A 144,179-nucleotide genomic window follows, 5' to 3' on the forward strand; every position below is an offset into this window, starting at 1 on the left:
TGGGGATGCCTGGAATAGGATAACAGAGACACACCCCATTCATTATTCTTTGTTTTTCTTTTGTAACCAGTCTCAATCGTTGATTCAAATTTTCAATTTCTTTCTCAAGACCAAAACAAAATACTTATTGAGACTGTGAAATTGAAAAAACAGAAAAGATGAAATGGTCTGGCAATTTCCTCCACCAAAAAAAGAGGAAACCTATTTAGTCTCCATCTCAGTCCACTAGGGGAGTGTGTATTAATCAATAAATAATCATGTGTGCAAAATGAATTACATGTGACTTCCCCATCCAATCAGCATCACCCATCCCTCAGGGAGGGTTCTGATGACCCAGATGATTTGCCTTACCTATAGGATTAATTCATGCACAATTCCAAGAAGCTTGGCCATGAGGAAGGGGGTCCCATGTCAGTGTGTGAAGGGAAAAGCAAGGGGGTCTTCGTAGAGTTCCTTGTGGAATGGTGTTATGATAAAAATGTGCTAATTTGTATTTAGTAAGCCTCAGGTTTCCATAACTCATGTACGTCCACTCTCATGAACCTACTTTTATGTGGAAGTCTAGCCACAAGGTCACTTCCTGGTGGAAAATTCTCCATTAGTTCATCTTTAATAGTAGCCAGATGGGTGTGAATCATTCCTGTTTTGTCTTGCAGTGCTACATACTGCTGGGCAGAGTAAAATAATGAGCATGAAAAATTATTCACCTTCGTGAGCAAGTAAGGATTCCTGTTCAGGTGCCATATATTCACTTTCAGCCACATGCCAGGGACACATATGATCTTGTGCAAGGTTGTTGAGAATAAGCATCGCCCCCACCCCCGGCAATAAAGATGACTTGCTTTTAAAAAAAAGAGAGAATAAGCATCACCTTGCATTTCAAAAAACCTGGTCAAGCAATCATCACAGCAGCAAGGCTCACTTTCCAGAATCCAGATTTAACCCTCTCCACCGGAGAGATCCATTCCTCACCCACACCTCAATTGCTGCGCACTTTCTGGAGCTGTTCAAGCCCAGAGGTGCTGAACTGCAAATAAGGCTTCTAATTCTTCAGAATCAAAGGCTGCCTCAGTAATGACAAAGCAAACACAGGGTAATTTTAGTGGCTGCCAGTCTTGTTAGATGATTTTATACATCACTTGAAGCCCCTGAATTAGTCTGTTTAGAATGACATGGCACCTTGTGATTAGATAGTAAATTTACTGTTTGAATAGGATGAGCGTCAGGAGGGTAAAAGAAAAAAGAAAAAGAGGAAAGAGGCCAACAGCCGAGTTCCAATTTCCAATATAGTCTGGCACGCTCCATTGCTCCTGCACATCTCTGAAGCAAAGCACTATAGTTAAGCTTTTGCCTGGTACGAAGGGCTAAAATTCACAAGAAGAATTGGAAGCGAATTATCACCAGAGGCCCAACTATTCACATTATTTTCAGCTTTGTCCCTTGATGACAAAATATGCTTTTGGTACTTCCTGATAATGGAAGGAAAGGCAGAAATAGAGAAATAATTATTCCTACCTCCTAACTGTAAAAATATTTACATTTCTAAGAATGTGTGGCTTTTTAAACAATGTGAATTTTTCAATTTATGTGTTACATTGTTAGTTTTATCCTGCAGTATGCTTAATGTTTATCCCCACACATTGGGGATAAGTCAGGGGTGATGGGAATTGTAGTCCAAAACATCTGGATGGCCGAAGTTTGGGGGTGCCTGATAGAAGAAGAAGAAGAAGAAGAAGAAGAAGAAGAAGAAGAAGAGTTTGGATTTGATATCCCGCTTTATCACTACCCGAAGGAGTCTCAAAGCGGCTAAAAACTCCTTTCCCCTCCTCCCCCACAACAGACACCCTGTGAGGTGGGTGGGGCTGAGAGACTTCAAAGAAGTGTGACTAGCCCAAGGTCACCCAGCAGCTGCATGTGGAGGAGCAGAGACGCGAACCCGGCTTCCCAAATTACGAGTCTACCGCTCTTAACCACTACACCACACCACCCCAATTCAAGTCCAACATTCTTGTCACTGTGCTACTCTGGCTCTTTAATACTTAGGGCCAGATTCAACCAGCTGGTGCCTTAGCAGAACCCAGTGCAAGGACTCCCATTAATACAACAGGGCTTCCCCTCTGGAAGGGAAAGCACTTGGGTAGGTTTGAGGGGTTATTTGATAGATTATTCGGGGTGCATGAGGAGAGGGGAGTGTGGACTTTTCATTTCAATGGGACAAGATGGAATGGGAAAGCAGAATCTTGATTGGAAAGTTGCTTTTATTTTATATTTTACATAACATATATATTTTTAAGCTGTCAGCATTAGGGGGGTGTAAGAAAGTGGTAGAAGCCAAAGAGAAGGGTTTGTGTTATTTTAATATTATTCTATGCTACTTTGCAAAATAAGCATCAAGGCAGCTTATGCAATAAAAGAATAAAACAAATTTCATAACAGAAAACATTAGCAACTCTAAAAGAAATAAAAATAAAAGAGCAGATTAAAAGCTAGCAGCAATGAGTTTTAACATTTAAAAAGCTGTCACTGAATAAATAGTAATGTAGGTGTCAGGTGAGAATTTCATAAGCAGGTACCACCACAGAGATGAGCCTGTTCCCCTTATTCACCAGCCATGTTACCACCCACCCTGTTCAACAGAGATGTAGTTGGGTTTTATTTTCAACCTCTGTCTCCTGTGTTCCTCACAGTCAACCCTTCAACAAGCAATGATGCACCTTTCTCCAAAGCATTGCAAAGAATATGGCCTTGCATCTCTGCCCCAGCAAGAGCTCCGCTCTCATTTAGTCTACTGACTTCCATTTTCTTGCCTTGTTTCCCTTTTGATTACCCAGCCCTCTCATGCTAAAAACATCCATCTCCCTCTCATCCCTCTGGCCTAAAATAAATCCCTGCACTGGTTTCCTGACAGCTTCTGGATCCAAGAACAACAGAAATCACCAACGAGGGCCTCTAGATGTTGTTGGACTATGACTCCCATCATTCCTGCCCATAGACCAATGCTGGCGGGGGCTCATGGGAGTTTGTAATACAACAGCTGGGAGGCACCATGATGGCAATCCCTGTGGTACAGTGTTTCCTAAACATGGGTATCCTGCTGTTTTATGGACTACAACTCCCATCATCCCTAGCTAGCAGGACCAGTTGCCAGGGATGATGGGAACTGTAGTTCAAAAACAGCCAGAGACCCAAGTTTGAGAAACGCTACTATAGTACAAGCTCCTTGTCCATGCATTCAAAGTCTTCCTTACCCTTGTCCTTCATCTCCCCACTCTTATTCTCAATCCACCCCTGCCTCTGACCTTCACTCCTTGAACTCTACCACCACCGGCTGCTAAAAGGTCTCCTGCTTCTTCAAAAGACTCTGTTATTTCTCCCTGCTACCATCCCACCCTTCAAAATGATGGGCGTTTTACTAGTAAATGTAAAAACACCACCCATTGGGGTGTGCCCCCCCCCCCCAACACACACACATATTTTTGTAGATATTTTTATTCTGTGTTATTTTTGACTATTGGAAATAGCAGTAAGCCCCGGCTACCCTTTGTCTGCCACAAAGGAGCTCAGTCTCGGAGAATTCATTGCCCTGCTATTCCTGCTACACGAAGCTGCCAGGCTGGCCCATTGCTTTGTAGTTCTTGACCTAGGTTCTGCATTGAGCTGGGCATTTTTACAACCTGAGCCTTCAGTGAAGCTCATGAGCGGGGTAGCCTCTCTTCAGTAGCCCAGTCATAAATGAGTCAGAAGCAGAGAACTGGGGAGGGGGCATTCATTTATGTCTTCATTGGTGGTGACAGTGGGGCTTCCAGAGGTCCCACAATGCCTGACAACATCAAATGTACATATTTGCTAGCTGTTCAGAAGTACTGCTTTGCCTCTATGCACAGTTTGTCTTCTTTGTGTGATCTCAGCCAATAAGGGAACACGTTGCGAACAAAGCCCTCTCTCTGAATAAGAGGGGATAAGAGGGAACATAGTCATCTATTGCTGAAACAACCTGGCTGAAGTGCCTGTATTTCTGCAGTGGTTACAAGGAGTATCAGCCTTGTTTTATTTGGCAGCGAGCAGATGTATTTCCTTCCCTCCCACCATGAACAATTTTGCACACTGTTCCACACTCCCTTCCAGAAGGAAGTCGCAAAACAGATCACCTTTTCAGGGGTCATGCTAGCAAAGTTGAACCCCTACACATCTAGATTGGCACTCTTTGGTTTCCAGAAGCCTTGTGTTGCTGTAGAAATAGCTCAAGGGAGCTGACTCTTAAAAGAAAATCAAAAGCACATTTGCTTCATCTTTCTCCTTTGCATGAGCATTTTTTTTCCAAAAAAAAGAAAACAGACAAGAAAACTATCATGGGGGCTACACAAGCACTGCCACAAACCTTGCTTGTTCTATTAAGGTGCCACGAAAATATCAAAGGGACAGCTTTGAAGTCATGGCATCTGTGGAGCCCTGGCCACGTTATCTCGCCTGCTCTGTTACTAGGGACTTATGAAGCTCCTAGACAAGGTAGGAGAAACCTGGAGCCCTTTGGATGTGATGGGACTCCAACTTGCATCAGCCCCAGCTAGTATGCCCAGTGGCCTGGGATAATGGGAGTTTAATAATAATAATAATAATAATAATAATAATAATAATAATAATAATAATAATTTATTATTTATACCCCGCCCATCTGGCTGGGTTTCCCCAGCCACTCTGGGTGGCTTCCAACAGAAAAATGAAATAAAATAATCTATTAAACATTAAAAGCCTCCCTAAACAGGGCTGCCTTCAGATGTCTTCTAAAAATCTGGTAGCTGTTTTTATTTTTGACATCTGATGGGAGGGCGTTCCACAGGGCGGGCGCCACTACCGAGAAGGCCCTCTGCCTGGTTCCCTGCAACTTGGCTTCTTGCAAGGAGGGAACCGCCAGAAGGCCCTCGGCACTGGACCTCAGTGTCCGGGCAGAATCATGGGGGTGGAGACACACCTTCAGGTATACTGGACCGAGGCCATTTAGGGCTTTAAAGGTCAGCACCAACACTTTGAACTGTGCACGGAAATGTACTGGGAGCCAATATAGATCTATCATGTTATGTGGTCTCGGCGGCCGCTCCCAGTCACCAGTCTAGATGCCGCATTCTGGATTAGTTGTAGTTTCCGGGTCACCTTCAAAGGTAGCCCCACATAGAGCGCATTGCAGTAGTCCAAGCGGGAGATAACTAGTCCAGCAGTGTCTGTAAAGCCACAGATTCTGCACCCTTGTCCTAGACAAACCAGGCCCACTCATTAAATAGAGTGCAATTTTCCTGAGAAATCCTTCCCTGGCTTAGAATGGAAACCCAACTCTAAACATGTGCAAAGAGCTCTGGAAGATGTTTTCTTGGGTACCTAAGTTTTTAAATAGGGATATCGGGCATCCTGGAAGTGTGCATGTTCCTGGAAACCTTGCATCCAGGACACTGTTATGAGCATGCTCAGCAGTATTCCATACACACAGAATCTTCGGATGTTTGGTTTCCATGGTGTCTCAGATTCTTACCAGTACTCAGATGTCCTGGAAAACTACATGATCTGGGATCTCCAGCACCTAGCATCCTGCCATTTCATTTAAGCAGGTACCAAAGAGAAAGAGAAGCCTCACATGGAGGCCTCCTGGTTGCCTTCACTGCTAGGTATGTTTTGGGTGAAGGTGGCACTGTGAGGACAGAGGATCAATGGGGTTGAGAGACACATAAAGGACTGTCAGTGTTTTAAGATCATGTAAAATGACATTTGCCTGGCACCTGCTTTATATAATATAGGCTGGTGGTTAAAAAAACTATTTTATTTTCTTGGGTTTTAATCAACACATTGTGGATGGTTTTTTGAACTGCTTTGGAGCTGCTATCACTATACTATGTATTGCTTTGTGTTGTATTCATCCTTTGCTTTATTGAATGTGTACGTAGATATTTTACTGCATTTTAAATTAAGAATGAAAACAAAAGAGACACACAAAAAGGTCCCATCATGCTACCAATAATTTTGTTGAGAATGCAATAGAGTTTCTGGATTTTGGAAATGTGCTCAGGAAGGAAACCAGAAATATTTTTTCTGGAAGTAAAAAAAAAAAAAACTTGCCTTGCTAAACAATCCCTATACTTGTTTGCTTGGATAACTGTCCCATTAAGCTCAATGAGGTTTGCTGCCTAGTAAGTGCACTCCAGATCAGAGCCTTAAACACCCTTCACACATTAGTCACATGAGAGGAAGACCCCATGATGAAGGGGAAACAGAGCCACATCACTTCCACTTGAATCATACAGCGTCCCTGGCCCTGCCTCCAATGTCCATATATTGTGAATGTCTGCCGGAGTGAAGATTACACTAGAGGGCCCCACCTCATGTGGAAAGCCTATGAGCAGGGGTCCCCAGACTTACCCGCCTTCGGGCCGGTGCCCGCCGCACTGATCGCACGGAGGGCGGGGGAGTGTGCGCGCAGTGCACATGCGCACACCCATTTACTGGTGCGGTGGTGCGCTTCCAGGATGGAAAAATCGCCGAAAATTGTTTGTGTGCATGCGTATGGGCCTCCCCCGACCCGGAAGTGCACCTCCCCCGACCCGGAAGTGCACCGGAAATGACCTCTTCTGGGTCGGGAGAGGCCCATACGCATGCGCAGAAACGATTTTCGGCGATTTTTTTGAGATCTGGAAGCGCATCGCCGCACAGCGCGCTGCAAGAGCGGGCGGCAGCAGAGGGCGGCAGGGGTAGTCGCGGGCCGGATTGGGAGGCCAATTGGGCCGCATCCGGCCCCCGGGCCGTAGTCTGGGGACCCCTGCCTATGAGCATAGGCTTCACCACTGTTCAATGTGTGTCCTTGGAGGTGTGGCCAAAGGAGCAGCATGGTTGCATGCCCTTGGAGGCAGCCCAGATGCCCAATAATCACTTAATGCCGCTGTGAGGGACAGAGGATATCGCGAAGTCCCTCCCCTCCTGAGTTCAAGCCCATCCCCGAGCACAGGGGAAAGCAGAGAGAGTTCCGATTCCAGTGGGGAAGCAGGAAGTCGTGTCCGAGGCTCAGGCAAGGTAGCGGAGCCAGGGTCCCAGGGGGGACAGGAAGGGGCAAATAAGGGGGGAGACCCATCCCCCCAACTCCGGAATTACGCAGAAAGAGGAGAGGAAAGAGGATGGGTCTACCAAAGCTTTTGTGTTGGAGAAAGACGCGCCAAAAGCCATTCGAAGGTTCTGAACCCGACTGAACACATCGCTCCGTGTAAATAGCAATGACTTCAGCACTGTAAATACGCAGCACCAATAAAAGAATAAAATGCAGAGCTGGGTAGAGTCGTTACTCTGAAGTAGTCCGCTCCGGCCACTGTGACAGCAACCTCCGAATCTTTTTGGGGCTACTTTGGAGTTGCCGGGATGAGTGTTTCAGAGGCGGAGAAATGGCGGCAGATCGCGGAGAAAGCCCAACAGGACCTGCAGCAACTGGCGCTGCAGGCACAGGGGGAATTAAAGGCAGCTAAAGAAGAAACCGAGAAGGTCAAGGAGGACCGGCTACAACTTGCGGAACAGGTGAGAGCGCTTCAGGACAAAGAGCTGCAATTAAGGGCGGTGGCGGTAGAGCTCCAAAACAAGCTGGACGCCGAGAAAAACAAGGCGGGAGGGGCCCCCCAACTCCAAGTGCTGCCAGGAAGGAGAGCGGGGACCCTAGTAAGTAAGTTCAATGGAGACCCGAGGGAATATCATGGCTTTGAGACTGAGATAGTGTATGCTCTTGAGCTGCACCATGATGAATTCCCGGATGATGAGCACAGGGTAGCGTTTATTGTGGAACACCTTACAGGGGCAGCCAGGGAGTGGCTAAGACCGTTAATAGCGACAAAAAATCATTGCATGAAGAATGTCAAACTATTTCTAGAGGCTTTGAAAACTATGTATGCATCTGATAGTCATATGGACCAGACCAAAGAGGAACTGCATAATTTGAGGCAAAGAACAATGACAGTTCGCGAATATTGGGCGAGATTCACCATGCTAGTGCACAGACTGGGGTGGGAACTGCACTCGCCTCCGATGGAAGTGGCGTTCTACCTAGGGTTGAATGAGGAGGTGAAAGATGAGCTCTCAAGAGGTCCAAAGCCCAGTAATATGGATCAGCTGAGCAAAGCAGCTCTAGCAGTGGGGGTGAGACAGGAATCCCGGTGGAACGACAAGCAAGCAACGCGCGCAAAGCGGGCTTGGTTCCCACGGTCGCAGGAGAAGCCACTCCCCCAACAGCCACCTCACGCCATGCCAGGGGCTGGCCAAGACCAGGAACCCATGCAAATTGATAGCGCGCGCGGGGGGGCTTTTCAAACCCCAGCAGCGACAAGACGCAAGGAGGGAAGGGGCGGGAATTGCTTTCTCTGCAACTCCCCCCAGCATCGCATCAGAGACTGCCCACATCGCAGAGAATGGCAAGGAAAGGCGGGAACGGTTGTGCCCTCCCCCACTGACGCAGCACCACAGCAGGGAAACGGGAAAGCCTGGTTGCAGGAGACAAGGGGCAGCAGCCAGGCACAGTCAGCAGACAACAGCCCCAGCCCGCCCACCCGCACAGCGAGGAGCAGAGCCAGCCCACCCCTCCCAGAGCAGGAGTGGTTCTAGAAGTCACGCTAACGCTCCCAAATGGCTATCCCCTGACGGTCCTCGCCTTAATTGACAGTGGTGCCTCAGCCAACTTCTTCTCGAGAAACTTTGCAGAAGAGCACCAGATCCAGCTTCTGCAGCTGGATTTTCCCCTGCACATAGCCACCATTGACGGCAGGGAGTTGCTGGGAGGGGCCATCACTCATCAACCCCCCCCCATGAGAATGACGGTGGGAAGGCACTCAGAGACACTGGCTTTCAACGTCACAACCATCTCAGACCCCCCCATCGTTTTGGGCATGAGCTGGCTGGCGCGCCACGACCCCTCCATAAGTTGGCACCAGAGATGCATCACGTTTGGGTCGGACTTTTGTCTGGAACATTGCATGCAGCACCAACCAGGGGAGGGACCTCCAATAGCCACGGTGGCCACTATGCATGTCAAAGGGGGTGAGGCGATACCCAAGCCGTACTGGGACCTGCAGGAGGTCTTCAGCGAAGCGGAGTCCGACCACCTACCCCCACACAGGTCTTTCGACTGCCAGATCAACCTGGTGCCAGGGGCAACGATACCCCCAGCCAAGCTGTACGCCATGTCAGATCAGGAACTGGAGGTTTTGCGTGCGTTCATAGACAAGAACCTCAAACGGGGGTTCATCAGAGAAAGCAAGGCAGCAGGGGGCAGCCCGGTCTTCTGGGTGGACAAGAAAGACACGCAACAGCGCCGTCTTGTGGTGGATTTCAGACGGCTCAATTCAGTGACAGAGCCAGTGGCTTTCCCCATGCCCAGAGTGGACGATCTCCTGACAGCGGCACGCAGGGGCAAGATTTTCACCAAGCTAGACCTGAGGGGGGCGTACAACTTGATCAGGATCTGGGAAGGCGATGAGTGGAAAACCACGATGTTCACGCCTCTGGGCTCTTTTGAATATCTGGTGATGCCCTTCGGGTTGCAAGGGGGCTCAGCATGCTTCCAGGCCTTCATGCACCACGTCCTGGGGTCCCTTCTCTTCAAGAACTGCTTGGTCTTCCTGGATGACATCCTTATCTATTCCGATGACCCAGTGCAACATGTGAAGGATGTCAGGGAGGTGTTGCAGCGCCTGAAGGAGAACCACCTGTATGTGAAGCTGGAGAAGTGCAAGTTTCACACCAGGGAAGTGGACTTCCTGGGCTACAAACTGTCAGACAAGGGGCTGGCGATGGACAAGGACAAGGTGCAGGCCATCCTGGACTGGCACAGCCCCAGGACGCGCAAAGATGCCCAACGCCTCCTAGGCTTCGCCAACTTCTACAGGAAATTCATCAAGAACTTCTCGCGGGTTACGGCTCCCATCACGGACTGCCTGAGAGGCAAGCAGAAGTTCAGGTGGACACCAGAGGCACAAGCAGCGTTCGAAAGCCTCAAGAGGGTGTTCGCGTCCGACCAGAACCTGTTCCACGTGGTGCAGGATGCGCCCCTACGCGTGGAGACAGACGCTTCAGACCGGGCGTTGGGAGCGATCCTGTTGCAACTGGACGCCAACAGAGAGTGGAGACCTTGTGCCTTCTTCTCCAGGAAGCTGACACAGCCTGAACGCAACTACACGGTGTTTGATAGGGAACTTCTTGCGATCCACGCTGCTTTCCAGCATTGGCGACACTTCCTGGTGGGCGCCAAGCACCCCATCCAGGTGTGCACAGACCACAAGAACCTGGAGTTCTGGAGAACGGCCAGGGTGCTCAACCAGCGACAGATACGGTGGGCAGAGTTCTTCTCGAACTTCAACTTCTCCATCCACTACATCCCGGGGGAGCAGAATGTCAGGGCGGATGCCCTCTCCCGCAAACCAGAGTACATGGAGCAGGAGTTGCCACCAGCGCCCAGGCACATTTCCCCCCCATCAGCATGGTCCTGCGGAGCAGCAGTGGTGAGCGAGGCAGAACTCTCAGCACTGACGGCAGCTGATGAGTTTGCCACCCGCATCTTCAGAGAACTGAGAGGGGGGAGGGAGCAGGCAAAAGACTTTGCAGAACGCAGGGGGCTGCTTTTCTACAAGGGTGCACTGTACCTGCCCACCACCCAGCTTAGACGTGCGGTCCTCAAGCAGATGCACGACAACCCAACGGCGGGTCATTTTGGGAGGGACAAAACCGCTCACCTAGTCATGAGACACTTCTGGTGGCCAGGGGTGCGGGAAGATGTTAGAGACTATGTACGGGGCTGTGACACCTGCCAGCGGGCAAAGGTAGTCAGAGCAGCGCCAGCAGGATTGCTGGAGCCCTTAGCCACGCCACACAGGCCGTGGGAAGTGGTGTCCATGGACTTCATCACAGACCTGCCTGCGTCCAGGGGCAAGACAGCAGTGTTGGTGGTGGTGGACCTTATGTCCAAAATGTGCCACTTTATACCGTGTGCCAGAGCGGTATCTGCAGAAGAGACAGCCAAACTGTTTGTTGACCACGTATTCAGACTGCATGGCTTACCTTTAAGGGTTATTTCGGATCGTGGCCGCCAATTTGTTTCCAGATTCTGGAGGCGGCTCATGAACCTCCTGCAGGTGGAGGTCAGCTTATCGACGGCTAGACACCCGCAGACCAACGGACAGGCGGAGAGGGTCAACGCCATTCTGCAGCAGTACCTGAGATGCTACGTCAGCCAGAGACAAACAGACTGGGTGGATCGCCTGCCACTGGCGGAATTTGCCTACAATAATGCAGTGCACGTCTCCCTTTAAGGCCAACTACGGGCGCGACCTCAGATCTTTCCCGGAAAGGGAGGGGGAGGAGGAGGAGGAGGGCCCATTGGCAGAGGATTGGGCGGAGGAACTGGAGACGGTGCACCAGCAGCTCAGAGAACACTTGGAGAGGGCCAAGGAGGCGTACAAGAAGGGGGCAGATCGCCACAGGCGACAAGGGGAGGTCATCAGGGTGGGGGACAAGGTCTGGTTGTCCTCGGAGGGCCTGCCCACCAGAGGCAGGTGCAAAAAACTGGAGCCCAGACGGCTGGGCCCCTTCACGGTCACGCAACAGGTCAACCCGGTAGCCTTCAGATTGGCACTACCAGAGGACATGAGGGTGCATCCAGTGTTTCATAGATCGCTGCTGTCGCCGTACAGGGAAAGTAGCAGGCTCCGAGACAGCGAACAAACCCCCGAGGGAGGGGGGGAGAGGGAAGGCAGGGAGCAACTCAATGAGGCCACGGCCATCCTTGATTCACGGAGAGGGGTGGGGGGCCTGGAGTACCTCATGGCATGGGAGGATGCTCCACCGTCACAGAATGAATGGGTCCCAGCCACTCAGATACAGGAGGAATTCTTGGTGGAAGAATTTCACGCCCTCTTTCCCCACAGACCCAAGCCCTGGCACATGGAAAGGGAGGGGGAGGGGAGGGGGAAGGAGTACGGGAGAGCAGTTCACCATGGAGATGGGAAGCGGAGTTTGAGGAACCAGAGGAAGAAGTATGGGCGTCGCCGAGATCCACTCAGTCAGAGGAAGAAGCTGACTGGCAGCACATTTTTACCCCCACCAGCTCTGACGCCACGGACTTTTTGGGATTCCAGTCCTCCCAGGCGGAAGGGGGGGGCGAGAAGGACTGGGGGGAGGTGTTCACACCAACGGGCTCGGAAAGTACTGAGTTCTTAGGCTTCCAGTCGTCACCGACACAGGGGGGAGACCTGGGGAGGGGAGAAGGGGAGCTTGGGAGGGGGGTGGATGTGAGGGACAGAGGATATCGCGAAGTCCCTCCCCTCCTGAGTTCAAGCCCATCCCCGAGCACAGGGGAAAGCAGAGAGAGTTCCGAAGCAGGAAGTCGTGTCCGAGGCTCAGGCAAGGTAGCGGAGCCAGGGTCCCAGGGGGGACAGGAAGGGGCAAATAAGGGGGGGAGACCCATCCCCCCAACTCCGGAATTACGCAGAAAGAGGAGAGGAAAGAGGATGGGTCTACCAAAGCTTTTGTGTTGGAGAAAGACGCGCCAAAAGCCATTCGGAGGTTCTGAACCCGACTGAACACATCGCTCCGTGTAAATAGCAATGACTTCAGCACTGTAAATACGCAGCACCAATAAAAGAATAAAATGCAGAGCTGGGTAGAGTCGTTACTCTGAAGTAGTCCGCTCCGGCCACTGTGACAGCCGCCTTTGCGTATTTAACATTTAAATAGAGGTTTAGCTGAGCCCAATTCCAAATCAAGCTGAGACTTTGGCCTTCTGTGCCCATTTCAGCTGCAGCCTGATAGTGAAGAGTAAGTGACAACATAGTCCGGGCGACTTCTTTTCTTTCTTTGCGCAAACTGGTTTGCTTAGCTGTGGCAGAGGCTTAATGTGTGCAAAATGCCTGGAAGACACAGGCTGTGATTGTCACAGCCATCTTTGGAAATCTCATCTTGCAAGGATCACATCCCTGCTAAGTGCATGATTATTTTTCACCCGCTCGAGAAATCAAGAAATGCTTTAGGCAAAATGACCTTTCATGGGAAACAGAGCTTGCTGGTGTGTATGTGTAGACAGAGAGGTAAAAGCATAGCTATGGATATTTCCACCTATGTGGTTTTCACAGTGCAGTGATCAAAACGATTGTTGCAGTTTGTATAAGCATCATTATCTGCAGCTGGCTTAATGGCTCCATCATCATGCTCCCCTTTCACAAGCACAGACTCTTCTCGCCTAAGAGCTAACACAAATGAGTGGAAGACCCGTGGATTGTATTTGTTGCTGGGCTGGGCTATTTCTTATACTCAGACCATATTAGCATGGAGGAGAAAAACTAGACAAATACCTTTTCCTCTCAAAGGGAAAAACAGAGATACCTGTCAATTGACTTTTCCATAAGTAAGATGCTCCCTCCGTACCCTAAACTAAGAAGGAAATGCGTCTCAGGCTACAATCCTATGCATTTGACTCAAAGTAGTATACCATGACAATCAGCGTTATTGTTCTTTATTCGGAAGCACACATCAATCCTTTGGGAGATCAAGCATTACTGGGAAGCATGATCCTGATGGTGTACATCAGGTGTGTATGGGGTGTTAGGGGAGAGGTGGTACCTCTGATGGGGGACATGTACTCCTTCTGAGGAAGTTTGTCCACCTTTGGTCTCTACCCTGCATTTAGCTCTCACCTGTGGCTTCCAGAACCTGTCAGCGTGCAACAGCGGCCACAGTCCAGGAATGGCTTTGACTGTCTGGCTAAACCAGGTGAGGGTAGCCAATGGTCTCCAATCCTTGGTGAGTCAGGGACTTCCCCTGCATGTGAAGACAGGCTCTGATGGATTGAGTGGATGAGGCCAATAGTGGGTCCAATGGTCAAGAAGGCAGTTTCTGCACATGATACAGAGGGTAGTGGGAGGCAGATGGGGTTTGTCAACCTGGGAAGGTAGCCCACCTTGGAGAAGGAATACTCTGCTCCTAAACCTCTGCTGTCTTGTGGGATATCTTCTGGAGAAGAAAATGCTAAGGAGTAAACCCTACACAAATCTGGAGTTGAGTGCCTAAGACAGTTGGATGATGCCTTGTACACCCTCTTTCCAGCAACTCCTGTGGCCAAGCTGGTGCTATACTACACAAGCGAGATTGAGAACAGGGTCTTGTCATCTAGGCAGCCCAGGACCTCTATAAACACTGCATGGGCTTGTGCCCCAGGGAGGTCATTTCAGTGCTGCAAACACAGCAGTTTTGACTTCACTCCCAGGGTTGCACTCCATTGTTTCTCAAGACAGATGAATGGCTGCAACAACAACAACAACAACAACAACAACATCCAACCACCACCACTGGTTATTTACAACATCTCTGTACCTAGCAGTAAGAATGCTCAGTGCTTCTTCTGACTATCTGTAGGGACACCTGGTGGGTGAGGACAGCAAGACAGTATAGTCCAAGTTCTGCAGCTCATCCTCAAAAGCAGAGGGCTAGCCCAATGCCCATGTGGCATGATTAGCTCTCTCCTTTCGATGGATAGAAGGGAATATATCCCCACTAGAAGAGAAACATCTGTGACAGCAGAGATAGATTGCTGACCAGGAAAGGAAACCAAGCAGGGAGATTTGCCTCCAACCTGTCAGCTCCCTTCTGCTGGATCTCATGCCCAGCAGATCTCCTTACCCAAAAGACATGGGGGAGCCCCAGCACCTAGGACAGGGAAGCAACTGTAGGGCAAGGCTGTTCTGGAGGGAGAGTAGAAACCATGTACTAACTTTTTCATGATAAAAGTTACCTGCACCCATTTTTTCTAAGTCAACATAATTTACTGCGCCTCTATGCCATAGCCCCTTCCTCGCTCCTAAAGGAAAAAGGAAGGGAGCTGATCTAGGCATGTATTACACACACCTCTGTATGTTGTAACAGGACATTACATCATAAGATCTGAAAAGAAGCAGATGGAGCTGCCATCATTTTACATAATCTGATCATCGAGATATATTGTTTTTTTTCTATTTCTTCCTCTCTCTTTCACACACAGACAATGGTGAGGCAGACCACTTTTGCGGGAACAAGATAATGCCACTATCGTGTAGGAGATTCTCCGGAACATGGAGTACCCAAGGGGGCAGGAGATAACAGAGTCATCCAGTGTAACTCTGCAGGTGCTATTTTGTGAGGAGCATAGATTTTTAATCTCACAGAACATATTTGTTGTCCCACAGATACCTTCTGCACAATTCATCTTGGTCTCTGAGGTTTGCTATCGGTTTGTGCCTCACCATCAATGGAATCCTGTTGCTTAATCAGATGGGAGCCTTGCTCTACCATCATCTGATGTTAAGATTTCTGGAGGTGTGTACTCTTCCCATTTATTCATATTAACTACCCATTTCGCATACATGGCAAGAAGGGTAATCTCTCCACTTTCTATCTATTACCACAGAAATCCTCTAGTGTTGCATGAAGTGAAGAGATGACTGCCTTTTGGAACACTTGCTTTCTACCTAGGGGATACTGATTATGTTTCTAGAGCTGACTGAAGATGCTTTTCAACAGCACTTGATGGTTAGATGTTTATTTACAAAGCAAGCCAACTCTGGCCAGGGAGTTGTGGGTGGAAGCTGCCATAAGAAGCTGTCAGTTGACTCGTCCATCTAGGCTAGTGTCTCTGCACTAACCGGCAGCAACTCAGACAGGGTCTCTCCCAGCCATACTAGAGAAGCTGGAGATTGAACCTGGAAAATTCTGCATGCAAAATAGATGCTCAACCACTGAGTTTCTACCCTACAACCAGGCTACCCCTACTACATTCACATAGCCCCTCAGCATCACCCCACAATTTAATGGTGGTTTTTTTTCTCTTGACTTGTTCAGTATGGTGGTTTTTTTTTCTCTTGACTTGTTCTGTAGCAGTATGAGGCTCACAATGGACGCAAGCACTTTCCCTATCAAGCATTCAGTACCTTGGACAGCTCCAGTGAAACTCCCTGATAAGTTACCTCTGCAAGGAACTAGAGTCAGTGGAAGCCTTACGCTGATCAAACCTGGACTGTGGTAGAGTCTGTCTCCTTTTCAAAGCTTAGCAACCCCACATAACTTGATGGGCACTATTACTATGTCATACAGTTCATAAGTCTGTTTACATCAGTAGCTAATACCAATCCTGCAGAATTTCAGTTGCCATAAGCCACATTTGCACCACACATATAAAGCTCTCATCAGAGGTAGATTTAGGGGGAGCACAACTGGTTCAGTCACACTGGGTGCAGAGAATTGGGGGCACCACAACTGTGATGCAAAAGCAAAAGCCGGGGGGGGGGAGAGAGAGACTAAATGTTGGTGTCGCACAGGCTGCTGCTGAAATTTGAGACCCCAAGGTCTGCCACTGCTCTCATGTACAACTTTAACAGTCACGGCTTCCCTAATAAAATAAAAAATCCTGGGAATTGTAGTTTGTGGGTTTTTTAAAAAAAACAGAATATTTTAATTGAACAAAATAAAAGAGAAAATGAATAAATAAAATTTAAAAACCCTGTAGTTTGTTGAGTGCTGAGTGTTGGAAGGAGACCCCTGTGCCCCTAGCACTGAGCTACAGTTTCCAGAGTGGTTTAATACCAGTCCCATTTCATGGGGAACTCTGCAAGGTGCATATGTGGTCCTAGAGTCCCACAAAGAAAGAAGCAAATGGAAATTCAAGCATTCTGATAATCCTTTGTTGGATATTCTTGACCCACCCCTGAACTACAATTCCCAGAGTTCACTGGGGGGAGAGAATGATTATTAAACCAGTTTTTATGCACATAAAGTCCCAGAATTTCAGTGGACCCGCCCAAACACATCTATGAACCCCAAGCTCAAAATCCATACCTGCTTTGGGAATCAGAAAGAAGTGTTGGGGTGAGGGCTTGTTTTTGATAGTAAAGGGAACATTGCACATACTGCAGCCGAGTACAAAAACGTTGATCTCTATTTTTAAAAATGTTAATCATGGAAAATCCAGGCATAATTCATGTTTGTAAAAGGAGGGGGCAAAACCCAAGAGCTAATGAGAAGCAAATTGGCCAGGGCACGTTTAGCAGTGGCAATCCCTTTTAATGTTCCAGCTGCCATCCTTTCTTACAGTCTTGCAGCTGTATCAAATAATGACCTGCAATTTGTAATATGGGTGTTTATTATTATTTCTTTCTTTCTATGTTTCCCCCCCCCTTAAATTAATAAGGTATCTCTTGTAATAAAACTGGTCTGCTGGGAAGGTTAGCTCAATTGCACCACCCACTGGGACAAAAGCACATAGCGATATAAACCTTGATGCAATCAGGAAGACGTTCATTCTGTGCAGAAAGTCTCTCTTTGCACTGCCTATGCTGTTTGCTGCTGTCGTTCCTCTCTCCTTATCCCCACTTTGCATAAAATACACCGCACAAAGGAAAATGTCTCAAGCCACCAGCATCTGTATTATTCTATAGCTGCAAAAGGCAGGTTAAGACACAGCGTGAAAGGCTGCCTCGTGGATGTATTTGGATTGAGGAATGAAAAAGGAGAGCAGTTCTGCTTTTATGGGTGTATACCCTCCCCCCCTTTTTCCCTCACATTACAATGAAGGGCTTAAGTGATCTAACTGCAGATCATTTATTCATTTATTGGCGAGAAGGCTTCCCTTTCTGGCTTCTGTCATCTCCGATTAGTAAACACCAACGGCTCCAGGAATATGTTGTCTGTTCCATCACCGCAACCCACAGAATCGAGCCATTTGAGAGACAGAGCGAGTGAGCTGTAGCATGGAGGGAGAGGAGGAGAGGAAGGGAAGCAGACACGGAAGTTCACCCTGTCAAATTTGGAAAATTGAAAGAACCACAAAGCATGCCTAATGAAAAAATCCTGCTCACTCTACACAGGTGGGGTGATTTCATGTCAAAAGAGCTTGCCTCTCCCAATACGTCTTGCTTCCAGACCATCTTAAAACCAGTATATGTAGCATGCATCTGTAATATTACCCCCCCCAAAAAAAAACCCCAATGAAAGGCAAGATTTTGAGGTCACAAAGCAGGGAAGAGAAGTGAGATTTGAAATTAAATCCTACAGTAAGGGGAATGGTTAAAGGGCTCCTTTTTATCATACATGTGTTGCTCTCTGGGTTAGGGATAGGGGATTCAGTTTGCATTTAAATGCAAATTGATCAAATATGTGGACCCAAATGCAGCTGCCCTTCAAAATTCATGCTTCTCCGCATTTGGCAATACAGCTCTCCTGCGAAGTAACGTGTACAAAATGTGTTATACAGGCAACTCCCCCTTTTCCATGGAGGTTGTGTCAAAGCATGCATCGGCCAAGTGTGCAAAAGCCCATCCTTCCCCATTTCTCCCTCTTCCAGGTCCAAAAGGAGCCACACATTGGGAGTTGTATGTCAATCGGACACACCTAAAATGGTTGCCACTTGTATTGCGTGACCAGGCGCGACAGTCCCAACCCCCAGGGAACATGGGGAAGGAAATAACATGAGTCAGCAGTGTGGTGCAGCAGCTAAAAAAGCCAATGCAATTCTGGGCTGCATCAATAGGAGTATAGCATCTAGATCAAGGGAAGTAATAGTACCACTGTATCCTGCTCTGGTCAGACCTCACCTGGAGTACTGTGTCCAGTTCTGGGCACCACAGTTCAAGGAGGATACAGACAAGCTGGAACGTGTCCAGAAGAGGGCAACGAAAATGGTCAAAGGCCTGGAAACGATGCCTTATGAGGAACGGCTTAGGGAGCTGGGTATGTTTAGCCTGGAGAAGAGAAGGTTAAGGGGTGATATGATAGCCATGTTCAAATACATGAAAGGATGTCATATGGAGGAGGGAGAAAGATTGTTTTCCGCTGCTCCAGAGAAGCGGACACGGCGCAATGGATTCAAACTTCAAGATAGAAGATTCCACCTAAACATTAGGAAGAACTTCCTGACAGTAAGAGCTGTTCGGCAGTGGAATTTGCTACCAAGGAGTGTGGTGGAGTCTCCTTCTTTGGAGGTCTTTAAACAGAGGCTTGACAGGCATATGTCAAGAATGCTTTGATGGTGTTTCCTGCTTGGCAGGGGGTTGGACTGGATGGCCCTTGTGGTCTCTTCCAACTCTATGATTCTATGATTCTATGATTCTATAAAGACTCTGACAACGTTATGGAATTAAAATTAGGCCACAACTTTATTAAACTTCTGAATGTTGGAAGACATTGGGTTTGGCCTTGGGCATGTATCCCTCTCAGCCCCCCAGCCAGGGGGAACTGGGGCTCATCAGGGTAAATGGGATATGGGGGTGCTCTGCGAGACGTAAGTGTAGGCAGGCAGCCCAGCCCATATCCTCGCACGCATGGTAGTTCACTGACGACCTTTCAGTGTATGGCCAGTGACACCCATTTATGTAACCCCTTTAAGAGGGGACCCTGGAATCGCTGCCACAGGGGAGTGAGTCACTACTTCACACACACCCCATTATAGGGAAGAAAAAGACTAAAGGATTCCACTCAAGGCCATAACCGCCAAAGTCGTGATGAATTGCTACAGGGAAGACAAAACCTGCCAGTGCAGGAAAAATTCTTCCCGGTCCTTCAACAGCAACCAGTCAAAGACCATAGCAGCGCCCGCTAAACAGGAAGAAGAAGTTAACCTGTAAACAAGAAACATTAACAAAGGGAGGGTAGGGAGGGTGAATCTCCAGAGCTGTCCGCCTGGCTAATACCGGCTCCTCCCCCACTTCCCAGGAAACAAAACCATTGAATAATACACTGAGAAGCAGGCCAGCCCCCTTCTACTAGCAAGTTCCCTGGGAACTGTAGCACTGCACGCAATCCCACAAAAGGCACCCACAATATAGTGTGAGTGCTCATTAGGATAGAATGCAGATATTCATGAAAATGACAAACATGCATTGTTCTGGGGAAAATGTTTTGCAAAAAAATTGTATATTCAGTAAATTGCATACAAAAATCTGTGCATTAGCAGAAACTTGCACTAAAATGTTGACAAATTTTCATAACTTTTTTGGGGGGGGGAGAAATGTGGAGAAATGTTCTTTAGGGTGGAAAAATGAGAACCGAAATTGATCAATTTAACCCATCCCTTATCTCAGATACATCACAATAGAAGCCCACTCATCTTCTCAAGAGCTGCATGCACAAGCACCAGCTAATTTTTATATATCTTTTGCTTGGGAGGGACCATAGGAAGCATTGGCTCTTCCTCTCTGAGCTTTGAGAGGAAGGCCCAATGTTGGATGTTGCATCTCGGCCACTGCAATAAATATCTGTGGCCCCTGCCCTGCTAAAGTCAGAGCTCTGATGTCAGTAAAGCAGAAAAGGGGACATGCTTGGGGCTGGCTAGGGGAAAGTATTGGATCATAAACTAGGGCCCAAACTTTGCCAGTTTGAGCTGGCATAGTTTATTTCCTTCCCATTGAGAACAATGGGAATGCACACACACACACACACACACACACACACACACACACACACAGTGGTGCCTCGACCTACGAATTTAATCTGTTCCAAAGGCACCTTTGTAGGTTGAAAAATTCGTAAGTCGAAAAGCGCCATTGGAAACACGATTTCCCATAGGAATGCATTGGAAACGGAAAAATTTGTAAGTTGAAGCAACCCTATCTAAAAATTCGTAAGTCGAAAAAACCCTATCTAAACCTGCCGGGGTTTCCATTCGGATGTCAAAAAATCATAAGCGTGCGGCCATTTGCCCCATTCGTAAGTCGAAAAATTCGGTTGTGGAGTCATTCGTAAGTCGAGGTACCACCAGGGCCGGCTCTAGGGGTAGGCTGGGTGGCGCAGGGTGCCAGGGCACCGGGCTGGCAGAGGGGAGCCGCACAACCACCCACCAGCCATGGCAAGAAGCGGGGCGGGGCAGGGGCGCCGGAGTGATCTCCGCACCATGGCGCCCGGGCGCCCGACATGCTTAAGACGGCCCTGGGTACCACTGTATATAGAATATAGAAATAGAGAATGGGACACACAAGTGCTCCTGTGCTGCTACTTCTGTGAAAGCCTGGCAGAGCGTTGGATGAGGTGGCTCAATGGCTTTGCTTCCCACCACCATGCCCTTTAGGATTGCATCTATACTCACTTTTCCAATAAGGAAAGACAGGTTACAGTACAGGAGGGGAGCATAACACTGACCAGGCGAACATCCATAATCAACAGGTCAACATCCCACCTACAGTGATACAATGAAGCTTCCTTTCAAATCTGGTTCTAAATAATAGTGAGAGTTTTCCAAAATAACTTCTTTTCTAGCACCTCCCCCTTTTGGGGGTGAGCAGCGTGGATCCTAAATAGGGCTGCTCAGTCGTGGATACCAAGGCCCATCTTTCAAGAGAATGAATTACTTAGGATAAGCACCAAATCAACACAACCATCAATCCTGATCTCAATTCAAAAAAAAATGGTGATTAGAGAAGCCATGCTTGGTGGCAGATTTCATGTGCCCTCCTCAATCCCATGTTGAAGCTAATCTGTAATTAACAGAATCTACGGAAGGTATGAAATGAATACAGTTAGGCCCAGGCACAATCCTCACCCTGCTGTAAGCCAGCAAAATCACCAGTGTATGTCATGAGATGCAAGCCTCTGAAAAGGTCTGTATTTATTTTTTAATTATTTAGTGTTTGATTGTGTCTTCCCCATCAATCTCATGAGCCCTGCAGAACAGGGGAGTGTGGCAAAAATGGTATACCTGCTGCTTGGAAGTTCAGACTCCCTGCCAGAACAGGGGAACGATGTTTTTAGCAACGCCGAGAGAGTCACACGGAATTCATAGAATCTGAATAGCCTGCACATTGGGTGCTGGTTTGTCCAGCCAGCTAGCAGTGAAATGTTATGCATGCCAACTCAGAAGTAAACCCATTGTCTCTGATGGGTAAGTGTGTGCAGGTTTGCAACCTAAATGATCTGAGGGTAAGGGAAAGCCAGAAACAGGACATAACAGACCATCGATGCCTACAAGCAACCACAGACTGGTGTGCAAATTAATGACAAATCTCAGATGATTGCTGCTGTCCCAGTTTATACATTGGATGCATTCTTATGGGTTTGAATATAATCCCTCCCTGATTCCCTGGGGAGTGTGGGGAGCAGGGAACTAGAGTAATCTCTAAGGAGAAGGATGCTCTTTCTTCAATTAATACAGCAAGCCATTTCTACAGAACTTTGGCAAACTCCTGCCGTGCTGTTGCTCTGATCATAAACACTGAGTGACCTAATGGGGACAGGAAGTATCAGGAAATGCTGTGCAAGTCACAGATTTCAGGAGCTTATGCTGATCTCCTGGATTCTAGTATCTGGGGGGGGGGGACATTGCAGCAAAGTATTTCTCTTTCTTTTTCGAGTGGTTCAGAACACTTTCAAATGAGCCAAAGAGCATTCCTCCCTGATCTGATCATATCCTGCCCCTCACACCCCACTTTTCTCCCACCCAAATAAACAATCCATAGTATTAAATAAAAAATTTTTTTTTAAAAAAAAAAGGTTGCTAATCTTCCGGCAGCAGAAACACTGAAATACCAATGGAATTGCAAAAGCGATTCTTTCTGTACAAATCCCAACTTGAGCGATTATTAAATTCTGCTTACCTATCATTCCTCCTTTAGCTTCAAGGGGAAAACATTATGTTTTTAAAATTCTTGGCCTGAAATCTGTTGTGTGGCATTATGGATGCTGAAGCTTACATGTTCAGCATTCTAAGTAGGAAGACAAGTCACTCATAAGCTAGTGTTAAAAACAGAAGTTGCTAGTCTTTCCTTCCCCCTCCTGTTTTGTGCAACACTTTTATCCCAAAATACACTACAGTGCCTCTGTTCTTTCGAGAGAGAGAAAGTCAATATCCATAGGGTCCTGCTTTAAACACTGCACGTTTAGGCTGTTCACGCACATTGTCTCTTTCGTGTTCCAAGTGGTGTGTTGTAGTGCTGGTGGTCCTTCAGGTGGAGTTAAACTACGACTGTCCATTGGTCATGATGGCTGGAGCTGACGAGAGTTGGAATCCAACAACATCCGGAGGACACAACTCCTGCTTTAACATTCAGAGATCATTTCTAGCTGCCATAGAAAATTTGTGGCAGTGCCAGTGTTCTTCTGGGCCACCTTGCCTAGAATGTTTTGCTCTGAGGTAAGACCCTCTCATAACATCGTTATCAGGGGAGGCAAAACTCTTTAAAAGTAAGCAGGAGCAGCAATGGGGTGGTGGCAGGATCATGTATTGCACTCATTCTGCTCTTTTCAGTGCTGGCCCTCCCAGAGAAAGCCCACCTTCCTGACATCAAATAACCATTTTCTTTTCCCCAGGCCTTTCAAACCTGACCTGTTTTCAGCCTTGTCTTCTCCATGTGTTTTCAAGCTGCACTATTTTTTATTGCTACCTTTTATTTTATTGCTAATCATTCTTAATTTGCCTCATTATGGTGTTATAAGCTGCCCAGGTAACTTTTTCCCCCGTTATACGACAGGAGTAAATAAATAGAGGGAAATCCCTAAACAAAATCCACCTTTTCTATGAAAAGTCTGATTTAACATTTAGTCCTCAACCCCATGGTGCAACCCTCTGCATGTTTAAGGGACCCCTGACCGTTAGGTCCAGTCGTGACTGACTCTGGGGTTGCATGCTCATCTCACATTATTGGCCGAGTGAGCCGGCATACAGCTTCCAGGTCATGTGGCCAGCATGACAAAGCCGCTTCTGGAGAACCAGAGCAGCAGACGGAAACGCCATTTACCTTCCCGCTGTAGCGGTACCTATTTATCTACTTGCACTTGACGTGCTTTCGAACTGCTAGGTTGCCAGGAGCTGGGACCAAGCAACTGGAGCTCACCCCGTCGCGGGGATTCAAACCGCCGGACTTCTGATCAGCAAGCCCTAGGCTCTGTGGTTTAACCCACAGTGCCACCCAAGTCCCTCCTCTGCATGTTTACTCATAAGTAAATCCAAGTGACTTCAGTTGGCTTGCTCCCAAGCATTGTGCAACTGCATTCATTTGTATTCCTCCCCCTTTGTCCTCCCTTTTCACGAAAACTCCTCAGGGCAGAGACTTCTAATACTAATATATTTCAATGTAAAGTCCAAATACCCATTGCTCCATGGTTCAACAATTGTAAGGTCTATACTAGTCATTTGCAAACTGTCTAGCTTCAGGAAATCCTTTCTATCTCCACTTATCTGCTGTGGAATACTTGCCAGGAACACTCTGCTTGCTGCAGAGGACTCTGGGGAACGTTCTAGTAGCATGGTTCACACAGCGAGCATTGGCCAAACCCATGCTACAGTGAACAACAGCAATTGCATTGCAAGGGAAGATTGACAGCGGTGGTCCACCTATCCTTGCCTACCATTCTGATCTTCCCATTGAGGAAGCCTATGGAACACAGATTGAAAGCCGCTCCTCTGTGATATTACATGCTTTGATTCCAAGGTTTAACCAGCAACCAAGTCTGGGATAATTTACTGCTTAGCAATGTTTTCCTGGTGTACCTCCACAATTTCCCAACTCACTAACCACAAAATTAACCAGAGGTCTGCTGAGCATTATTAGTCTATAGGTATCATTCTGAATGATTACTCATATTGAATGGGTGCTTAGCCAGGTGTAAGAAACAAAATCCAAGGGGCTGCAGCATGCTAAAGCAGAGAACTGCCACTTTTTATATTAATTCAACACCAGGGATTTTTATACACACACCATTTCCCATCTGTATTAAACACTAACATTATCCGCTAGGTTGTACATTTCTAACCGCTCCCCCCCCCTGTTAATTTTAAGAATATGAGATACCATTTTCAGCTCAGTTCTCTGGGAATACATTTTCCTGTTCACTACAGGAAAACAATTAATGAGATTCAATGAATTTATCTGTGCACTCACAGAGAAGCCAAATTAACTGTATCTCTAATAATTCATTCTGCTTTTTTTAATTGACTGAAGCTGTATCAACAGACTAGACCACTTTTTTGCCAATACTTATATAAGCAGCACTAAAGCAGAGAATTATATCTGATTTACAGCCTCATGCTAGGCATGTATCCAAAGTGGCAAGGTCTGGAGCAATTCACCACTGGTAAGCATGCAAAGAGGAAGTGTGATTCGCACTAGATACTATAATGGGTTTCATGTCATGCTTCTAACACATGAGATCTTATATCTTTCTGGAGATGTAAAACTGCCAATCGCTTAACATGGTTCAACAATTATCTTTTCAATCCCTCTCGGAGAGCATAAATTCTCTGCAGTAGATTATGTCAGCACTTAGTTAGAACTAAACTGGATTACTACTTAGTCAAGGTTTGAAACCATATTCAAATTCATGAGAATTCATAATCCAGGAGGGATGGCATAATCCCATGACCCATTTTCTGGTTTAGGAACATCGGAACCAAGTCAGAGCACTTGTCAATTTAGTGTGATCTTGTACACCAGTAATGGCCAAACTTGGCCCTCCAGCTGTTTCGGGACTACAACTCCCATCATCCCTAGCTAACAGGACCAGTGGTCAGGGATGATGGGAATTGTAGTCCCAAAACAGCTGGAGGGCCAAGTCTGGCCATCACTGTTCTACAACAACTGAAACTTCTCAGAGTTTTAGCTAGAAGATGTTCCCATCCCTACCTGACAATGCCAGGAATCAAACCACACAATGCATATTCTCTACCACAGAGCTACAACCCCTCCTGTTAGCAGTGATTACGCAATTAAGAGTTGAATTTTCACCATCTCCTGTGCCCTGAACCCCTGGCCTACCTGGCAGCAAGTCAGTATGCCCATGCTCAGTCCAGGGTCAATCCATGTGTCCGAAGTCCATACGGAATCAAAGTCTCACAAGCTGAGGGACATCAACATGGGCAGTTCAACAGAAACAGAACCTTCGCTCTGCTGCCCTTCTGTACTTTGCATGCCTGTTACAGCATCTGGGCTTGATGAGACATGTGACCCTCACCTGTTCTAAGCCTACTCTACCTGAGTTATCACACACCTCCTCCCAGAGCTAGCGAGCCCCACCTGGCCAGTTAGAGAGGTGGGCTGTGGGCCCTTGCTTGCCTCAGACTCCTAGAGCACCCCACCCTCTGCTCCCTACACCACCACAAGTAAAGTAGGAGATAGTAGTTGATAGCATTATATTTATTTATGTGAGGTTTCTTTCTTTTCTTTTTTCCCTTCATGTTAACCAAGCCTGAGGATGCTGATCTTGAAAGTTTGTGTGCAGGTACAACTTTCTCAATTCCATCGTCATTTTATTCTTTCTGGTTGGTTACCACTGCGATATTTTTTCCATTTTTGATAGCAAATTAGTGTTTGGGGTGAAGATGCTTTCTTAAAAACAGCCCAGAGAAGTTAAAAATATAACAATAATGGGATTGGTTAACAAGACCTCAAAGCAACATTAATCAATCTCTGCTTGGAACTGATGAGCCTTGTCAAAAAAAAAATTAAAGGGGGGATTTTGCACCAAAATTACCATTTTTAATGTAATTGTCTAATTGTAATAAAGCATGGTTTTTAGTGGGAAATGGTTCAATGTTCTTTGTCCTTCAGGCTCGTGAGTCTGAATTAATTAAGCAAAACCGTAAATGCTGATTAATCCCTTCATGGTTGACAGCAGGGCCGTCTTAAGTATATATGGCGCCATGGCGCCGTGGTGTGACGGATCCCTCCGGCACCCCCGGCACCCCCCACCCTGTCCCGTTTCCCAGCACGGCGGGCGGAGCTGCGCGGTGCCCCCCTGGCGGCCCGGCGCCCTGCACCACCCAGCCTGGCCGTAGGGCCGGCCCTGGTTGACAGGAATATCAGACCAGGCTTGGGAATCTCAGACCCACAGGTCAGATGTGGCCCTCAAGGCCTCTCTCTCTCTCTCTCTGTGGCTTTTGGGACTCTGCAGGCCAAATTTCTTCTTCAGCCACTCCCCCTCTTCTCAGGCCACACCTAGCTCCCTAGCAGTGGTCATTGAGGAAACAGCCATCAAAAGCCAAGCACTTTCAGCTAAGTCTGGAAAGCATCAGATGACCATCCATGCTCATTAGTAAGTGATTGACTTGAACAGAAGACAGCTGTCTTTTCACTTGACAACACAAGACAGCATTTATGTTATGTTAAGTGATCAGAGTAGCATTAGACCAGATTGTGCATGAGCTCAAATGGCACAAAGGTTACATCTGATTTAGTCCAGAGAGGTTGAGGTCAATAACTGCCTGTGTTCCACTGCAAGACACTTTTCACTAAGGTGGAAGCAGTTTATTCCTTCCTAATGAAGACTCATTTCCCGAAAAGGGGTTTTAATCTCTTTTGTGATGTTTAGACATAAGGAAAGCAAGGAACACCCCAGGCACATTTTCATAGAACTCAATTAAAATCTAGTTCATTTGTGCAAGAGGAGTCCCTGTAACTTAATCATTAATAAAACCCAAGCTCCCACATGTATTAGACCTGTGTTTCGCTTGGGTCTGAGGGATTGCTACTGACTAAAATGTTTGATGCGATATGGATTTGCAAGTATCATATATGCCTTTGTGCTGTATATCAATGCCATGATATTGATAATAAGGGATTTGCTGGCTATTTACCACTGACATTTTCAGAAGCTGCTTTGTAATCCACAATGATCTCCCCCTCTATTACATTCCTTTTTGTAAACTAGGCTTCCAGGGTTTTACAAAGAAAGGCACAGTATTGTACAACCTGACATTTGGATGCTTTCTCGAGAGATATTAAGAACTTAACATCTTTATTCCACACTTCTGCCAGAGTAGATTAAAAACTATAGAAGGGCATTTTTTATTAGAGTCTAGTTAATCTCCAAAAGTTCATGAGTTCATTTATTCACAAAACTGTACAGATGCTTCTTGGAAACTTCTCCAAAAACTACAAGCCTTTTGAATCTAGCAAAATTGCTATAAAGACCTACAGAAGAAGCAGGTATTCAGCTGACATTTTCTGCTTTTACTCTTTCTTGTTCGGTCATAAATGCATCTTGAACAACAAAACCAAAAGTGTTTGACTGAACTTGAGCAAATTCAATGGATGGTATCCCACAGCTGCAGAGTCTTCAAATTGAAAATAGAGATTTCATTGGGGTAGAAAACGACTAAATTACGTAAAAACTCACCCACTTTTCATCCAGATCATTGTCACTGTTTCCTATGGCTACTGCTATGACACTATTTCTCCCTGGTTGATGCTTTGTCCTTCCTGGCTCTGTCACATGAACCCATATTCCAATCAGGATTCACATAGGGAATGTGATGACCTCATGGTGCACTGTATCCAGTCAGATTTGGGTTACATGATGATGTCATTGAGAGCAACAGGGTGGCAACTGAGGGACAATACTGTATTGTTTTTATCAGTCACATAGGCAAGTCCAATTAGCTACAAAAAGGGGGTGAAAAATTGAAACATTTCTTGATAATGGCAATAATTTTCATGAGCAACTTCATCCAAGCCCTGCTTCTTTATCAGTGCAGCCTAATTTAAATTTTACATGCTTCCTCTCTTGGTTTTCTTTTGCTCATGAAATGTTAAAATGGAATGGAGGGAGAGGATGGTGTGGGAATTAAAACTTAAAGAGAGAGTTTGATTTGAAGGATACATTAATATAATATTCTTGGCCTGATCTCATTTTTATTGCTAACACACTTCTACCTGTCTATTAGCCCATTAGCAATATTAAAAGCTTACAAAGAAACCTATTCAATGCAACATTTAAATGGCCTTGGAAGACACCAAGAATGTGTTGAATTTAGATGTTTGAAGAGAATCAGAGCATCTTAGGAGTTGGATTTAATTCATAAGAGCATCAGTGCTGGATCAAACCAAAGTTTCATCCAGTCTGACAAGATTCCCTGTGTATTGGCATTGCAGTTTTTTACACCAGAACTAGGCTGGACACAAAGGTGATTTGAAAATTATCATATTGGCCATTACCCTGTTCACATCGCTATGACGGCCTTATATTGTTCAACGCACAATCATACACCACCACTATAAGTATATGGGGTGCGCAGTATAATTCAGATGAGAACATGGAACTATATCTCTCCAACCTCAGATTATGCCCACTTAAGAGCTCACAAGGGAGAACTTTGATAGGAAACAAGGAGAAAGAACACTTTGCACAAAGCAGTATGTCTCCACAACAGCATTGGGAATCTGAACACATTGGTAGCACTTCTCTGCCTAGAACAGGAGTGGGAAACCTTTTCCAGTCCGAGGGCTACATTCCCTCCTTGCCTACCTTCTGAGGGCCACATACCATTGATGGCTGAGGCCAGAGGTAAAAGTGGATGGAGCAATGAAAATGAATTTTGCCTTTGTGCAGTAGGCTAGTTTCTTGACACTCAGACATTTTTTCCCTCCTCCATTCAGGCAAGAAGCCTCAGCTGTCAGGAACCGGGACAGCAATAAACAACCTGGTGTCCGTGAAGTTAACTCTTTATTCAAAGAAGCCAAAAACAGTACAGGCCTAGTACTCACAGTGACTTTCCCAGTAGGTCTTGCCCCAATGAGGCAGTTTCAAGGACTGAAGTCCCCTGCCTTCCCATCACTTTCTAAGGCTCCTCCACTGATTCCTTCCCCATCAGCCTCAGGTTTCGTCATCTTGTCTCTTCTTGCTTCGCCCTCTTCATTCTTCTGTGTGTTCTGAGAGACCAGGGCAGAGGGGAGCTGGTGAAAGCAGGACCAGGACACTCCGTGGCTTCTTCAACAGCCTGCCTCCTCTCTGCCTCTTGCCCCCCCTCCTCTCCAGCCTCTGCTTCTGCTTCTGCATCTGGACTGCTCTCTACCATAGCCTCTTCCTGCTCACTCAACCTGTTGCCTCTTCATCTTCTGACACCTCCTCCTCCCAGTCTGCTCCCTCTTCTCCTTCTGATCACTCATTGTCATCCCACCCCCAATCCCCTGGCTCTGAGCCTTCCTCCCCTGGGGGTTCCCTTGGGGCTTCCCCAACTGGTGCCTCCCACCACTTCACTGCATCCAGCCAGTCCATAATATCATCTGAATTCAGGGACACATTCCAGCCAGTCAAAACAACTCAAGGAAGATGCAAAGCAGGACAGGTGAAGGGTGTGGCCTGTGGGGAGAGTCGTGAGGATCAGAGAGTGGTCTCCAGGGATATTTGGTCTCCAGGCCTGAGGTTCCCCATCCCTGGACTAGAACCTTAACAGGAAGTCCAACCACACTGCTACCATCTGAAGGCAAGCATGTGAAGGTTCTTCTGTTCCCAGGCTTGGAAGTGTGGGCTTCATACTGAAACAGAGAAAAGGGCATTAATCCAGACTGAAGCTTCACTTGCATTAAAGTTCCATCGATTCACTGTTGATATGAAATGAAATATGAAGGAAATTGATTTCTTTTTTAAAAAAAATTATAAGAGACAAAGCAAGTGATCATCAATTACAAAAGAGAGAGAGAGAAAAGAATGAAGTGAAAAGTTCCTCAGGCAGGCAGGCAAAGACAGTATTACATTTACAAACTGTATATTAGCCAGCAGGCAAGTTTATTCCTTTTATTGTTGTGAACGTCTTTCATTATTAATAGATTGGGAGAGTGGGGAAAAGGGATAGAAAGTATGTCTCTTAATTCATCTGTAAATCGTAATCTACAGATCAAGCAGCCAAGCCTTTCCAATCCACCTTGACTGTCTCCTTGATGGCTAGAATATTTTTAGGCTATTAGACTCTCAACAAGTTCTGCAAACTGCGGGCTCATGCCCTCAAGTACTGGAGCAAATATATATTCCACATCTCCATCAGCTTGAGAAAGTTCCCCCCTAAAATATCAAATCATAGTTAAATAAATACGTCTGCATTACAACCATCACTACAATATGACAATATGCAGGCCAAAAATCTTTCTTGACAAATGTGTTTTGCTGCCTTCCCTAAAAACAGTAGGGAAGGCTCTATTTTTTGCTGATGGCGATATCCAGATCAGGACCTAGGCCAAAGAGTGTTGTAAAGGTAAAGGTAAAGGGACCCCTGACCATTAGGTCCAACTCTGGGGTTGTGGCGCTCATCTCACGTTATTGGCCAGGGGAGCCGGTGTACAGCTTCCAGGTCATGTGGCCAGCATGACAAAGCTGCTTCTGGCAAACCAGAGCAGCACATGGAAACACCGTTTACCTTCCCGCTGTACCTATTTATCTACTTGCACTTTGACATGCTTTCGAACTGCTAGGTGGGCAGGAGCTGGGGCCGAGCTGTGAGGGATAAACTACAGTGCCCAGAAATCTTTGGAGATTTGTGGTTCAAAGGTATAGTGTGCACATGGGACTAAAGAATGTCAAGCTTTTGCAGTCCTGGGAACAACAAGTACCAGCCCATAAATGATATCACTGAATACATTCCTATAAAAAAAAAAGAGGAAGGAAGAGATCATTCTTTGAAAATTAAAGATAGGCACTTTCCAACTTAACACAAAGCTGTGATGCAACAGAATATAAAACCTTAGGAGAGAAGGATTTATTAGGTGAGACTTAAAGCTACAATAATATATGGGGATTCCATTAGAATGTATTACTCTATAAAGGCCTGTGTTTGTATAACAGAAACCATTATCTATAGAAACTCAGTTGATTTAAGCTGAGGTAATTTCAGCTATAAGTTAAGGAAGTGTAAGCGAATTTACATCAATTGTGAATGCATCCTTTTATCTTTTTTCTTTGGCTCCATGGCTTTGCTGTTGTGGATCTATTGTCTCTGTTTCCCAGTTCTATTGTCTCCATTTCCCAGTTCTAATCTGGGATGTGGACTTTGTCCATGTGGTGTTTGTCTACAGGGAGGCTGTTGTTTTCCTGTCAACCAGGCTGCCACCACCCAAGCCCTAATGTAGAGGTCGCCGCTGTGCAGAGCTTCAGATGTTGGACTTCAACTCCCATCTGCTTCATCCAGCATGGCTGAAAGTGTGGGATTATGAGAGTTGTAGTCCATAATATTTGGAGAGCACCACATTGGCTACCCCTGCTCTAGTGTGTTGTTTTCTTTTCAATCAATCAATCAATCATTAATTCATTTAAAATGGGGTGGATCAAAGGCTGCTTATCTAAAACTTTTCCAATGACCCATCACGTGAGTCTCTGTCGGTAGAAGCCAGTCTGTGGAACTCAGTGAAAAACACTGAGAATTGAGCTGGTATAAAAACACTGAGAATTGTAGGCAGATAAAAAGGCAGCCGGGCCGGGCCAAAAGGAGCTTTTGGAGTGCTGCCGATCTTCAAGAGGCCCATGTACAATCCTTCTGAAGTTCTGATGATTGGCAGGACTTTAAAGTGTCATGCCAGCTTACAAAGAGCCTTGCACTGTGTTTTGAAGTCCAACAACCAGGTGATGTCATTGTAATGTTAAGGATTGACAGGTGAGCAGCCCCACCCATCTGTCAAATTTGGCCTGTGGGAGGTAGGGGAAATAAGATGCTAGAACTGACTTTTATATAGGCTGGTTAGCTGATGAAGCTCAATAGCTATTAATCATCGACACAGCCACCCACCCAAAAATGATTTACGTAAGTGCAGAGCTTCTCCTCACTCCCTTGTCCAAGTAGGTCTTGCCCCACAGATACAAAAGATGCCATAAACATGGATGAGCTGCTAATCATCATTTGCCTAGTTAAGAATAACATCTTCTTGTTGTATTTATATGATGCCCATCTGAATGGTTTGCCTCCATCCACTCTGGGTGGCTCCCAACAAAATATTGAAAACACAGGGTGCATGAACATAAAAGCTCATACCAATGACAAACTTAGTTGGTCTCTAAGCTGCTACTGGAAGGAATTTTTTTTTGTTACATCTCAATAGTGTACATGTCAGTGGTGCAACCCTGGTTTTTATATTTACGAGCTTCCTACCGTATTACACACATAAAATTGGAAGTGGGTGGTCTGTGCCTATAAGAATTAACAAATTTCCCTTTATGACTGGGGTCTGTTTTCCTGTAAAAATAAAACTACATAAGGTGTCTAGTAATAAATTCCCAGAGATCTCAGTGACAAGATCTTTTGGCAGGGAGGCGCCTAATGGAAATCCACAGAATGCAAAGCCCCTTGAATGCAATGCTAACTATAGCTGGGGTAGTAAATTATGAACATGGATGCGTTGGCCATTGCCGTAATATCGTAAACCCAGACAATGAAGGAAATGAAACAACAATGGACAGGTAGGCACACAATTCAATGCAAGGGCGTGGAATTTATACAAGGATCCCTCCTGAACTGCAGCTGATTCTTTCAGGGCCCTGGTGATGAACTCTAACTTCTGTGTTTGAAAAACCAAACTTCTGACATCTGTGACCCATTGAGGCTCTATTGAAATTTATGGCAAACACAAAGCAAATCCATGGAGTGCAGCCACACTAGGGCAACTGGGTAACTTTCCCATGAAATCTTCAAAAGCCTTCCACCCCAGAGAGAAAGTGGAACTAGCAGTTATACTCACCAACATGATAAAGGGGCATGGGGAAGTGGTTTTCTTCCTGGTTGGGGATAAAGGTTGGCAGTAGAGTATACAACTGGGACCGGCGACAAAATGTTGCTCTGTATCTGTTCAGGACTGCTTTCAGCTTTGTCCTCCTCCCGATGCCATAAGCTGTAAGGTTCTCAAGCAGACTAATTATTGATAAAAGTGCTGTGGGCGCCAGTACAAAATGGCTGCCAATGGCAGTGAAAGAAAGAAAGAAAGAAAGAAAGAAAGAAAGAAAGAAAGAAAGAAAGAAAGAAAGAAAGAAAGAAAGAAAGAAAGAAAGGTATTCCGCACAGGTGAGTACCATCACAAAAAGCACTGTGTGCATTTCTCTCTGTGTGTGTATATATATCACAGTGAGATATAGTGTATCACAAAGTCTCTGGTAAACTCAGGTAAAACTTTGCAAAATCATTTTCCTCCCTGTTTACCTCCTACACACTGTTTAGCTTTTAAGGGCTTGTTTGTTTTCTCAGATTCAATAATACACACATATAATCTTTGTAAAAATGCACCCCCTTCTAATTTGCTCCCCACCCCACCCCCAGAGTACTAGCAGTGGCTCTACATCTTTTCCAAGTAAGACTTCTGCTGTTTTAAATTCTTCCCTGCTATGATCTCTTTTTGTTTCCTTTGAAATTTATCTTCGGTTAAGTTCCACTTTATTATACGGCTGCTGTTTCTGGTTATATATTGTCGAGGTTTTCCTTTCTGGTACTCTATGAGTTGGCTGAGTGTTTTTCATTAATTCTTTGGGACGCTGGGAAAAAAAGCAATTCCTTTATTTGAGAATCCTGACATTTATTAGCATAATAAAACTCTCAAGATGAAATTGCAGTTTTCCAGCCGGTAATTTCATTTGCCAGAGAACTTACAAGGAATTTATTTTAAAGCCAGGTAAAACCTAAAATATGAGGCATGCATGAAATGCAGACTGGGGGAAAATGAAAATGGATTACCAAATGAAAAATCACACTGCTGTCCCATATATGTTCATTAGGAAATGGCAAAGAAGATGGGATGAAGACCAAACTTTCTGCAAACTATTCTCAGTTTGGGGGTTACTCTTGACCTCTGCTCTGATCATGGCACGTCAACAAGCATCTGTTGGTAGAGATGCCTTTCACTGCCTTCGGTTGAGTGATTGCCCTCTCCTGAAGGAGAACGATCCGGTCACTGTCATGTATCCTTTGGTTTCTTCCTGCTGGAAGTGTTCTACATGAAGCCATCTCTGAAGAGCATCCAGAATACAGAAGATGCCTAATTATTAACCAGGATTGGCTGCAGGAAGCCTGGAATATCAAGTCTGAAGGAGATCCTCTGCCATCCAGTTGGTTTCTTAGCCCAATGCCAATTTCTCTGGTGCTGTCCGTCAAATTTCTAAATCAGGTGGACAACCTTTGATTCTCCCTGTGTTGCTGGACTACAACTCCCATTATCTCTCATCATTGACCATGCTGGCTGGGGCTGAGAGGAATTCATATGCATTCATATACAAGCTGTGGCTTAAGGTGGTCAAAGTCTGTTTATTTTGGGGGGGATCTTGAGAGTAGCAGAGGTTTGATTTGTCCACCTTTCATTGTGCTTTTACAGTTTTTGTTAACATCTTGCTGTTATTTCTTCTTTTTTAATGCTTTGGTATAAGAGATGCTTTGTTGTTCTTAATGTTATTTTTATCTTTTATGTTTAATGCAGGTCACCTAGGTGGCCTTTATTTAGACCCTAAGGTAGGGTATGTTTTCCAGTTCAAACAGAAAAAGCCCAAGGATGATGGGAATTATGGTCCAACATATGGAGGGCCACGGGTTCCTTGTCCCTGATTTAGGCTAAATAGAAAGTATTTGTGTTGGCATTTAAGACCTAATCAGTCATGGTGAACCAGTAGCTCTCTTGATGCTAGACATGGCCACTAGTCAGAGATGGTGGAATTTGCAGTCCAGGGTCACATATTTCCAATTCCTGCCCTAAATGGCCTGAAACTGGAGAAATATAGAGAATGCCTTTTCCTCCAACAGTTCCCAGATTTTGAAATTCTCAAATGAGTTTTTGCTGAAAGTGCATTTCTTGTCCAGATTTATGTTATGTGACAGAAGCAGGGTCTTCTTTGTGGTGACCCCTTGTCAAATGCCTTCCCTTGGAAGTCCAAATGTTAGCTCCTGCTGATGACTTTTTAGAAAACAAGCTAAAGCCCTTTTTTCTGCTATATTTTAGGCTGCAGCGTCAATCCTTTCTCGCTATTTGTGCTTCCAGTGTTTTAGTTTTATTATTTTCTCAGTTTTTAATAGTCAGATTGTTCTAACAATTTTTATAGGGTAGATCTGAGGAGGGGAGAAGATGGAAATAAATCACATCCTTTCATATTCCAATGAAAAACTCACCAAAGTATCACACAGTCATAATGTTATTTGTCATCATAACTGAGGCTTGGTACAAAATATAAAAATGCATGAGTACAGTTGCCCATATAGGCTTATAATTGAAAATGGATGGACAGAAGGAATAGATTTTCCTAGCTAAATAAAAACAAAAGCAAAAATATCCATAACATGCCGATGTTTCACAAGTGTTTATTGTTCCTTATAAAAAGTTGGTAATGAGTGCAACTTATCGGTATGTTTTATCCTCCGATATTTGCCAGGTGGCAATATGTACACTTTTACACTCGACAATTCAATCCTGCATACAAGTCAAGGCCTGTTGAAAGGGAAATCCCTCTTTATAATGGGATGGTAGGCAAGCAGTGTGAGGAAGCCATTCTAGGAAAGGGGAGGAGGGTCTAATGGCTGCAACACCCCTGCTAAAGGACTGTGAAATGTATAAACCTCGGTCTCCCTTTCCACTCTCTGTATAGGCTCAAGGCACATGCGACAGCCACTGCCCCATTGGTTTCAGCCAGGAGCTGCCCCAGGTACTTAACCCCTTCCCCATAGCTTACCTTTGACTCCACCCCCAATACTTTTCTCTTCAACCAAGCTGTGATGCCAGAATTGAGCTTGGCTGGAAGAAAGGTTATGGACAGAAAAGTGGTGGGTGCAAGGATGGTTTTGCTCTCCTTACTGAGTCACCCCTTTTGGTAAAAATAAAAATCAAACCCCCCCCCTTCATGGATCAATGCCTTGTCGTGGCGAAGGGGCTTGAATAACTCAGAGAAGCTATGAGCTATGCCATGCAGGGCCACCCAAGATGGACAGGTCATAGTGGAGAGTTGTGACTAAACGTGATCCACCTGGAGAAGGAACTGGCAAGCCACTCCAGTATCCCTGCCAAGAAAACTCCATGGACAAAGACAACAGGCATATAAAAGTTATGACGCTGGAAGATGAGCCCCTCAGGTCGGAAGGCGTCCAACATGCTACTGAGGAAGAGCGGAGGACAAGTACAAGTAGATTCAGAGCTGATGAAGCGGCTGGGCCAAAGCCGAAAGGACGCTCAGTTGCGGATATGCCTGGAAGCGAAAGGAAAGTCCGATGCTGTAAAGAAAAATATTGCATAGGAACCTGGAATGTAAGAACCATGAATAGAGGTAAGCTGGATGTGGTCAAAAATGAGATGACAAGAATAAATATCGACATCCTGGGCATCAGTGAACTAAAATGGAAGGGAATGGGTGAATTCAGTTCGGGTGACTATCATATCTACTACTGTGGGAAAGAATCCTGTAGAAGAAATGGAGTGGCCCTCATAGTCAACAAAAGAGTGGCAAAAGCTGTAATGGGATGCAATCTCAAAAATGACAGAATGATCTCGACACGAATCCAAGGCAGACCTTTTAACATCACAGTAATCCAAGTTTATGCACCAACTACCGGTGCTGAAGAAAGTGAAATTGACTAATTCTATGAAGACCTACAACACCTTCTAGAAATGACACCAAAGAAGGATGTTCTTCTCATTACAGGGGATTGGAATGCTAAAGTAGGGAATCAAGAGATAAAAGGAACAACTGGCAAGTTTGGCCTTGGAGTTCAAAATGAAGCAGGGCAAAGGCTAATAGAGTTCTGTCAAGAGAACAAGCTGGTCATCACAAACACTCTCTTCCAACAACACAAGAGACGACTCTACACATGGATATCACCAAATGGGCAGCATCGAAATCAGATTGATTATATTCTCTGCAGCCAAAGATGGAGAAGCTCTATACAGTCAGCAAAAACAAGACCTGGAGCTGACTGTAACTCAGATCATCAGCTTCTTATAGCAAAATTCCAGCTTAAACTGAAGAAAGTAGGAAAAACCACTGGGCCAGTAAGATACAATCTGAATCAAATCCCTTATGAATACACAGTGGAAGTGAGGAACAGGTTTAAGGATTTAGATTTGGTGGACAGAGTGCCTGAAGAACTATGGATGGAGGCTCGTAACATTATACAGGAGGCAGCAACGAAAACCATCCCAAGGAAAAGGAAATGCAAGAAGGCAAAATGGCTGTCCAACGAGGCCTTACAAATAGCGGAGGAGAGGAGGCAAGCAAAATGCAAGGGAGATAGGGAAAGATACAGGAAACTGAATGCAGATTTCCAAAAAACAGCAAGGAGAGATAAGAGGGTCTTCTTAAATGAGCAATGCAAAGAAATAGAGGAAAACAATAGAATGGGGAAAACCAGAGATCTGTTCAAGAAAATTGGAGATATGAAAGGAACATTTCGTACAAAGATTACCATAATCAAGGACAAAAGTGGTAAGGACCTAACAGAAGCAGAAGACATCAAGAAGAGGTGGCAAGAATACACAGAGGAATTATACCAGGAAGATATGGAGGTCTCGTACACCCCAGGTAGTGTGATTGCTGACCTTGAGCCAGACATCTTGGAGAGTGAAGTCAAATGGGCCTTAGAAAGCACTGCTAATAACAAAGCCAGTGGAAGTGATGATATTCCAGCTGAACTATTTAAAATTTTAAAAGATGATGCTGTTAAGGTGCTACACCCAATATGCCAGCAAGTTTGGAAAACCCAGCAATGGCCAGAGGATTGGAGAAGATCAGTCTACATCCCAATTCCAAAGAAGGGCAGTGCCAAAGAATGCTCCAACTACCGCACAATTGCGCTCATTTCACACGCTAGCAAGGTTATGCTTAAAATTCTACAAGGCAGGCTTAGGCAGTATGTGGACCGAGAACTCCCAGAAGTGCAAGCTGGATTTCGAAAGGGCAGAGGAACCAGAGACCAAATAGCAAACATGCGCTGGATTATGGAGAAAGCTAGAGAGTTCCAGAAAAACGTCTACTTCTGCTTCATTGACTATGCAAAAGCCTTTGACTGTGTCGACCACAGCAAACTATGGCAAGTTCTTAAAGAAATGGGAGTGCCTGATCACCTCATCTGTCTCCTGAGAAATCTCTATGTGGGACAAGAAGCTACAGTTAGAACTGGATATGGAACAACTGATTGGTTCAAAATTGGGAAAGGAGTACGACAAGGTTGTATATTGTCTCCCTGCTTATTTAACTTATATGCAGAATTCATCATGCGAAAGGCTGGACTAGATGAATCCCAAGCAGGAATTAAGATTGCAGGAAGAAATATCAACAACCTCAGATATGCAGATGACACAACCTTGATGGCAGAAAGTGAGGAGGAATTAAAGAACCTTTTAATGAGGGTGAAAGAGGAGAGCGCAAAATATGGTCTGAAGCTCAACATCAAAAAAACCAAGATCATGGCCACTGGTCCCATCACCTCCTGGCAAATAGAAGGGGAAGAAATGGAGGCAGTGAGAGATTTTACTTTCTTGGGCTCCTTGATCACTGCAGATGGTGACAGCAGTCACGAAATTAAAAGACGCCTGCTTCTTGGGAGAAAAGCAATGACAAACCTAGACAGCATCTTAAAAAGCAGAGACATCACCTTGCCGACAAAGGTCCGTATAGTTAAAGCTATGGTTTTCCCAGTAGTGATGTATGGAAGTGAGAGCTGGACCATAAAGAAGGCTGATCGCCGAAGAATTGATGCTTTTGAATTATGGTGCTGGAGGAGACTCTTGAGAGTCCCATGGACTGCTAGAAGATCAAACCTATCAATTCTTAAGGAAATCAGCCCTGAGTGCTCCCTGGAAGGACAGATCGTGAAGCTGAGGCTCCAATACTTTGGCCACCTCATGAGAAGAGAAGAATCCTTGGAAAAGACTCTGATGTTGGGAAAGATTGAGGGCACTAGGAGAAGGGGACGACAGAGGACGAGATGGTTGGACAGTGTTCTCGAAGCTACGAACATGAGTTTGACCAAACTACGGGAGGCAGTGCAAGACAGGAGTGCCTGGCGTGCTATGGTCCATGGGGTCACGAAGAGTCGGACACGACTAAACGACTAAACAACAACAAAAATCAAACCCCACCCCCCACTTTATGCATACCTGGGAAGACTAGGTTTAATGGGGCTGCTAACATCATGCCTAGTTTTAAGACTAGAAAAGACCTATCTCTACATAGCCTTACCATTAATCTGCATCTTTTTCAGTTGCATACATCTAGCTCCTGAATGCTACCATTTCACAACTCACTATATGCTAAATAAGTTCCATTAACAACCATCTCTTTTGCTACAGCTATTAGGGAAATTTTGCGGGGGGGGGGTATTTTTAATCGCCATTGATGGTTTAACCCTATTCTGAAGGACAATTGTTGAGGAATTGTTTTCACGCACTTCCAGTTTTAAATGGCTAAGAAGATTAATAATGGCTGCGAATTAAAAATTGGATTGCCTACATAAGACATTTTCTTGGTTAACATTTGCCATTCATTAGCTGGTGATAAGCTGCTATCTTATATCTCAAGGTGGAGTCATCTCCCTAATTATTTCTGTTCTCCATAAATATTGACTATAGTCTCCACAGTCATTCAAATAAAGGGCTATAATCAGGTGGGTTCTTTGTTTGTCTGCAAGGCTCCAGAAGCAACTCTCCACCAGAGGATGTGATTATTTCTTCCTAGAAAAGAGAAAATACAGTAAATTGCATCATCAGTGTGAAAAATAATCACGTTGAACATGACTATATGGCTTACTATACACTTATGAAGTCCCATAAGCACATCTAGGTTCATGCTGTAAGATGTTTTAATTGTTTTGATGGTTCATATTGAACCAGTTGACAGGAGACATATTAGCATGGTGTTTAATATGTGTGTGGGGGGGGAGAGGGAGATCTTTGCGATTAATCACCCTGTTCTGCCTTCTAACAGCTTAGCAAGGGATTTGTTTCGAAAGAGTGAATGCGCAGACTCACAGCCCCATGATCGGCAGACTGATATAATGTATCTATAACTGCAGCGAACTATTTCTGACATAGCAACTGGGTGTTCAAATGCACTCCGATATTAGGATAGATGATAAAAAAAGCTCTCTCTACACACGCAGAGCTAGCATGTTGGGGGAGAAAGCTTAACTGGCGAGTTTTATGTTTTTGTCATTTTTGAGATGAGGGGCCATTCGAGCATTTAATCCCTCACCTGCAGTTGGAGGTGCTGCGGTTAAGCAAGGGCTGTGTCATTAATGGCCTGCTAATCATGTAGCACAGCTCCCAAGGTTCACGTGAAAACCTCATTACCTCCATGCTAAACAAATAAACATGGGATGCAGGTGGGACCACGGCTAGGATGATGAATTATTCCAGCTCAGCTCAAAAAGAACAGACTTGCTGACGCTCATGTACATACTTACCATTGTTCATTTTCAGCCTGGAAATAGCAGCTATTATCTTTCTCCATCTAGGATGTGGCACTGTCTAATCATGCAGAAGTCGAAGGATGTATTATTCACCCATTCCTGTTCATCTTTGCCTTGCATATGAGTTTCTTCCTTCCCACCCTCTGCCGGCCCTGCCTCCTTTTAAATGCATGTTCCCTTGCCTGCTGCCTGTTTGCAATTGAATCACTTGTATCTGGATCATCTGATGCTTATACATAAACAGCAATCATCTGAAGCATTTCTAAAATGAATTTATTTTCGACAGCCCTAGCTTACAGGCCATTACTCATTGACGATTCACTTTTTGCCATGTCTGGTACATTAAGATGCCTCAAGGGAACTGAAAAGGTTTTGTGTCTGTGTGTATGCGCACAGGAGGGGGGGGTATAGTTTGTTTTGTTCAAATATATATTGTGCATGCACACACAACCAAAGCCAGAGATCAGGAAAAAAAACCAGTGCCGGATTTACATATAAGCTAAACAAGCTATAGCTTAGGGCCCCACTCTCTTGGAGGCCCCCAAAAAATTTACAGGGGAAAAAACTGGACGTACTTTGATAAAATACATATTTTGTTATGTGCAAATGGCTTCAAATACCTATTACATCCACAAATTACCATGTAGCATATATTCAACTCAAAAAAACACCGACAAATTGTCAACAAAGGACAGCTGGACATATAAAGGGCCCCATTACCTTCAGTAGCTTAGGGCCTCATCAAACCTAAATCTGGCCCTGGAAAACCAAAGACAAAATGGTGCAGCCTATTGAAATCAGTAGCAAAATTGACTTTCATGGAGAAAGAGGCAATCCTATGTTAGGATGCCAAGGGTCTTGTAAAAGAGTTCCTTCTTCACTAGCGTAGTTTCTGGATAACTGGAGTGAAGTTATACAAATACATTGTGTATGTAATTGTATGGGCCTGGAAGAGCCACTCTTGACCCTGGCACAATGATCACAGCTGCCTGGTGTAATATGGATCCCTTGCTTGGCTCCATAGTGAAGATATGTCTCTGCAACAGGCCTGGCTAGTCCACAGGCCACCTCTGGAAGGACAAGCCACAGAAAATGTCTTGCTAGTCCCCACAGTAGCACCTTAAAGACCAACTAAGTTTATATTTTGGTATGAGCTTTCGTGTGCATGCACACTTCTTCAGATACACCCTGCATGCACACGAAAGCTCATACCAAAATATAAACTTAGTTGGTCTTTAAGGTGCTACTGAAGGAATTTTTTTATTTTGCTTCGACTCAGACCAACACGGCTACCTACCTGTAACTAGTCCCCACAGATTAATCTCCTGATCTTCATGCTGTGGCACTCAGCAATGACATCAGGAAATAAAGTGCTCTTCCAGGTGCTGAGGAAGACTAAAGGGTAACATTCCTTCCCCTACCCCAGTCTTGTGGTGGTGGTGGGTTGCCGGAAACACAATCATTTGCTCTTTACATATCTAAAACAGGCATAAGGGACTGGGGGCATGCATTTGCACCACTTACAAACTGGTTTAAGAGCCATTCCCTCTCCCCACGGAACTCTGGACTGTAGATCTGAGGCAGGCAAAGTAGTGGAGTCTCTCGGTTCCGGCAATGGCTGCATACACACTATACATTTCAAGAACATCTTTCCTCCAAAGAATCTGGGGAAATGTAGTATACCTCTCGTAGTGCTACAGTTCCCAGCACTCCTAACATTCTAGGTCAGGCATTCCCAAACTCCGGCCCTCCAGATGTTTTGGACTACAATTCCCATCATCCCTGACCACTGGTCCTCTTAGCTAGGGATCATGGGAGTTGTAGGCCAAAACATCTGGAGGGCCGCAGTTTGGGGATGCCTGTTCTAGGTGGTGGGCGAATCTGCTTTAAGTGTGTGTACACAGCCAATGATGACCCTAACCACAACCCTGCTTCTGCAAAGTGCTTTTAGCACACACCTGAAGGATATCTACATACAAAACTAATGTATCTACAAACCTGCACATTATTGGTTCAGGAGGGCTACCTGTAGCATTTTCTGCATTGTGTTTAAATGTACATGAACTAGACTTTTGGGACTTTATAAACTCTCTCTCTCTCTCTCTCTCTCTCTCTCTCTCTCTCTCTCTCTCTCTCTCTCTCTCTCTGTATATATATATGAGATTCAATAATAGCAGGTAGACTGGCTGGTGCCTGTATACCATTGCATTTTTCTGCCATTACCACAGCTGGCTCTGACTTTTTTTCCTGTATTTATCTTTGCACTGAGTGCACTCAGATGAAAAAGGCACCGGAGTTAGTGGCTGGGGAGATAAGGAAGGGGCAACATCCCAAGACGGCGCTGTTAAATCTCTTTCCCATTTGACCACAGACAATTAAGCGAGACTTGCCTGCTCACTTCAGGGGCCAAGCAAGTCCTCTAACAAGCTTGTCATAGCTGCAGCCATTGATTTTTCTCATCGGGGGACATCCCAATCTATTTTATTTTGAATGTCAGAGGCTAATGGACGTTTTGCTTTTGACAGGTGTCCCTGTGCTTCCTCCCTAGATGGATGGGCTTTTCTTGTGCTCTTATTGCCTATGATGAGCAAGCTGGGAGGAAAAGAAAGACAAAAGTTTTTGTGCAAGCCTGACTCTAGGGAAAGAAGGTAGAGACTGAAGTTGCCGCAGTCCCTGGATGTGACGTTTGTAGGACTTTTTGTCACTGGTTCTGTGACTATGCTCTAGGTTGTGTGCATGCTATGTTTCTGCAAGTAGCAGTGGGCGAGACAGGCAATTCAGTTCCCTTTTTAAGGGTTTGTTGTTGTTGTTTAGTCGTGTCCGACTCTTCGTGACCCCATGGACCATAGCATGCCAGGCACTCCTGTCTTGCACTGCCTCCCGCAGTTTGGTCAAACTCATGTTCGTAGCTTCGAGAACACTGTCCAACCATCTTGTCCTCTGTCTTCCCCTTCTCCTAGTGCCCTCAATCTTTCCCAACATCAGGGTCTTTTCCAAGGATTCTTCTCTTCTCATGAGGTGGCCAAAGTATTGGAGCCTCAGCTTCACGATCTGTCCTTCCAGGGAGCACTCAGGGCTGATTTCCTTTTTAAGGGTTAGCCCACCTAATATGCACTTTTCGAAGCAATACTCAAACTTGAACAACTGTTCTCTTTTGAAATTCACACTTCTCTGAATTTTGCAATTCAGCTTGTCAGCCAAGATGGAGTAAAAAAAAATTGTATACTACGGTAAATTGTGCATAGAAATGCATACATTAGTGAAAATGGCATACCAAAATGCATTAATTTAAGGTAAACTGCTTTGCAAAAATATGAATTAGGCAAGATTGCATACAAAGATGTGTACATTTGGAGAAATTCACACTGGTCAATTTTCATGAGAACTTAAAAAAAAATTGCAGATTGGAAAAATTATTGGAAAAATGAGAAACTTAGATAAACCAAAATTGGTAGATTTGCGCATCCCTATCTGTAAGCTTGCAGAAAGTGAGACTAGGTCCATAATCAGCTTCCTGACTATCTCAGCTGTATTTTATTTTATTTTATCTTATTTTATGGTCTTTTTAGTGCAAGATTCTAGACCCATGACCCTTCAGATGTTGTTGGACTGCAACTCCCATCATCCCCGAGCAATGCCCAGGCTGAATGGAGCTGACAGTACCAGGAGGGTCCCAGCCTTCCCATCTTTGTTCTAGCTTTTGTGGCTGCAAACATAAGCTTGTCAGTATGTGGGCAACACCAGCTGAAATTTTAGGGCCAAGCTGACAGTGATGTCATTGCAATTTAAAACAAACAAACAAATAAAACCAATTGCTAGTGCAAGTGACCCATCCCTTCCACCGCAAAAACAGGTGTAGGGGAAAGAGAGCTTTAACCGTTTACATCTGCAGTGGCACAAACTGGAACCACAAACCAGAAGCCTGCTATTTGCAATGGAAGCAAAGTTTCCAACGGTGCCTGTGTCAGCTTTCCTCCCATTTCAAATACATGGCACATAGGGAAGACTGGTTCTGAATGGGGAGACACGCCTCCCCAACCCTTGATTGGTTGGTTAGTCTTTTAAAAAACAAACAAACAAACACATATCTAGTTGGGTTCTCAGAAATCAAAGGAGGGTGTCTAACTGAGACTACCAACCTTTGGGTGTAGGGTAAAGGTTATTGCCCCTGCTTGCTAATGAAGAGGGAAAGAATGCCAAATAATAAATTATGGGGAAATAAAGAAATCACACAAAGTCAATAAACTTGCGTCATCTTTTTTGATGAGCTGAGCTTTTCCTGATATGGGACTCGGATTGCCTTGGCACAGAACTTGGATAAGGATGGGCTCTTCCCCTCCCCATTTTTGCACAAAATACACAGGTCCCTTGCTATATCATGTATACTACCAGTTCCCCATCTTCTCTCTCCCAGAAGCATTACATCAGAATGAAAAATAGCTCTATCTACACTGCCTGACTATGTGCTTTGCATTCACAAAGCCTCTGACTCAGGCCCCCACAGCTCCAGTTAAAAGGCACACAGGTAACAGGGCTGAGCAAAACTTTGAGGAGAGGAACTGGGAAGCAGCTGAGAATGAGCCAATAGTCTGATTTAGTATGTATATGGAGACTGTGAAAGTATTAAGCTTGTTCCCCCATTTCACATGCTCCCAAGTGATAGGAGCTGCATGGGTTGTGCTGTGCTACATTTGTCAACAGTTTAGTGCATATTTACCCAAAATATACACATTTTTACAAACAATTTCCCTTAATAGAATGGTTGTTTTTGCATTTTATTTTCCCTTTCATAGGCATTTATATGCATTTCTCCCTAGTATGTAGAACCTGCAGTCAAAAGTGTGTGTGTATGTGTGTGTGTTTTCGGGGGGGGGGGGTGTCAGCACTTGGACCAGCTCTGGACAGTTGAATCCAACTGCTGTACTGATTTCCCACAATGCCCTTGACACAACACCATTGAGGCATTATGGGAAATGAAAATGGTAGCTAGACTCAGCCATCTGGTACTTCAGATAATCCTCCACCACAGTCACCATGCCCAGGGCTGGCCTTCACTCCCCAAACCTGGAGCCAGCCCTGTCTGTAAAGACTAATTCTGTATAAGATGCAGGCTCACACTGCTTCTTCCTTTTGAAATATTCATCAATCGAGTTCAGTTTTTCATATTCTGTGCATGTAGCAAGTAAATACCTTGTGGAAATCGATAAGGTCTGTAAGTGTGGCATGTCGGTTGGGATCCACCCCTAAGAAGCTGTAGAAGTCTCCGGAAGCATCCACCAGAAAATGTTTGAATCCACTCTGATGGCGATAGGACAGGGCATATCCCCAGATTTTCTCACTAACCCGCACTAGGAATGCTCCCTCAGACTTGTTCATCAGCAGCTCTTCTGCCTCCTGGCGACTAATAATGCCTGCCCAAAACAGAGCAAAAAACTGTATCAAGCAACTAGTACCGGTATTCCCTAGAGCAGGCTTCCTCAAACTCGGCCCTCCAGATGTTTTTGGCCTACAACTCCCATGATCCCTAGCTAGCAGAACCAGTGGTCAGGGATGATGGGAATTGTAGTCTCAAACATCTGGAGGGCCGAGTTTGAGGAAGCCTGCCCTAGAGGTCTGGAAACATATGCATAGTCCATTAAATAAAGGCAGCCAGGTGAAGCAGGCTGTTTCATATAAAATCTTATAATGCATCAAATGGCTTAGTTTTTAAGAGAGGGATGGGGAACTTGTGACCTCCAGATGTTGTTCCACCATCCCTTACCACAGACCATGCTGTGGTGGGGCTATTGTTGGCATTTCATTTCAACAACATCTGGAGGTATAATATAAATTGTGGAAGAGCATTGTGAGATTGAGGGATTTTTAAATGTCCAAATGATGAATCTACAGTATCAGGCAAACATTTTGGAGCCTCTGGGAAAGTGCTATGTACATATGTAAATTACAGCATTGTAGTATGAAGCACATGATTAGTTCAAATTGGGTTTTTGTCTTCAGGAAGGAAAGACAACAGCCAGTCTTCATCATGGCATGTAAATAGACAATTGCTAGATGAAGAGGCGCCAAGGCAGTCAATTGTTAAAGATTCCAGAATTGCACAAGAAGTACCTAGATCTGTGTAATTCTGGTTACACATTTGCAAGGAAGGCAGGGAGACACAGGCTGATAGACAGAACCCCCATGTGACATTGTCTGAAGTGGCACCATTAGATAGAATCATAGAGTTGGAAGAGACGACAAGGGCCATCCAGTCCAACCCCCTGCCATTCTAATACAATGTGCCAAAGAGAATCATACTGGAAATAAGAGCTCTGTTTGCATAGGTAAGGTTTCACGTCTCTGCCTTTCTGGCATTCTCTGAATATGCAAATGGAAGGGCTGGCAGTGCTTATAGAGTATCTCCTTTTACTGATGGTTACCACCTCAATTTAAACACCACACCACACAGATTTGGCACGTTTGTCCTCAGTAAAGAGGGTTGCACTGGCAAGAGCAGACATCCCCAGACTTCGGCCCTCCAGATGTTTTGGACTACAATTCCCATCATCCCTGACCACTGGTCCTCTTAGCTAGGAATCATGGGAGTTGTAGGCCAAAACATCTGGATGGCCGCAGTTTGGGGATGCCTGGGCAAGAGTAATACCATCAGTTCACAGAGAGCTGCTGGGGTTTTCGAAGTGGCTGGCTTTCTAGTTGACAACTTTGTGATTCTCTAATGGTGATGCTCTCATCAGGGAGCCTTTACTCATCCACCAGGCAAATTGTGATAAAGCAGCATGCACCGCTGCCCATACAGGGCAAATGTCAAACAGCTCTTGGAATCACAGATATTAGAGAGGGCTGAACTGGCCTCAGTGGCTATCTCGTTCGGCTCCTTTCTACCGCTGCCCATATCACGCAATTTAACAGCTGGCTGGCTGTACCAAAATATAGCTACTGAATTCTAGCCTGAAGTTAGCTAGAATCCTGCCTCCAAACCAGGAGTGTATGTATGTGAGTATATGTATAAATTAGCTGGTTCTACAAGGTAAAGGGACACGGGTGGCACTGTGGTCTAAACCCCTGAGCCTAGGGCTTGCCGATCAGAAGGTCGAATCCCCGCGACGGGGTGAGCTCCCATTGCTCAGTCCCAGCTCCTGCCAACCTAGCAGTTTGAAAGCACATCAAAGTGCAAGTAGATAAATAGGCACCGCTCCGGCGAGAAGGTAAACAGTGTTTCCATGAGCTGCGCTGGTTTTGCCAGCAGTGGCTTAGTCATGCTGGCCACGTGACCCGGAAAAACTGTCTGCAGACAAATGTTGGCTCCCTCGGCCAGTAAAGCAAGATGACTGAGCGCCGCAACCCCAGAGTCGTTCGCGACTGGACTTAACTGTCAGGGGTCCTTTACCTTTACCTTTTACAAGGTAAAATTTACATTTGTTGTGCTACCCAATTCTGCCTCTGCCCCCCCCCCCCTCGGCCCATCAACACTGGCATGTGATCCCAGAAAGTTGTCCAGAAAGGAATGAGGTCCATGAATTTAAAAGGGGCTTCCCTGTGCCTCAGGTAGACAGAGCTAAGCAATGCTCAATCAAGGATAACTGCAATCCGGAAAGTACAGCTGGACCTACAGGGAGGCAGCCAACTCAGAATGTGCATGAATACATACTGAGTGGCAAGCAGAAGAAGACTATATTGCAAAAAGAAATATTAAAGCTGATCCTCAGGTTCTGAAGTAGACTTCCCTGCTGTGCATATCACTGTGCATATGTACACTTTTAAATATGTACATTCCATCTAAAGCTGGAGAGGATGCAGCGTGCAAATCTATGCACATGTATTCCACATATTTCATGTCAGAGCTGTGCCAAATATTCTCCAGTTTCAATATTCAATTCAAGTAGCACATGCATTACAGACAAATTACAGAAAAATTCTCACGTCACCAAGCACGTGCTGTTTCGACGCTGTTTGGTGTCCCCTAGTTCATCTGGCTATTGCATCTTTCCCCCTTTTCTCTGCTCCCGTTGCCTTTGGCTTCATTTGCTAAACCTGCTGTATCATCCCAAAGGCTGCGTTGATCCACATGATTTTGTTTATGAATGTCCAAGGTGTTGTCATATGAGGTGTACCATCGTGATGTCATTGACAACTTCCCCCCCCCCCAAAAAAAACCCACATAGCTAAGGAGATGAAAGGGTGGCAAGGACAATGCAACGATGACAGTGTCTTCTAACTTAAGATGCATTTTATTTGTTATACCTCCGTCTTGCCCTTTCTCCAAGGAACCCAGGTGTTTCCCAATTTATTGCGGATGGACAGTGACCAGACCAAAATCATCCTGTGAGATTTATGGCTGAATAGAGTTCGAATCTGGCTCTTTTCCTGCTCAAATCCAAGACCATGCACACACCACACCAGCTCTCTGATTTTATCATCTTAGCAGCATCACTCTTCTGAGGCTGCCCGCTGAGATTGACATGAGCTGAGCAATCCATTCCAGCTGGACGGCAGATTGGACTCTGCATATACAACAGAAATACTGAGCTGACAGCCATCCAGCATTTCACTGGCCATCATTATCAGGCACACACCACCAAATGTGGTCATTTTCAACAAGCTGTTCACCTCCTCCCCAAACCCACCACTGGAAGGAAAACATAGCAGGCTTTCCACATTACCTTTTCTCCTGCCAGAGCATACCTTTGTTCTGAGGCACGGCTGTTATTTCATGGGTATAAAATTTTAGCTAGCTTAGGGCAACACTCATATTTGTTTTAGTTCTCTCCCCCCGCCCCTTAAAAGCTGGAAAGAATTATCAGGAAGCTTTCTTGTTATTCCTGTGTTTCATTTTCTGATACCATCAAGAGCTGTAGAGATAACCTTTTCCTTTCAGCTCTCCCACACCTCTTTATTTTAGTTTGCCTCTAACCAGTCATTTGCCAAGTGTGTGTTAATTAGAGAAATGGAAGCGCTTAAAATATATATACTGTACTATTCTCATGACAACAAGAAAGCAAACAGAGAAGGGTGGGGGCTTACAGAAGCATCGCCACTCACTTCGGGACAGTTATTGGAAAATAAACAACATCCGTAGAAAGCCAGCTGAAACAGTCTGAATTCAAGTCAAGTGGTCTGGCATCTCATCTCGTCCTCCTGAGGCGCCCTGTTTTGAATCACCTATGCCTTCATTAGTGTGATTTGAGATATTATGTTATCTGCAGAGATCCATAGAACTGACGTCTCCCCTTCCATTGTCCCCACTTATTTCCTCTTTTCTTTGGTTTCAAAAAAGGTACATACAAGACCAGGTACGCAATTGGTTAGAAAAAAACAGCAAGACTGTGTCCATATCAAAAGCTGAGCAGAAAGCATTTGTCGTTTTATTTGCACTCTTGTGGCCAAAATATATCTCCATCTTGGTGTGCTTTCAAATGCTGCCTCCCACCTCTGAAATTTTGTTAAAGTCCTGAACACTAGAAATATATGTTCAATAGGCTGTTATTTTCAGAACTCTGTAGTCTTTGAGCTACTGGCCCACAGGACATGGTTAAGAGAAGCACCAGCACTTTGGAAGATATCCCTGAGCTGGTCGTAACAAACTTGGCAATTTCAGATTGTTAAGGGGGGTAATTATATGGTCGAATGTGCAACGAAAACCTTCCTAAGCATACAAAACTAACATACATACCTGCCAAGTTGCTGTCAAAGAAATAAGGGACCAGGCCGGAAATAGCAGACCGGAAGTAGCGCTGCCGCCATTTTGGAACTGGGCGGAGCATGCTCAGAAGTGACTTTTGATGCTGCTTTGCCCAGTTCCAAAATGGCCGTCGCGCCAGAAGTCGCACTGCAGCCATTTTGGAACTAGGCAGAGCAGCATCAAAAGTCGCTTCTGAGCATGCTCCACCCAGTTCCCAGCTGGAAACTGGAAAAACGGGGATTTCCCGGGAAAAACGGGAGACTTGGCAGCTATGCTAACATACCATCAAAGAGAGTTTCCATTCATCCTTGTCCCTGCAAGGATTTGTTTTGTACATGCAGAGGTGTGGCATCACAGTCTTTAATATGCTGAAGATTTCAAACATGGATCCTTCCACTTGTCCGCTGGAATGGTACAACCCAGCAAAAACTGCCCCCCCCCCAATTGTGCAGCTCTGAGCACCATGGATGAGACAACTTGAACCCAGGTCTCCCTGATCCAGGTGTAGCACACTATGAATGGCTATGATTGCAAATATTACAGTTCTTTCATTGTTTAACTCGGAGCATTATTTAACATATATTGAAATGCAGTGCAAAGTGAATCAAAAGACAGCTGGACCTAGAAACTAAACTGCTGGAGGGATTCACCATCTGCTGGTATCGCAGGCTGAATTCACAGACTCGCTCGCAAGAAATAGCACCAGACGTGCACAAACGTTTGTGCTGCTGGTAGCAAAAGCACAATTTTGCAGCTGGGAACAAGCAATAAGGATTTAACTGACATGAATAAAAGGTAAAAGAAAACAAATCTTCCCAGGTGGGAGAATATATAAATTAGAGAGTGATTCCCAGGGGAAAAGTTGCTATATTTCAAGGATAACTTCAATGGTGCTCAAAATGTGAATCACCCTAGATGTGGGCAGTTCCTTGGAGATTTAGCAGTAATTTAATTCCTCCTGCACAATACAAGTTGAAAGACTCAAGTGCAGGACATACGAGATAATACATTAAATGTCATGGCTGCATTGAATGTTTCTTGATTCCCTTTTAGATTAACAGCTTTGAGGCAGGGGGTGAGGAATAAATCTGAGACCACACCACACAGAGTTAATTCCCCCTCTTCGCCCCACCACCTGCTGTTTTCCCGCCAAAAATCACCCCTTCTGAAGATCCTATTTGCCCCAAAAGAGAAGACGTTATTGCTGCCAATAGAGCTTTCCATCAAAGGGAAGAGCAGCTTCAGGGATGAGATCTTTGTCAGGATTACAGCAGGGGGGAAAGGGTTAACTCGACCTCCCCATAGCCCCAGTTATGACCACCCATGCATCCAGAGCAATTATTAACAGGAATAAAATTAGATATTTTAAATGCAAAAGGTAAAAAAAGGTAAAGGGCCCTTGGATGGTTAAATCCAATCAAAGGTGACTATGGGGTTTCAGGCTGAGGGAACCGGCGTTCGTCCACAGACAGCTTTCCGGGTCATGTGGCCAGCATGACTAAACCACTTCTGGCACAGCAGAACATCGTGACGGAAACCAGAGTGCATGGAAATGCCGTTTACCTTCCTGCCACAGTGGTACCTATTTATCTACTTGCACTTTGACGTGCTTTCGAACTGCTAGGTTGGCAGGAGCTGGGACAGAGCAAAGGGAACTCACCACCATCGTGCAGATTCGAACTGCCAACCTTCCAATTGGCAAGCCCAAGAGTCTCAGTGGTTTAGACCACAGCGCCACCTGCATCCCTACTTTAAATACAATCACATATTTAGTGCATCATCTAGTTATACGGGTCTTGATTGGAGACCTGTCCCTCACTTCAAAGCTGCTTCCCATCCATTTAATGCAACTGGGGTGGCTGTGGGGCCACCACAGAGGGAGATCTTAGGAAAGGGATCTGGAAAGAGGTTGAGCAAGATGGGGAGTGTCATAGTACATCAAAGTTAAGGAAAGCTGGCTTACTGAAAATTCAGAATGGAAATTGTATGTCTGCAGGGGGTGGGAGTTGTCAGGGAAACACCCTTTCCAAAGTAGGTCTGGATATGGGAACGCCTGTGCTGCCTACTTCCTGAGCTTTGTGCCAAACCACAAGTCTCCACTTCCAAGTCTATTCGCTGGGAAATCCTGTTGTGACAAAGAGCTTGGAAACAAGACCAAAAAGGAGCATCCCCAAATCCCGCATCGTAGGAAAGGGAAAGGCAAGCTGTGGCCCTCCTGATATAGGACACTGAACACCCCCAGCCAGCATGGCAAAGGTCAAGGATGGTGGGAGTTGTGGTTTGGCAACATCTGAAGGGGCACAGGTTCCCCATTTTCTGTCTTAGGATCCGATTTCAAAATATAAGCTTCTTCATTGGCTGCACACATTCTCCAGTGGGCTTACAAGATATGACAATTCAAATGGGGCTACAACCAAACTTCATGTTGTTTCCATTGTGCTTCATGTGGGGCGGTGAAAAGACAACCAAAAGCAGCAGAAATAACACTGAAAAATCAGATTAAATGTTATTGGCTTGTGCGGGGAGGGGAACTATTTATATTAACTATATTATTTTGGGCGTTTCCTTCAAACTGGGTTGTTCCAGAAAGTCTACCCAGGCATGTAATTTCAGCATGTAAACTAGATGTGTGGGCTTTGGAAGTAAAAGTGTTTTATATTTACTGGGTTTTTTACTTGATTTCTTCTTCCTATGGAACTCGTCTTTAATTACTGTTTCAGACTGACGTAAACTGCTTGCTCTAGGAAGTGGTATATAAATTTTGTTGAATAAACAAAATGAGCTGCCATTTTTGGTCGCAGTCTTGCATCAAGCATCACACCCTAGCTCTGCCCTCAGTTGACTGGTATTTGTTGAAAGGGACACAGGTGGCGCTGTGGTCTAAACCACTGAGCCTCTTGGGCTTGCCGATCGGAAGGTCGGCGTTTCAAATCCCCACGATGGAGTGAGCTCCCGTTGCTCTGTCCCAGCTCCTGCTGGCCTAGCAGTTTGAAAGCACGCCAGTGCAAGTAGATAAATAGGTACCACTGTAGCAGGAAGGTAAACGTTTCTGTGCGCTCTGTTTTCCATCATGGCATTCCATTGCACCAGAAGCGGTTTAGTCATGTTGGCCACATGACCTGGAAAGCAGTCTGTGGACAAACGCCAGCTCCTTCAACCTGAAAAGCAAGATGAGCACCGCAACCCAATAGTCGCCTTTGACTGGACTTAACCTTTTACCTACCTGTTGAAAGAACGCTGTAGCTCTGTCCATGCTTTGTTGCTCCAGATTTCTGAAACAGAAACCTCAACAGAATTATCTGCCCAAATAATATTGAAGTGTCAGGAGGAACCGAACACCAGAATCTCTCTGAAATGAATTCTGTAGCTCGGGAATGTATTCCCTAGCAGCTTTCCTCGCAAATTAAATGTGTGACACCCACTGCTGTGACTCGTGGTTAATACTCTCATTGTCTCCCCCTGCCTCTTCCTGAATTCAAGCTCTCAAGTACTGTAAACCTTTTTCAGATTGCTGTCAAAATATTTTCCCCACCTTCACTAACAAGCTCCGTGCCGCACAAGAAAGGTGGGCCACAGTATTACTCTTCACAGCACACTGCTTGTAACACAGAGCCACAAATGAATGCTTCTTTGAACTGTGCTGTTGCTTCCTTTCATTTCTCCCCTCCTCTGTCTTTCATTTCAGTTTGCAAAAAAAGGATTTCATGATCTCAGAGCCGTAATTTATTTCACAATCCAGATAAGAAAAACAGGAAACACAGCTCTCTCTTTTTTGCGCATCTGAATTTATCCACCATGAATATATTTACCTGCCCCTTTTTTGCAGTTATTGTTGTTTTAACTAGTACTAGTGCTACTACATTTCTCATGGCTGAGTGGGGATTTGAACCAGCTATGAGTCTAACAATCTAACAACAACAACAACAACAACAACAACTGCTCCCCGTCTGACTGGGTTGCCCCAGCCACTCTGGACAGCTCCCAACAAAATATTAAGCAACTACACTACATTCCCTCTGTTTCGGTTCTCTTATTGCTTCTGATGATGTCTTGCCTTGCCAATGGGTCTCCCCATTCTGCCCTCTCAAAACACTTCTGTCCCTGCTCAGCTCCACTGCCCACCTTTTGCCCTGATCTCTTAACCAGTGCTATTTTTTCTAGAAAAAGAGGTGCCAGGTTCTAGAAAACTCACCATGAACACCTCCCTTTTTCTCTTATAATGACATTGGCACCAAGCTGAGAGGTGCCAGAACTGAGTTTCGGTGAGTTCTGGCTGGGGGAAAAAGTCCTGCTACTGAAGCAGCCACCTCGTATTAGGGTATCGCTGCATTTTATATGTTCTGTATATATTTCAAGGCCACCTCCCAAATTGTAAACGAAAGACCTGAACTCATTTGCATGCAGAGTTCCAAATGAAATGGGACTCTGATCAAAAGTGCAGCCACTAGACGTTACCGCAATCTAAATATGATGAAATGGTGGCCTTGTTCCAGTAGTATCATAAAGCGTCGCTACCCTTTCATCATTCCGGGGAAAAAAATCTAATTACTAACACACCAAAAACCTAATCTCATTTATTCAGCTCTTTCTTAAGCACCTATGCATTTCATCAGCATTCATAGGAAGCTGCCTATCTATTTGGATCTGCACTGTTACCGGGAGAAAATGGTCTGGAAAAGGAAAAAGAAAAATGGAAGTCGTTGCAAAATTCAAAAAGAAAGAAGCAATAAGATGATATTTGCCTACATATTATACAATCATTTTAAAACTTTAACAAATGGTTGCCATGATAATTTTGGATGTTCCCTCACTGCAGAAAAATTGCTCATAATTTGTGTCAAAATTAAATTTCGCTGGAATAATGGAGCACAAGTATAGTGTAATCTTACGAGCTGGGATAGAAATGCATTTTCCATGCTGGAGGTATATGTCTCCTAAAACACTGAGCGCAATCCACTGGGGATTTGTGAAAACAGGTACTACAGTATACTTTAAATATGCTCCATCCTTCTCATGCCTCTCCTGGATCTGGGAGACAGGGGAGGGGAGCTCGTCACAGAAAAAGGAGGGGACCTTAACTCTTCAACAGCCTGAGTCACCTCTGCCTCTTGGCCTCCCTCCTCCCTCCTCCCACTTGCCAGCTTCACCTTCTGATTCTTGACTTCTCTCTGCCACAGACTCTCCCAGCTCACTATGCCATTGTACCCCTTCAACTTCTGACACCTCCTCCTCCCAGTCTTCTCCCTCTGACCACTCATCATCATCATCCCACCATCACTCCCTGGGGTCTGAGCTTTCTTCTCTTGGTGGCTCCCCAACTAGTTGCCCCCACACACACCATTCTTCTGCATCCAACCAGCCCATGACAGCCTCTAGGGCAGGCATGTCAAACCTGCGGCCCTCCAGATGTTTTGGCCTACAATTCCCATGATCCCTAGCTAGCAGGACCAGTGGTTGGGGAAGATGGGAATTGTAGTCCAAAACATCTGGAGGGCCGCAGGTTTGACATGCCTGCTCTAGGGGGTGTCTATCAGCAAAAGAGGTTTGTGAATATAAATGTCATAACCTAGCCATGTGCCAATGTTATTTGGTCCCTCATGGCCCTACCAAACTTCAATCAGGATTTGTTCAATATTGTCTCAGGGCTTGTCCACACTTCCACTTGCTCTGTGCCTAGAAAGCACAGGCCTGAGCTCTTTTGCCTTTGCCACGCTGCTTTCCCCTGGAAAACCCAAACTTTAGTGCTAAATCAGAGCAAATGCCATTCAGGTTTTCTCCAGGTTGACATTTGCTCCAACTCAGCAGAAAGTGCCATGGCAAGCCCTCAGTTTCACTCATATAAACAGACCAGAGTGTGTGTGTGTGTGTGTGTGTGTGTGTGTGAGAGAGAGAGAGAGAGAGAGAGAGAGAGAGAGAGAGAGAGAGAGAGAGAGAGAGAGAGAGAGAGAGAGAGAGAGAGACTCAAAGCCTTTGCTCACCAAGCAAGTTGAAGAGATCTCAGTTCTAAGCAAACATCGTTTGGCCCATGTAATACAATATGCAGAAAAAGCAAGCAAGATGGCGTTCACTTCACAACTCTTTCCTAAGTGTGAAACCAGTTATTAACCTAAAACAGGTGGCCCATTGTTCATATTGTGTTGTGCATGCTTGCAAAGAAAGATATGCAATTTGTGGTGCTGCCTTTATTACGCTTTGTGGGAAGCTGTGAAAGTCTTTGTTCCAGCTAATTAGTTTGTGAAGAGGAACGGCAGCCTTTTTGCTTCCTCAGCTTCCCTTCAGATGCTCATACATTTGGAGCAAATGCAGAAGACTTTGCTGTGCTAATCTGCACATAACCTAAAAGCAGCTGGTCCATACCTTGATTGTCATATATAGGCTATATTCACGCCAGCAGCGTTTCAAGTCACATTTACACACTGTTGTTCACATCAGAGAGGGGTTGGGGATGTTTTCACTTGGCACATGAACTGTTTGGTTTCCCACCCACTACAACACACACACACACACACAGAGAGAGAGAGAGAGAGAGAGAGAGAGAAGCTTTCATATGCACATGTGTAACAGCTGTCTCAAATGTTCACATTACCACTTACTCCGCATCCATTTTGAAGGAAAAATGCATCAAAAGGCACTATTTGGCAAGAAACTACAGGATCGATATGGGCTGTGGCTAAATGAGGCTTCAAAAACTAGCAGTGGGTGTGCACTGAATACAGAATAAGTGGTATTGTGAACATACATAAACTCTAGCTCAGGGAGGGAGAACCTATGGACTTTCTTATGCTGTTGGACCACAATTCCCATAATCCCTGGTCATGCTGATGGAACCCTGAGTCCAACACATCTGGCAACAAGTTCCCCATCTCGGCTCTAGGAAAAGCAGAAATCTGTATCTCCTTGTTTCTGATGCTCTGTGCATTGCATCTGCTACTGCAATCCAGCCTTTACACAACTCTACTTGATTATAATTATATTAATGGTTTGGTGTTTCTGAGGGCTCACTCTACCTGTTGTAGATGTAACTGGATCTCTCAACTGCAACAGACTTTCTTACTTTGTGCGCAGGTAAAATTAATGAGCTTGGTCTGAACAGAGGTCTTTAGAAAGTCTTTCTAAATCTAGAACTTCATTGCCAGTCTGCCATAACTACATCAGTTACATAGTCAATAGCTAGAAGAAAATGAAAATGCCTCCCGATTGGCCAATACAGTCTTTATGACATCACTGATCTGTTTGTCCAACTACATTTACAGAGGTTCCTGTACTGAGCTGGACTTTGGCTGCCTTTATTGATAGATCAGCTGCCATACTGCAAACTTGTCTTGAGACAGCAGGCCTTTGTGGGTGGAGAAATGTTCTTCCCGTCTCCCTAATGTACCTATGGACTCTAGGGGATGCATAAGAAGAGGTAAGCTGGTGGGGAGCAGCAGCAGCAGGCGGGGTGAAAATCTGCAAGGGAAGGGTGGCTGGATTTGTGTGAAAGACACAGTCATGGGTGGTGTTTAACTGACGTTATGTCTGGAGGCTCCCTTGTTGCAGATGGAATCTCCCTGGGGCGGAGGAGCCAAGAGATGGGAGTAGGTCAGAGCAGGGTTGTGGATGGATTGATGCTGGCTCAGTTCTGATAATTTCAGCCTAACTGATGGACGCATCAATCAGAATCCAAAAAGAGGCACCAGATTAATGTGAGGAAATGCTTGATTTCCTAGGTAGCATTTATTGTTTCTAAACTGGGCATTGCCAGCTGCTTTAGTATCCCTGCTCTTTAAACCTAAGTGTGTGGACACGCTGCAGTTGTTTCCTCCAAGGCATGGGGTAGATCTACTGGATCTTCTTGGATCTAGATCAGGCATCCCCAAACTGCGGCCCTCCAGATGTTTTGGCCTACAACTCCCATGATCCCTAGCTAACAGGACCAGTGGTCGGGGAAGATGGGAATTGTAGTCCAAAACATCTGGAGGGCCGAAGTTTGTGGATGCCTGATCTAGATTGTATTTCCCCTCACTCGCCATTTGCTAGCCCCCACCCCACCCCATGCTCTCATGCAAGGGAGCATCCCTAGTTTCATTGGTGGAATGTTGGAAGATACATTTTGCGGGTACAAAAGAGGAACGAAAACTTAGCCCCCGGTATTAGCAAACACTTCCATCTCTACAATTCTATGAATTGTGTGTTCTGGGTGTGGTACCTAAGACTGCATCACAAATTGAGCAAAAGGATTTTGAACCAGAAAGAGGATCCCTCCACCCAGTTTTGGGCAATTCCCCTCTTACAATTCAGCTTCATATGATACAGCTCCCTCTCTTGGAGAGAGATTACTATCTGGATAGGGTTTCGGGGTGTGGGTGTGAGTACAGGAGGCTGCAGAAGTAAAGGAAAAGAAAGGCTGTTTTCACAAGCTGCCTTCTCTTTCTGCCACTTTGGGATACAATTCATAGTTGCGTGTTCAGACCCAGAGACCTCCCCCCTAAATAAATTCACACTTGACTCAAATGTTGGTTTGGTTTTTGCCAGAATTTAGGCCACAACTTTATTAATTACAGCAAGTGAGTGGTTCCATAGGCTCTGTTTTGACTAGCTCCCTGCACCCTTGCAGGTAGCGCTGACCCAGGGCACCAGCATAAGTCAGCCTAGGGTGAACACCTGGATAGGTGGAAAGCCAGGAACAGGCTATGCCCGCCACCCAGATGTCCCCCTGGACTCTGGCACGGGCATAACCCCCTCACAGGGTTGACCAAACCATTGAGTCCCTGGATTCCTTTAACGGAATACCCGTCACATAGGGATGGCGAGAGCGTTCCCCCATCCCTATCACCTGAACAGGGAGCCTATCCACAACCTTACAAGTTGTGACAATTTGTTATGCGGCAGGCGAAACCCAAATGGCACCAGCCAATCAGCCAAGTGGAGAAAATTCCTGCCGTGCCCCTGTCCCAATGACAGACAACACACGACGGCATAGCAAGGTCAATCACAAAATGCCCTAAAAGTAGGGAGAGGTGGGCAGGTGTTCCGAATGCACACACCGAAAGAGGAAGCTCTGGGTCACGTGCATGCGAATATATAGGTCCCTCGATCCATTTCGACTGCGTCCCATTGGCCAGACTGAACCCAACATCGAGGGACCTGCCAATCGAGTGTTGTGGCTGACCAATATTACCCACCCACAACACAGGTGGTCAGTCTCCGGGTCTCACCGCAACACATGCCCTCTTTGAGGGAGGACCCGATTAAAGAAAATAATTAAACAAGTAACTATTAATAGATAAAACCTACAGAGACATTGCAAGACAACTGGAAATCTGAAATAGTGTGTCCATGTATCGCCACCCCCACACCCCTTGGGGCTTGTTTTTAATAGTTCTCTTCATATGAATGCTCCAAGCCTGGATTATAAACATCACCCATCAGGTCAAACTATATACAAATGCAATTCATCCTCTCGTTATCACCAAGCACCTCAAAACAATTACGTGCACTGTGATGAATGACAGTCTCCTAAGCCATGAATCAAACGTATACAAACCACAGCCTTAACTCTCACAAACTCTGAGAAGTTTATTCTAGGAAAACCTGCTGAGCACAGTACACTTTGGGGGCGCGGAATCCTCTGGGACATATTTAAGTATTACGAATGTATGTCACAGCAGCTGTCTCCTAACACTGCAGGGTTGTGTTATTGCTCAGCAGTACTGCACCATGATGGATTAACTCAAAGAACTATGAATTTTGTGATAGAGGCTGAGTCACCGCATATTGACTCATTGATCTTTTTGTCTACAAGGCGTTCAATGGAATTTGAGAGAATCCCCAAGGGGTCTCACCAATTTTGCTCTCTGAGTTTTGACCCTTTCCCAGTAGTTACTAATAGTAGGTTGTGTGATTTTAAATTAATAAGACTCTGTTTAGATGTCTGTTCAGCATTCTGTTTTAATCTGCTGAACTGATTTGCATGTTGAAAAGTTAGGATAAATTAGAAGTCCTAAAAGGGGGGGAAAGATCCCATCTCTTGGACCTAGATCTGCCATAAATAAATTCAGTGGGGTTTTTTCTTAAAAAATAAAAAATAAATTAGGGGTACTATCATTTTCCTACTCATGTTGAAATACTGCCCCTCAATGAGGCCAAACTTAGATTCACAAAATGTTTAGGGGTATGTATACCCCCGAGTCCCCCCAGAAAAAAACAACACTGCATAAATCTGATCCCTTTTCAAAAGTCATTGAAGCAAGAAGCCATCAACACTTCTTGCATGTGATGATTCCTTATGTTAGAAACACTTTACATGAAGCAGTGTTTCCTTTTGTTGGTCTTAAACCAATGACCACAATCAATAATCAACAAGTATTGAAGGGCTATTATTGATTTGATTGGCTTCATTTCATCTCCAGAGCGTATCACCATCAGCAGAGCGTAAGTGTTTTGTCAACAACTTCAGTTCTTCATTGATACACCATCTTTGACATGATTTCAATTATTTAATGATGGACGAGTAAAATGATTGGTCCGGCTTTTGCGTATTGAATAGTTAAAAAGGTTAATTGGGCAGCCTGAAAGAAGTCTGAACATTGTATTACTGTCAGTGAGAAGTTACTAATTTACTAGAGATGCTGATCTTTCTCTCCACCCCACCCCCCTCTTCACTGCTTTCCTTTCGGTGGCAACTCATATTGAACTGTGTCTCGCCTGCCTTAATTGCAATTTGTTGCTAATGTGAAAATAACTGTTTGCTGTAGAATCCAGTTAAAGCTAGGCTCAGCCTGTGTGTCAGAGAGAGGGCAAATGAGCCCAAATGCTGAAGGCAGGACATACACAGCAGCACCTGGGAATCTTTTAAAATAAAAACAGGACATAAAGAGCAATCTCAGATATTCAGGAAAAACGTATAGGGCAGCTCCTTTAGAATGGTACCACTGCAGAATTCATGAGAAGAGGGTTAAGCTAAAATCCTCCTTTTTCATACAACATGTAAAATGCCACAAGAAGCTTTGGCAGCACGATAAAACAGAACCATCTCAGTCCATCAAAGGCCCGGGGGAACAGATAAGAATTTACCAGCACTGAAAAGTTGTCTCTGAAAGCACCAGGTGATCCTCGCTGGGGAGAGCCAGATGGGGAGCCACAACTGAGAAGGCCACCTCCCCTTCTCATCAGCCTCCAAGTCTCCTCTCAGAGAGGGGGAGCAGGTTTTTGCACAAGAGCACCAAATCAACTTTAATTGTGCAACCTGAATTTGCCAGTATGTGGGGTTGACTCTCACCCCCCCCCCAAAAAAAATTACAACGGTCTGGAAGCCCTCCGAGGCTGCTGCAGTAAAAACAAAAGAGATTAGTAACCAACTCGTATCTCGGAGTTGCTTCCCGGGCCCGGCTACCTGTCTCCACTTCCCTGTTTGCCTGCCCACCTGCCTCTCAGTTTGCCATCACCCCTGATGGCCAAGGAACCAGCCTTTTCCAACAATGCATCCGAATCGGAACTGGTTTCCTATTGTCTTCCAACAGATTTCTGATCATAGCTCAGATTCAAAGCACCTCGTCCTAGTGCCTATGAATCACTTAATCTGAATTATTTAATTTCAGTGAGACTGCTGCAAAAGAAAAAAATTGTTTAAAACAGGGTATTAATTTTGTGTGCTGCCCAGCTTGGGGTGGGGGCAGGTGGATATCATTCTTTGGAGCTTATTGAGCAGCATTACTAAAATATATATTTATGGTGCATTGTAAATTAAAATCTATACTTAACTGCAAAGCCAGGGAATAAGAGGACTTTGAAACCAGAACAAATTGAAATCACAATTCTCTTTAAAGCCATCCTAAGAAGCAAAGTCTGAAGTCTCAGTGTTACAGTAGTCACAGTGCAGAAAGTACAATCAACAGGGAACGGCCGCCAAACCTAACCAAATGTCAGTGCACTTCTACTAATTCTTTGCAATATATGATTTCATATTTGCCGCATACAAATACATGGTATCTCTTTTTGGATCAGTTGCTTTGTGTAAATGAAACAGGTCCAAAATCCACCACAAAGTGAATGTTATGCCCTTCAAAGAGGGGTCCCCGCTCTGCCCAAACATGCACATTAAAAGCACACAAGTTGAAAATAATTTTCTTCCTTAGAAACCCACATTTCAATTAAAGATTAAATAGCTCCAGGGAATTTGAATGGTTCCCTCCCCACTCTTCTAAATTGCTTAAGCTCAAGTGAGAACTTTCTAATTAACAAAGTGAACTTAATATTTGTCCAGTTGCTTCTGATGCATTTGTTGTAAAAATTTTGCAGAGCTATTCATATATTGATTTTATTTAATGGGTGCTAGAATAAAGGTTTGTCTTTTTGACACTAAGGAAGTGGTAATTGGGCACTGTAATGCTGGGAGAAGGAAAGCTGATAGCAAAGGAATATACTCTTTCAGGTCTCAGGACCCACTTCCCATGATTCACCTTGTTTCCCCCCAGGAAGGTAGGCCACGGGTCCCTTTTATTCCCAGGTCATGGACCCAAGCGAAGCCCGCAAGCCCAGTTGGGTCTGCCCCCCGGGAGCAGCCTGCCCTCTTGCCCACTCACAATTGGCCAGTTATGTGAGCGGGTAGAATCCCCTTCCACAGGCAGCAAGCTGAACCCCACCGTCCAAAGGGGACCTCCTGTTAGCAATTTCACTCCTCCCATGCTGCAGATGAGATTGTTGTAAATCACATGCCTGTCTGGGAAGAGTGTGGGAAACAGAAGGCAGTCTTATTTCTTCCCGCCGTAATGTACTTTCACTTTCACTTGTTGTTTGCTCTCTCGGAACTGGAGAGAATGGATGCCATTATGCTTTTGTCTGTAGATAGTGTGTAAATAAAAGGTAGATTAGATCTACGATGTCTTACTCTTCTTGCTGTCGAAACAAAACAAAACAAATCCTTCCAGTAGCACCTTAGAGACCAACTACATTTGTCATTAGCATGAGCTTTCATGTGCATGCACACTTCTTCAGATACGTTTCTGAAGAAGTGTGCATGTACACGAAAGCTCATACCAATGACAAACTTAGTTGGTCTCCAAGGTGCTACTGGGAGGAATGTTATTATTTTGTTTCGACGATGGCAGACTAACACGGCTACCTACCTCTTCTTGCTGTGTTATGCCAGAAGATTAGTGTGCATATACCAGCTGGTATATGCCGCTGGGCACACTGGAGACGCAGGGAAATGCATTTTCCAGAGCTGTGCGTACCGGAGGACGCTCGGTTTCGGGGGCATGCAGGCACCCCCAGGGCGTTTTCCCAACACCTCCATCACCAGATCACAGTGGGCAGGGAGGAGCGCCAGCCCACACAAGCGCCAGCTGAAGAGTTTGGGCAGACTTTTGGCTCTGAAGCCCTCTCAGTCACTCTGGAAGACAACCTATGCTAGAAGACAAGGGATCTGTGAGCCTGTTGTTTCTCCTGTACCTCTCAGCAGCTTCTGATACCACGGGATTCTTCTGGACTACTTTTTTACAGGATAGGTGGGGAGGGGGGCACACCAGTGCTCTGGAATTTGTCTCTGCACATCCCATGGTGGTGAATTTGTCTCTGCGTGGTGGTTGGTGGTGGTGGAGCCTGAAATTCCCTGGATCTGCATAATTTACATCCTTCAGAACTGTATGCACCTGGGAATGTATGTGGGGTTTTAATAATAATAATAATAATAATAATAATAATAATAATAATAATAGATTGCTTGTGTCGTATGAGCTTTTACTGTAGGTAAACATGCAAGACATATAATTGCTAAGGATGGAAATGGGGCTAAAGACTTTCTCAAGCTTCTGAGAGAGGTAACAAAGAAAGTGCCTTATTTTATATTCACCACAGGCTTACGTTTTCTTACCTGACCCCGTTGGACCACATAAATAAACTCACATGTTTTTTTATATGTGTACAGAACAGCTAATAGAAACGTACCCCCCAAAGGCTGCTTTTTATTTTCTAATAATCCTTCTGCTATTTCTCCATTGTAATGTCAGTAGGTTAAGTACGGTCTCCCACTGCTTCCTGAGTGACAACATTTTTGCAGTCTGATCTCTCTACATATTTCTGTGTAATCACGTGCTTTCCCGTGGCATGATTGCAGAGTGCAAGCAACCCCACTGAGAGCCCGTTCGTGAGCAAAATTTTGCCTCGTCAAGCCTCAAAAATGTTGTGGTTCCAAAATAAACTTCAGATTGACAGCTTCAGCGACTTCCATCTAGAGGCTGAAATCGATAAGGATGTAGTCTTATAGAGGTAAGTCAGTAGGAAGGTCGTCTGCAAAAAAGTTACCTGTAGAGTCAGTACTTTTACCATTATATTTGCAGTATTTCTCTTCAATTTCTTTATTCCGTTTATGAATGGCTTCCCATGAAGCATCACAAAACCATTCGCAATGTAATGACACATATAAAAGAGTTATATGCAAACTTCCAAAGCACCCCCAAAGGACTTTAAAAATCCCTATTTCAATTTGAGTTGCTTTGGAGAGATCCCACTTCAGCTCGGACAAGACCCAAATCTATCCAAAGTGGATCCACCTGGTTCCTGCTTTGGGATCAATTCTTTTGCACACCTCTATAAGGAATATTCCCCGAGGCAGGAGAGTGAGACGGAGAAAGCCAAGTCATTTTCCCAAGTTCTGTTCACATGCTAGACTAAAATGTGTGCTGTGGAATCTATTTTCAGCGAGCATTGTGTCCAAATTCCATTTGTAGTTTTATGCAAACATTGAGCTTGAGCCAAAATCTATGTAAGAAATATTTAATATGAGTGAGAGTCAAAACATTGGATTAATTATCAGATAGGCATCTACTAACCCACTTAAAGTTGGTTTGAAATAGCTCTTAAATGGAATTTGCCATTATCTACATTGGCCAGAAAATGAATTTATAAATGCTTTATTGTTAATTCACTTCAGAATATTTCACGGGAAGTGATTCATAAAATAAATAAATAGTATTGAACATGAAATTCATCTAAAGAAGGAAGGGTTCTTTAGGCTGAAACTGTAGCACTCAGTGGGATTTTCTGAGTACACATCCATAGCAGGGATGAGGGACCCTGAAGCCCTCCTGATGTTGGAATCCAGCTGCCATCAGCCCCAGCCAGCAAGACCAATGGTAAGGGATGCTGAGAGCTGCAGTTCAGAGACATAAGTTGCCAGAGATATAGGTTTGCCCTGCCTAGGGTATGTTGGGAAAAGGTATTGAAAGCTTACTATAAATAATAGTAAGCATCATACAGCAATCTTGATGACATGAAAGCATTGGGTAATCAAGCTGTTGTTGGCATCCGTCTGTCTCAAGAAACAATGGAGTGTGCCTCCAGGGGTGAAGCCAAAATGCTGTGTTAGCAGCACTGAAGCTAGCATTGACTGAACACTAAGCTAGCATTGACTGAACACCATCTTTGAAACCATACACTTGTTATACTTGTAAGAAATAAACTGAAGTTTGTGTTCACTTTAATACCCCTGACTGGACTCAGTGATTACCAGGAAGTCCCTGGTTGGTGGCAGCGAGTTACCATGGTGGCACAGGGATCAATCGACCGTGAAACGTCCGGGGGTCCCTGTGTGTTTGCCACAGCCACCAATATTCCACACATACCCTTTTGGGGGGGAGATAAGTGGTCCTGCAAAAGTATACATATAGGATTCTGACCTGGCCAAACTTTTGCTATCATGCTCCACTCATCAGACTCAGAAATGTCTGGAAATCCCTTCCCCCCCAAAAAAAAACCACCTTAACTAGGCCACAATAGAGTAGTCCATGACTAGCTATTGCTGCCTTCCATTTCTGTACACAAAGAGAAGTTCTTGGACATGTTAATTAGCAGTTGCTAGGATTCACCAACAGTCAGACGAGAACAAAACAGGCATAAAAAGTGAAAGCACCTGCAAATCCACATGCCCTGGCATTGGTGCACATCCTTAATTAGTGACATGGCTGGTCTTTCATTGCTTAAGCCTCAAGATTAGATTAAAATTGTACATTAATACTGAACATTGTCATGCCCAGGGCAACTCGTATCCAAGGTACAGGGGGCTCCTTCCATTTCTCAAGCCTTCATCATGCTTCGGCAAGCAAGTCTGTTTCCACATCTGTGCTAGCACCTGATGTAATCACAATTCCCCCCTCTTTTGAATCAGTAGCAGCTCTCCAATAAAGCAATCTTTTTTACATCCATCATCTACAGCCTTGGTGCACAAGCACTTGGCTCCCAGTTAAACACAAAGGAAAGATGTTCGATGCATTGTGGAGGGTTAGCAAGGCCTATTTCCACGTTGACAATTAGACCGTCGGCATGAATTATTCAGCCCTCTGGCTCTCCGGTTTCAGAGCAACAGCAGTGCTGGCCTTTTTCGCTTCCTTTCTCCTTGCCATATGCCCCAGATCACGTTACCTCCCTTAGATACTCTCCTTTCTTCCTCCAGGAGGCCACGGCTCTAAAACATTTATCGTGTTTGCTAATAACGTCTTGGGGCAGACACTTCTCAACTACAATGGCCCTAGAATGACAATCACAAGGCCTTCAAAAGGACGGACAGCCTTCTCAACAATTATTAAAAACTAAAGTGAGGTGACATGTTGTACGAAGGATCAAATTATTTGTGAGAACAAAGGAGGGAAATAACCGGCACAGTGGCTTCCCGGGGGAGGTGAATTGGAGTCAACAAGGCAATCAGCCTTTTTTTCCTTGGTACTCCTGAAGACTGACTGACCTTGAAAAACAGCCATAATCACCTGGAGACAGTCCACCACCAAACATTAATGGAAGTACTGTATTCTACAACCACAGAGGCACTGATTTCAAATGCGCGCTGGAACCCTCGACCAAATGCTTCCTTACTTTTGTCTAATCGTTCACCTCAAGAGTACTACAGCTACGGTGTAGCTGAACCTGTTTACTTCATTTCACTTACATTTTCCTAAGTGTCCAAAAGTGCCTCTCTTTTTCTTCATGGCGCACATTGAAAGTACATTTGCGCCGTTTCAGTTATGGGGCCGTTAATGTCAGGTTTGTTTCCTCTTTGCGCTCACCATCGAGTCGCCAGCCTCATTTCCCCACACTGATGTTTAATCCAATTGTCTGACACAGCTGATGTGATTTGTCCATGATTTTGCAACACTGCATCTGGGATGCTGAGAAACAAAATTACATAACACAGCCAGACCCCCCCCCCCAAATCCCTCGTTCGGAAAGGCACAAAACATAATTTCAGAGACATCTGTGGGGAACACAGTGGCCCACGTGGCCATCTTAAAGCAGCCAGAGAAAAGTAAGAAAAGAAACAGCCACTGCAGTTTTTCCAGTAAGCCCTCAGCCCCCAAGCACTGCTTGATTTTCTCATGCCCTCTGCAGATTGCCTCATTTTTCTTCTCCCACTCCCAACCCCCTGATTGGCACCAGAAACGTTCTCATCCCATTTACTGTGGCAGCAAATACATTCCCTGTTTCTGCTGGGTCCCATTTCTCTCTATATATATATATTTAACTCTGCAGCTCCAGACTATAAGAAGAGTCCTGCTAGATCAAAGCAATGGCCCATCAAGTCTAGCATTCTGCTCTCACATGACTGAAGGCAAAACCATTGAGAGCAAGGAAGCATTGCCCACGGTCTGCTTCAGCTTCATGAGGATGCAACACAATGGTCCTTAAGGAAATAACCCCCCCCCCAACTGTTCTAGAATGTCTAGCACGTGTAATATTTTTCCAGGATTCTAAATCTCCATGGGTACAGGAGGCTCTGTCCCACAAACATTTGTCCTACAACTCACAGAGATGGAGATAGCAACTTAGTTCACTCGTATCTGTTCCCCTGCTCATGGTTAGGTTGTACACATGAGTAATGCCTGAAGAAGGCTAGACTGAACTTTAGTTGATTCCACTTATATTTCACTCTTCCTCTGAACGGAATGACTTACTTACGATTCTTAGGTGGTTCCCTGCCCATGAAACTTCTTTTCATTGTTTATTAATTAAATTTCTATGCTGACCTTCATTCAAGGATCACAGGGAAATTTACAATATAAAGACACAAAAATACACAACTTAGTAACAAACAATAAAAATATCCCGAGAGAGAGAGATTAAAAGGCCAGCTTGTTTTATTAGCCAAAGGCTTGGGAGAAGAGAAACATTTTCTCCTGGCGCCTATAGATATGTAATGGAGTCACCAGGTGGGCCTCCTTAGGGAGAGCATTCCACAAATATGGAGCCACCACAAAAAAGGCCTGTTCTCGTGTTGTCACCCTCTGGACATCTCATGGAGGAGGCACACGAAGAAGGCCCTGATGATGCTTGCAGGGTCTGGGTTCATATGGAGAGAGGAGGTCCTTGAAGTACTGCAGTCCTGAACCATCTGAGGCTTCATAGGTCAAAACCTATGTTAGAACACTTTGAACTGGGCCAGGAAACTATTTGGCAGCCAGTGCAGTTGGGCCAGTATATGCTCAAAGCACCTTGCCCCGGCGAGCAGCCTGGCCATTGAATTCTGCACCAGCTGAAGTTTCTGAACTAACTTCAGAGGCAGCTTCACATATAACACATTGTAGTAATCTATCATTGAGGTTACCAGAACGTTGAAGGGAGAAGTTAGGCTTACCAGACAGGGATGTTGTTGGTCCAATAGTGAAAAGTGATAGAAAGCAGCCCACGCCACCTAAGTGATAGCAACAGATTCAGAAGTACCCCCAAGCTGTGTAGCCGCTCCGTCAGAGGGAGTGTAACTGCGTCAAGAGCAGGCAACCTCCCATCCATCCAGTCTAGGGAACCACCCACTAAGAGTGTCTCGGTCTTCTCTAGGGCCAAAAAGCGCTCACTCCCCCAAGCATCACCTTCTGGAAATGATCATCCAAGTGAGAGCAGAACCACCACAAAGCGGTGGGGCCACCCACCCCTAGCTCAGACAGAAGGATACCATGGTTGGTGGTATCAAAAGTTGCTGAGAGGTCAAGGAGGACTAACAGTGACACATTTCACCCATCTCTCCCCCAACAGAGGTGACCAAAGCACTCTCTGTGCCAAAACTAGGTCTAAACCCCGACTGAGATGGATCTAGAAATTCATTTTCCTCTTTGTTCTCCAAGCAGCAGAGCAGGACCCATAGGAAGATATCCCACGGTATCCTCACAACAAACCTGAGAGAGAGGTTAAGTTAGAAGACTGCAGTTGGGTCATGGTCACTCTTCATGAGCTTGTTGGCCAGGATTCAAATTCACATGTCCCTGTTCCAACACTATATCCACTCCACCAGGACTCTAAATGTGTACTTGGACAACTGCAGCATCTCACTCATGACACTGGGCATTTAAGGTATAACCCACTGAGAACTTCTCCTGTGCCAATCTATTTCAGTGAGTAGGACCTCTAGACCTTGATTATGGAAAGAAAGAGGGGGAAATCCTTTTGCCAAACAATCTCCTCCCAATTTTTTTTAAAAATTGTGTTTTAGCCAACCCCGCTAAATATTATTTCGAGTCTAGGAAGCTTGTTCTGCCTCCCTTCATTTTAGCATAACAATACAGCCCTTTTATCTGTACTATCCACTCTGTGTAATGACTAGCTTGAATTTAAATCACATTAGAAATTGACTTTCTTTGGCATCTTGTAAACGCTCAGACCTCTTCTATTTTTCTTTTCTTTTTCACAAACCCAGATACATGGAGGTGAACTTTCATCTATTTTATTTTATCAAAGATATGTCAGCGATTTGTGACACCACACAAAGGGGCTTTTGATTCAAGTATTTCCTGCTGTTCACCAGTTCAGTCAGCCTCCATTCAAAGCCCCTCCAGGTCAACAGGAACAATCCTACTGATTCCCATCGGCCCTGCAATAATATCTCCCCCCTTGTAATCAAGGTTTACAGGCAAGCACAAACCACCATTTCCATCCCCACAGTGAACCGAGCTTTGCCATTCACACCATCTTGAGCTCCTTTGGAGAAAAAGTCAGAATCATAGAATTGTAGGGACCCCGAGGGCCATCTAGTCCAACTCCCTGCAACACAGGAACATGCAGGTGTCCCAAATGGGGATTGGACCCACTACCTTGGCACTGTCACCTTCACACTCTAACCAACTGAGTTGCCTATAAATGCAATGAATAAATAAAATAAATTCAATGCATGTAGCATACCTCACAAAGCGCTTTGCATGTGAATGTGAGCAGGTTTACCATTATTTCTAATACAACAAGCTATTGATTTAATAGTTCATCCATTATATACACTTAAATCTTGCTTTTCTGTGGGGCGGGGGGGTTGGAAGGGGCAAAGAGACTCTAAGAGAACTAAGGCACATATACAGGATGGGTGACACCTGGCTTGAGAGCAGTACATGTGAAAAGGATCTAGGAGTCTTGGTAGACCACAAACTTGACATGAGTCAACAGTGTGATGCAGCAGCTAAAAAGCCAATGCAATTCTGGGCTGCATCAATAGGAGTATAGCATCTAGATCAAGGGAAGTAATAGTACCACTGTATTCCGCTCTGGTCAGACCTCACCTGGAATACTGTGCCCAGTTCTGGGCACCACAGTTCAAGAAGGATACTGACAAGCTGGAACGTGTCCAGAGGAGGGCAACCAAAATGGTCAAAGGCCTGGAAACAATGCCTTATGAGGAACGGCTTAGGGAGCTGGGTATGTTTAGCCTGGAGAAGAGAAGGTTAAGGGGTGGTATGATAGCCATGTTCAAATATATAAAAGGATCTCATATAGAGGAGGGAGAAAGGTTGTTTTCTGCTGCTCCAGAGAAGAAGACACAGAGCAATGGATTCAAACTACAAGAAAGAAGATTCCACCTAAACATTAGGAAGAATTTCCTGACAGTAAGAGCTGTTCGACAGTGGAATTTGCTGCCAAGGAGTGTGGTGGAGTCTCCTTCTTTGGAGGTCTTTAAGCGGAGACTTGACAGCCATCTGTCAGGAATGCTTTGATGGTGTTTCCTGCTTGGCAGAGGGTTGGACTGGATGGCCCTTGTGGTCTCTTCCAACTCCATGATTTTATGATTCTATGATTCAACTATACTTTCTTCACCAACATAGGCTTTGTTCCAAGTTCTTCATTTTAGCCAGAACGCAGCAGCGGCCAGATTCAGTCCTTGTATTAAGGAATTTCTCACGCTTTGCTGAGACAGAGGCAAAAAAAGTGGTGTGCAGTCGATGGCGGCTGAGCAGCTCAAGTGGTCATCAGAAGCAGCTGATATTTTAAGTCAAGTGCTCTACAGATCTTCTCAGACCACTCAGCAGTTTCATGAGCAAAGGGATTTCACCCAGGCCCTGTTGTCAGTGCTTTCTGCCTGTCAGTAGACCTGACACTACACAGCCTACACAGATCTGTCCTCAAATCCAATAAAACTACAGCTAAAACTACTCATCTTTTGTTGCTGTTACTTGCTTATTGGTGTTTTTACTTTTCCTTGCAGAATTACTTGCTATCAATGATGGCATCAGATGGGCAAATCTTGATTGTGTGTTCAGACCTTTAAACCTCCCCCTTAAATAAATTCAGACAAGAATTTAGGCCACAACTTTATTTAGGCTCTGGTTCAACTATCTCCCTGCACCGTGGCAGGTAGCGCTGACCCAGAGCTCCATCATAGGTCAGCCTAGGGAGAACACCTGGAATGGCAGAAAGCCGGGGACATGCTATGTCCACCACCCAGATGTCCCCCTGGACTCAGGCAGGGGCACAACCCCTTCACAGGGTTGACCAAACCATTGAGTCCCTGGATTCCTTTAGCAGAATACCCCTTCACATAGGGATGGCGAGAGCGTTTCCCCATCCCTATCGCCTGAACCAGAGCCTATCCGCAACCTTACAAGTTGTGACAATTTGCTACGCTGCAGGCGAAACCCAAATGGCACCAGCCAATCAGCCAAGTGGGGAAAATTCCTGCCGTGCCCCTGTCCCAATGACAGACGACACACGATGGCATAGCAAGGTCAAGCGCGCAAGCCCTAAATATAGGGAGAGGTGGGCGGGTGTTCCAATGCAGTGGGGGAAAGGGGGTATCATCTTGTCTTCGGCTGGTCAGAGGCTGCTTCTTCCTCCCTTTCTGTATGAATTCCTTTGGTGATCCCACACATCCAAGGATCACAATGTAAACAGAGAAATGTCTCTACTGTACTCTTATGTGGCCAGATTGTTTCCTCCCTCAAAGAGAAAAACATGAATGGTACGCTTTGACCTTGAAACTATGAAACTAGAGCTGATGAAGAATAAACCGAAACAGGGCCTTGTCCTGGATTTCTAAAAACTGGATTGCTACTGAAATTTGTCTTATTATTCTCAACTTAAAACTTTCTAAAAATTAATCTACTACCTGGCCAGAGCTCTTGGAATCTTTTCATTTGACTCCCTCAAAGAGGGCACATGTTGCGGTGAGACCTGGCAACCAAACCTTTGTGTTGTGGGTGGGTACGATTGGATAGCAACAACACCCGATTGGTAGGTCCCTTGATGCTGGGTTCAATTTGACCAATGGGTGCTAGCCAAAATGGAACAAGGGACCTATATATGCCAATGCACGTGACCCATAGCTTTCTCTCTTGGTCAGTGCACACACAGAAGCCCACCAGACTGGCAGCTAAATCTTCACTTTAAGACTGCTGACAGGTGTAGCATCCTCCACCACATCTGAGACAGCAGACCAGAATAGGGGGCTTAGGACAAGCTGGGCAGGCTTAAAAGTGAATGCTGCTGCTCCCCCCCCCCCCCGGATCTGCCACCTGAGGCAGTTGCTTCATGCCTAATGGTAGGGATGGCCCTGCCTAGCATGCGAAGAAGGCAATCGAAGCAACAACCACCAAGCTGCAAAGATATCACTGAAAAGAACTGAAGAGGGTAATTACCGGTATTTGCACAACCTAAGTATTTTTAATAGAAAATTTCTACCATATCAAAATTGTTTGATACTGCTTGAAAAGTGAAGCTGATATATATTTGGCACAGTTCTAACTAAGACTAAACGTTTTAGGCTAGATTTTTTAGGACCAGAATTAATAGCATTATGAAAGTATTTCTGATTCATTAAAATATCCCCCCCCCCCCTCAGATTTCTTCAGTTCAATTTGAGGCAGGTTATGATTCCTTCCACCAAAAGGCTGGCTTGCATGAACCTTTGTCACTGGAACCAATGCAGTAATTAATCAAGACAGCAACAAAAATGCAATAGCCACGGCACTGCGAGCTACAATATTAGGGAGAAATAAAAGCAACAGAACAATCATATAATAACAAGTCATTCTTAGCACTTTGTGACTATTGAATATTTAACCTTTAACACCTTAGTAATACAACAACCTTGTAAGGCAGGCCAGTGGTATGATTATCATTATTATGAGCAGACCAGAGGGCTAGGACAATGACAGAAAATGGAAAGCCCGAGATCACCTAGAGAGCTTATAGCTAAACTGAGATTAAAAACCAGAAAGCTGTCAGCTTCCAAGCTCAGGGGTCAACCCATTGCTCGCTGGGCTGTACTACCTAAGTCTGTGGGTGAAAATTCACATGCCTGAAATCTCCTTGATATAAATAGTCCCTGCACAAGGAACTTTAGATGTCAGGGAGAAAGGATTTCGCCTAGCTTTCTCCCTAACATGCTAGTTTTCTATGTGCGGTACAGTGCGGGCAACTCCCCATTTATGCGAGGGTCACATTCCGAAGCACCACACGTTTAAGCGAAATTGCAGGGATCCCTTGAAAAACCCTTTAAAAAACCCAAACTCCGTGGCAATCCCTCCCTCCAACGCCCCCCCCTGTCCAAACTCCAACTTTCCACAGGCCTCAAAGTTGGTGCTTATACTTGCAAAGGCTCCTGGGATTGCTAGATGGTGTTTTGTGCCATTTTTGTTGTTTTGTGCTCTTTTAGAGCCCTTTTTGCCCCCTTTCGTGCACATGTTCCTCAAACACACATAAATGGGGAGTTGCCTGTACAGGACAGCATTCATTCCTATGTGTTTGCACATTCTGAAGTGGTACACAGGATGCCTATGAAGACACCGCAGAACACCTAGCCTCCTGTCAGCCATATTGCTGGGCTTACCATCAGGGAAAGTTGATGCAGCGGTGTGGACACAACAGTGGGAGCACTGGACTGGCTCCACTGATGCACTTGCCCCATGCCCATTTTGGCCATGGGACTGCACCAGCTAATAAACGTCAACGAGGTTAACAAAATGCTGTTTCGAGAGAGATGTAGCTGTTCCCTTTTTTTATTTGTAAAAAGGCATCTGCGTTTTGGGGCTCAGGCTGAGCACATCTCATATGCTAGAGCTTCCTCCAGGAAACAAACAAAGCTCTCGAACATCCCACCCCCACCACTATAAGCTTCCTGGAAAAGCACTTCAGCCTTAAGAACGCCAACAAATAACAGTTTTACCATGAAACCAAGGCGCCACAGTATTAGCGTTCCTCTCGAATCCAGCACGGCGTGGAAGCTGCTCTTCTTTGAACCACTGAATAATAACTTCTCTGGAGAAAGGCCTCAGAGGCCGTTCCCAGGCTTTACTGTATTAAATGAAAAGGGAAAAAAGAAGGTTAAAGTCACACGGAGATTGCTGTGCAGAAATGAAATTGCACATTACGGAACAAAAGGGATTTCTTTTCTAACCAGTCAAGGAGGCAATTATGGTTTGGAAAATGCTATTTCCCACTTTCTATAGTACTCTTCTGGCTAATCAAACATAAGGTTTAATTACTTAAACATGGGGGGGGGGGTTTCCATAAAGAAGGCTCCAGGCATGTCTTTTTGCCAAATCTATTTCAGAACCAGGGGGCTGCCATCCAAAAGTCCATGGTAGCCACCCAACCAGGGTTCAAGAAGGCAAAGAGACAAAGCAAAGAGTAATTTTCAGTGTTCGATGAAGCAGCACACTAAAAAGCTTTCAAGGCTTTTCTCCCAGTTCCTGAAGAGGGATGAGAAACATGAGTCTATGGAAAAACCAGGCCTAGTTTGTCCTGTTGGCTTTCATCCTGGAGGTGGAACAGAACCTTATCTTTTGCCCACCTTCTCCATCCAGAGCTCCTGACATGGGAGGGCACTTTTTGCACCATTTGTCTGCATTCATGCCTCTACAGCAGCGACGAGAAACATTTTCAGTCTGAGAGCCGCATTGCCTAAGGGGCAACCTTCTCGGGCCTGGATGCTAGCAGTGGGTGGGGCAACAGATACAAGTCCAACTATGACAAAAACTTAAGCCTGTACATGTATAAGCTACGGGCATCCTGACAGTTCAATGAAACATCCCAGCCAGGAAAAAAATGGAGCAGAGCCAATTACGAATGTAATTGAGGGGAGTCCTTGGGGCCAGATAAAGATGCCTGGTTGACCACATTTGTCCACCACCCCCCTCACCAAGGATTTGGATCCTGACTACTGCTCTAGGGTGTGTTCTCTCATTCTTCCAAAGTCAACATTGGATCATTGGCTAAAGCTGCCCAGAGTGCCTGGGGCAACCCGGTCGGAAGGGTGGGGTACAAGTAATAAATTGATGTTGTTGTTCCAACTCTCCTTAACCAGCCCACTGCATTTACGTGGAGGGATGGAACATCGCTCAGCCACCTGCATAGAATTCCTTGTCACCTGTGGTAACCAAGCAAGTTGTCAAATACAAGGCGATTCAGAGAGCCCAAGCCAGAATGGTAAGGCATGTGGGGAAAGCTGATCCACACATTGTGATGCCTTCACAGAAGTTATAGTGTGGAACCATCCCTGTATAAACATATTCATCCATTTGACTGAACATGGGAAGCCCTGAGGCGGAATAGTGCCTGTTGATGATTCCGGTTCATCATGGGTTAACCTATCACTCCCATGATTGGCAGGTGTTCCCTGGGAGGCGGAGCTAGTCGGTGTTCTAAATGGAGGGGGAACAACTGTTGAAAGGCAGTTGGAGGTTGGCAGTTGGGGAATGGAGGGTTAGAGAGGAAGCAGGAGGTTAGGTTTGAGTGGGTGGGTGGGAAGAAAGGTTGTAACCGTTATCAACACGATGCAGGAGATGTGTTAACAAGTCTGTATTATATGAAAGGAAGATATGCACTTTTAAGAACCAGAGAAATCCATGCTTTCAAGTTAAATAATAAAGTTAAATGTGCCTAAACGTTCGTGGACTCGGGCAGTGTCTCAGTACCTTCAGAGGTGTGACTAAGAGGCAAGAACAAAGCTTTCCTGTGGAAGAGGAAACTGCTTCTTCTCCTGTCATACAAAGGGCTGGTTAGTGAAGCCAAGAGAGCCACATAGTTGCCTGAGGGAGAGGCAAATTGTAGCAGTAGGGATCCACGGGAGGGAGACCACTGGTGGCAATAGGTTTCGAACGCAGAGCCCTGAAGTACCCTGGAGACAAGTCCAACTTGGACACTGGAGGTTTATTCCCATTTGTATGGAAGCACAGGGAGAGCCTCTGTTGTTGAAGCAGTGAGGGGTGGGAAACGGGGAATCCCTCACAAGCCCTACATTATCAGGGCTCCTGGTAGCAAAGATGCTTGTCAGCATGTTCAGCAGCAACATGCTGTCAAGCCCCTTCCATATCTCCCCACGCAATATGGGGAAGTTGAGGTGGCTGGAGTGGGCACGCCCATTGCATGTGGAGGCATAAGGGCAGGGACCGCATGCATTTGCCTTCTCCCCCTCCCCAAACCCTCTCACATTCTTCTGAATCCACAAATAAGGCTACTGCAATGATACAGGAGATATTGTCCTGCAATCCTAAGATGATCTAAAGATCTGATTTAAGTGTATTTTCCTGTGAGCATCAACTTTCTAGCTCTCCACAAGGATGAAGATAGCAAGGCAACCTGACTTTGATCATACAATAATATCACCTAAGAGATGGATAAACAGCTTTGGGTAAGTACAGAATAATTGGCATAGCCTTGTAAGGATCTTCTTGGTCTCACTTGAGAATTAAGAAAGTGTTCACATCTAAATGATTGCTGAATTCCACACTAAACAGTTGCACTTTAGAACTTAAAAGGCTTAGAACTCAAAGCTGAATAATATTTAATAGCCCTTCACAATTATTGCTTTTCTTAATGTTCTTATGACTTCATTTTGGAAGAGCCTCCTTCATCTTAAGTGGCTTGGACTGACAAAAATAACAAAAGTATCGCTACAAGAAGCAACTCACCAGCAAAAACATAGAGAATTCACTGCCTTTCGGAGGCTACATTTTTTTATTCCCTAATCAAGCTGGGAATGCCAGCAACCATTAGAGGCACAATTCTATATCAAAACACAGCAAGACAAAGGGATTGCTTGTCAAAGCGGAACACAAAATGCCGAGCAGGAAGGGACTAGGGTTCCTTTTGCCCTGCTGAGCTGCCAGACTTCACAGGAGCAAAGACTGACAACTGAGAGTCTTGGCATTAAAAATGAAAATACAAATCGGCGCAAAGAGACTTGTACTTACTTAGTGGAACTTTTGGTGTATGCCGTTGCACACTATAAAAAATAAGCTAACAGCATGTTTGGGTTTCCACTCGCTTGTTCGTAACACCAAGGCTAATTAATAATATCATATGGTGCCGTGTAAACCCAAGTGGAGCCACTGAGAAAACTTTGCCTAACTCCATCTGCTATGTCGGATTGTTTTTCCCTGCTGGAAACCCACAGAACTTACCAGACAGGCAAGGGATCAATAAAAATACAATCAGGGAAGGCATTAATTTGGCCGAAAGAAAGCTCACAACTAAGTTGAAATGGATTTTGTAAAGAAATTCTCAACCACAACCTGACAGTTCTAACTTGCCTCATTTGCTGCATTCTTGATTATGAAGATTTTTGATTTTTTTTTTGTTTGTTTTAGAGGAAAATGGTGCAAAAGTGTTGAACTGTACAAGGGCCCTCAGAAAGGGACTCTGTCCATGAAACCAAGGCAAAGCTACGTTTGCCTATGGTCCACTCCTGATACTCAGCTTGCTTGGTGATGGGGAGGGTTATGTGAACTACTGTATGGTATGGCAGACATGGCAGCTATGGAGTGGGAGCGAACTTTACTCAAGGCACTCGAGATCGTGGTTTAAGCAGGCATTGATGTCTCTTTTTTTAAGCATACAAAAGGCTCTCTGCCTGGAATGTGAGAAGCAGAAATGATAAGGCCTTAGTTGGAGGTCAGGCCCATGCACCAGTCTGAAGAATGTACAGAATTTATAGCTCCCTGCTGTTAAGTAAATTCCCCTGCTTTAAAAAATTGAGGCAGTGACTATTGATGACATTGTCATAGCTTGAGGTAAGACAATGCCCCAACATGAAGACTATACAGAGCTTGTTACTTCTTACTGTTAAGCAGATCCCTCTGCTTAAAATAAAACTAAAAATAAACAAGGTGCCAGTTGTTGTTAAGAGGCATCTCAAAGGAATCCACATAACCTTATGCCATAATATCCAAGAATGATTGTTTATGCCATATGTCCATGTACAGTGGTACCTCGGCTTACGAACGACTCGACAACCGAATTTTTCAACTTACAAATGGGGGATAATGGCCGCACGCTTACGAATGTCTCGGCATCCGGAAAAAAACTGTGGCGGTTTTAGATAGGGATTTTTTGACTTACGAATTTTTAGATAGGGTTGCTTCGACTTACGAATTTTTCCGTTTTCAATGCATTCCTATGGGAAATCGCACTTCCAATGGCATTTTTCGACTTACTCATTTTTCGACTTACGAAGGTGCCTTCGGAACGGATTAAATTCGTAAGTCGAGGCACCACTGTATATGGACATGATTAACCCTCTGCAAAAAGTAACCACAACCTTAAAATGCACTGGACTTTAAAATTGTTGGATTGTTTGCCATTTAATTCTGGATGCATTCCAGAGCAATCTTGTCAAGAATCTTGCTTTCCCCCACTGCCTCTTCCCACGGGGAATCATTGCAACAGCCTCCATATAGGAGCCATAACATGTCAATCAGGCCTGGGTCACCTTATTAATACAAACTAACCTGGTTGATACCGTCATGGTGAATGCTGGAATGGGACAGGCGTCATTCAGCTTTGCTTCTGGCTCGATATTCAGACCAGCTGCCTGGAACAGGTTACTGAGACCAGCCACTTTTCCTTTCTGGATTGCCCGCAAGGATTGCCGCCGATACTCATCCCGGGCCCGGCGTGCTTTATGGCTCCTTTCCTCATCCGCAGCTTTTGAGCGACGTACTGTAGGGATGAGGAAGGAGAGACTCATCAGTGTCTTTGCTTCTTCAGCAAGCCAGAACTTGCAGTTCTAAGTTGAGAGGTACCATGTTAGCAACATGGAAAGCCATCCAATCCCAAACATCAAGGTGAGGCTGGAAGACCTTCTGTAACTAATAGAAAAATAACACATAACATTCTACAAATAAGGCACCAAGGGTCAAACTCTATATTGTTTGGCCCTAAGCCACAATGACAGCATCTTAAAAAGCAGAGACATCACCTTGCCGACAAAGGTCCATATAGTTAAAGCTATGGTTTTCCCAGTAGTGATGTATGGAAGTGAGAGCTGGACCATAAAGAAGGCTGATCGCCGAAGAATTGATGCTTTTGAATTATGGTGCTGGAGGAAACTCTTGAGAGTCCCATGGACTGCAAGAAGATCAAACCTCTCCATTCTTAAGGAAATCAGCCCTGAGTGCTCACTGGAAGGACAGATCCTGAAGCTGAGGCTCCAATACTTTGGCCACCTCATGAGAAAAGAAGACTCCCTGGAAAAGACCCTGATGTTGGGAAAGAGTGAGGGCACAAGGAGAAGGGGACAACAGAGGACGAGATGGTTGGACAGTGTTCTCGAAGCTACCAACAAGAGTTTGACCAAACTGCGGGAGGCAGTGGAAGACAGGAGTGTCGGACACGACTAAGCGACTAAACAACAACAAGCCCCAATGACATGCATTGCTCACCTCGCCTTACCAGCTTGCTTGCTTTTTTCCATACAGAGACTTTTTAATATAACTGTGGGTTTAGAGCAGAAGTTGCCAACACAGTGCACGTGGGCACTATGAAGACCTTCATTGGCACCCCTGGGCAGGTGCTCCAGAATCTGTGCTTTCATTTTCAAAAATGTAAGCCACTAGCCCTCCTAAAAATAAAGTTATGGAACCCAAATGTGCAAGCACCTTTCTAAATGATTTCTGTGAAATGAGACAGCAGTAGGAATCCCTGAGGTCAGTAGCATAGCATGTGGGGCCAAGGGGGCCATGGCCCCAGATGCAAAATTCTGAGGGGACACAACCAGGTGCCTCCATGCAGGGGCCAGTTTCTGCAGGGATCTCCATCCCACCGTGGGGAAGGCAGCAGAGCAGCCCAGGTTCACTGTGAGTGTGCATGGGCAGAAGAAGGCAGGAAAGGGGCAAGCCCAGCCCAGCTCTCCTCTCTGTGGGCGTTGGAGGGATTCGCCCACCAAGGGCCACAGTGGCTTGCTGGGGTCCCCCCAGGACAGACTGGCCCCCGCTTGGCTCTGGTGGGGGGGTGCGCCTTGGGGATGTCAGCAGCTTGCCTGCCCTGGGCACCATCAACACACGCTACATCACTGCCTGAGGTGCTCAAGTGCTGCATCTTTGCCTCCCCTTTAGTACATTTTTCCTGCTTCTGTCTTATTTTATAGTGTTTGGAATCACCGTAGTTTGTCCTTCCTTTTCCCCTAGCAACCAGGATGCATCTTTCCTATTAGGGGGAATGAGGGATCTGTTTTCAATTCAAATTGAACCTGCCTAATTCACATGTCTCAAACTAACACAAAAACCAAACTGCAGCTCCGCTTTGAAACGGGCACTTCTTTGAATTTTGCTACCAGCTCCTGAAGCGACCATCAGTCAGCCTGAGAGGATTCTGTTGCTGTATATTTTATCCCAAATATTTGCTTTGGTATTTTATAATTATAAACCACCTTGGGTGCCTTGGCAGAAAAGCACTGTATGAATGCAATAAATGAGTAAATGGGACAAAATTTCATTGAAAAAAATGTAGACAGAAACTGGGGCTAGGGTCTAAAATGGAGAATGCATTACTGGCACAGGAAAAACAAGTGCAGAATAATCACAACAGCAAAACATATTGGCTGCTCTGATAGGATTTCTAACCGCAAGTTCTTTGATAAAGATGTGAATGAATTCCTACTGTGTTGGGAATGAACATGAGCAAGTCGCATCATTTGGGACAGATTAGGAGATCTCCATATTTTATGGCCTCCTTTGCTTTTCTGAAGAGCAGTGAGTCACAGGGCTAGGCTTGGATGTATATTATAAGAATGTCCCATGAATATGCATCACATTTTTTTAATGATTTGCTCCAGCTGCTCGCTTGTTAATAGTCCTTGGTCTGTAGCTAATTTGGGAACAACTCGCAATAAATATTCAAGATAGAAATGGTATTTGACTGCAAACATTGCATGGTATGTTTCTGTTCTTCAGTAGAAGGGGGGGCGTAATTCTTGGAAAACAGGAAAACACGCAAACTGAGATCACATCAATGAAAATTCAAGTAGTGCATGCCTATTATCCATGCACTGGCAAAATGCCCATCATTATGACAGGTGCCGTGTGTGCAGAGGGAAGAAATGGCACACCACAGTGCATTTCTGTGCGATTTTCAAACAGACACATCTCTCCAGGAGCGCAAGTGAGAGCCAAAGTCAAGTGTGAAGACATGTCTTTCCCTGATCACACCAGCGTGCTCACAAGTGCAATGTTTTGCTTTTCTCCAAAGAAGCATAAGGCAGCCATTTGTGGCCAGGGGGCCATCTCGCCCTCAGGATTGTGGGCTTGGATCTCATCTCTAAGCTCCCTACCAGGGTCAAGAGGGAAGCCATCACCACCGTCTCCTACTTGTGAGAACCAGAGGAATCTGGCTGGGTGAATGTTATCATGCCAGACATCGCTTTGACCCAGCAATGAAATGAAGTGCTGGTGTCCACATTTGAGAAATGCCCATGTAACATTGTTTGTTTTTTAGCACTAACAGGCTATATATTTCAATTACCTATAGAAGAATGGTGTTGTTCTTTGTTTGGCTCGGCGAGAGGAATCACAGCAGTGAATTAAGCCGAACACTAAAATTAGTAACGCTTCGCCTATTGACTTGGCAATAAATAGCGGTGGGATGATGAGATGAATCCCCATTCTGTTGGAAATTCCATCTACTAAATAAATTAGTAGTGTCATCAATATCATTGCAACATTCACCCTCCACAGCAGCTGCGCTAGCAATGCGCCTCTTCGACCCCCTCGACCCCTGGCACTGCTGAGCACAGCCGCTGACTTGGTGGTGGCAAGACATGATGGGACCTGGCGCTGCTCCTAATGGATCATTTGGCTCCCGCAGTCAGCACATAATAGCAAAACGACGCAAACACTGACATCGCTGCATCTTCCTGGCCTCTGATGCTGGTGGACAGAAGCCACGCTGGCATTGCCATACATTGAGGGGTAACAAAAGGGCATGATTAGTCCATACAGTCTTGGATCATATGAAGGCACAAGCCTGAGATACAAGCAAGGACCAGATATTGTCATTTCAGTAAATGGGGCAAGACTCATAGCTGCCAAGTTTTCCCTTTTCTCACGAGGAAGCCTATTCAGCATAAGGGAAAATCCCTTAAAAAAGGGATAACTTGGCAGCTATGGCAAGACTGCTCACAGCATAAGTTAAAACACAATAAACAGATATATTAAAAAAAGAAAACAAGTGTGACCCAAGTAAAAACAGCATTGAAAACACGGAAGATTGAGATAAAATGGTGACAGAGAACTATAGATAGATGTAATTGTGTTTTATGAGGATCATGAATATTGTATTTTGTATTTTCTTTTTTCTATATTACGCTTTTCTTTTGATATATTTCCTTTTATCTTTGTATAAGAGAGTTTGGGTTTTATTTCTGAATACGTTAAAACCTCTAATAAAATTATACAGTGGTACCTTGGTTCTCAAACAATCCGTTCCAGAAGTCTATTCCAAAACCAAAGTGTTCCAAAACCAAGGGGCGCTTTACCAAAGAAAGTAATGCAAAATGGATCAATCTGTTCCAGACTTTAAAAAAACCCTAAAACAGCAATTTAACATGAATTTTACTATCTAACGAGACCATTGCTCCATAAAATGAAAGCAATAAACAATGTACTGCAGTCACACAATCAATCAGTAGCTGAACTGGGTTCTACACAGTCACAAAAACAAAAGAGCCAGAAAAACGCAAAACAAATAGCAAAACCAGACAAACCCTAGCATAACAGTCAAAATGGAAGCATGGCACTCAAACTGGAAGCATAACACTCAAAACAGAGCACGTTCAGCTTCCGAAAAATGTTCGCAAACCAGAACACTTCCAGGTTTGCAGTGTTTGGGTTCCAAGCTGTTTGAGTACCAAGGTGTTTGAGAACCAAGGTACCACTGTACTACAAAACACAAAAGCATACACACAAACAAAAATCCAACCAGCATAGAAGACTCTGCCAGTTAGTTGCCAATGCCTGTCAGAACCAAACAGTCTTTGGCTGCTATTGAAAACAAACCAGAACGATACCAGCTTAGCCTCCCGTGGAAGGAAGTTCCACAATCTGGGAGCAGCCTCCAAGATTGCCATCTTTCTTTCTTTCTTAGGAAGAAGAAATGGGTCAGTGGTCTCTCATTTAGGTCTAGACCTCCCCTTTCAGTGGTGAAAAGGTTACCACTTCTCTCAAGTAATAAGGCTTTTTACTATTATTGAAGATATATTTTTATTTTACAATTACCAAGTTCCTGTCTCCCCGCTCCCCCAAATATCCACACAGGATCACTTATAAAAGGGCAGAAATCATGTGACACCAGGATATAGCTCAGTTGGTAGAGCATGAGACTCCTTATCTCAGGGTCATAGGTTTGAGCCCCACGCTGGGCAAAACATTTTTGAATTGCAGTGGGTTGGCCGAATTGACCCTTGTAGTCTCTTCCAACCCTATTATTCTGGCAGAAATCAAGTAATCTCAATACTAAAGTTCCTTCCAAGTCTGCTTCAAAGAGAAAATATCTCCTTTTCAGCAACAGGGCTTAGAATTATTCCTGAAATAATCAGTATTTCTCCCCCCCCCTTTCATTGATTAGAAGCCAGGTACAATCATAGTTAATGGGAATATCATTTGTCACATGCAAAATTAATTTGGTTCAAAGTGACCTGATCTCATATGAATGGCAGGTCACGGTCCTTAGGTAATTGGCATTCAATAAATTATTCCAAATTCTATGAATAAGGTTGTATTCATAGATAATGTGGCCCTTGCTATAACACAACTGAGATCCACAATGGCACTCAACGCAAGGCAGCATTACTTTGGTTGTTACTTTGTAAAGGGCTTAACATTTTACTAGATCACAGCAGAAAATTAAAACAAATCCCAAGCCCGTGCCCAAAGGTTTGCAATCTAAACAAATACGACACAAAGGGAATCAAAAGCAAAACATTGTATATATTGGGAATGCCAGTTTGAACTTGTTAAGCACATAAAAACAATCAAGTTGGCATTTTGCATGTATCCTTACTTCTCCCTTGCCAGAGGTAGTGAAATTCCTCCCTGGTGCCCTGAATATGGCAACTGACTTCATCTATAGCAAGGTCAGATCCAAGCTACCCACTGAAGCGGGCTTCAAAGCACAACAATCGGGAGGGATGGTGGGAGATCCAAAAATGGTATGCAGTGGGCTCACTTTTATTCCCGGGGTCAATCAGGCAGCCAATCCATTGGCCAATCTGGCAGGCAGGCTCACCTGGAATCTTTCCAGCCAAAGGGAAAGGCCTGTTACATCTCCCTCTGGTGGGAAGACCCAGCACAGGGACTGCTTTGGCAGCGGGCTGGCCCTATTCCTCAACACCACACTACTGTGGAGGTAGGCGGAATTATTAAACCACTCTGGGATTTATAGCTCAGTGAATGGAGGAGGGGTCTCTTAACAACTCTCACCCCCCCCCTTAAGAAACTACAGTTCCTAGGATTCCTCAAGACAGGCTTCCTCAAACTTGGCCCTCCAGATGTTTTGAGACTACAATTCCCATCATCCCTGACCACCATACCTGCCAAGTTGCTGTCACAGAAATACAGGGACCCGCCGGAAATAGCAGACCAGAAGTAGCACTGCCACCATTTTGGAACTGGGCGGAGCATGCTCAGAAGTGACTTTTGATGCTGCTTTGCCCAGTTCCAAAATGGCCGCCATGCCAGAAGTCGCACTGCAGAATAAACTGGGGGAAAACAAAAAAATCCGTTTTTTCAGCTAGCAACAGCTGGAAAAACGGGGATTTCCCAGGGAAAACGGGAGACTTGGCAGCTATGCTGACCACTGGTCCTGCTAGCTAGGGATCATAGGAGTTGTAGGCCAAAAACATCTGGAGGGCTGAGGTTGAGGAAGACTGCCTCAAGAGAAGCTAGTGGGGTGATACTGCTTTAAATGTATAGTGCAAATGGGACCTTAGATACAGACAACTCAGAAATACTAAGAATAAAGCGCAGGATTAATATCTTTTTGCATGGTCTTTCAACCATGTGAACCATACCTGCAGTCTGAAGTTGTATAGCCCGAGCAAAAGTTTGCTCATCTGGTTTTTTTTTAATAATTAGGCCAGAGTCTGAGGTTTCAAGCCAGTAAATTCCACTTATTACTCCTAGTTTCACTGTCCTTGACTAGGATTCTCAACACACCAATATATTTCTTTTCTAGGACTAAAGTAGGGAATACAATGATGATGCAGATAAAATTCACTTCCATATTGCTTTTTTTCCTGGTGCTTTTTATTAGCATTCTTCATAAACCAAAAAATGAAAATGAAATGAGATAAGGTGGTTATGCATTTTATTGGGCCAACTAATTTGTTTTGTATTCTTTGAGACCGAGTAAGTAGCAATAAGGTAGCACAAGATTCATAAACAAGAACTCACCAAGGAAAATGGAAAATACGCAGAAAATCACATCAGTCCAGCAAAAACAACATGGAAAGCTCAAATACTGGAGCAAAGTGTTTGTGTTAAAATCCCTGTAAGATCAACAGGAGAGGTGTTGCTCCTCCAACCCCCACTCCTCTTGTTGTCTGACTCCAGATTCCCATCATCTTCAGCTAACATTACCAATGGTGTTAAGGTCAAGATGGTGGGAAATGCAGTTATCAGCATTTGTAGGGCCACAGGTTCCCCATCCCTGATCTAAGCTATCAAAGCTCTTTCTTCCTGTTGAGCCATTTAGAAAGGCACCGTGTTTTTCTCCTTCGTAATCCTACCAGTTCTTCCAGATCACAATGCTTTCCGTTCAAGGCCTGGCTCACCAGTCGTATAGCATCACACTGCCATTTGCTCAGGCTAAACCAAGATCACGGCATCATTTAAAACCCTCTGTCAGTTAAAATTTACTCACGTTGTTCTTCCCATTCGTGGTCTTCCTTTTCATTCTGTGCGCTATACTGCTGGGCTTGCTTGAGGCTCAGGTACAGCTCTTGAGCTCTGCGTTCCTCCTGTTGCCGTATCTGCTCTTCACCTCTTTGCCTCTCTTCTTCCTCTCTTTTCTAAAAAAATAAAAAAGGATGGAGGGTATCAAACAGCAAATAAGGAAACTTCCTGTGTCATGTGCTACGACTCCCTGAAGCGTTTTATGAGCAGGATTCTTGACAATTGTACTGTGGGAAGCCAAACCATCCTGCACTATGATTGGTGACACATTAGATCTAAAACAAAAACAAAGATTGTTGGTGTTCTGGTTGATCAAGTGATCAAATGGACTAACCCATTTTACAGCATGTCTGGTCCCTAGTTCACCCATAGTTAACTCATTAGGCTGACTGTATCTGAAGAAGTGTGCATGTACACGAAAGCTTACACCCAGAACAAACTTAGTTGGTCTCTAAGGTGCTACTGGACAATTTTTTAATTTTTTCATTAGGTTGTCTGAAATACATACCTTGGTAACTTCCACATTGGATTACTGTAATGCTCTCTGCATGGGACTGCCTTTGAAGAACAATTAGAAACTTTTAACTGGTTCGAAGTGCCCACTATACCCTATAAAACCCTAAATCAAAAATGGATAGCCAGTGGTCCATCACCGTCAGCCAGCATGACCAATTGCCAGGGATGGTGGAAGTTCACCAATTCCCCATCCCGGCCCTAAATGTTCTCAGTCCAGAATGCTGCTCAGAGCTCCACAGCAGAGCTCTCGGTTTGCATGCCAAAAATCCCAGTTTCAACCATTTGTTTAAAAGACCTCCAATAGCAGGACTGGGGAAAGTCCCAGTTTAAGATGCTGGAGACCTGCTGCCTGTGGGACAAAATAATACGGGATGAAATGCAGCTTCGTATTATTACGGGGAGAATTTGCTCTAGTATGAGTCCCCATCAACAGGGATGCATAGGCTTCCTCTTGCTTATCCCCAAAATAACATTGGCTACCTGTGTGGCAGGAATTTCTGTGATTAGTAGCTGGTAGCATACCAATCTAGTCCTGTTGGGGGATGAAATGAGGATGAAGAGCAAAGAAATAAATACTGGAAAGGAAGTATGCAGCCTCTCACTTCTCTAACTGTCCAAGACTTTCGGGAGAGAAAGCAATCCTATTGTTTGGAAATTCAGTCCCATTGAACAAGATGGGGGCATGCCATCGAGTAAAGACAAGGCAGACACAGGGCTCCCGCCGGGTTCTTGCTTCAAACAAGGACAAATAAATGAGCTACATTTATCTCTGTGCAAGTGTAATGTCAGGAGTGTGCCCTAACTCTTTACGCAGTTTGTCATAAAAGTTTCCGCTAATTGCTGTAGCCACACGCAAAGCAGATGAGCTGTTGGCAGCAGAGAAATCCAAGAGGCTGCGCAGGAGACTTAAGAAATCGCTTTGTTTCTATGAACAACGTTGCCTTTTTGTTTCTTAACAGCTTGGTACTCAGTGCTGTTGCACCTTGAGAGATGCCAGGTGCGTAGTGGGAGTTTTAGCACTGTCAACATTCAAAGATCTTTCAAAAGAAGATCCTACACTGTTTCTTCATGACCTTTAAAATACCAGCAAGTGCTCAGGTTGCTTCACGGCTCAGAGACAAGCATTTTTATTTATTTAAGAATACGGTTAAGGAGAGTTGGCACTTTCTATTAGTAAGGAGAGGGGAAGAAAATAAACAAAGACAGGTGTCTTGGGCTTCCCAAGGATGGTTTCTCTAGATGGTTTCTGTCCAATGACATTTCAGAAATGACTGGGATAAAGTAAGCAATTTGCTAATTATAGGCAATTATGATATTCAAGGAATATAAAATTGGAAAGAGAGCAACTTTCTATCTTTGGGAAGTAATCAAGGTGTTTTTCCAGGTGGTCTGAATACCGTTATAAGGGCGACATCTCATTCAGTAGGTATCGTGAAATTTCATACTTGCCGTTTATATCAGCTGGGAACTCAGCAACTTGTTTTACAGAGGACGTTGGCACATGATGAGACCCATCAAAGTTAACAAGACTCTGCAGAGTTTCCAGGTCCAAACCCTAAGAGGGTCTCTCTCCCTTTAAGGTAGTTGTTCCTCAACTTTTTAAAGCCCAGGGGAAAAAATATTGGAGGCATACTTGACACAATGCAAAACTTAGTTAGCTTCTTTATCATCTTGTTATGTACTGAGCTGAATCATAGAACAAAAGGATACAGAATCAGCAGTCTGATTGGTCCGCAGGAGCCACCCAATCCAACTCCAGGTGGAAGTGAATCCGCAACCTGATTGGCCTGCAGGCGGCTGGCAGAAGTGAATCCGCAACCTGATTGGCCTTCAGGAGCAGCCAATCAGGCTGCTGGCAGAAGTCAATCCACAAACTGATTGGCCCACAGGTGTAGCCCTGAAGTAGCCAATCACGCAAAGCCCATTGTGTAAATAATGTATATAAGCAGATGGTTTTGGGAAAAGGGCATTCTTCTTCTCATTGATGACTACAAGCTGAAAAAAAAAGCATGAAATTCACTCTCGACTCCGAGTATATTTCACATCTCTAAGAATAATAGGTAGGTGTCCTTCTCACAATTCTGGGATAGCCCAGTTCGTTGCCTTCAGCCTTCCAGTCAGTCATGGTCCAGAGACAACCTGCATTTTCTGGGCAACAGCCATAGAACAGGTTGCGTAAGGAAGCCTGCAGAACATCCTTCCTAGAGGTTACGTCTCTCCCCCCCCCCCTAACATTAGACAGCGGCTGCTGCATGTGGCTTATCTGCTACAGATATAGTGGCAGATGTACTCAACAGGGGCAGATTTCGACGCTGAGCCAAGAACTTGCCAGGTAAGCAAGGCACTGGACTTTGGGAAGGAGGCGTGAGGCTCTGACAGGGTCCTATAGTCCTCCCCTCCCAAAACCTCATTAGCACTTTCCCGGCTTTGAGAAGGAAGTAGGAGGGTGCTAGGATCCTGCCAGAGCCCTCATGCATCCTTCCCAAAGCAGGGTGCCTCTTTAACCACCTTTGGGGAGGCAACGTGAGGGCTGAGTTGGGGCACCAAATTTTGGCACTTGCACAGGGTGTCATAATACCTAAGTCCACCCCAGCAGTTTCATTTTGGAAATTTTCAGTTCCCCTAACTAGTGTGCCCTGAATACAGTTTGGAAATCCCTGCTTTAAAAATTCATTTAAAAATGGGGCATGGCCCCTGGCAGACATTTCTATTCTACACAAGTCTGAAAGGGAACAATGGTGTGGACTTTTCCATGGCGCTGGAGCTGGAAACCATACATTTGTGTTAGCGGAACTTTTTCATTACTGAGGTTCCACTGAGACATTGTTACTCAAAGAGTGTGAACCTTACGCCCATTTTACAGTCATAAAACAGATGCCATCTACCACGTATGTTAATGGGACCTGTCACATAATAGACGCCTCTCTACAGGATCCTCTTATATTTGTTATGTTAATCAAGTAACGGCATACCAGCAAAGACTACGGTGGAGCCCTGAGAGGGCTGGAAGAGAATTATTTCCTAGTAAGAAAACTGTTTGCCTTCTTCAAGCATGGAGAGAGTTTTAATTAAAGTCAAAGGAGATATGTGCATAATAATAAAAAAAGTTGTCCTTTATAATGCACAGCTCAGTTCCGAAGCTATAAGAAGTAATTTCCTGTTCCTCCTCTAGCCTTCCTACCAAAACCAGGGTTGAAATCAACCCCAGGTTCACTTTTCATTACAGAATTTACACAGAAGTAGACCTATAGTGTAGTCCTTCTAGAATAGTGTCACCTCCATAGTAGTAAACAATATCCCCACACTTCAGCCACCTAGGATTTACAGTTTTCCTTCTATAAACAAAAAGTGATGAGGCAAAAAGTAGTTAATGAACTCCTGTTGATTTTTGTCATCGGGGTGCTTTTGGGGGGGGTATCCATTAAAGTTAATACACTGGGGTAAAAAATGTCCCATGTAGTTTTTTCAAGCAAAAAGAAGTGGGGGGCCATGGAAGCACATAAGTGCTTTTTAGAATCATAGAATCATAGAGTTGGAAGAGACCACAAGGGCCATCCAGTCCAACCCCCTGCCAAGCAGGAAACACCATCAAAGCATTCTTGACATATGCCTGTCAAGCCTCCGCTTAAAGACCTCCAAAGAAGGAGACTCCACCACACTCCTTGGTAGCAAATTCCACTGCCGAACAGCTCTTACTGTCAGGAAGTTCTTCCTAATGTTTAGGTGGAATCTTCTTTCTTGTAGTTTGAATCCATTGCTCTGTGTCGGCTTCTCTGGAGCAGAAGAAAACCTTTCTCCCTCTTCTATATGACATTCTTTTATATATCTGAACATGGCTATCACATAACCCCTTAACCTTCTCTTCTCCAGGCTAAACACACCCAGCTCCCTAAGCCGTTCCTCATAAGGCATCGTTTCCAGGCCTTGGACCATTTTGGTTGCCCTCTTCTGGACCCGTTCCAGCTTGTCAGTATCCTTCTTGAACTGTTGTGCCCAGAACTGGACACAGTACTCCAGGTGAGGTCTGACCAGAGCGGATACAGTGGTACTATTACTTCCCTTGACCTAGATGCTATACTCCTATTGATGCAGCCCAGAATTGCATTGGCTTTTCTAGCTGCTGCATCACACTGTTGACTCATGTCAAGTTTGTGGTCTACCAAGACTCCTAGATCCTTTTCACATGTACTGCTCTCAAGCCAGGTGTCTCCCATCCTGCCTTTCATTTCTTTTGTTTTCTCTGACAAAAAAAAATATGAATTTGTTGTGGAACATTTTACCACCCTGAGACACACTGGAATTCAGCTTAGGGTAGCAAAATATCATATTAAATTGTCTGTGCCAGTTCCTTCATTTCTGTCTTTGAAAGCTAGTACGTATAGCAAAGAAACATTGAGCATGCAATCCGTTGGTGTTTGTTGATGTCTTACCACAAACAACACACTCCAAATTCACCCCAAAATTCTATGGGCTGGTTCGCCTATGCATTTCCATCACTCGGTTACCACATCAGGGTGTGCAAATGAACCAGAACTATCCGGAGAATCCCAAAAGTGAATTATTACATCATCTCATGCTTTTCAGTAGAGTCCATTCATAGACTCATCTTCCTGCCTTCGGCATTACAATATTGCCAAGAGGAAGAAGGATTCCCTATTCACTCTGGTAAGTGAAGATAAAAAATTTCTCATCTGGCCAACTTTGGGATCTTGATATATAGCAGAAGGAATAAAAGTGATTTTTTGAAAAGAGGGGTCCGATAACACTGTGTGATTGATGGTTAGACACCTTCTCACAATGGACAGCAAACTTTCATTTCCTAAATCAAAATGCTTCTGGACGATGAAACTTTAATGGAGTTCATGGTTTTCGTTCTCTCTCTTCTGAAAATTATTTCAGATATTGCCCCGGTCATTTTTTCAGGGAAAAATATATATTAATGATGTATTAAATATTTTAAGCATGGTAAAATGAGCGTGTTAACTGGTCTGCAACTATTCCACCCCTGCTGAACCATTCATTAAAGTTTCGTTTCTTCATTTCTTCAAGCATGAACAGATTTTTAACCGAAGCACCCATGTGCATCCTTGTAATAGCATTTGTTCCTGTAGAGGGAAGAAAGATCTGGGGGAGTCATCTCTCTCCCACTGTGATGCTTCATGTGTCAGACGGTATAGCAGTTTTTGTGTCTGTACATCCAGCCAAGTTACGCATGTCATAGTCATGTCGACAGAAGACAGACAATTGGGTATAGGGTGGTACATAAATTCAAATAGCAGCAGCAGCAGCAGCAACAACAACAACAACAACAACAACAACACACCCAAACATATTATTTTGGAGCAAAATAAAAAAATTCCTTCCAGTAGCACCTTAGAGACCAACTAAGTTTGTCATTGCTATGAGCTTTTGTGTGCATGCACAGTTCTTTTTTAAATCAAAGTTTATATGTGTGCTAAACATTTTCTTATTTAAGTGCTATTGCAGAATTTTATTTTACTTTTTAAAAAGGCAAAAAAGCATTTTTTGTCACAAATTAAAAGTTTTTTAAAAATAAACACTGCTAATAAGGTAATAGTGAAGATGTGTGCATACATGGCAATATGGTCAAATGCTCGAAATGTCACTGCACACATCAAAACCATGACTCTTTAAAAAGAAATGTCTACACTTGCAGACCCTACACCGTTCTTTCCAAAACATCACCTTTGGTAAGCTTTCAAAATAGACAGAGAAAGCATAGGAAAATCACAGAAGAACAACAGTTTGATTATCACACCAAGTAGTTTCCTGTAAAAAGTAAACAAACAGTGGTAGTTCTGGAGTGCTCAGAACACCTAGCATGGTGGCTCCTTGTATGTGGAACTTCCTCCCTACTAAGGTGCATCTGATCTCATCTATATATATATAAATGTAAAAAGGGCATGTGGGTGTGTTTCCACTTTTCTTCGAAACCACTTGACCGATAGCATTCAAATTTGCACACGACGTCCCATGCTACTGTGAGAGGAAGCATATACTGTTTGCGTAGACAGATGTCACACCTGCGCAAGGTCAAACCCCCCCCCCAAACCCCGTGTTTGGGGGGGGTTTGACCTTGAACACACAACTCACCCAAAAGTGCATGCTGGGGAAAAGAAGCCAGAAGACGTTGCAAAACATCACCCTCTAGTGGTGGCTACACTGGCACTGCAGCTTGAAAACCTTCCCTCTCCACAGCACCTCGGCTCACATTTACAGACTAGGCCGAACTAGGCCAAATGGAGGTGGGGACTCGCATGGGTGGGTGTTGGGGGGAGGAGGGGACGGAATAGGTCATGGATCGGGACAGGGTGGGGGGAATCACAGTGATGGACCGGGGGTGGGGGGGGAGGCAGAATAGGTCATGGGTCAGGACAGGGTGGGGGGAAATCACAGGGATGAGCCACAGCAACGCGTGGCTGGGCCAGCTAGTCTCTTTATAATTTTAGATGACTAACTGCATCCTTCTTGGCATTTGAAGGAGAGACCTGACTGCTGCTGCTATTAATTCCCCCCCCTTTTTGAAGGGGGAGTTCATGATTTGTTTTAATAGTTATGTTATTTTACAAATAACCTATTTGCTTGTTGTAAACCACCTGGAGGTTTGCACAAAGGGCAGTGAACAGATTATCTTTAAAAATCGGCACTTTGTACCAGCTTTATCTCAAAGGGCAAATCCACTGATTCGTAAAGTAACCAGACCTGACCTCAATCATTTGTACTCTGGTCAATTCCTGCTAAAGGGGGAGCAGGGCAGGGAGTAGAAATCCTAGAGAAAAATAATTTTTAAAAACCACTTAAATTTATTTTTTATTTTTTTTCAAATTCTGCTGTAGTTTTCTTTGTCTGAATCATGTATAGAAGAAGCCAAACAAACAAGTCTGCACATGGACATTTGAAACTGGGGGTTGCAAAATACCAGGAAGGCTAATGACCCCCAGAGAGGAGGGGTAGTTTATTTGATTCAGAAGCTGTACTAATGTTAGTGGAGGTGGCATTTGACTCATTCACTTTAGCAGCCAAGGAAGCTGTTGTGAGGTTTTCTGCTGAACCTCTTACCCCTTATCCGTATGGACCACTACATATGAAATGTTTCCACCCATTGCGCTTGTGAAAAGTGCCGTTTGATTCTAGCACACAGGCTGAGCAGCTGTTTTTGAGGGCAGATGGGTCAGCCAAGGTGAAGAGGCTTTTGCACTTTAGGGGGCAGAGGTGTATTATAACTGCTCATTAAAACTGGAGTACAGTCTTAACAAAGCCTCTCATATTGGGAGAAAACGCTGCTATTTGCTCCCTTACAAAAGAAAAAAGAAAAAGAAAGTTGCAGACCACCTAATTTCATGAAGCACAGGAAGACTAATTGTGAATCTGCTAAAAAAAAAGTTGGGCACAAGGGAACAGATAAAGAAACTGTTGTTCTGCATATGTCTTCCACCAACCAGACTCCGGTTTTTTATTTGTAGGAAACAGGAGAAAAATGGCTTCCATCTACTCCTAGGGTTGCTAGGTTGCAACCTTGGACCTCTAAATCTCTAACTTAATTGGGAGATAAGGCACTTGCGGCTTCTCCTGTATGTGTTCCTGCCCCCCGTTTTTGGTTGTTGTTGTTTTTTCCATCCACATCTCATCTCCGCAAGCTATAGCAAGCAGGGCTCTGGTTATATCAAACCACAGGCAGGGTGGAGGAAGAGGGGGTGGGAGAGAATTACTTCAAAGGGGAAAGGAGCAGGAGAAATGCCTGCTTCATCTTCTGGTTGAGTGGCAGATTAAAAAGTTCCAAGGGAAGTCTCCAGGACCCAGGTCCAACCTGGAAGCCCTTCCATTTCCCACATTATCCTTGCAGCCACTTCCTCCCATCTCTGTGCCAAGACCCCCACCTTCTGCCTACAAAATCCACAGCTTTGCTGCAGTAAAGAAGAGCCCAAATCCAAATATTTCAAAAGAAGCTATAGAAAACACACTAAATACAGCCGCCCAGAGTGGCTGGGGAAACTCAGCCAGATGGGTGGGGTATAAATAATAAGATGGTGGTGGTGGTGGTGATGGAGTGAAATGCATTCCTATGGAGCCAACTAGAAAATGCACACAAGTACATTTTTTTCACACACTTCAGATTCAGTAGGAATTGAATAGAATACAAGACATGGAGCACAAACAGCATCAACTTTGGGGGCCCCACCCCCTCAAATATCTTATTGGAGGGGGAGAAGGGATCTCGGTCCCTAAGAATTGGTTCCTATAATAAGAACTTTTTAGGATCTTACAAATCTGGAATTTGTAGGTTCGGGTTCATGCTGCCAATAGTTTTCAATAGTTTTCAAATGACGCCAATATTTCTCTCCACCCCCCCCCCACACACACACATGTAAAAAAGCAACTCAATGTAGGTGGTCTTGCTCAGAAATTGACCAAAAGGAAAATATTTAAGTGCTCTCTTCCCCATTGCCAGTTCTCCTATCAAAACTGCACTTCTGCCATGTGACACCAGTCCTTAACGTGTGTTAATTTTCAATTTCGGACATATCCTGTGCATGAAACTAGATGTGATGTTTGATGCAGGTTTCCCATTTCCTGGAACATTTTGTCAATAGGTCCTATTAGGTAGAGTGAGGCAGCTGCCTCAAGCAGCGAATGAGGAATGGCAGTGAGAGGTTGAAGAACATGCCACATGATCTGTCTGTGTCCACCTAAGCTAGTCTGCTACCCTTGAGTGACTGGATTACACTGTCCAGTCCAGTAATGATGAAAGCCTCAGCTGCCTGTCCAGTCAGCTTCTATACATGAAATGGAGAAGGGTGAACATTTGTCCTTCAACTACAGCAGCGAAATGTATTGGGTCACCTCTGGTCACCATCACTGGGTGGCTGCTACTGGCAGGGGCAAAAAACTTTGGGAAGTGTCCAGTGGTGGAGCTTCATGCTCTGTCACCGGGGGCGGAGAGCAGGTGCACTGCCCCCAGTGACATGGCGCGCATTCTGGGGGCGGGGGCGCATTCTGAGGGCGGGGCACGCCATGTGCAATGACGTGGCACACGTTTTAGGGGCGGGGCACGTCATGCGCAGTGGCGGGGCGCGTGTTTTGGGGTGGGAGGGCACCGCGCGCAGGGGCGGGGCACACGTTTTGGGGGCGGGGTGGGCAGCGGCGATGGTGCTCCTGGGATCACGTCGCTCGGGGAGCAGCAGCACCCCCCGACTGCCCCTATCTTCCTACGCCCCTGGAAGTGTCAAAGGTAAATCTGGGGGGAAATAAGGTGGAGAATATTACATAGGGCTGCTCTTTTCAGCTACCACAGATCCTAAGGGCCAGCTCCATTTGTACATATCATCTCAAAGAGAGCCTTCACCATGAGTGAAAATGCCGTGATATTCCGAGAGAGTCTTGCCATCCCAGGAAGATCAATGGCAGAATGCAAACATATAAGTTAAGGGAGTCATCAAACCTTTAATTCCTCCTGGATTTTCTCCTCCATCATTTTGGCTGCTTTGCGATCTTCTGTCTCTATCTTCCACTTCTCTGCCACTATTCGAGCTTTCTCCTTCGCCATAGCATCTCGAAACTTCTTTGTGATTTCTGCTTCTTTTTGCTTCCTTTAAAAAGGGAGCAGGTAGGCAAGTAAAAAAAAAAAGAGAGTAAAAACAGCAAAGAGGATTGTGACTCCTTAAAAGCTCACAGGTTTCTTTGGGGGTATACAAGGGATTAGGAAACACTTACTTAGTGTGGGCCACATCTTTACCTCCCCACCCACCTGTCAAAGTTGGCCTGCAGGATGGACAGAGATAATGACCAAGCAAGACTGAATTACACACTCATGAACTGATGTGCATGCAGGGAGTTTAGTCCTGCTTTCCAGCTGCAGGATCCAGCCACATCTCTGCCTGCCCCACATATGACATCTGCTATGGGCCCAATGGGAAGACCTAGTGGCCCAAATTTGGCCTGCAGGCTAGAGATTCTCCAACATAAGCTTTTGCAGACTGTTTATAATTCCTCCCCCCCCTCTATACCAACCAAGGATAGCATTTCACTCCCAATAGGTTGCCTGTTGTGTCATAGGAGTGGGAGCAGGATCTCAGCCTGCAATTCAGAGCAAGATCTCACTGAGACTGGTAATTACTGGCAATCTTTCAAACAACCACCCTACTGTCTGAGAGACAAAACCTCAGAACTGAAGACTAAAGCTCCATGGATTCAGAAGATTCCCAGCAACAATGGAAACACAGAGGTCCATGTGTTTACAAGCTCTTCATCCATATTGAGGTCTTGGTGGATATCAAAGCTCATGGAAAAAAGTGGAAAAGATTCCTGATTAAAGCAAGAGGCATAATATTCTTAAGCATTTTTAAATCTTAAATGCAAATTGATTAGGTTTTATGACTTTGTTTGTTGGTTGGGTTTTTGTTTTTGTTTAGCACTAATGTCACATCTGACCCAACCAAAGTGGGTTATTTATAACAAGAGCAAAGATGGATATACTTGATATTTTGGATTAAAAATTGAAAACGGGTTTGAAATGAAAGCATTGCCCTATACTTTGAGGGGACAGCGTTCTAGAAATGTGAGCCTCCTTATCCCACTGACATGAGTAACTTTGGTTTTGCGAAATGCTCACCATAATTCTTCTGCTTCCTTCTGGGCTTGCTGCCTGGCTCTTTCTGCAATAAGTTCCTCTGTAAGCTGCTCATAAGGCTTGTCTCCAGGAGCTTCTCCCATAATCCAAACCCAGACCTCGCCATCAGTCCCGCAGAGCCACTGCACTCGTTTGTCATTACCTGCAACAGCCATCAAAATACACAACAAAAGGGCTTTGTGACAAGGGAATGATGTTCTCAGAGTCAATAACACACAGTCGGCACAAGGATCAAAATACAAATCATGGACCTAAGCACATGAGCTGTTCCACAGAAGTGAAGCCAAACTTAATATGTTACACCAACCTTGTGCTTATTTGTGGCAACACTCTGGGTGAGCATCAGGACCAGCAACTAACCTCCTGGGAGCTAAGCTGCAGGCCTCAATTTCTGAGCCATCGCTTCTCTTTTGGTAGAAAGAAAGAAAGAAAGAAAGAAAGAAAGAAAGAAAGAAAGAAAGAAAGAAAGCGGCAGACTCCAATCAGCTTCACCAGTTTGTTTTACTTACCTCCTTGCCTTTCCCTGCTCCCATATAAACTTCCTTTTCCTGCTATCACACTTGGTTTTGTGCAACAAAGCAGTTTACTGCTGACTTCATAATGCTGGCTGTTGATGACTCAAGATGACATTACAATACATCACCAGAGGTCAAAAATATAATCTTTTGAGATGTGAAATCTTTCTGTAAATGCAGAACTGTGTGAAGGAGGCTACCCATAACCTTTCCCCGAGAAAGGTTGCTTTCTGCTGCTCCAGAGAAGCAGACACGGAGCAATGAATTCAAACTACAAGAAAGAAGATTCCACCTAAACATTAGGAAGAACTTCCTGACAGTAAGAGCTGTTCGGCAGTGGAATTTGCTGCCAAGGAGTGTGGTGGAGTCTCCTTCTTTGGAGGTCTTTAAGCAGAGGCTTGACGGCCATATGTCAGGAATGCTTTGATGGTGTTTCCTGCTTGGCAGGGGGTTGGACTGGATGACCCTTGTGGTCTCTTCCAACTCTATGATTCTATTCTATTCTAAGATGTATGCACAGGCTACCCAGAAAGAACAAGACACACCAAACCTATCAAACAGAATTGTGTTAGAAGTTAAAATTACGTTTTGAGTTCTTGAGCAAGAACCATGTGATATGAATATAGATATACAATATAAACCTCAAATGATCCCAACAGTTCCCACAGCTGTGGTCATTAATGTTATGGAGTCAATCTTGTCTGAAAAACATACTTAGGCCTCTTACATGGAAACTGCTTCCTTGCCCAGATATGTGCAGAAATTAATTGATTTTATTTTATTTAGAAAGCGTGAGACAATGGCACTGCACATGTGTAATGGCACACTTTACTAAATAAGTGTGGCACAAGTTCTATTTGGATGGAAACAGCAAGGTTAAAAGTTGCAGCCCTATGAAGTGAAAATGTCACCAGCAGCCCCTGAATGGTCAGAACTGAATGAAAAAAGAAAAATTAAACAGAAATCTCATAAAAAGCAGGGTGGCCAGCAGGCGGGGGGTAGTTGATAGCAGCTCCTACTTTGAAGAAACAGAAAGGCTACCAAATCAAAAGGTTAATATAATTGTATAAATAAAAAATGAAGGGATGTTTCCATACATATTAAAAAAGGCAGTGAAAAGAAAGAAAAAAAGTTGTTCAATTTAAGTCAAGCCAGAGAAAAATGCTAAAAGTCCCAAAGCAGATAGACAGAAAATAATATCTAGGTGTGGGGAAAGAAATGTGTGTGAGAGGGAGGGGAAACATGGGGAAATACTGTCTAATAACTGTTTGAAACCATATCAATAACTAGGGGCATGCAATGGCCACAAAAATGATTTGTACAGTATTTGTAGATCAGTATTTGTAGATCAGGGTGCTTGAGAAAGTTTGAGAGCTGTCTGGTGCCTTCCTGTTTGAGACCAAATTAGATCTGTTTAACACAAAACTCTCCCCGCCCACATTCACTTATAATAGGGAATTAAAAAAACTACTAAAACTCCCCACACACATACACACATTTTTTTTACAGAAGTGAATGAAAATCGCAGGCATACAACCCCCTCCAGAGTGGATTAAGCCTGCCAAATCATACGCAGACACATTCCAGGAGTTTTGTGCAAGAAACCTTTGAAGTTTGATGTTTAATTGTTATTATTTTTGATACCTGTGTCTTGTTTTCTGCCAGAAATGGACGCATGATCAGCCCTGTTGAAAGGATGAAGCCTGCCAAATTTCAGAATTATAAGTACAGTGATTCTTCTTCATGGACATACTTTTTTTGGGGGGGGGGTTACAATAGAAATCATAGGGTGGCCAGGATACTGAAGTAATTAGTATAGATCCCAAAGAAATTATGAAGTGGGGAAAATATTACCCACCTACCTGGCACCCAGAAAAAGACCCTGTGACCACAAAGTTTGTTGGTATGATGGGCTTCTACCCTCCCCCTGGGATTTTTGGGGATATAGCCTCTTCTCCCAGGGAGAGAGACATCTGCCCATTGACCTTCAGAGGGAAAGGGTGGTGGTAGGGGGGGGGAAACAGAATAGATCAGTGTGAAAAACAAAGACTTTTAAATATTTTGCTTAACATCTCTCCCACAAATTACCGTGGGTCGAGTGCCATGGGATCATTAACTGAGATTAAAACCTAGACAAAAGATTCCCTGCATCTTTCCACCACTTAAGTTCAGGGTGTTTTGCTATCAGCTTCATTTTGCTATTACTGTATTTCATTTTATTTTAATGCTGTGATAGCTTGGGAAATGCTGGGGGGGGGAGGTGTGGGGTTGAGGGCACCTGACTTCACAGAGTAACTTGAGGCTTTAGGGAACCCCTTATCTGACTCAGAAAATTTTGTTAAACAGTGTCCAACTCAGGTATGTGGAAACCTCATCCATTTCACTCTTATCTGCCTCATAATTCAGGAAGTAAATGAAGTTCACGCACACCCCTACCAGGAACCAAGTAGAGGGGTTCATACGGTAAAGTGACAAGAAGCAGAAGCAGTATAAATATAACATCAAAAAATGGGAGAAATTCACAAGTCAGCAAAGTATAAGCAAAGTTGTTTATGTGTCTCCCTAAAGGCAGGAACAATAGGGCAAAGACAGTGATAACAGTGCGCTTTTTTGTGGAAACCAATTTTAAAACTCCACACGGACATGGAGTATAATGTTTTCATAGACAGGAAACAATATGTCATAACAACAAACCTGTATCCCGAAGAATCGCTTGTGAGTGGTTTTAGATATATTAGAACCAAAATGATTTAAGAATGCAACGAGCAGAAAATCAGAAAACTGTTTTAACCTTGCTCATCAAACAAATGAATGCAGATGCATTTATTTGTGTGAGAATGTTGCATTTCGACCTAGAATAATTAAAGTAATCCCAGGAATATTCCATCAGCCATGAAGAGAGGAGGCGTTTTATTCTCATTATTCACTACTGTGATGTGAATGATGGATGGTAAGAGGCAACACTTCAATTCACAGTTCATTCTCTTGTGTTAATAGACACTATGTAAAACACTGCTTATGGCTAAGCAAGGTCTTTAGTCTCTCCTTCTCCCCATTACTATAGCAGATAAGTGTACAGCAACTATCAACAAACCAGTGGTTTTCAACCAGTGTGACTTGAATGACTGGCAGAGTTGGATATTTCTCAGCCGCATGCAGTGGTGGACCTACATTTGGGGGGCCTTGAAGCTTGAACTGTCATGGGGGCCCCTTTGCAACCAGCAACAAAGTCTGAGTAACCACTGTTATCTTCTTCAATGGGGCTGTTCCATGACAGATCACCACACCTTTCCAACATTTGTGCTACTGACTCTCAAACTTTGGGACAGCTTTCTGTAAATTCAGGACTCTCCCTGGAATATATGGGCATGTGGAGGGTCTGAGCTTCATTAGTTTCATAGCAGATCTGCCCTTGCCCACTTGTATGCATGTGACTGCTGGCCTTCTGCAGTGCACTCTTCTGTACAGGACCCACACATCCAGACTTAAATACTGTAGAGGTCTTTCTAGCTGAGAACGTAGCACTGCAGCAAACACAAACTCAAGAGTGGGAGCAGAAACAGTTTTCTCCCTTTGCATGCGCATACCCAGCGAGGGGCAAGGGGGCACCTGCCCCCCAAAGCAAAAAAAATTACCTTATTTTACGAACCCTAACCTGCACTTTTCCCCTCCGAAAACTGAAGGGGAAAAGTCGCTGCGGGTTATGGAAATTGGGCTGTTTTCGCCCCCTCCGCGGCTGCAGCCAGCGACAGGAACGTGGGAGGAGGGAGGAGCAGCCTGAGCTGGGGGGCGGCGGACAGGAGCTCCATCCTTCCTTCCCCCCTCTTTCTTTCTTCCTTTTTCTCTCCCTCCCTCCCTCCCTCCCTCCTCTCTCTCACCCCTCCCTCCCTCCCTCCCTCCCTCCCTTCCTTCCTTCCCTCCCTCCTTCCTTCCCTCTCTCTTCCCCTCCCTTGCCCCCCCCCTAGATTTGATCCTGGGTACACCCCTGTCCCTTTGCCTTAGATCCAAGAACGGGCATCACTTTTACAAGGAGAAACATTTCTTTTCCACCCAGAGTGTCATTGTTCCCTGAATAATGAAATTCAGGCCAGGAATCTCCTTAAAAACAAGTTAAGACAAATCTCAATAAATAGGTCATCTGTAGGCAGTCTGGTACCCTTCGGTTGACTGAAAAATATCCTATTTCCCCTGATATTTGGAGCAGTGGGGGGCAGGACAGATAGTTAACAAGTCCACCTGCGGCTATTTTGGAGAGTTCACTCATCTCTGGCCCTTTGGCTTCACCTGTGCTGAGCAAGCCAGGACCCCTAAGAATTGTTCGGATTACATCCTCAACGCATATCATTCTAGGCTGCATCCGTGTGGTAAGTACACAGCACATTCTCTTTTTGCAGCACCAGTGACTACCATGGCAGCCTTCCAGGAGGCAGGAGGCTGTGACTAATATAACATTGAAAATGTATACTCACTATTGCTCGTAAACACAAGCAGCGCTAGCACTAGAACCATAATATTTGCTTGTCCCTTTCCAGTGCCTTCTATGACAGATAAATAGAAACCACTTCTGGCTGAACTTCACAGCAATGAACTCGGGAAACAAGGCCTTAGAGAGCAATACGGAGCTTAGGACTCTGGCCTATAAGAATCATTAGTCTCCAATGAGCTGCACTGCCAGTCTAATATATGCCATGGTCTGGAGTGGCTGTTCCCAGCCTCATGCTCGCAAAAGGCCAACAAAACTAAAAGAAAAAAGAAGTTTCAGAACATTAGGGAGGGGGAGCAGAGGAAGAACCTTCCACAATGCACCAGGCAGTAATAATTTTATGAAGAAGACCCTCTGACCTGGAAAACTATGACCTAAATAGAAAACAATTTCATGGCAATAATGCTTGCCTACAACATCATTCATGGAGAGTGCTACCCACCCACCCCTAAAAAACTAAGTTAGCATCCCTATTTACAGGCCCCTGTGATTAATTGAAGGCACTTTTCACACTGTCTCAGAGTTTTCATTATCACCATCTACTCACTTCTATCCATCGGTGACAGAAAAGGGGTAGGGAAGAGAGCTTTGGAATGGAAGGGATCTGAGAGTTTCCCTTCTGAGCCACTGACATGTTTCTCTCCCCCTTCCTTTTGTGAGGGAAGATCAGCGTACCTGCCAACTTTTTCCATCCCAAATCCAGGACACCCAAACCCCATCTGGTCTGCTTGTCTGATAGCAATCTGAGGGCTCATCCATAATTGCCCTTGTCCTTGAAAAAAAGCAGGTGTCCCACAAGTTCTAGCATGGGTAAGAGCAGTTTTGACCTTGCCCCGCTGCTTTCCTCCAGAAAACCCACTCTTTAACTGTAAATTGGAGCAAACATCAATCCAGAGAAAACCCAATCAATGTTTTGCTCCAATTCAGTGGTAAAGAGTGGGTTTCCTCAATGGAGCAATGGCAAGTCTGGATAAACTTTCAGAGTCCCCTGGCACCTAAGAACCTGGCTCCAAGATTCCCTGTGATAACCTGTAATACAGTTTTGGGGATCCATCAATAATGGCTACCGGAATTAAGATGCCACATACCAATATTATATTCACACATTTTTAACAAACCTAAGAACATATGTAAGAAAATCTGTCTCCAGCCCCAGCAGAAGTCAGGCAGGTACAGAAAGATCTACATCTCTCATCTGAGGCCTCAAGTCATTTGCATTCATGCTGCTAATTAAAAGCCATTTAAAATAACTGGGGCTGCAGTTGATGGGATATTGCTAGAATCAGCTCATTGCATGCAGGCTCATTTATCATTGTTTTTAGCAATTATGGCATCCTTGACAATTCCCAATTGTTCGTCATCTCCACAGCCTTTTGAAATTGATTCATTTTTGTGTGGAAAGTCCATTGCAAACCCAAATGGATATCAAATCTCAGAGAAATACCATTAGTTAGACAAGGGTTGCAGCACACTCAGCCAAACGAAATATTCAGGTACTTCAGTCACTCCATTGTGTGGCAGATTAATTGCTAATTAAATTATCGTTTTAGTGGATCATTGCCTTGGAACCTTAGTGACATCGAGGTACTTCCAAACCCTGCTTGCCGCAGACTACAATTTCCTGTTTAATTAAAAAATATAAGATAAACGCCTGCTGTGGCACAGTCCAGATTTCTACCATTTTATCTTGTGTGGTGTGTGTATTAGCATTTGGCAGTTCATACACAGCTATGGCTCTCACCATCCTGGACTCTCATTCAGAAACACGGGATTCTATTTTGGCTGCCATGGCAACCAAGGTTCTTAACAAGCTGGAGGCCCATTGGGTAGTTGGAAGTACCATCAAGTGGTTGGCTATAACTGGCTACATCCCTTTCCAGCTGGCTTTGACCCAGATTTTCCTGCTTCCTTTGCCTGATCCTCATACTGTTCAACTGTACTCCACCTCTGTAGCCATGCTGGAAGAGAAGGGCTGGCTTTGTGACATCAGCTGCCATTGAACCAATCTCCTCTGCTCTCTCTCTCAGAACGATTTATCCTATCCCTAAGTATTACGCTTTATGAGGCATGCAATTCAGATTTGAACTGAAGGTGGAGATTTGTGCAATAGCTGCTGATGTCACAAAGACCCTGGGCTAAAGCAAGAGGACCAGTCCTGTCCCTGTGCAGTGCCCCTACACAGGGGAAGCAATCGGGGTCCTCCTAAGAGAAAGATCGTAAGTTCCTCAAATAAAGCTTAGTACTTCCCTCCTTAGCTACCAAGGGAATTCAGGAGGGAAGCTTGAGACACACCATTGTAGAGATGTGGGGCAAGCATCATCTATTAAAAATAATGTATTTTCATCACTTTTCTGAAGTCAAAGCGTTATTTGGCTATTGTGTGTTTATTTGAACTGCTTGTTTATTGATCCCTTACAGTGGTTGGCAACGTTTTCCGGCCGTGGGCCGGACATGGGCCCACGTGCTGGAAATGGCTTCTACAGCTGCGCAGATGTGATTTCCAGCATCTGCGCAGGCACAGGTGCCATTTCCGGCGCCGCTCGGCAAGTCCCCGTGCCGCACTGCACCGGTTTAGCTCAGTGACTGGGTGACTCGTGGGCCAGATAAACAGCCTCTGTGGGCCGTATCCAGCCCATGGGCCAGAGGTTGCCAATGTATGCCTTAGGCTTAGGTCATGCATCCCCAGGGCTCAGGACAGGTTATTTGAAACAAACAAATCACCAGACCTTACATTTAGAAAGTTGTGTTCACATCCTTGCTGCTTAAACGATTTCATACTTATTTGTTTCCTTTCTGCTATATTCTGCTGCAGCTGTTCTGCACATTTCAAATATGCTCCATCAGCATTCAGTGATCCACCATAGACCTAATCATTCTTCTTTGTAGTTTTTCAGACAAGCTTTTGAAGGCTTGTTTTCCCTCCCTCCCTCCCTCCTTCTCTCCCACCACGTATTTTGAAGCCTAGTGCATCCTAACGTATTGAATGGTTTAGCACAGGAGATGGGCAATGAAAGTAACTACCACTTACATTTTTTATCAATGCTCAGTGTTGATGAATTGTCACACCTTCTGATATGGATTTGTCAAATCTGCAGGATAAATATTATTCCGTTTCATAATCAATGGACTAATAATGCCCTTATAAAAGCCGCATTGGAGCACATGATTAGAGCATAATTTGAGCTCTTCACCCACATTTCTGGGCTTAGATGTAGGATGTTATCATGATGACTATTTTAAAGAAATATTCCATGATACCTGCTATGGCCACACTAGCTTTGCACCATTTTGCCTTGTTTCCATGCCTCTGTTTTCTCACTGTAGCTTATTTATTATCTTCCCCCCTGCTTCCTACATGCACTGGTACATACAGTATTGTTAATAATTGTAGGTGCTGTTCTCCATTTTCAGTTATCACAAATGCAAAGAATTGATGGGCAGCTTTGAATTAAAAAAACAAAAAACTCTCACTCTCCAGTAAGCTCAAGCCGAGACACCATAGGCAAAGATAGTCCCTCCTTATCTGAGTGCTGTGAAACAAGCCTTCATCCTGCCTGCTGCTCTAAGAAGAAGCAGTGCCCCTGCTAGCCACTTATATGCCCTCTACCATAAACCAAGTTCATGAGAATTGCTGCTGAGATGACACATTCTCACTGCTGAGTAGCTGCTACTGGCATGGTAAGCCTATGCTGCTCACGTGACCTTTGATTAGCTGAGTGATGGTGATGATGATAATAATAATAATAATAATTTGTTATTATTTCTACTCCACCCATCTGGCTGGGCTGGGTTTCCCCAGCCACTCTGGGCGGCTTTCAACAGAACATTAAAAACAGAATAAAAATTCAAACATTAAAAACTTCCCTAAACAGGGCTGCCTTCAGATGTCTTCTAAAAATCGGATAGTTGTTTACTTCCTTGATAACTGATGGGAGGGTGGCCACCACTACCGAGAAGACCCTCTGCCTGGTTCCCTGTAACCTCACTTCTCACAGTGAGGGAACTGCCAGAAGGAGACCTCAGTGTCCGGGCAGAATGATGGGGGTGGAGACGGTCCTTCAGGTATACTCCTTCAGTTGCTTCATCATACTGGGAAAGGGAGGGGAAGCAGCACAGCAGGCAGGTTAGTGTGGTGCAAACACACTGGCAGCAGCACCAGATTGGATCTGCTGGTGCATTTGCACCATGCCAACCTCACTACTGTGTTGCTCCCCATCCCAGTGTGCTGCAGCGACTCAGGCAGACAGAGAGAGATCAGGTGAGCAGGTTAGCTCCACCATACCATCCACTGTTACAGATGAGGTATTTCCTCTGTGAAGGCGCAAAATCTGTTAGTTGAGACTTCCAGACCTGCACATCTGATGTTCTCATCACCACCTGTAGTTTCTTTTTTCAGTAGCAGGACACACTTTATGGTTTTAAGGTCCAGGTATGGAGTCAATCAGAAGTTGCAATGGTGCCATTCCATGTGGTCTGCTACCCTCACCAACCATACTGATCTCTTTCTTTCCATCCTGAAAACATTGCACGACTGACCATTATTTTACTTCACTGTTGATAGTGTAATATTTATTGCCAATTTTGCACCTTGCCCAGGTTGTATCCATCCCAGTTATACTAGTGAGAAGTCATATGTTTTTCTCATTTGTCCTTGCTGAAAATTCAGTCAGTTTTCACTCATGACTCAAAATGCCTTTCTTATTCTTATAAAACTGGCTGATAACTCTTGCTCAGCCTCTAGTTCATTAAAGCCTGTAAAAAAAATATATTCTTTCAATAGGAATCATTTATGAATACTTGCAAAATCATCCAATTAGAGTCTCTGGAACTTTGGGAGTTAGGGTTGCTAGGTGACTTGTATTTTAAAAGGCATATCTTAGGGCCAATTCATTTTTATTTTCCCTGTTGGGGAACCTATTTCTGAGTACAAAGTACACACAGCATTATTGATGAATGGTTCAGCTCACACATGTATAAATCATTGCCTTTTCTGGCAAACTCCCTGCAAGCAGTGCCCCATTAAGGGCCTGGGTCCTGCTTACAAGCATTTCCCAGCAAATATTGCAGATAACAGACATGCATGCCATCAGCATGTTTGGCAATAGGTTCCAAAATAAAATATGAAATGGCACTACAGTGTGTTGGCCTCACTGATTTACAGAGTCTAATCGATGTCAATTAACTCCAAATTAATGCAGGCACAGAATGATAACCATATGCCTGCATTGACTTCTTGGTCCTCTGTTTTAATAGATAGCACAGAAACATTAAGAAAATACCCAGCCTAATAATATAATTTTGCTTTCTACCACCACCACCACTCAATGTCAAAGACACAAAAACTTGCTCCAAGCATTTAAAACAACAACAGTTGCAGACCCTCCAAGTCTCCCTATTTTCCAGGTTCAGTCCTGGATTTACAGAGCTCTCCTGGTTTCTGATTTGATCCTGGAATGTCCTGCTTTTCCTTAGGAATTTCCTGTTTTTACTGGGAAAATGTTGGAGGGTATGGAGTTATGTGAGACCCTCCCCCCAAGCCAAGGAGATAAGTAACTACAGTGGACTCTCGGGTTACGTTACCTTCGGGTAACGTAACTTTCGGGTTGTGAACATGGCAAACCCGGAAGTGCATGTGCAGAAGCGCTCTGCGTGCCGGATGCAGAAGCGGCACCTCATGTTGCGGACTTTTCGGGGTACGTAGGGACCCCCGGAACTAATAAAGTTCGTATCCAGAGGGTCCACTGTACACAACTTTTGGAAGACATCTGAAGGCAGCCATGTAAAGGAAAGTTTTTTTTAAAAAAAATGTTTATTGTTTTATTGTGTTTTTATGTATGTTAGAAGTCACCCAGAGTGGCTGGGGCAAGCCAGCCAGATGGGCGGGGTATAAACGGTGTTTATGGAATGGGATGTCCCTATTTTCATTGGAGAAATGTTGGAGGGTACGCAGGTTCTTACGGAAGTCAAGCTGTGGGATAGTCATCACTGCTTTAGACTGCTCTTTAGTGTAGTTGACCAGCTCCACTCCATCCGGAAAAAAACCATTGTGTTTAAATGAGTCTTGGTTTTGTAAGCGTTGCCTAGGGTTTCATTGGCCAATGGGAAGCAACAGGAAAGAAACAGAGAGGGGTGTTTTGTGAGTTTAAAGGGCAAACTTGAGGAGAGGAGGCAACAAGATGGCAGACGGGATAAAGAACTAGAGAGGCAATTGGGAACCGCAATGAAACAGGCAAGTGGAGTGACAGGGGGAAAGCTAACTTACACCAAACGAAGGGTGGGGGAAATAAATGCTATTGAAAGAGCTACCTATAGATATACAGAAGACATGGGGGAGCCAGATGGTGCTAAGAAAGCTAATACCCACACCAGATGGAGGTGGGAAACCAAATGTCACTCACTAAAGAAAAAAAAGCAATGACAAAGAGAACGCCTAACCCCTTCCACAACTCTTATGCTGAAACAATACCACACATTCTCAGCCGACACACAACCAAAGCTCCATGGCTGGAAGTTGGGTCCGTTCAGCACCCTATCTAGTGGCTTTTGCTGCCAGGGGATGCTGAATGTTGGGTTCAGTAAAGCTCAAAGTGTAGCAGTAAAGCTCAAAGTGTAGCAGTAAAGCTCAAAATGTAGCTGGTGGGCAGGTTAGCAACTTCCTCCAAACACCCCCAGTTTAAGCATGTTAACAAAGGTCACAGCCAATGTTCTGTAGCATCAATTGCAGTGGTGCTCACTCTTGAGTAAGTGTGCCTAGTATTGCAGCCTAAGAGAGTTACTCAAAGCTCTCCTCCAACACCTACCCGAAACCATAAAAATAATCCCAAGCTTCATGCATTGTAAGCCTTCTATTCACTGCTGTGTGTTCATGCTGTAACTACCGTTCCTATCTCCTGCCAGCTGCTCCTCCTGGGCTGAGGACTTCAGGGTGAGAGCCCTTGTGGTCTCCCCAAAAGACCTGCCCTCTTGACAAGGTGCAAGAGTCACAGCCCCTGGAAGGAAGGGAAATGAAACAGCCTTGATCAGGAGTCCCAGGTGAACAAGAGCTCTCACTGCCTCTTCAAGTGGGCAGCTCTCCAAGTGATCACCCACTGACAAGGGTGAGGAAAAGGAGCCCAAACTTTGCGAGGGGGTATGCTCAAGAGGGAGAGAGCTGCTCTGCTGCATGAGTTATTGGACGAAACAAATCACATGGGCCTATTTCAGACTGGATTCAGGCCTGGTTCGGGGACAGAGGAAGCCTTGGTTGCCCTAAGGGGTTTTCAAGGAGTATGGTCCAGTGGCTTTTTCCTCCTCCTATTTGGCTTTTGATACCATCGAGACTGGATCATCTCCATGGGCTGGACCTAGTGGTCACAGTGCTGCAGTGTTTCCACTCCCAAAATTTCCAATACGGAGCAGCCCAAAACCAGGATACCATTTTTCAGGGCTATGTGTGAATCATGGGACTCACACGAGATTGTGCCCCCCTCCCCCCCAAAAAAGCTTTTTTTTCAACGCAGTGATCTTGTATGGTGCCCCGAAGTGTGCATTTGGGGGCAGTGTGATTTTTTTTTAAGTGCTTTTCCAGGGTCTTGTGGAACAGCCAGCCACATGAAAGATTCCTCTTTATCCATGTGCTAACTTCTCCAGCAAGTTGTTGTATTTTGTTTAATCTTATCGTTATCATTATTGGACAACCTTTTAAAATAAATTGCTGGAAGGCTGAGTTGAGGATGGTTTTATATAAGTGCTTTTATTGCTGCAGGTTATAAATTCTTGCTAGTTTTAAGTTATGCTTGTCTTTAACAGATGCACTGTTTCAATTATTTGTTTTATTGTACAACAGTTTGGGCATTTTGTGGAGAAGAGGCCAACAAGCTTTATATATAAAAACAGATGAGAGGCTTGGGGAAAGATAGCACTGTCAAGTAGAATATTAGCATCACAGCAGATTTCAAATGAGGGTGAAATGACCCATTTCCTTCTATTACTAATTAGGCTGCTTTAAATGTACATGGTAATTTTTTTCTAATTGGATTCTCCTGACATACTACAAACAACAACACAAAAAATCAGACAAACAACACAAAAAAATCAGACAGACAAAAAAAAAATCCACCATTGTTTCCCACTAAAATTAGTATTTCTGCCTCATATACTATACTAAACTGGACATTGTACTTTGCCTGGAGAGACATGACATATCCACTTAGCCATGGAGCTTTCTATTTATTTATTTCATTAAATATTTCTTTGCTTTTCAGTAGTGGTCAATTCTCTGTGCAGATTGTCACTTACAAGCTGATAGGCAGAAGAGACAAATGCCACAACTTATTCCAGAATGATAAGTGGCTCCTAAGGCAAAATATTTCAATGGAAACATTGTTTGAAAATGGTGCCACCGTGACCGCAGTGGAAAAGTTGTACGGTTGAAAGATGGTCTCTTAGACAGGCTCCACCTTCCGCATAATCAAAAGGGACAGAGCCAGATGCTATTGAATTTTCCAGAACAGCAGGTTTCCCCCCTCATCAGTAAAGGTGCTTTGATCATCCTGGAAGGCAGTCTTATCACCATTCAGGGTCAGATTTTTTTAGAAGAAGAAGAAAAAAACCCTGCAGATTTGTCATTCTATAATTGATGAAGGAAGGCATTATATAATTAACACAAATGCTTTGTTGACAAAAGACGTGGGTGGTTAATAAATGGCATGTTCAGGCTATTATCTGGATTTTTCTATTTTAGGACAAGCCCCCTAGTCAGTAACAATCAAATGGTATATAAGGAACCTTAGTGTAAGGCTCACGCTCAGTGATTTTAGAGTAGTTGTTTCATGTCCCAGATAGCTCAGTGGGTTAGAGCCTGGTGCTGATAACACCAAGGTTGCAGGTTCGATTCCCGTACAGGACAGCTGCATATTCCTGCATTGCAGGGGGTTGGACTAGATGATCCTCAGGGTCCCTTCCAACTCTATGATTCTATGTATGGTAGGTATGTGGCTGAGACGCGGGTGCTGCTAGTTCAGCCTGCATGCTGGGAACAGGACAGAGGCTGCACCTGTGGTTTTGATCAATGATCTTCACTTAGAAATCCCTAAGGGGAAATGATATGGCCCTATTGATCCTACTTTTTCTCTCAGCAACCTTTGATCACAGGCTATAGACACCTGCCAAACTTGTTCTTCTCATCTTTGTCAGGGAGGCCCCAGGGAGGGGTAATGGACAATACCCCTTTGTGGGTGCCCTAAAGTGGAGGTCCTTGGAAGCAGAGATCTCTTCTAGCCTCCTACTCTGAGTAAATGGAAAAGTGATACAGCTTCGCGAGATCATGTTGAAGAGTAACTCCCATATTGTGCGCCAAGATACACTTAACTGTGTGCTGGGAGAAAGAGAAAAAGAAAGAAAATAATTTTAAGCTCTCTTGAGCCCAAGGTACTCACTTGTGAAAGAGATTTCCTACTCCATCTCTGTATGGTTTAACCAGTCTGCGGACATTAGCGCACGCTTTTTAAGTATACCCAGTGTGGAGCAAAGAAAGGGCAGGGGTGGTTTTCTGGTTTATTTAGAATCTGTGGAAGTTGTTTTTGCTGTTATGAACAAAACCAAGCTCCCATTCATAACATCTAAAACTATCCTGACAGCTATGCAAAGAGCTGATGGAGGCAGAAGCCCAAGCTAAGGCACATCTGTTACTACGAGTCTTGTTTAATCGTTTAGCTCTTAAGTAAAAGAAGCAAGATTTATGCACAACAAGGGAGCCCAGCATTAGACAGAAAAAATAATCCTGTTTCTACACAAGTGCCTAACTACCAGCCCTACTTTGGGTCTTGAATCGAGAACCTTTCGGTTCAAGGCTGGGATTACGCAGGTCTCAGATCCTTCTACAGACACAGAAGGGAATCGTGTGTGAGCTTAAGCCCCTGTGATTGACAGGCAAGATTAAGACTCTGAATTAACCAAAGGTAGGTACTGTATGAACCTCTGGCCACCAGACAAATTGGTCCTAATTTGCCCTGTGAGGCCATTTTTGCCAAGCCATGTTCACCTGCCCCCCAACTTGACATCGTGTAATTTCAGGAGTGGGGCTGTTCAGTATAGTTGATTTAATTCACACTGAAATGAAAATGTGTGCGTATTAATGAAGGCTTAAAATGGAAAGTGGCTAAATATGTATTTCCCAAGCTTATGATCTGAGATGAGAGGTGTGTGCTGAAGAAACACCACAATATCATAGGGCATAGAGAGACCTGCCACCTTCTATGGAAAGACTTTTCTAGTGGAATTTTGCAGTAAAGTATTGCTTCTCCATTTGAAGTAAGAATCCTCCTTTCAGAGGGCAAGGGAGAGAGAGATTAAAAATTTCAGATTCACATGGTGTCATGTACAGGCTAGGGTTGCAATCCCTGGCACACTCGGTTGGAGATATATATATCCACATAAGCATTGCGGGTCCTACTTCTCGCTAAAGAAGCATCGAATGATGGTTTAAGAAAGAAAGCTATGGAAGATCCTGGTTCAAGACTCACCCGGGACAAAAACTCATTCTCAGCCTTATTAGAGATCCCTACCACCGTCACAGATCACAGCTCCCAGGGTTCCAAGCAAGGCATATATGTGTTTCTGAAATGGGCTGAAATCTGGGTGTCAGGTGGTGATAGCTCCATCGGCAGAGCCTGAGTCTTAATCTCAGGATTGTGGGTTCGAGCCCCACATTGGGCAATAAGATTTGTGCATTGCAAGGGGATGGACTGGATGGCCCTTGTGGTCCCTTCCAACTCTACAATTCTAGGATTGTATGGCTCTAGACATATAGAAGCCCTAGGAGGCAAGTGAAAATCAAAGGGCTTAGCCACACCTCCGTTTGCCCTGCCGCTTTCCCTCGTGGAAACCGGATCTTTAGCGCTGAATCGGAACAAATGGCAATCAGGTTTTCTGCACTTGACGCTTGTTCTGATTTAGTGCCAAGGAGCAAGTTTTTTCGGAGGGTATCGGCAAAGCCATTTGAACCCGTGCTTCCCAGGCATGGGGCAAACGGGAGTGTGCAGGAGCCCAAAGTTTTGTCTGGGGTGTCACATGCAAGTAAGCTGCGTCCAGAAAACATTGAAAAATGTGCACCAGCCCTGTGAGATTCCTAAAACTCTAGGTAATTTGAGATATTTTTAATTAAGCTTTCTATTTCTACAGCTCATCTTTGAGGGGCGTACATAGTTCTCTCCAGCCCCCTTTTCACCCTCACAACAAAGGTAAGTTAGTCACCAAGTGAAAGTTACACAGCTTAGTGTGGCTTTGAGCCAGGGTCTCCCCAGTCTGAATCCCAACACTCTAACCACTACAGAACACTGTCTGGCATAGGGCTTTCTGTGGAACACAGGGCTGTGAGACTCCTTCTCACCATGCAAGCTGTAGTGCCAATTCAAAGTCACCCATGTAATTTTTTCAGCTCACCCTACTGGCATAACCTTGGTCTCCATTGTACTCCAACTCAGTTCAGAATCGATCAGGCTGCCTTTGTTCCCATTTCAGGTCAAAAACATTGTCCTTCTCTTTTATGAAGGATGGAAACAACTTTCGACAGTCACTCTGGCCCAATTCCACCACCCCCCCCCCAATTGTAGCTAAAGACACAGGCAAGTCATTTGGAAGGAGCAAAGTGTCATAAAACATTGAGCATAGGTGAGGCGCCTGCATGCAGAGATAGAAAGACAGTATAAAGTTTCCTGTGATCGTTTTCTCCTCTTTTTCATCATTCTTTGTAAACCAGAAAATTAATTACCCGGAAAACAATTCTGTGCACTAAAAAGCAGAATAGGTTTAATGTATAATTTATATATGGAAATGCAGCTGTCAAAACTGTGACAAATTACTATATAAAAATGTTGCAGTTACATTTTTCGGTGTTAGTGTGCATTATGTTCATCTTCTGCGCAAGATAATCTTCATCCTCTTAATGTTGTTTTGGCGCACAGAGCTGAGCTGCATTCTGAACCCCCTACTCCCAACAAGCGACAGATCAATCAAACCGAACAGGCTTTTATTTGCACATGGGAGGGAACTGCAAGAATGCTCTTGAAGGTCTCCCGAAGAGATACCCTTCACACCTTGTTTAAAAACAGTTGGAATTAGACAAGCGAATCAGAGAGAATAAAGTCTTGGGCACTTCAATTCATATGTTGTGCCTGCAAAAGACCTCTGGCTGACCTGTGTCTATGCTTCTGATCCTAGATGACTATAGCACACAATTATTTCATAGTCTTTGCTTTGTTTACAGGAAAAACTATATAAATAAAATAATAATAATAATAATTTTAAATTATTTATACCTCGCCCATCTGGCTGGGTTTCCCCAGCCACCATGACATACCCTGGCGTACAACATTTCTCCAATGAAAATAGGGATGTCCTATTCCATAATAATAATTTTATTATTTATATGCCACTCATCTGACTGGGTTGCCCCAGCTACTCTGGGAGGCTTCCAACTTATATAAAAGCATTAAATGTTATTTTAAAAAACAAAAAAAACCTTCCCTTTACAGGGCTGCCCTCAGGTGTCTTCAAAAGCTTGTATAGTTACTTATCTCCTTGACTCGGGGGCTGAATAACTCCATACTGCCCAACATTTCTCCAATGAAAATAGGGATGCCCTAAGGAAAAGTGAGACATTCAGGATCAAATCAGAAACTGGGGCAGCTTCTGTAAATCCAGGACTGTCCCTGGAAAATAGACACTTGGAGGGTGTGCCATGAATTAATGCAGGCATAGGCAAACTCGGCCCTCCAGATGTTTTGAGACTACAATTCCCATCACCTCTGACCACTGATCCTGTGAGCTAGGGATGATGGGAGTTGCAGTCCCAAGACATCTGGAGGGCCGAGTTTGCCTATGCCTGAATAAATGTATAGTCATCTCCTCATGAGGCATTCAGAGGGCAATTTGGAGAGGGAGGGTATTGCTCACCCCCCACTCTAGCGCATTCACACCCCAGTAGGAGGACTGGTGGTGCCAGTAGGCCCTACATTTCTGGCCTGCTCATTTTACACACTGTTAAGCATTTTACAGAAGCAATGAGTCTATGGATTAGGTGTGCAAGTTGAAAGGCGCAAATCACCACGCATAAAGAGAAACAAAGAGTCGTGCTTAATCCATAGAGGAGAAAATTTTCAGAGCTGACTTAATCCCCTTTCATTTCAATGCGACTGAAGTACAACTAACGTATTCTGCACTGGAGCCATTGTGACTCGTTGGGCAGAGTTCTAAGCCTGAACTTGGACCGCCTAGGTTCAAGACCAATACACCTGGCAGTTGCCTAGGTTAGGTCTCTGTTTCCATCTTCTTGGGATTTCCTTCACAGGGCAACTGCCAGAGCAGACAATATGAGGAATACACAGACATGGAGACATTCAACTCCCCACAGAAATGACTGGTGGTCAGAAAAGCTGTCAAATCTTACTCTGCTTGAGTCTCACTGTCCTTTGCAGCACAGCCGAGTCTTCCTCTCTCTCCCTCCATCGCCTGACCTGTTCTTCCCTCATCTTGTAGAAGAGGACATGCTTCTGTTCTTCGTTCAGTTCGGCCAGTAGCTCCGGATCGATGTACATATCCCGCAAAATTTGCTGCAGCATGGCAAGCCGGTCAATAAAGCAATGCGTGTACGGTGACCAGGTGGAAAAAACCAAAATTATAAACCGAAGGGGAAAATACCCTGTCCAGGCCAGCCAACGTGGCGCCTTTAGCACTTCCTCAAAAACAACTTGAAATGAAAGTGCTGGCCCTTCCTGAGAGGGATTGGATTCTCTTTCATGCTCCGATCGCTTTCCGTTAATCGCCACAATAATAATAGCTTGTGTCACCTATCAACAGGTGTCCAATGGGGGCGGGGGAGATGCAACAGGAGATTGGCAGAGCAAAGGCATACAAACAAGGATGAGCCACTTGGATGGTATTAAAAAACTCCCAAAAAGGGGAAAGAGGATAACTCCTGACAGCTGCCACTAAAATACCTGGAAACAGTTCAGTATTTTACAAAACTGATCCGATTATGGCATGGTGTCCCAGGTTTCCTGCTTCTCATTCTCACGGTGGTGTGTTCCCCTTGGTGTAGTGCTGATGTAGTGCGGGGGATTTGTGCCTCGGGTTTATTTTTAAATCTATGATGTCATGGTTAAAAGTAACAACTACACCGGTGATATCTATGTCATTCCAGCGCCTTTTGGGAACTGATCCCTTCCGATAAAAGGCAACACACGTTTGCACATTATCTCTAGCGCTGCTTACTCTCCCCGGTCGCTGGAGCACACACCACCACCTGGCTCTGTCTAGGGTCATATTTACTTACTGCCAACAGACATGGTGATTCAGCACTAATGGATCAAAAAGTTTTTTTTTTCCTTTTCAAACTTGCAGAAAGGAATGGAAGAGCAGCCTAAAACTGTCAGGAGGAAAACTTGCAAGGCAGCTAATTAATATTAATTAAGCCAAAGTCTGGCCTTGGCAGTTCAAGCACACTGCGTTAACCCTCCTGCCATCGGTGTGTTTTCCATTCTGTGGTGGGAAGATAGAGATGAGATTGCTTTTTAAGCAAATGTTGACCTTTTGCTGTTTACTGGCATTTTCCTGCTCTCCGTGAAATACTATTGTTAGCTCCTCGGGGTTTCTATTACAATAATTTATATGCAACTAATCATAGCCCCGTCCAGCCTCTAAGGTCCAAGATGTGTAATAATAGATTTTAAAGCATAATAAACGATGGTAAAATTCTGTTAAAATCCCATTTAAAACAGCTAAATGCATAACAAAACTGCCAACCAGCTGAACTCAGGCCACCAAAAGGCCATGGAGATGTTAATAGTCTAACAAGATGCTCGGGCTTCTTTGAATTATTCAGATATCATCAAAATAGTTTTGTAAGACATCTACTCATTTCCCCCCCTTGCTTTTTAGGAAAGATAACTATTTTTTTGGGATCATCAGAATGTAAGAGTCCTGCTGGATTAGAGCAAAAGGTCAAGCAGGATGCTAAGGGAAGGCAGTCTCTCTGGAACATCGAAAGAACCATTAATTCAAAAGGCTACATGACCTTAACATTAGCTTTCTGACTTCAGATCTTCATCGGCTGAGAGCCACATCCTTGGCCAACTTGTATCGGATTCCTCTATGCCCGTCTTAGGTGGAATGACACCTTAACTGCATCGTAGCATTTAGACTGGAACAATTCCAGTGCCTCTAAGGAGGGTATCGTCATACTCGAGAGAAGCAAGTAGTATTTTTTTTAAAAAAAAAGGCTTTTCCAAATTAAACCTAAAAGAACCATTAAAAACAACCTGGTGAATACCAAGCATGTTCAGTAGCGACAGAAAGTTGGGGGTGAGAAGCAAATGGATCGCCTGTTTGGAGCCCCTTACAGATTATACTACCTCGGAAGAGGACTTAGCTGGCTACCTAGTACCCTGAACAGGAAAATTTCTCTTAAAAGGCAAGAATACAACATTTTGTTGCGAGTCTCGGTTATAATCCAACTTCCATCTACAGTCAAATCCACATCATGCATCCAAAGCACATGGATGCCCCCAAATAATCCTGGGAGCTGTAATTTACCCTTAAGAGGTAAAAGGACCCCTAACCATTAGGTCCAGTCGTGACCCTAGCGGCGCTCATCTTGTGTTATTGGCCAAGGGAGCTGGCATACAGCTTCCAGGTCATGTGGCCAGCATGACAAAGCCGCTTCTGGCGAACCAGAGCAGCACACGGAAATGCCGTTTATCTTCCCGCCAGAGTGGTATCTATTTATCTACTTGCACTTTGACGTGCTTTCAAACTGCTAGGTTGGCAGGAGCTGGGACCAAGCAACGGAAGCTCACCCCGTTGCGGGGATTTGAACCGCCGACCTTCCAATTGGCAAGCCCTAGGCTCTGTGGTTTAACCCACGGCGCCAACCACGTCCCTGGTTTACCCTTACAGAGCTGCAGTTCCCAGCACCCTTAACTACAGTTCACGGGATTCTTGAGTGAAGCCACGTGCTCTACAAGTATGACATGAATGTGACCTAAAAACCTCTGCTCCATTTTCAGCAAAAGAAAACTGCTAAGTGCAGCTGTTTTAACCCATAAACTGGTCAAAATATCTGCCATTGGCACCACAGTACACAGAGCAGTGATATACTGTAGTAACAAAATGCAATCAAACAAAAATATTGCATTTTGCTATTATAATACTACCCTGTGTATTACAGTTGCCCTTGGTGAAATATTTTTTGGGTGACTTTTTGCATAGGCAACATAAGACATTGTGCAAAGAGTTTTCCCTCTGTTCTTTGTTCCCACTACTCGGCATTCATACGCATATATTGCTGCTGGACTTGGAGGTTCCATTTAACTATCATAGCGGGTAGCTGCTGATAGAACTATCCCCCATAATGGAAGGTTTCCTAGCTTCTCACATATATTTTTACCAACTTCAGCGAGAATGATGTAAATCAAACAACTTGTTTGTTTTAAGAGGTGGATGTTTACTGATCATGATTCAAGGTAACAGAAAAGGGCGAAATTCTCTAAATGATTTTTCTGGTCAAAGTCTTTCCTTTTTCTTTCTGGCAAAAGCTTCCTTGGCAAAACTCAACAGTCAGTTTACACCACCAAAAGAGCTGTGTGTTAATTGTCAGAGCACTTCAGCATAGGAATGAGTGGATCACTCTCTGTCAGGTTCACGGGTGTTCATTTGTAATTCTGTCCCATTCCATTTTGCCTTAATCTGTTATTTTCTTCAACAAAAAAATAAAGCTCGTGAAAATTTGTACTTACATTTGCTGACAAAATACACATTTCTAAACAAATATTCTCTCAAATAACACCTTTCTAAAATTGATTTTTCCTACAATACACATAATTATAGACATTTTGGTACATTTCATAGAATTGTAGAACTGGAAGGGACCCCAAGGGTCATCTAGTTCTGTAATGCAAGAATCTCAACTAAAGCATCCATGCTTAAAAACCTCCACGGAAGGAGACTCCACCACCTCTGGAAGGAGCCCATGCCTCTGTCAACAGCTTTTACTGTCAGAAAGTTCTTCCTGATGTTTAGTCTCCTATCTTGTAATGCAAAGCCATTGGTTTGGTCCCTACTATCTAGAGGAGAAAACAGGCTTGCTCCATCTTCCATGTAACACCCTTCAGATACTTGAAGGTGGCTATCATATCTCCTCAGTCGCCTATTTTCCAGGCTAAACATACCCAACTCCTTCAACCATTCCTCATAGGGCTTGGTTTGCAGACCCTTGAGCATCTTGGTCACCCTCCTCTGCATATGTTCCAGCTTGTCAATGTCCTTCTTAAATCATGGAACCCAGTACTGGACACAGTACTTCCGGAGTGGTCTGAGGAAGGCAGAATAGAGCAGTAGTATTACTTCCCAGGATTGGAACACTAGACTTTTGTAGATGCTCTCTGCTTCTAATGCTCATTGGCAGCATGAAGACACCCACTGGTGGAGTATTTTCTTCTATTTATTTGTAAACATACATGCATGCCTATTTTTGTACAGTTTGTTCCAGTTTGCTTGTGAGCAGCAAAGTCCCTGTTGGCTCCTCTTGCACATCAACTCCATTGAGTGGAGTGGAGTTTGGGGAGACACACAGCAACCTCTCTGCTTGAGACTGGTGATGACTTCCTTGAACAGGGGAGCTCCATGGGTTGTTCCCAGAGCCAGCTCCATTGACAGGAATTGGAGGGGTGTAAAGAGAGAAGGTAAAAGAAAGAAACATCTTCCCTTCTTGCCCCACCCCTCTCCCTTTGATTTTTTTATGGTACATGCTTGTCTGAGATGAATTCAACAGAATGATTTTATGTTAGTTGTGGTGGTTACAGTAGGGAAGCCTCTGATAGGGATTGGATGAGCTATCCTAACGTCACAGGTTGGAAAGGTAGGCAGAAGTGTATCCCGCTATCATTGCCTGGACTGCTTAATCCTACAGAAAAGCAAGGCAAGAAGAAGCAACAGAAGAAGCAGAGGTATCTAAGGAAAGGGAGTGGTCTGAAATATTGCAGCAGCCTGATTAGAAAACTAAAAGGAAAATCTACAGAGCTGCTGTCAGGGCAAGACGTTGGGGTAGAATGAGTAGGATGGGGCCACCAAACACGGCAGGGCTGACCTACCACACAGCAGTCCCTCCAAGACTATTAAATGCAGAGTCTGAAATTAACCAAACACACAACTGGAAAATAATTTCAGAGGAAAGAAGGAAAGCTGAAAGAGAGTGGGGGCAGAAAAGAGACCTGCATAAGCCTAGATATCTGTAGAAGGGATGAAAGATGAAGCTCACATATTGATTTGAAATAGCCAGCCAACTCTTTGACTTAAAGGTCTCTTGTTACCTGCTGCTTTAGTGTTGTCACTCGGCATTTGGTAAACTTGGTGTCTAGGCCTTTGCCTTATAATTCCCCTTTCTTCAAATAAGAGCAGACTTGTTGTTTTCTAGAGCAAAAGTTCAGAATATATTACTATTCGTGTGGTTGCTATCACTGCATAGCACATGAAGTTTCGTCGGACCAGCTGTTTATATACCACTTTTACAGACTGAAGGCTATGCTCTTGGGACTCTGTCCATATACAAACATTACCTATTGAATTCAGGAAATAGTGTACAGGTGCCCTATTTATGCCTGACAGTCGACTGTTAGAGAAGCCTGTATAAATCCTCTAAACTCATTGTGTTTTGTAATAAATTATTATTATTACTGTATTAAGCAGATCTTTTGCATATAGGTTGTCAACAACACAGCCTTCAAGCTGGACACAGCATAGCTGTATAGACAAGTGCAACAGTCTCAAGTGGAAGTTGGTGTAACATAGCAACTGAAGGTATGTGTGTCAGCTTGCTCTTATCAGGCAAGAAGCCACTAGGCAGCCTTAGATAGTAAAGCATGTAAATGTCATTGGAGAAAATCTATGAAACAGGACCTTCAAGCATGGGGGTGGGGGGTTAGCATCTCCAAGACACAAAATAGCTACCTAGCCAATATATTCTCCAGGTCATCCAAAAGTCAATGGGCCATATCTAGACTAAGTTAGATGCAACAGGACAACTTAGTTATGACTTGTGCTTTGAAAGCCATGGAATCTCAGTGCAACTAGATTAGTCTGCATTCAACCCAATGTATTAGTGACCCTCAGCAGGGGCAGCTTGCCCAATGGGGCACAGCCAAAGCATTGGCCTCTCAGCAGCAGTGTCATTGCCACTTACTGGGAGGGGAAACGGGAAGGTGGTGGCCAAGTTGGGGTTGCATGGGCAGACTGGTGGTGCCAATCCAGTGCTCCCAATTGGGGGCCCCCACAGCTCCACTGTTGCTGCTGTCTCACCCCTCTCCTAAGTGCTAGTGCCGTTGCTGCCTGGAGATTATTGATGTGGCTTAACCCCTCTGAGCAAGTGGCTTCTGACCCCTCTCTAAAGATCACCTGGGAGCCATTGTAGAATCGCAGGCAGATTCTACCTGCTGTGAACTTTCATGTAGTTTATTTGTTGGTGACACAGACTTCTGTAGATACGAAGAAGAGGAAGAGGAGGAGGAGAAGGAGAAGGAGAAGGAGAAGGAGAAGAAGGAGAAGGAGAAATACTCTGACCTCTGCCTTTAGCCAAGGAATCCTTGGAAGGCTGCTCTTGCCATCCAGCTTACAAATACCATGGCAAGTGAGAGATCAACCTGGCCCCATTCATTGGGAGGAGCTGTCTTGATTCCAAGAGCCCCCCCCCTTGTCTTGATTCCAAGAACACTTGACTCCAACTGCCAGTTGCCCACCTCTGGAACAGCAACCAACTGCTATTAAAGCCACCAACTGCTATTCAAGCAAGAACATCACAAGGGAAAATCAGCCTGGATGCAACTGGACATTAATTCCCATGTAACTCACCATTTTGTTCTGGCCTTGAAGGACTGGCCACTCTCCTCTACCTCTTCACTTCCTTTGTGTCTCTTTATATAACCCTTATGGAATTACGCTTCTCTCTCTCTTCCAATTGATGAGAGTCATTTTGAGAGACTGTTCATTGTCTGAAAAGTAGGATAAAAATATAATATTTTTTCATTTGCTTTTCATAACAAGCCCGGGAAGAAGAACACCTCAATTCCCATTTTACAGATGAGCACAACTGATGCTTAGGGAAAATAACTTCTACAAGATGACACTTCTGGACATCAGGTCAATGCCTTAACCAATTGATTGTACTGAGTTTTATCACAACTCCTTACGCAGCAAGGTACTTGAGTTGCCAATGTACTTTTGTCCTCACATCTCCAGATCATATACCCAGCAAAAGGTTAGATATAGATAGACCAACAGACAGATGCATTCTATTTCCTTCCTATTGCTTTGAAAATTGTATTTGGAGGGAGGGGTTCTGGGGTCCATAGCTTTCATCAGATTCTCAAAGGTTCCTGTGACCCAATAAAAGCACTGCTTTAACTGGTAATCTACCTTATTCGCTCACCTTGGTTTTATATTTTCACATGACTTCCTCTCTCTAAACTAAACAGCTCTCTGGCTAAAACGCAAGAATGCTGAAGCAGCACAAAAAGAATTTTATTCAGAGTTTATGACATAGCCAAAGCCCACTTCAGTTGTGACATTTATATAAAAACAGTCAGGTACTGCATATGTGGAAAGGAAGATGGAGGGGAGACCACCTTAAATAGAAAGAATGTTAGGCTGGAAGAAATAAAAACCTTAATCCTAGACCAAGCACATGACATATACAAGATCATGACATTTCATTCTGGATTAATTGGCCTGGAATTGCTACCACTGCTGTATTTACAATTAGTAATCTGTATTAAAATTGTAACCCCACATACTGTAGTATTTTGCCATTTTAGGGAATTAGGCAGTGATCCTAGCTATGGCACTGAATTTTCAGAATTCGGGATTTTCAGAGGTTTTCATTCTTAAAGCTTGCTCTTTTTGCAGGCGGGAGGGGGGGAGGGCTGAGACCTTTGTCAAACCTTCTTAAATTGTCAATGTTTGAATTGATGCCTCTTGGTGTCATTTTAAGGCAACAGTTCTCATTAGGTTCTATGTTTATCATGGGGTGTACAATTCACTCAGGTGCTAGATACCAGATTGATGTCATTCTGTTATCACACTGACATATCCTGTTCTAACAGGGGTGAATTAGATGCCAATGGGAAGCCTGCAAACAGGACATCACTGAGGATGAGTAAATATTTTTTTAAAAAAAAAATCACATGGTAGATTCACTTATCATATATCATACAGAAAGGCTGATGGTTTTACACAGGCATCCCCAAACTTCGGCCCTCCAGATGTTTTGGGCTACAATTCCCATCTTCCCCGACCACTGGTCCTGTTAGCTAGGGATCATGGGAGTTGTAGGCCAAAACATCTGGAGGGCCGCAGTTTGGGGATCCCTGGTTTTACATATTGAACAATGATATGATGACATCAGAATACTGACTATAGCAGGCATAGGCAAACTTGGCCCTCCATATGTTTTGGGACTACAACTCCCATCATCCGTAGCTAACAGGACCAGAGGTCAGGGATGGTGGGAATTGTAGTCTCAAAACATCTGGAGGGCCGATTTTGCCTATGCCTAGACTATAGGGTAAAGGTAAAGGTAAAGGGACCCCTGACCATTAGGTCCAGTCGTGACTGACTCTGGGGTTGCGGCGCTCATCTCGCTTTATTGGCCAAGGAAGCCGGCGTACAGCTTCCAGGTCATGTGGCCAGCATGACTAAGCCGCTTCTGGCAAACCAGAGCACCGCACGGAAACGCCATTTACCTTCCCGCCAGAGCCGTACCTATTTATCTACTTGCACTTTGACGTGCTTTCAAACTGCTAGGTTGGCAGGAGCAGAGACCAAGCAACGGGAGCTCACCCCATCGCAGGGATTCGAACCGCCGACCTTCTGATCGGCAAGCCCTAGGATCTGTGGTTTAACCCACAGCACCACCTGCGTCCCGCTATAGGGTAATGCAGGGTAACTATAGGGTAATGCAGTTCAAATATTTACTGACAGTGAGCAACCATTCTAACCAGAATTCTGAGAAACAAAAATGAACAGAGAAGTGGGTGAGTAGTTCTGACTTAACTAGTGCTAATTATGCCAGTTTGGTCTCACGTTGGTTTGAATTCTGCACCCTACATCAGGGGTAGGGAAATGGCCTTCAAAAAATTCTGGAGTGGCCCAGCAGCCCTCTACCCAATTTATTAGTGGCATCAGTTGCAGTATCAGCAACAGCAATTGTAAAACACCCTGTGACCCTTGGATGAAGCAGCGGTATATAAATTTAATAAATACAATAACCTGGGTGGTGAGGAATGTACCTGAGAACTTTTGTTTGTTTGTTTGTTTTTAAATGTTTTTTATTTGTTTTAATCATTAAAACCATACATATACGACATGGCTTTTCATTTACAAAAAAGACGGAGGAAAGGAATTACAACCATGAATCATAATTATTACAGATATTTTTCGTCTCTATAATAAAAAGGAAGAGGAATAAAAAAGAAAGAAGACGAGGAAAGGGGAGGGAGGGAAAGGGGAAAGAAAAAACAAACAACAACAACATCAACAAAACAAAACAATACAAAAAAAGGAAAAAGGATACATCATATAAAGTAAAAACGACCTTCCAATCATATCCTATGTAATTTGTATAACTCCATCTTATTACCCACAAAAGATTCCTCTATATTCCCTCTTTTTGACATTTTGACTTGGTTCGGTTTTGATCTGCCTTGGGATTTGGTTACTTAATTGTTTTTATATACTCATCAAAAATCCTCCATTCCTGTTTTGTTTTTTGTTTTGTTTGCCCTCTGATTCTCCCAGTAACTCTGGCTAGCTGTGAATATTCCTTCATTAGTTTTTGCCAATCTGTTATGTTGGGTGTGTTCTTGTTTTTCCAGTTTTTCCAATAAATACAATAACCTGGGTGGTGAGGAATGTACCTGAGAACTTTTGATTTAAATAAGAGGACTCTATTTAAATAGATACACTCAATTCATATAAAGAGTGTAGTCCAAAGAAAAATACTCCACAATGTATATTTTGGATTCCTACCATCTTGATGTAGGTTCCAAGCCATCGCTAACCTTGAGGAGGTATGTCCTTCCAAATGCATCACTATTTGAAACAATAAAATACTCTGAGCAATTTTTCTCAGTGCTCTCTCTAGCAAAGAACCGCCCACCTACTGGATAAACAGATTGGCTTTAGAAAGCCAAGTGGGCAAAGTGGCATCAGCAGTGCTGGTGGATATAGGGTGGCATTCCACTCGGTTTTACTCAGTGTAAACCCATTGAAATTAATAGACTTAATGTAGCCATGGCCATTAATTTCAGTGGGTCCACTTTGCGTAAAACGTAGTTGAGCACCCCCTTCAGAAAGGTGCGTCATGGAGTGCTGCCATCCTAGCAGCACTTGGAACATGACAGCTGTTGCTGCTTACCTGCCACTACCAGGTAAGGTAAGGAGCACCAAGGTGGGAGGCCCACTTGAGAACCAGACCTGTTCATACCCAGAACCAGACCTGTTCAGGTGAAATAATAGGTCCCATGATCCTCTGCAGATCACAGGGGTTCCTTGATAGGCAAGGTGGAAAGAGTTTCTTGCAGGTGGAAACAGGTGGGTGGCGAATAAACCCTGATGCACAGCTAGGTTCAGATGGGGTGGGGTGTCTGATTACTACAGCACAAGCATCTAGTGAATTCTGGTTCCCAGGCTTTCCTACCATGGCCAAAAAGCTGCTGCATACACTTTAGTATAAAGCTTCACATCTCTCTCAAGTATACTAATTACCAGGGCTGAAGTGGCAATACAGATGTATAGCATCATCGGCTGTGAAAAGGGTGCCCAAATATTTTCCACAAAGGGCTTCCAACATGTGGCCAGGGGGGAAAAAGCAAGCAAAATGTAAAACAGAAATGGGCTCTCATAAAAAGTACACTCTGAGTATGTAGGTGGCAGCAATAAAACTGCCAGCACATTTGCAAAGCGAAGCAGGGTCTGGCACGGTTTCAAATTGGATGGGAAACCTCATGTTGAGATACCTGCAATGCAGGGGGCTGGATTAGATGACCCTCGCAATCCCTTCCAACTCTACAATTCCATGATTCCATGAGAAAGGGAGGGAAAACACAAGCTTTTATCTAATTAAATTTCAAAGTATGTGTCAACCGGGCTAGCTAAAGCATGTTAAGGAATAACAAAAGTCATATTTTCTCTTGATTATGCACCCATAAATACTGTTTGCATGTGGCATATTAGAAGTGCACAGCATTTATTATTTTGTGAACCTTGGAAACATAACTGTTGTGTCACCATAGACCATGGATTCTGGGATCAAGCAGTGGGAGAAGCAAACTGACGGCCTGAGAAGGGATGGGGGAGATAATGTTTTATTTGTGGCTGTCTTCCCACACAGAGAAGCGTCAATGAGAAAAGAAAATGCAAGGGAACACTCACCCAAACAAATTTTCCCTGCCTCTCATCTACCCAAACGCTACTGTCAATTCTTAAAAATGGAATACCTAAACCCTGCTTTCTCCCCATCCTGCTTTAATTATGGATGGTTTGTTTGTCTCCTTTCATTTTCTATTTCGTTTTCCCTTTCAAAGGACATAGTTAAGTCTATGGTGCCCTCTCATGGCCAGCCTGCATGGTGCTTTCAAATAGGGGGAAGGGAGAGTCTTGCTAACTACGGCTCCACTTATCTGTTGTAAACTGCCTTGGAAAATGTGATTGCATATCCTCCAACACCTTGAAGACAAAATCCAGGGTGCCATCTTTCTGGGCACCATCTTCCCATTTTTATCATGAGACAACGGCAGCCATCTTGGTTGCCATGATCTTGTGCAGTTATGCGCTGTGGTCTCTCTCCCCACCCCCCAAAAAGTGCTTTTCCAGGCACAGTGCCCAAAAACACACATTTTGGGTTTGCCATGCAGGATCGCAACCCGAAAAACACTTTTTATGGGGGAAAGTGCACCACAAAATCGTGTGGGATCAGGGCAACTAAAATCTTTCACGATAAAAAATGGAATGTCCTGGTTTTTCTGGAACATTTGCAGGGTATGTGATTGTGAAAGGATGAGTGTCAATATTGTAAGTGAACTAATGTACAGCGATATTCCCAATTACAATCCCACAACGTAAGCCAAAGCGAGGGGCACCTTCCTGATGTGGGAGTTCAGCCTACTAGAAAGATACTACGTATGTTTTCTGAGGCATAAGTTCCATGGGGGTCTACTGCACTTGCTCCCTACTGAGTGTGCTTAAGATTGCAGTGCCTTCAAGTCCACCATAATTTGGTATGGTTAAAGTTATCTGGTTGTATGCATCAAATTTATTGCGGTCCCAGACCAGATTCACATACCGTACTAAGCGAACATAAAACACAATAGAATTAAGTTTGAATTAACAATTTATGACAATAAATAATACGAATATGACAGCCATTAGAAATGTGGTTTAGGCCTTAGTCTCTAAAATATTTAGGAGAAGGAGAATATTTAGGAGAAGGGGACGACAGAGGACGAGATGGTTGGACAGTGTTCTCGAAGCTACGAACATGGGTTTGACCAAACTGCGGGAGGCAGTGGAAGACAGGAGTGCCTGGCGTGCTCTGGGCCATGGGGTCACGAAGAGTCTGACACGACTAAACGACTAAACAACAACAACTCTAAAATATTATCTAGAGTTTGCATCTGAGGCCTTAGTCTTTGTAATAGCACAGCTTGTTCCCTAGGTTTTATCTGGTTGTGGTTAAAGCAGCTCCTTCCTCTTGGCATTTATATATATATATATATATATATATATATATATATATATATATATATATATATATATAATTTTAGGATTCGTTGGTGTATCAGCACAAAAACAGAAGTGGAAATAAAATATCTCACTGTCACGTGAGCTTGGAATGGTCAGAGCAGCAGTGGGAGCAGCAGTACTCAGTTTTACAGATGAAAAAGAATTGGAGCAGGGGCGTCTTAGCCATAGAGCTAGTGGTGGGGAAACCACAGCGCCAAGTTCTGGAGGGCGCCAGGGAAGAGGTGGAGGCTGGACACAGCGCCTCTTGGCATCAGCTCGCTGCCCTCGTCTGCCTCCGCTTCCCTCCAGCCCCGTCGGCAGCGCCGCTCTCGCCCGCCATGCCACGCCGCACCTGGAGCCTCTGTCCCACTGGAGGAGCAGCCCTCCAGCTGCTGCCCACCCGGAGGGAAATGTAGGGGTGGGGTGGGGGCGCCAGAGGGATCTGTGCACTACAGTGCTAGATAGGCTCAAGACAGCCCTGAATTGGAGGGATGAAAGGAAGGCAGCTCACACCCAGGGAAGATACAGTGGTACCTCAGTTTAAGTACACAATTGGTTCCAGAAGTCTGTACTTAACCTGAAGCATACTTAACCTGAAGCAAACTTTCCCATTGAAAGTAATGGAAAGTGGATTAATCCGTTCCTGACGGGTCTGCAGAGTACTTAAACTGAAGCGTACTTAACCTGAAGCGACCTTTCCCATTGAAAGTAATGGAAAGTGGATTAATCTGTTCCAGACGGGTCCGCGGATTACTCAACCTGAAGCATACTTAACCCAAAGTATGAGTGTAATTGGTTCTGGAAGTCCGTACTCAACCTGAAGCGAACTTTCCCATTGAAAGTAATAGAAAGTGGATTAATCTGTTCCAGATGGGTCAGCGGAGTACTTAAACTGAAAGTACTCAAACCGAAGCGTACTTAAACTGAGGTATGACTGTATTGGCATGGCATGAGTGGCAAGTGTGATTGCCATGTTAATTTGGAGCAAGTGTCAGAGATGCTCTACTGCATCCCTGAATAATTAAGCCGAGGAGGAGCGACTCTACATCTGGGAACTGGGAAGGGAGAAGAAGCTTTCAGGCTCAGTTTTGTCACTCCATTGCTGATCTGATGTAGTGCCTTGGAACTACAGCATCGTGCCTGTGTGAGATACAGCTCTGGTACCAAACAGAGCCCACATCGCTTCCATGGTTGGTTGTCTGGCAAGGTCAGGGTTTGGGGTTGAGCGCCTCGAATGGGAAATCAGACTACTTTAGCCTCAATGAACAGGAGAAAAGTACAAGCCAACATCCCAAAAAGCATCTTCCTGCATCACATGAGCTGCCTTCAACAAATGGCTGAAGTCTTCTTTAATGACAGAATCGAGGCAGCTCATTTTCTTTGTTGAAGCCAGAAGGGTATGCTCTCCTCAATGGCAATGAAGAAAATGAAAGCAGGCGGAAGAGCAGAGAGTTCCTCCCTCACAGTGCCTGGGCTAGGAGGATGCCCAGAACCACATTCTGATTTCTGATGGTCAGTTGGCCGGTCATTAGGAAGAGCTCAGAAGCTATTGCTTTGAGATTCTCTTTGGCCAAGTGGAAGATGCCATCACACCTGGGGAAGACAACGTATTGTCACATGTGATCAGTGAAGCTCAGCTGTTAAAAAGTACTAGGTGAAAGGACTGCATAGCAGGACATGAACATGGCAGTGCAAAGAAGAAAGGCAGGACAAGCAGTGTAGGAAGGTATTTTCAACTGCATCACCTCTTGGACCACTCCTCTCACCAGGTGTACCTGTGCCTCTTTTTCAGACCACACTAGCTAGACAGGCTGGCATTATTGAATGAAACACACACATCTATACACAAGGGAGGTTTGGGCTCCCTCTGGCACAACAGAATTTGGCATTATTATTATTATTATTATTATTATTATTATTATTATTATATACTGAATTTATATACCATCCCATACCCGGAGGTATAGAATGATTAAACATTCTACTGACATTCTTCAATTGTTGTGGCTTTCAGCCATTGCAGGATGGGCTACTTTGGAGCCAGCGAATGCAATATACAGCTAGCAGTGATTTCAGGGCAGGACCTCAGGGCAAAAATCCAGTGCCCCATTCAGCAGAATTAACAGAGCCACACACACACCCCCATATGCAACAAGCCTGGCTTACCCCATGTGGAAGCAAAACATATTAACTTCTAACAAGGGGACTCCTCATAAGACCATTAAGTCTAGGCTGAGTCTAAAATTACCTAACTGCACTACTGTGCACAGCAGGTAATGAGCCTTCCCCAATACATACAGAGATTCCTTGGGAAATGTGTTTTTTTTTATTTTTAGATCCTGGAACAGCACAGAACTAGATGAAAATGTGAGACAATGAGCTCTGAACATTATATAGACTATGTGGCTATAATGGACCTATCGTTGGTATATGTGATATGCTGTCTTTTGTTAGATTTGTCTGTGTTTACGTTTTTATATTCTGGCTTTGTTTTTTTAGATAGGGAGGCAGGAAGGCATTCAGGCAGCGATCTTTGGCGTGTGCTAGAGGAACTTCAAGCACGCAACAACATCCCTGGCTTTGTCTACAAAGTGTCTGAGGGCATGTCATTTATTTTCAGCATGAGAGTTCGTTCTCCAACGTAGCGTTTTCTACTAATCCGTTTGATCTCGCCTCTATTTGGCTGCAAGAAATCAAGTCTATCCCCCACTCTGAGACCAAGAAATACTCTGTCAGCATGATTACAGTTCTGTAAACGTTCAACTGGCATTGTGGGATGAACCTACAGCACTGCGCCTCCCACCACCCCAGACTAATGTTTGAAAGGGCATTGTGGTTTCGTCTTCCAGCATGACACCTGAGCCACACAGAACACTTTTCCAGTTTGTCTATTCGTGTCCCTTGGTGCCCTTGTAGTACATATGATTACTTTTGAGCCTGGCAAAGGCCTGCATAGTTCAGCAGAATTTCTTAAAGCTTTGACAAGCTGGTCAGAGAGGGCATGACTCCAATTTTTGTTCCAATTGGTGGATGGTGTTTGAAAATCTGACCCGCATTTACAAAGGGCGGAGGCTAATACAACTGGGTGAACTTTCCTAACTGTAGTTTACCCAGTTCCAGTAATTTTCTCTTTTTCTATAGCAAGATAGATGGGCTCCACTTTAATTTTATATATTAGACATGCTTCGCTATTAGGCTTATTCATTGTTGTTCAATGGGTTTATATTTCAGGTAGTTTGGAATGCATGTTTCTTTTTTCTGTAATAGAGCAACTTCTTAAGGACTACTTGGGCTGCATCCAAGACACAGCACATGTGCAGTTGTTTTGTGGGGTTTGCAGGGGAGCACTAGGGGAAAGCAGACTCCCATGTTACCTTGCAGACTTCTTTGTGAAACCTTTGCAAGGGTTCAAAAGCTGCTGCACATTTTAAAAGCATTTGTCCACCCCTACATTCACAGAGCTAGACGGGCAACTCTCTGGGATGCTTCCGTGATCTGGTAACCATGTTGCACTAAAGAACTTGGCTAAACAATAAGTAAGTTTTTTCACCCAGACACTACGCAACATAGCTGCTCATGTGGTAGACGACTGCAATAATGCCACACATTTTTGTATCGTGCTGAATAGAAGAAATATGGGGGGGTTAATATCTCTATTTCACAAATTAAATTCCCAGACACTTCCAATTTCACTGCTCAGTTTTGAAGTAAGTTTTGCACTCAATGTTTGAATTTGATCTGAATGTGACATTTTACTTCAAAATCCATCATGCAAATAAAGCCATACGATGTAAGATAATAAACAACATTGCATGGTGAATATCAAATATAGTCAAAACAATAAATACTAAATGCATGCCAGCTTTCCATTACTACCAAATTGAAATAGCATATCAGCAACACTGAGCTGTGGGAGAGTGAGTTTTGGGATAAGAACAAGTTGTAAAGCATCTGTAAAATATCTGTGAAAGAGGACTAGAGCTCTATATTTTCTCCTGCACATGGAATGCCTTGGAGTTTTTTCTTCTCTAGTCATGCTCCCTCTGTCACAGTCTAGTCCCAAAAATGGAATCAAAGCAAAACTATTAACATAAAATTGGGCTCCGTTATTAGTAGCTCTGATTAAATTCTGATTAAATCCACTTCCCCCCATCCTAATGCTGAGTGTTCTAGTTTCCATTAACTGGCTCTGCAAAATAGTGATCCTTTGTCGCACTGTCGCAGTCTTGTGTTGAGCAATGAATGAGCTCAGGGGAGTGAGAGGCCAGCCAACCGAGTCTCAGACATGGGGAGAGGGGGCAGCTGCCACCCCATCAAGTAAATAAATAAAAATGCTTAAATGTAACTGACCAATTGAATCACAGATAACATGGTTCTGCTCCCCTAAAATAAATCCTGGCTACGCCCATGCTTTCAGAGGTGCACTTGCCTATAGGCAAAATTCGTATCCAAAGTCAGGTCCAGTCCTAGGGTCGAGCAACCAGCAATTCACATGGTCAGAGGGTCCAGGGAATCTGATTATCAAAGGTCAAGAGGAGCAAGAAACAGCAAAGGTGGGCCAAAAACAACAAGTGTTGTTTCCAGCATCTGACTGAGGCTGGAAACCCTGCTTAAGAAGCTAGTTGGTTCTCTTCAGCACCTTCTCCTCTGAATCCTTGAAGGAAGATCAGCTGCAGATGGAGTCACTCCGCCTTCTCCCCCTTCAGGCTGCTGTTCAGCAGACAAAGCTGACTCCTGGGCCATGGCGTATTTCCTCTGTCCGTTCCTAGCATCATGAAAGGCATTCTGCTAATTTCTAGGATACTGTCTGAGATGTCTCCAAATCTGTCCATCTCATCTTCCTCCTTCGCTAGTGGGGGGAGAATAACCTCTGTAACAGAAAAAAGAGAGGTGGGGGAGGTATTAAGATTGTGTTTGGAGAACTCGTGGCCATAGCTGCCAAGTTTTCCCTTTTCTCATGAGGAAGCCTATTCAGCATAATGGAAAATCCCTTTAAAAAAGGGATAACTTGGCAGCTATGCGACTCGTGGCCTCCCAACCTGGGTGGAAAAGAGACACCCTTCTTCAAATGCTATGTCCCCCTTGTAAAGGAAAAGGCTGCCTCAGCACACAGTTAAAATGAGTTGTGATTTCCTTATATTCCTCTGTCCTCCTGTGGGCAGGCTTGGGAATTCTGACATCACAATGGTAACCTGGGCGATACCGCATATTTCAAACATTTCCACCATGGGGCAAATATCCCATCAATGAATTGGGGAAATTTCCTTTATTGGGTATGGAGATACTGTATAGCTTTTCCGTCTGCCTCTAAATGCAGCAAAATATGTTATGCCTGCAATTTTTACTTTTTTTTAGTGCACTCTCCAGCACCATTTAGCAACATTATGTATAATGCATCGGTTGTGTTGTGTTGGCCTCACTTTGTGTTAGGAGGCCAAATTGATTGCTGGTGTGATTAGAGGCCACCGATAGGAGAGGAAGTTAATCAACATGACCTCGTAGCTTTATGGAAGACATTGACTGAATTAGTCATGTCCCCAGCTACATTTCTGGGAGTCAGATTTTCTTCGCTTAAGCTATCATAGCCTCTTCCTTGCCAACGAAAAGACCTAGTTATTGTTGGGTTTCTTGAATAATCAAAGTCTAATGTCAATACTGTCTAAGAAAAACAGGTGCCAGTAATTTCTGCTTAATTGCTTACAGCCGTGGGCTCTACTCCATGTATATAAGGCTCTGTTGGAAAGCATTTTGTGTGGTAGTTGTGTGGGAGTATGATGGGAGGTTTGGAATGTGGGGATGTAAAGTTGCTGGGAGAGAGAGCGTTTATCTTTAGTTTAAAGTCTCTTCTGAGTCAGTTTGTTTTTCTGATAAAGAAAGCCAACCTTTTGTTTTTCTTCTGTATACTTTAAACGGTATACAGCTAGTCAGGGGTTTCATGCTAGGTTGGGAAAAATCGTTAAAGTCTTGGTGGTGTATTTTAGCCAAGTCAACTTCTGTTTGCGTATTTTGTTTTTCTATAAACTCTGTGTGAAGCGTACTTTAAAGGGCCACTAGGAAACTGGGATATATGATTTATGTTAGCACTCTTAATACCCAGTTTCCCCCAATATTATTTTGCGATAGTTATGAGTGGGGTAGGCAGATCTTCATCATACTCTTGCTCTTGAAGAGTAAATTCTTTTAAGGTTGAAATGGGGACAAGGTCTCTGAAAGTAACACCCTTCCTCTTTACCCTTATTTCCTATAATACCCTTGCCTCAAGCTATTTTCTCCTCCAATTCAGTCACCCTCAATCATCCCAAAGTCAGGGCTGTGTACATAATAATTCAGTGGCATGGTTATTTCAGCAGCTCCTATTTCTTTTAATTTTAAAGTTTCTAGTCCTTAGGCTAGAACAGGCATCCCCAAACTGCGGCCCTCCAGATGTTTTGGCCTACAACTCCCATGATCCCTAGCTAACAGGACCAGTGGTCAGGTAAGATGGGAATTGTAGTCCAAAACATCTGGAGGGCCAAAGTTTGGGGATGCCTGGGCTAGAAATATACTTGGAAGTGGATATGGCACAAGTAGCTAACTTCCAACCCATATTGAGGTCTCCAAGTGATAGCTGGTGGCCTCTGCATCCGTCTCCCCCCCCCCCCCGCAAAAAAATATTGCTGCATATTGCCAGCAGGTGGTACTGCTGTGACCCCTACGGTTACAGAAAAGTCCCCACTAATATGATAAGCAAAGGACAGCCATGAGATGCTCAGATTATATAGCCCCTAGGTACTAGCCACCCTCATTTGTGTGAACTGCTTAAAAGATTTTTATATTAAGCAGTATACATTTTTCTAAATAAATAGTTATTCTGCACAAGCCCCATTGAACTGAATGGGGATCATGTGCTCCTAGAGACCCATATGTGCAACCGATCTTATTCATTCATTTTCCTCAGTTGCCTCATCACACACCTTTATTTGTTTGTTTTATTTGTTTATATGAACATCTGTAGACCGCTTATTTGTAAAAGTGTCCAACACAAAAACCATCAAAAAAAAACCCCACACTAAACAGCATGTGGAATTTCTTCATTATATAGTGTCGACCACAGGAAAAAGTAACAACTGTTCCATTGAAAACAGCACGATTCAATAGAAAAAAAATCTACGTTACCAGATCTGCCTCTCCTCATGACATCACAATTGGTTGCTAGGGGTATGAATTGTGCAAGCTCAGTCATAAGTCCCTGGAGGAACTGAAACTTATCCAGGGCTTGATATTCCAGCTGACTATAAAGTGTTGCTATAGCATTTATATATATCCGCTCTAACCTAATAGAACAAGCTCCCACCAAAGCAAGGCAGGCTGCTTTCAAACAAAGATGTCACCAAACACAGTTGCCACACTAAAAGGCAAATAACTGCCAAGGGGGATGGATATAATACAATAGTCTTGGGCTGGTAATTTTATTTAGTTTTTATTTTAGTCTCATAAAATGATAAGACTTGTCATCGTAATATCAGTTATAGGAATGGAAACAAAGCAGTTTATGGTCCCCGTTTACGATTCATCAGATTTGCTTGCAGATTAGTCAGCGTCAGCAAATTCTTTTCTTTTTTTGCTCCTTCTGTCACAGAGAATAAAATAACGTGCTACAGAATACAGGTCAGCTCTCCTCATATTGAGCTTGGAGCATTCTTTGTTGTTTTGCAACACCAACAAGAATCTGAGCAACCAAGTCATGAAGAATGTAATGGATCTGACACAGGCTTAGGGTGCAATCCTCACCCTAGATATGTCAGGATGGACAAGTTGGGATGTGGTGGATCTCTGGCTTAGCTGGTGGGTTCCCATCTCAGCTGGGCTATACTGGTGTAAGCCCCCAGCCCCATTTCAGCTGAAGATACACTGGCATAACTCCCCTATCCTGGCTCAGCTAGGGCCCAGCCAGCTAAGCTGAGCTTGACAAAATTTACGCCAGTGTAAGCTGTGAAAGATGGGTGCTCCAGGGGAGTGGCTGGAGCAAGACCAGGCAGGTGGGGAACTTACCATGTTGCAGGGCTGGCGCAAAGTATTTTGGCATCTGAGGCATACCAGAAAAAAATCCCCACCCCGGCCAGGGAAGAAAGGGTGGATGAAGATCTACATCAGGAACCAGGGGTGCCAGCTAGGGGGGCTGAGGGACCTTGTCCCCTCCCTCCCCCCAAAAAATGACAGGGCTGGGCCCCCTCAATATCCCGCTGCAACAAGCCGGTGCACCTGTTAGGAACAGGGGGGGGAAATAAAGTTCTACATCAAGAATAAGGGTGGGGGGAGACCAGCAACACCTCCTGTTCGCCATGAGACCACCGTCTCCAAGGAGTGTGCCGCAGCTGTTGCTTGGAGGTAATGCTTGGAGACTGGATCGGCTGCCCCTGTGAATCCTGCCGCCCGAGGTGTCTCATGTGTGGGCCGGCCCTGCTCTGTTAGATTCAAACTCTGTTCCGCTTGGTCATGTGACCTGGCAATGCAGTGTAAGGTAAGGTAAAGGTAAAGGGACCCCTGACCATTAGGTCCAGTCGTGACCGACTGTGGGGTTGCAGCGCTCATCTCGCTCTATTGGCCGAGGGAGCTGGTGTACAGCTTCCAGGTCATGTGGCCAGCATGACAAAGCCGCTTCTGGCGAACCAGAGCAGCACACGGAAATGCCGTTTACCTTCCCGTTGTAGTGGTACCTATTTATCTACTTGCACTTTGACGTGCTTTCGATGCTGGCCCAAATAGTGGTTTGTGCAAATGTCTGTTTTATAGGCTTGCTGAACAGTCTGTATCTGTCATATTTTACACTGTCTTAAAATTTATCCTGTTTTACCAAATTTAGGACTGCTCCCTTAGTCATATGTAGAGCAGACCATCTCTCTGGGTTGTGTCATTTGAGACTACAGCTGTGGTTTGAATGCTCCCCACAAGCATACAGAATTAGGATGTCAGGGAGAAGGTTCATAGCTAACTTTGCAGCGTGATCATCCATATGCAGAGACGGCTTTGTCGCAACTGTGATACACAATCTGTGTGAATAGCAGAGGAAAGACAATACCACAAGTGATCTCTATTTGAAGAAGAAAAGCATAGTAGGAAGAAATGTAGGTGGGGTGTGTGGTTTTTTTCCCCTCTCCAAAAATGTAATTAATAGATTACATACAGGACACCTAATCGTGACAAAGAATCTTTGGAGAGACATAGTAATAAATTGAATCTGACATCCAGAGTGCCAAGCCCAACTCTGAAGAACCTGATAGAGATAAATGGGGACCAATAGAAACAGACATCTGCGCTGCCACTTTCCCCTTGAGCTATAAGTGGGCTAATTGCCAAGAAGCAGAATTTATCTTATTTTTCCTGATAATGCTTGCTGCTACACTCTGATGCATTTGGGAATAGAATTCAGCAATGCTCCCTGCAGAGCCTTGCTCCAGAATACCTTTTAGCTTAACCCTTTCAGTCCTCGTCTGCAACCAAAACAAAGCCTAAATACATTTGACTGTATTTACTCATCTACATTCCTTGTTTCTCTATCAACCTTCAGCCAGCTCCATTACCGCCCACCAGTGCTTGATGGAAGGAGGATTCAGCTTGTGCCGTAGAACCCCTTACCGCCCACCTAGAATCTTGAAATGCCCACTAGTGGGCGGTAGGGACCAGGTTGACAACCCCTGACAGGCAGTACCTAAGAGAATGAACACCTTGATTCCTTGCCAACAAACAACCAGAGAGAAGGTAACAATGGGACAGCGAGTGCAGGTCAGACCTCCAGAGGCTCCCTTTATGGGTCTGCACTTTCTGGAACTACCACTGTGGTGACTACTGGAGAAGAAGGCGCATACAGTATACTACTTCATGTTCCTCTCTCCTCTCTCTTTCTTGGAGTAGCAATTCATGCAGACATGCCTCTGTGCATGCCTGAAGCTGGTTATACTGTAAACATAAGTATTTTGCCTGCATAGTGTTTACTGCTGTCATTGCTATAAGCCAAGGCAAGAGTAAGTAAATCATATTTTATAATTTGTTAAGAGGGGTAAGAAAGGGGAGCCAGCTTACTTCATAGCTAGACTTGCTCAAAATAAGTTCTGCAGCCTAATTCCTATGCTTTTAATTTTTGCTGGGTGGGATTTTTAAACTCAGTTCAACCCACACGCAGGGGGGACGTGGAGGAATAAAGTGCAATTAATATATCCTCTCCTACCTACTAAATCCCATCCTGCACAGTGGAGGGTTCTAATCCTTAAGTGATGCCAATGAGTGGTTCTGTGACTAAGCGCGTTCTCCAATTAGGTGCAGGTTGCGGAAGGGTTAAAATATATCCCCTGGGTTGGGGGTGGTGCTGGTTGAGAGGGAGTGAGTGTGATAGGACCATCCTGAGTTGCTGGGGGGGGAGCATGTAGCAATTTTTGATGGACAGGGACTGACCCTTAAAACCTCAGCGTCCAACAGTTAGTTTCACTTTTGCAAAGTGCTTTGGATCTCTTGCCCACCGCCTTTTCTAATGGTTTAGCCTGGCATTGTTTTGCCTTTCATGGGGTTGCTTGCTTTGCAAGGGCCCAGTAGAAATTTTGCCATTTGGCTGATTGGCTGTTGCCATTGGGTTTTGCCTACTGCTTAGCAAATCATCACAGCTTGTTAGGTTGGTGGTTAGGCATTGGTTAATAATTCTGGTTGGTGGAGGGGTTTGGCATGGAGGTGCTTACCCCTCATTAAAATGCTGCTCCACATAGAAGTATTCCGTTAAAGGAATCCTGGGGCTCCGGGGCTCTAATCCATACACCCCCACAATGGGGGGGGGACTGGGGCCATTACAGAGCATGAGCCTTGGGGAGCATTTCTGGTCGAGGGGAGAGTGCCTGGACACAGCTACCTCCTCTCCCATGGGGTGTTTACTTGACTTCCCTATACGGCTAGGGAAGTCGGAGACAGGTGGATTAACCAATGCCTAAGCCAACACTCACATTTAATTGTATTTAAATAAAGTTGTGGCCAAATTAATGCCAAAACCCAAACTAAAATTCTATGTGTAGTGTGAGTTATTTAGGGGGGATGTCTGGCAACCTCGTCACGCAACCAGTAGGGCAGTTCCAAATTTCTCTGATGTGTCTTGGATAGTTTGATTAGCTTACAGTTCAGGCAGGCAGGAAGACATTTGCATTTTCAAGGGAACTCAAGCACTAATGCATAGTCAGTGTGAGGTCTTCCTATTGATTTACAAAGTTAGAGGTCAGCCAGCATGCACAGCAACTTTCTTGCCTCATATACATAAAGTTCTCACTTTGCATACTTTCCCAGCAAACCTCGAGATTTCAGAGTCAAGGTGCTAAAGAAATAACCACAACAACAACAAGGTCAACTTCTTGGCAACAACACCATCTATGACATGCAGATCTAACACAAGCCTACCTTACAGAGTAATAACAAGTATTATTGAGATTATGTGTAAATAATGTAAAATGTGATATAATATTCATCACAATATTTCTTGCCTTTACAGTGGTACCTTTGTTCTCAAACTTAACCTGTTCTGGAAGTCCATTCCAAACCCAAAGTGTTCCAAAACCAAGACACACTTTCCCATAGAAAGTAATGCAAAACGGATTAATCTGTTTCAGACTTTTAAAAACAACCCCTAAAACATGAATTTTGCTATCTAATGAGACCATTCATCCATAAAATGAAAGCAATAATCAATGTACTATACTATAAAATAAATAAGACAGTGTTGTAGATGATAAAAATTAAAATTAATTTTTTTCTTACCTGCACTGATGATAGTCATTGTTTGGATGGGGGGGGGGCTTTTATCCATTTCTGCAGTCACACAATCAATCAGTAGCTGAACTGGGTTCCACACAGTCACAAAAATAAATTAACTATAAAAGCCTCAAAAATAAAAATGCCAAATAAATAGCAAAAGCACCGAACTTAATCCATTCCGGAAGTCCGTTTGACTTCCAAAATGCTTGAAAACCAAGGTGCAGCTTCTGATTGGTGCAGGTGCCCTGGAAACAATAGCTGACAGACACATCTGATGTTCAGCTTCCGGAAAATGTTTAAAAACCAAACACTTACTTCCAGGTTTTCAGTGTTTGGGAATCAAGGCTTTTGAGAACCAAGGTATCACTGTATTCTCCACACAGAATATGGATCCAAGCTAGGCTATTATAATGTGATTATTAATAGTTACATCCTGTCTTTTTTCATGACAGAATTTAAGGCATCATACATGGACCTTCCTGTGGTCGGCCAACCAGGCACTGACCCAATTCAGGTCTGTTTAGGTTCAACCAGGTGGCTGTGACCTGAGACCATAGACTACTCAGCCACTGTCCAGTGGTTTCCTTAGACAAATGTACAGTAGCAGGCATTCTGCAAGACATCTGTTAACATCCATTTAATTTGTCATGCTTCACCCAAATGCCACCAGGGATCTGACCTATAACAAGTTGCAATGACAAGATATGGGAATTGGTGTCGGCCTGGTGTAGCACAGTTACACTGCCCTGGGAACGGTGCTTGGTGTGTTGTCAACTTTACATTCTGCAAATTGAAGCATTGCTACAATGCATGTCAAGAGAAATTTTCCAAATTCAAGACTTCAGCTACTACTTGGACAATCAATTCTTGCTCGCTCCCCAAAATACCGTATACGAACCACAATCTGGCACTGAATGTGCAACACTGAAAGCAATGGAAGACGATTCAGCAACAATGAATTTAAGTGCTATAAAAGTAAGGCTGGTCTATATACAACGCAGATCATGGGCCAAAGCAAACAAGATGAATTTTAACAGGGAGAAATGTAAAGTACTACACTTGGGCAAAAAAAATATGAAAGGCACAAATACAGGATGGGAGACACCTGGCTTGAGAGCAGTGCACGTGAAAAGGATCTAGGAGTCCTGGTAGACCACAAACTTAACATGAGTCAACAGTGTGATGCAGCAGCTAAAAAAGCCAATGTAATTCTGGGCTGCATCAATAGGAGTATAGCATCTAGGTCAGGCATCCCCAAACTTCGGCCCTCCAGATGTTTTGGACTACAATTCCCATCATCCCTGACCACTGGTCCTGTTAGCTAGGGATCATGGGAGTTGTAGGCCAAAACATCTGGAGGGCCGCAGTTTGGGGATGCCTGATCTAGATCAAGGGAAGTAATAGTACCACTGTATTCTGCTCTGGTCAGACCTCACCTGGAGTACTGTGTCCAGTTCTGGGCACCACAGTTCAAGAAGGATACTGACAAGCTGGAATGTGTCCAGAGGAGGGAAACCAAAATGGTCAAAGGCCTGGAAACAATGCCTTATGAGGAACGGCTTAGGGAGCTGGGTATGTTTAGCCTGGAGAAGAGAAGGTTAAGGGGTGATATGATAGCCGTGTTCAAATATATAAAAAGATGTCATATAGAACAGTGTTTCTCAACCTTTTTTGGGCCACGGCACGCTTGTTCTGTGAAAAAAATCACGAGGCACACCACCATTAAAAAAGTTAAAAAATTTAACTCTGTGCCGCCCTATATTATAATTATGACTGTAATAACACTTGCCAAATATTGCTTTCCGGCGGGTTAGCGCTGGTATTTGGCGGCCGCCAGGCACGTGACAATGCAAATCGCCCTTCTCGTCACCGCACATCGCGGCACACCAGCCAGCGTCTCGCGGCACACTAGTGTGCCGCGGAACAGCGGTTGAGAAACGCTGATATAGAAGAGGGAGAAAGGTTATTTTCTGCTGCTCCAGAGAAGCGGACACAGAGCAATGGATTCAAACTACTACTAAGAAGATTGCACCTCAACATTAGGAAGAACTTCCTGACAGTAAGAGCTGTTCGGCAGTGGAATTTGCTGCCAAGGAGTGTGGTGGAGTCTCCTTCTTTGGAAGTCTTTAAGCAGAGGCTTGACAGGCATATGTCAAGAATGCTTTGATGGTGTTTCCTGCTTGGCAGGGGGTTGGACTGGATGGCCCTTGTGGTCCCTTCCAACTCTATGATTCTATGATTCTATTCTATGCGGTAAAAGTTGCCCCTAGCAACTTCTCCTTTCAGGTGTTAGGTGAAGGAAATACCATTGAATTCCTCTGTTTATTTATTTAATGCATTTGTATCCTACCTTTCCACTAAGGAGCTCAAGGTGCCGTACCTGGTTTTCACCACCTTCATTTAATCCCCACAACAACCCTGTGAGCTTTACGGCTGAGTGGCAATTTGAACCCTGATCTCCTCTGATCTCCTCTAACCACTACATCACACTGCACATGCACACACCCTCCACATCAAGCTTCCCCAGTGTGCTGGGGATGGTGGGAGATGTCGTCCAAACCATCTAGGGGACACTAGACTAGGGAAGGCTGCTCCACATCAAAAATACAATGCGTCAGAGAGGATTCATTGTTATGCTCTTTTTTCTAAGGAGTAGAATTCAAATATGCCACACAGACACACAAAAACCTGAAGAGTTTGTTGTCTGGAGGGAACAGTCAACATTAGAAAAGTATGCTTTGCTGCATCAGTCCCAAAGCCCTGTTAGAACAGCATCCTGTTTCTCCTACTGGACTCCTGGGCGCAGTGGCAGAGCATCTTTTCATGGTGCCCAGGGCACTCACACCAGGGAAGCAGGGTGCAGAGAGTGAACAGGGCCCGCCACACACCAGCCCAGTGCTTGCTTCTGATGCCACCAGAGCAACACCAGCCTTGGGCCACTTTGTGAGGCTGGAATGATCCCAGCCTCGCAAAACGGCACAGTGCTGACTCAGGGAGAGCAGCATGAGCAGTGCATCCCCCCCAAAAATGCACTCAGGGCAATCACCCTCAAAGCCCAACTCATGCTATGCCTCTGCCCAGATGTCCCTGGGAACTCTACAAGCAGACAATAACGGAACAAAATAACCCTCTCCCGCTGTTCTTCCCCAGCAAGTGATATTCAAAAGCATGCCATCTCTGGTCCTAGTGGGAACAGATAGTCATTGAGACTTGCAGGCAATGATTCAGAAATGGCAAGGACTCTTTTAGCCCCAAAAT

At 44.5% G+C, this 144,179-nt stretch overlaps 1 protein-coding gene across 2 annotated transcripts; it reads right to left on the reverse strand.

The window, feature by feature from the left end:
- Window positions 1-39,541: 39,541 nt before the first annotated feature.
- On the reverse strand, window positions 39,542-117,583 carry SH2D4B (SH2 domain containing 4B). 2 transcript variants are annotated; one of them, XM_035137662.2, is made up of 8 exons: window positions 116,779-117,583; window positions 98,337-98,496; window positions 97,167-97,314; window positions 87,159-87,306; window positions 79,754-79,964; window positions 75,190-75,317; window positions 46,319-46,539; window positions 39,588-40,391 (listed from the first exon to the last, which is right to left on the reverse strand). In XM_035137662.2, the coding sequence occupies exons 1-8, from the start codon at window positions 116,948-116,950 to the stop codon at window positions 40,299-40,301; spliced, it is 1,281 nt and encodes a 426-aa protein (XP_034993553.2). In that variant the 5' UTR covers window positions 116,951-117,583; the 3' UTR covers window positions 39,588-40,298. The 2 variants fall into 2 exon arrangements, 1 of the variants encoding a protein (XP_034993553.2); XR_009557634.1 differs by lacking the exon at window positions 116,779-117,583 and having other exon boundaries at window positions 39,542-40,391; window positions 41,123-46,539; window positions 98,337-98,706.
- Between the last annotated feature and the right edge of the window lie 26,596 nt (window positions 117,584-144,179).

This window comes from Zootoca vivipara, chromosome 5 (genome assembly GCF_963506605.1).
Source record: "Zootoca vivipara chromosome 5, rZooViv1.1, whole genome shotgun sequence".
In the NCBI taxonomy this organism is placed as follows: Eukaryota; Metazoa; Chordata; class Lepidosauria; order Squamata; family Lacertidae; genus Zootoca; species Zootoca vivipara.

What these genes read in the sequence shown, in the direction of transcription:
- SH2D4B (XM_035137662.2), bottom strand. Translation starts at nt 116,950, where the DNA reads ATGCTGCAGCAAATTTTGCGGGATATGTACATCGATCCGGAGCTACTG. An exon ending in AAGGAAGCAGAAGAATTATG is followed by an intron (nt 97,315 to 98,336) that starts GTGAGCATTTCG and finishes CCCTTTTTAAAG; the next exon opens with GAAGCAAAAAGAAGCAGAAA. An exon ending in AAATCCAGGAGGAATTAAAG is followed by an intron (nt 87,307 to 97,166) that starts GTTTGATGACTC and finishes TTATTTTTTTAG; the next exon opens with AAAAGAGAGGAAGAAGAGAG.